The sequence below is a fragment of the Electrophorus electricus genome, chromosome 17 (assembly GCF_013358815.1).
Source record: "Electrophorus electricus isolate fEleEle1 chromosome 17, fEleEle1.pri, whole genome shotgun sequence".
Classification (NCBI taxonomy): domain Eukaryota; kingdom Metazoa; phylum Chordata; class Actinopteri; order Gymnotiformes; family Gymnotidae; genus Electrophorus; species Electrophorus electricus.
In genome coordinates this window covers 16,342,083-16,463,978 of record NC_049551.1, presented here as the reverse complement: position 1 = coordinate 16,463,978, position 121,896 = coordinate 16,342,083, and the positions used below count along the sequence as shown (strand labels likewise).

Genomic DNA, 121,896 nt, shown 5'->3' with positions numbered 1-121,896 from the left:
CTCTTGACACACACTGGCAGGCCCAGGGGGAGACAAAGGGCGGGGGGGGGAGGTTTGGGGGGGTCGAAATGGGCCAAAGAGCCTGAAGGATAGCGGCTCGGACTGAAAACGAACATGGCTGGTGCAAGAGCGAGGGGCAGCCTCTCATTGGTGGAGGCCGCACGGGGGCTCCCAGATGGCAGGCGGAGAATTGTGCCAGGACTGGTTGGGGCGGGCTCCCTCTCTCCTGCTCCTCATCAATCACCGGTGACCCTCACACTCACCCGTTCAGCCCACACTCCAAAAACACTGCAACGCAGCCCACTGGGTACTCAGGACTTACAGGAAGCACAACTGCAGCTGGTTTACACGTAGTTAAGAGAAACAAATGCACAAGCAATATGGTACAACCAGACAGAAAATAAATATATGAAAATCGCTACACAGAAGGATACTCACACATGGGCAATTTTGATCAAGAGTTTAATGAAAAGATTCTAAAATGACTTCTCATAGCTGTACATTAAGACTGTAAAGACTGTGAAAGTTGAGATGAGATCACCTCTGTACATCGTATTCTATTCACATGACAGAAATTGAGCTGCAAGCTTCGTGTAGCTCTGCCCTGAATACAAGCTCTCTGAGGAACTGAAACGTGAAACCATGGTGTTGCCAGCAAGCCATGTTCAAGGCTTTAAAAAAAAACAAAAAACCCACACCCCACCACACACACACGCACGCACACACAAAAACCCCCACAGTAATATGAACTAATAATTGCCAAGGTAACTTGCGTTCACTCTTGTGAGGTACACAAACACTTACGAGGGACAGGTTCATTAACACAATGTAGAGTGTTCTTTGGGTAATGCCGCAATCATGATCTGCTTAATGCAGCCGGCCAACACTGATGTTCTGCATGAACACGTGCACATGCATGCAAGTATTTTTGCATGCAAGTATGACTGCATGTGTGAAACATTCCCCCACCCGGATGGACACGTTCCTTCCGGTCTGCAGACTCACCAGCAGAAATACGAGAGACAGACAGGCATATGAAGACCGTGGGGAGGAAGTGAATAAATAGTGATCAACATACTGGCAGCTCAGCAGGCAGTACAAATACAGAGACACAACTAGTGCAGCCTTCAGCCAGGCCGCAGAGAGAGAGTCCACCTGCTCTGCACACACTTGCAAACACGCCTTTGGTTTAGGTTGGTTTGGTAAGGTGAGGTCTGAGCGGTGGGTTAACACTTAGCAATGCAAGTATGTTTGTGACACTACACAGGAAGCGCAGCCCTGTCGTGACGGACTACGTTATAGCAGCACATGGAAGATTCTTCTTCTCTGGTCCCTAATCTTTGAATTCACTTAAAGCTTTGAAACTAATGTTAGTTTAATCAAGTGGTAATTATAAGGAAACATTCGCTCTCCTGGTCGAGAAGGAATGCTGAAGGGGCCTCACCGAAAAGTGCATTTTATAAAGCTTGAAGACACTCCGACTCGAATCACGACGCGTCGGCATGCCCCATCCTTGACTGACTGAGGAGGTGTAGGAGGTAAGCATAGAAGAGTTCATTCTTACAAAAGCTTTGGCTTTATTGGTCATTTGGAAATAGGACCCACCTAGACACCCCGCCCCCCACCAGGTATGGACCCAGCTAGACACACCCCCCCACCAGGTAGGGGGAAAAAAAGGGATCCGTTTGGAGCCTTGAACTATGAGAGCATGACAACACCTCTGCTTTCAGTAAAAAAAAAAAATCAAACATTGAGTGCCTCTCACAGAATTCTAAAAGGTCCTGCACTGTATCGACAAACAGGAGCACACAGATAGGCGTATAAATGAAGAAAGAAAAAATGCCTTCAATATAGGAAAACATCACAAGATCTGGGGAGCAGGGATGCTTTGAGAGAGAAGGATCAGCAAGAGCAAACCCGCTCTCCAACTCTTCAAGGGACCGGTACATTCCTCACAGGTCTGAGAACAGTTTGGTTTGTGTCTTTTTTCCTCAGTGTAATCAAAGCAATAAAATTAAGACCCTGAAAACACCTTGTCTCACCCGAAGATAACCCTAACAAAAGTGGAAACAGGGTCAAAAATAAATACATTCAGCACTGATAATAGACATTTGATTTAAAAAGAAAAAGTGAACACCGTCAACAAGTGTTTGCACCAGTGTTGCTGGAGGAGAGGCTCATCATACTGAAGTTTCTTCTCTCATCCACAAGAGCCTGCTCAAAAACCAATCAATCAATCAATCACAAGAAAACGAACAGCAGATGAGAGAAAGTGAGACAGCTCCACCCCCCCCAAAACAAAAAACATGACGAGTAAAACCCCTAAATGGCTTAGTCTGAGGTAAACTGTGTATGTTGTATTTATGCTTATTTACACCTTTAAAATAATGAAGCAGCAGACTAAAAACAAACAAACAAACAAAACAAAAAACATCCCGACACTAAAAGAAATGACTTTCAAATGTATTAACACCAAACACCCCCCTTCTCCCGCAGCGTATAACGCAGGCCGACCTAAGAGTGGTTGGACATGATCATAAATCTAGCAGCTGACTGAGGGCCATGTCTCCCAAGACATTTCACAACATGCACCTACTTCCATAAGGTAAGACACGCAAATCAGAGTTCGGCTTTTTTCTGTTTTGCTTTCAGTTTTAAGACAAACACCTAAACGAAACATGCTGAAACAGGCCTCTCCTCGCCTGAGGTCAGAGACTGTAAGGGTACATGTAAACAGTGAGCTATTATACACAAGTATCTTTAGGTCAGACGAGCTGTCAATCATTCAGTGTGCTTTGGTTTAGAAAATAGTCTGAAGATTTGGGTATGAGCTTTATCTTACGTTTATACACTTTATGCTTACAACTGGGTTTTTTTTTTTGTTCTAAAACACTCTGGAAATGAAAAGTAAAATTTTCATGTACATCTTTTTTTGTGTTTTTTTTCCTCCCTCCACATACCCACTTTTTTGAAGGCGTTATTTGAAATGGGAACACTCTCTCTTAAAATCTATTTCTTAGGAAACTAAGGTTTTGCTTTTTTATCATCATTAAAATACAGAAATCGACGCAGTATTGACACAGTCTTACAAATGTAGTTGAAAGTTCCACATTTCAAAATATGCAGAACTGTCCCTGAAGTCTGAAGAATTATTGTCACAGTTTGAAACTTCTGTCCTCCCTTTACGGCTCTTTACGTTTTTTGTTTTTTTTTTAGCCCCAAATGCTTGGATCCGGACAAAAACACCTTACCAACACATCTCTCTTCTGACACTGACACGACATTGATTAAGTGCTGATATGTACACACAAGATCAATGGCGACCCCCCCACCGAAATCCAATGCAGTCCACAGAGAAGGCAAGGAGCCCAAAACAAGAGCCCCTCGAGTCGATATGAGTACATCAACCCTGGAAGCGAATCCAGATATTTTGACAGTTTCACCTTCACGAGATGTTTAATGAATTTGTTTTACACATGGACGCAAGTTTGATCTCACTATTAAAAGAAGACGTGAACCACTCTGACGGCTAGTTTCCCCAGACTGTGCCTAACCCTAGGATAAAAAGAATTTCCAATTGTGACTCACCATTGGCACTGAAATTTAGGCCTTAATTCACGTCCAAGAAAAAAGTACTATTAGCCATGATAGTACTGTCTATGATATGAGCAAAGCAGTTCAAACCCATGAGCTAAACCTTTGACAAAATGGCCTATAAACTATCCCACTGAAAATAAAGAGGTCTATAGAGATATCTGATAATGGCCAGTGATTAACTGAGCTTCAATTTCCTCCAACAATAAAAATCCAGAATTGTCTCCAGTGTATGTACTTGGATCAGGTCAGTTAATGTGCCTGGAGGGATGGACTCGGACAAAAGAATTCCAGGAAAAAGATCAGTAAACAGCACTGAGCAGTACAGAATGCCTACAGCTTCACACCGTGGTCATCAGTAACTCATACCGGACTCAGGAGAAAGAACCAGAACAGACTAAACCAGAAGGGAATGACTTAGACTTGCACTGAAGAGACAAAGAACCACATATGGAATGTGACTGAAATCAAAATTGTCTTTGAATCAACTAAACCGGAATGAATTATGCAACACAGCATCAAAAGTGTCAGCGGTGGAGAAAACAGCTTTACCCGTGTCTGCTTTGTCAATACAACACTGCCCCCCTTCAGTAAGCTAAGACTAATATCAGCACTTATGAATAACCTCCATGCGTTTTGTTGAACCATGCAAGGAAGCTGAAGACCCCTCACCAGCTGACCAAACGGCATCAGTGACTGTGTGAAGCGCTTCTCAGCTGGCCATCGATACAGGCCGAAAGCTTGAATACACACGGAAGAAGCACGCCTCACTGAAAGAGCTTCCCAGGTACGGTGGACATGTGACAGTCTACAACATTCTCTACCCATTCATACAGCTTTCCTTTTTTCCTTTTGGTCTAATCTAAAATAAATTAGTCCTTCTGAAGTCCTTCGTCTTCTGAAGTCAAACGTAATGACAAAGCAATTCAAATGCACTACTGTAGACACCCGCCCAACAATCAACAGAAGTTCACTGGTTTTTAAGTACAGTGTCCAGTATGAACCAACATTCCACAACATTGCTCTTTTTGAAAAATTAAAAGGGAGGGGGTAAAAAAAACAAAAAAAACAAAAAAACCCTTTCTCCTGTAATGTTATTGTCCATAATTCATCTAAACTTTGGTAGGGATATTCTACAGGAAAAGTTTGTTGGTAAGCCATTATTCCCCCTCAGTATTAATTTTCTCTTTGGATTTCACTGACATAAAACTTTTAATACCTTAAATACATGCGTTTAACAAGCTAGCTCCTACTTTAATATGTTTAAAACTTTGTAAAACTTTAAACCTTTGTTGAAAGATGGGCAGGTTAGAACTATTTTGAAAGCCTCAACAAACTTTATACATCTATATTTAAAAACCCCATTATTTCCATCAATGAATGTATTGTTCTTAATAATTAAGAGGTAGCAATGCGACAAGTCTATAAAAATAGACTTGCCTATTCAGTGAAGGGAAAACCTACAGACGAAACTGAAATAGTACCAACAAAATGTAGAAGTTCAACATTCACTAAAACCAACCCTACCCCAACCCATCACCCAAGACACCTCACTGTCCTGCCCCTTCCAAAGTCACCTAAAGGACTTCCAGTTTTAACATTCACAGAAACATAACAATAAGTTATCTAAAAACAAGAACCATTCATTTTGGCTTTTCTTTGAGAGTAAACCCCTATATATTATATGAGTAAACAACACAGCTTAAAAGGACATCCACGCCCAAGGGTGCGGAAGGAACGCGGCAGGGTCTGTTTGACTCCGCCCACTTTTCAGCCACAGCTGAAAAGCATAACCAGCAAATGGTCCATCATAAGTTCACCATGTACCATGAGGGCCACCACAAAAGCTTCAACATATCTGTACGTTTAATGCAGCAATTATAGCTAAAGCTGTATCAGATTGAGGAACTGTGTTCACTATAGTATGAAAGATCGGTTGGACCCTGTTCCCCATCTACATCTAGACACAGCCAGTGGGCACATGGTACAGTCTAGAAATCTTGAATGTGTTTGGTTGTATACGCAAAGCTTTCCTGAAATACCACTATAAAAGACAGCAAACAAGCCACTTGGCATGTCTTGCAACACTTTCCTTGAGACTTAACACTAATTTGTCATAACCAGTAAATTTAAATCATCCTTTAAAATCATCTTTAAAAATGCAATTTCAGGATATGACAATTAGAGGCTTAATCGTGTAGAACACATTCTGTGATGCATCTTCAGAACCCTCGTTTGAAGGACCAAAAAGAAAGTATTTTTGGGATATATAAATAGTTATTCAGACCAAATGGACCAAGACATAATGAAACCAATGCATAGACTGGTTTGTAGTGGTCTGGCAATCCCAAGCAAGAAACAGCATTAGTACCCTAATCGTACATGCAAAAAACAAAACAAAAAAAGCGAAAAAAAAACAACAAAAAAAAAACCAAAACATACCAATTTTTTGAGAAAATGACTGTTTCAACTGTTGGGACTTGTTTGAAACTGCTACTCCTGTCTCTCAAGATGGAAGTTAGGCCTCCTTTGGGTCACTCAGCCAGCAATCATCTTCACAGAAAAAGAGGTGTGCGTTGTACTGAAATCTTTTAGCTGCAGGTGTCTTGTCCCGAGTGTCTTTGGCTTTATGATGGGGACGTGTGCATCCGCAGGTGGCTGATAAGGTTGCGCTGCTGCGTGAACTTGCCCCCGCAGAGCTGACATTCGTAGGGCTTCTCGCCCGAGTGCACGCGCATGTGCTCAGTGAGGCGGTACTGGCGTGTGAAGCGCATGCCGCACTCCTCGCACGCAAAGGGCTTCAGGCCCAGGTGGCTACGCATGTGGCGCGTCATGGTGCCGCGCTGCGTGAACATCTTGCCACAGATGTTGCAGGGGAAGGGGCGCGTGAGCCAGTGTGTCTTCTCGTGCTGCCTCAGCGTGGCCGGGTCCTTGTAGCTCTTGTTGCACACGGTGCAGGAGAAGCGGCGCGACTCGACGCCGTGCGCCTGTGCCGCCTGCGACGACAGGTCCTCGGCCTCGCCCTCGTCCTCCTTGGGGTAGGTGTCGTCTTCCTCCTCTTTGATGTACAGCTCCTCCTCCGTGTGGGTCTCCACATGGGCATTCAGCTCCTCGGAGCTGGGGAAACCTTTGCCACACGGAATGCACACGTAGAGGTTGTCGCCGAGGGCAGGCTCAAAGCCCTCCTGCCGGTACATGTAGTTGGCGCTGCCGCGCCCGCCTTCAGTCTCGCTCTGACCGCTCTCCTCGCTCTGCTCCTGCCCATTCTCCAAGCCCTCCTCCTCTTCCTTACACTGGAACGTCTGTTCCGAGGTGGCGCCCCCTCCGGCCACTTTCAGCCTCTTGGCGACTCCATTGGGCAAGGCAGCCCGTGCCCCATCTTCTCCTTTGTGGCCCTCGCCCTTGGCCTGCCGCCTCGACCGGGTCCCCTGGCGGGAGCTTTTGTGTTGCTCGGAGTCTGGAGGGCGCTGGTTCTCCTCGCATTCCCCACTTTCAGCTAGTTCCATAGGCTCTCCACCAGCAAGGTTCTGTGGGTTGGTGGTTATCTCATCGAAGGAGGCACTGTTGGCAGTGGATTCTGAGGCAGACTGAGGCGATTCTTGCGGGATGCTGCTGGGACTGACTTCCTCGGTGGCTGTACTCCCTGAAGGGCTTTTCTTGGACAGATCCAGGCCTAGCTCCAGAAGACCGCCACCGCCCCCATTCTTACTGGTCGACGGACTGAGGGAGTTAGCTGAGCTCATGCAGTGGGCTTTCCTGACAAAAGCCTCGTCCTCCGACAGCTCCTCTTTGAGTAGCTCCTCATGCCTCTTTGTTTTTTCGTCATCTTTAAACCCTGAAATTTGGCTTGGGGGGAGTGGTGTGGAGGACAACCTTTGGTTCCGCGATGCTCTTCCATTGGTAGGGGTTGTGGGTTTGTTGTGGAGAGATCTACCATTGCGTTTCAGTTTCTTCCTGCAGAGAGCAGCCAGGTCGTGAAGTTGGAGGTAGCTTGCTGCTGTTAGGAGGGCATTGAAATTGTGGTCGCTGGCCTGATCTGAGGACAAAAGCTTGCCAGTGTAAATAAAGTCTAGCACCTGACGAAAAACAGACGGGTTGACCATATCTGTGTCGAGGTTAATCAAGTTGTCATGAAGGATGAGGGACTTGAAGTAAATGCTGCTGGCAGCCAGGATGTTCTTGTGCGCCCGGAAGAGGGCATTTTCCACCACAATAATCACATCACACAGGTAACCTTTGGCTCTTTGTTGGTTCAGCTGCAGCAGCAATTGTTTGGCATGATTTGGCAATTCCATTTCCAACTTCTGTTTCTGCACCTACAAACCTAAAAAAATAGAAAGAAATATCAGAAACAGAGAACTTTGGAGAAACACACACACACACACACACACACACACGTATTACATTCAACTGTATAAACATTTCAGCAAGCATAGACCATTTTGAATAAAATTGATGTAAAATTAAAAATGTTTATTAAATCTAAGTATTAGTCTACCTTTTCTGTTTTTTTTCCTTTTTACATTTAGGTAGGGAAAATATCAAACAGGGCCCTATAATGGCACCAATAAAATTCCTTGAAATCCTATGACCTTTACTAACCTTTCAAGCATAAACCTGCACTGAGAAAAGCCTTCTACCTGCAGCCCTTCACTAGGACAGTGGAGAACCCAGAGACAACTCCCTTTTACTGGCATTAAAAGTGGCATTGTGGGCTTAAAGGCTTTAACACACACCAGTCCAAACACCACAGGCTGGAACAGTAACCTGCAACATTTTTCACCTCTTCTCCTGAGCCTTAACGTTTCTACCACCAGCCATGAATGCCAGCCTCCAGGGTCGGTCTCTTTGTTGCAGGGTGGGGGTTGGGCAGAGGCCAGTGGATGGTTCTGGCTGGCTTGCACGAAGGACATGATATTTGAGCCAGAGAGATCACCGAGGGTGTGGTGGGAACAGGTAACCTACCCAAAAGCCTGTCCAGTGGGTAAGCGTGCTCTGGCTTGCTACAGAATCCTCGCAATTCTCAAGATAAAAGGTTGTGCCATTCAGCTGGAGTGTCATTATTGGTTGTTAACCCTAACCCTTTACAAAATACCCAAACACACAGCATTACCCCACCGATAGACAACAAGACTTGTCTGCAAAATACTAAAGTCAACTTCAAGGAAACTACAGGACTCCGGTTGATTGAAACTACAACTGCTTTAGGGTTCTATCTGACACTGAAGCTCTTAAATGCTAAGGGCCAGTTTCCAGCACATGGTCCAAGTCTAAACTGCAACATCGGTGTTGATACAAATCTGAAATGCTTTTTAAAGTCTAGCCTTTTTTTTTTTTTTTTTTTTATTGTAGGCTTAGGGCTAATCATGGTCTGAGAAACCTGCCGTATATGCATAGAAAATAAACCAGGCAATTTTACATCCTAATTAGGATTCCTGTGTAGGCAGCAGAAACACCCAGAGAACCTCTGAGACGTAGCAGAAGTGCTCACAGGGGACAAGCACGTCGTCTTTATCATTATGCAGCTGGCCTCGTTTGTGTGAACTACAGTGTCTTTTTAATCAGCCGTTCCACTGAATTCTGCGTGATATACGTAAACCACAGATAGCTCATTCAGGGGTCTGCTTGGTTCTTTGTGTACGCATGCCATAAAAGAAATGAAGAAGACTAAACTGTAGTAAGAGTAGCCCAACAGATACCAGGGAGCAAGTAATTTGCAGACAAATTTTGCAATTTACATTTTAAAATAAGGTTGGGCTTTATTTTTTGTGAAATGTGTGCTTCTAAAATGAATATACAGTGCAAAAAAAAAAAGACTAAACACAGGCTTCCACAAGGCACAAAACAAGACAATCAAATTGCTTTTAGAAACTCTAATATGCCAGAAATGAAACAACAATATTTCCCAAAAATTATGCCATTTGCTGTTTCCATCTAAAATGGTACAATAAGGAACAGAACACATGTAATCTCATAACTTGCCCGGGACCAATTTACTGCTCTGGGCCTATGTGTATATTGTTTAAGGATGTCCTTTTCAGATCTTTGTTTCCTGGGACCATCCCGAATTTGCTTATTGCGCCTGAAAGACTGAACCTCACAAACAACCTAAGTCGACCCTCTTCTATGTCAGAGTGGGTAAGACAAATTTTATTCATATTCGATAACCAAAGGATGTGTTGTCACGAATTTCAGTATGAAATTAGACATCAGAGCTCCAAGCCGATGGTTAGGGTGGGATAGGATTTTTACACACCATTTTATATTGGACTCCAGCATGACAAAAAAAACCACAAAAAAACAAACATTTTTTTTAAAAAAATACAGAAAATATTGGAGTTGTCCTTTAAAAAAGTAAACCCTAAAACCTTACCAAGCACACAAAAACCAGTCATTTCTAACATGCCCACACCATAAATGTCTTATGACCTACATTTAAATTTAAAATGCAATGATCAAACATTTCACTACAAAAAAGATCAAACCTGTACAATCACCAAAATCCAGAGACTCCAAACTTCTAGAATTCGAGCTTCTCTACATATCGGATTAATATTAATTTAATTAATGTAATCAGCAGAAAAGAGCTAAAACATCTTCTGTAGAGCTCTTCAATTAGTTTGCCTGTGACACCAAACCAGTCCTAACCAAGGTATTGATACCATCTCTGGAGAAAGCAGAGTTAACAGAGTTTAGGGATTGTACAGATAACCGTAAACCACATCTGTTTGGCCAAACCTCTGCATCACATCAAGCCCTGAATCCATAACCTCCTACCCCCCCCCCCCCCACCACACACACAGAGACAAAAACCCAAAGGCAAAGTTTAAGAAACTGAGAAAAGCATTTATCAGGAGTTGCTCACGTGCATGTGCGCACACACACACACACACACAAAGCTTGATAAGGTTGCTGCTGAGTCTTTTTATTGCTCCTTGGACATTCCTGCCCCTCCTCAAAAATGAGCAGCCTGCTCCAGCACAGAGATGAAACGCCTGCTCTAATCAGGGAGATTGCAGCCTGTGAGCAGAAAAAGCTGAAGAGCAGAAAAGGGGCCGGTGGAAGCACTAGTAAACAGGTCTGGCAAGGAATGCAATTAAGACTTGTGAACAACTTTATCCAGCACCATATGGCCCGAGGCCTTGATTTATTGTCTTTGTTATAAACCACTTTTGCAGCTCTTATGAAAGATGACAGTAGCTGTAGAATTGCAACCAACACATTTATTGCACACTTGTACAAGACAAAACTGACTCCCCTTTGCTTTTTATCTGAGCAAACAAGTAGAAGCAAGATACAGACCAGAGTTTAGTCCTGGACAAATGGAGAGTTTAAGCTTCCAAATAATGACCCTGCCTCGCCTCAAAGCCAGCGCCATCGAGCATGAGTGTAATAACATCCGATGAGACAATTTATATGTGAGAAACACATTGGTGATCCTGCAAGTTACTTAAATAATTTTATACTTGCCTTACAGTTATGAAAGGTGCATTGGATTAAGTGCAATTTAGAAGTAACTGGCCTCAAATAAGTTTCTTTAGCTGCAAGTTCACATGGCTCCCAAAGTGTTGGAGTTAGTCAGTTCACATATATGAATCAGGCTATAAAACAGAAAGAAACCAAGGCCAACAGGTTCTCAAATACGCCAGGCAAAAGACTGAATGACAACTATAGTGACGGTCCACGTCAGATCTCTGAAACAAGAGACAATTCGGCTTTATTAAAATAAACACTAGCTAAGTGAAGTGACGGCTTGTGTTTATGTCCTCGCAACCCAGCATGGCCTTTTAGATAAGATGAGACGAACAGATGGCTTTTATTACTTTCCCTGCTCTCGTATGTTGAATTCTGGGTCTGAAACTGTGACCTGAATGACGAACAATATTTCTAACCTCAAATACTTGACTGCAGAGGACTGCAGCATCAAATCAGTTTCATTCTGCGAAATCTATGCTATTTAAAAGTACAATCAACCACAAAGATGAATTTCACTTTGTCAGCACTATCTTGTCATGATGTGGGTAGAATTTCAGGGAAAGAAAAACCAAAAAAAAAAAAACCAACACACTTCTTTAGAGATAAAACCAACTCAATATGGGGAGGAAAAAAAACGTCCAACAGAGTTCAGAAAAACAAAAACAAACAAACAAAAAACCCAAAACAGCACGGTTTAGAATAGTGCCTCAACACAGGAAAAATTCAGCCCGTTTTCACAGATCTGCAGTAGGACATGATGAAAGTGTTGCAGTGGGCCTTGTTAAGCACAGTTCTCCTCCCTGCAAACATGCAAAGTATGTAGGCAAGCTCTGAGCCCCAGGGTCTTGCCTTAGAGCCACAGTGCACTGGGACGCATTCAGTTACGTGCGGTAAAATGAGCAAAAATGTGGATGTCAGTGATAGAAATAATGCACTAGAATATTTGTTTCTGCTGTTCGGTGCCAGTCTAATCATTCTGTCCTATTCGAGATCAATGTTACTTGATGGAAGATATGGCCCTCCAACTTAAAATCCCAAGTAGAAAAAGAAACTTTGCGACAAATTAAAACATAATATAACTAAGTAATATTTGAAGCCACATACACTACACAAATCAAAGTGTTCACAGGACACCAACAACTTCAAGTATGTTCATATGATGCTCACAGTTCAAGCTTTTGACAAGATCTTTGTTCATATCCTGCTGCTCAATCCTTCAACCAAAACTTCACAATCCCTTAAAAGGACCTGGACAAAGTGACATTAAAAGAAACCATCAGTCCTGATAAAAGCACAAAACGAATTACACACGAAGAGAACGTGTAGCATTCGTTATTCCGAATTCCATTGGCAGCATTCATCGAAAGTGCATTTCTCTTATTAGGAAGGAACCTTAAGCGACACAGTACGTGAGAGGGGTGGACACTTTCGGCTCGCTCTCATTCAGAAAAAGTGTCACACACCAAGGGCCAGGACCGTACCGACGGGCAATAGATCCGTGAGACGGACCCCTGTAACGCAGGGCCCCTCCCCCGGCCGCTCAAATGCATGAGAAGGTGTTCATTCAAGAAACCCAATCACGTACGGAAAACCTCCGTTATGGTTAGCGACACATCATTTATCGTTACTGTGTTTGTCCAAATACACCTCCTACCTCGCTTTTCTTTCGGGACATGGCCTACCAAGAGAAAGAAAAAAAGGAATGGACGGAACCTGGATCCGTTAAAACCAGTTTTATTTTCAATCACGTTGCCAAAAAACAAAAAAGGAAATAGCAGTAGCGACAGGTCTGCGAATGCATCCCGTGCAAATAGAAACTGCATGATGTGAAATGAAAGGCGTAGTTTTCCAATGCTGCAACCAATATTTTAGTTTGGATTTGCGGATCTCAATACAGACAAAACCCCAAACGCGCAGATTCAGACCGGAGGAATACCTCAAGTTTTTCAGGACGTGTCTTTCGAAAGGTGTTCCACTCGAACAAATGATGAGTCCATAGAGATATAAGGAAAAACCAAACGCCAGAGTTGGTGGCGAGTTCTCGTAGTACATGTGTAATCATTCACTTGGCGAATCCATGCAGCATAATATAAATATAAACAGAAAATGTGGAGACAACACGAGGGGAAAACGACTCGTCCGTATAAAGCGGGACAAACGCGTTTGACCCGAGCACTTACCAGCGCACTTATGAATGCACATGCTGCTCAAAGCGGCTCAATCTGAAATGCGTTTCGAATTATCCCAGAACACTGGGGGGAAGAAAACCAGTTTATTCAAGCAAAGCGACCCAGTGAGAGGCACACTGGAAAGCTCCGCGAGAGAAGCCCCCGTGGGCACGCGACCAGTGCGTTTGAGTGATCGGATTCTTTTGAAGGAAAAGGCTCGAGCCCGTCTCGCGGAAACATTTTAGCCACGCTGTAATGTAAACATTTCACGGAAAGAAAACCTCGCCGGCGATGAGGGAAAAAAAAATGTATACCTTAATAAATCGAGCGACGCTCTTCAAACAGCCATCCTGTTTTCTCTTCTCACAGCTCCCCGAGCGCCATCTTGCAAGCTCGTGACGTGAAAACTCCTCACCCCTGACCCAAATTTGAATAAAAGCCAGCAAAGAGGGGGCGAAAAGCAAAAAAAAAAACAAAAACCTCTGTCAGCCAGGAGCCACGGATTTGCTTAAATACCCGAGGCTTGGTTTCGCCTATGCTGGGTTATATGGGATCGTCATGGTTCCGGAAAGCTCACGCATGCTGGTGCACAGAACAGTCTGATATCTCGAATATAACACAATAATGGATGGATACACACGGATAAATCAATACAAACCTGTTATTATAGGACTGCTCAGTGAATTCAGCGCTTTAGGTAGTTGTCATGCATCGCTGTCAGGTATGGCCTGCATAACTGGCCATACTAGAATGCTGACTACTTTCGCAGTCTGACAAAATTACCTGCACGCAAACGTGTCAACAGTCATCTTAACTCCGATGTGTCTTCCATACATTTTACACAATTATTAGTGTCCAAACTAACCCACACCTCATAGGCTGCTGAATTGCGTCTTTATAGTGGCATCAATCAGTCTGAATCTTGCTGCATATTTAGAACTAAAATAAGGTTGTGATTAAATATATTTTATGTGTTAATAAAATACAATGTAGGCCAAAAGCATTATACCAGTCATTAGTTATAACAGTTCCGGGTGTTTAGATATATATTCATATGTTCAGATCATATTTGAATATTTTAATATGTCGTATAAGTTTGCTTTATTACTATGCTTTATTAGTGAGAACTTCCAATAGATTTGCTGCAATGAACCTATAACTAAATGACTCTTTTTTGTAGTTGTTCCTGTGGATCCGTTTGTTTTAGTTTTAGGTGGACCTTTCCCTCTTCTGTTGTCCGTGTGGGACACAGGTTAGTGTTGTTCCGGCTCTAAAACATGTTGTCCAGCTTATGAGCTAAATATAAAGCAGAACGCGGTGAGCTTGTGAGCTGGTCCACTAAGATTTATAGGGGAAATTGGGTTATTGTTCAGTGCGAATCGGTGCGTCATGTACCACCCTGCCGATCCGAAATGCCTAAATGGGACTGTAACGGTGTTACCGGAGGGCAGACTTTAAACTGCGTATTCTTGCGCCACCTATAGGGCATCATTAATACAATTATATTTCGTGAAACGTATCGCTTCTGTCGTAACCATCTGTATTTGAACGTTCTACTTAACACTTTCCTTTGACATCGAAAAACGTGTGTACTGACATGTTCATGGATACTTATTAGTAATAGCGCAACTCAGTAAATAGCCTTGTGATTGTTAGATAGTAGCACTCATACTTTCATTTTATGTCAAGCTGACAATCACGCTGAGTTAAATAAATGAATAAATAAATGAACAAATAAATGCCAACCACAGATGAAAGCCATCAATGTGGATTTTAGATGAGCGGTCTTCCTATTGGAGATCCACTTTCCTGCAGCATTTAGCTAAAAAACGAATCCGCCACACGTGATCGATTTAATTTTAGTCTTCAGAAGTGTTTGATTAGATGCACTATATTGCACAAAATATTAATTCAGGTGTTACAATCACTTCCATGCACACAGGTGTATAAAACCAAGCACCCAGGCATGCAGACTGCTTCTACAAACATTTGTGAAAGAAAGAGTCACTCTCAGGAGCTCAGTGAACTCCAGCGTGGTGCCGTGATAGGATGCCAGCTGTGCAACAAGTCCATTCGTGAAATTTCCTCGCTACTAAATATTCCACAGTCATCTGTCAGTGGTATTATAACAAAGTGGAAGCAACTCAGTCACGAAGTGTTAGGCCACGTAAAATGACAGAGCGGGGTCAGCGGATGCTGAGGTGCAGAGTTCACAGAGGTTGCCAATCGCTACAGACCTCCAAACTTCATGTGGCCTTCAGATGAGCTCAAGATCAGTGTGTAGAGAGCTTCATGGGATGGGTTTCCATGGCCGAGCAGCTGCATCCAAACCTTTCATCATCAAGCGTCGGATGCAATGGTGTAAAGCACGCCGCCACTGGACTCTAGTGCAGTGGAAACGTGTTCTCTGGAGTGACGAATCACGCTTCTCCGTCTGGCAGTCCGATGGACGTCTCTGGGTTTGGCGGTTGCCAGGAGGACGGTACGGTCTGACTGCACTGTGCCAAGTGTGAAGTTTGGTGGAGGGGGATTATGGTGTGGGGTTGTTTTTCAGGAGTTGGGTTCTGCCCCTTAGTTCCAGTGAAAAGAACTGTTAATACTTCAGCATATCAAGAGATTTAGGACAATTTCATGCTTCCAACTTTGTGGGAACAGTTTGGGGATGCCCCTTCCTGTTCCAACATGACTGCACACCAGTGCACAAAGCAAGGTCCATAAAGGCATGGATGAGCGGGTTTGGCGTGGAAGACCTTGACTGGCCTGCACAGAGTCCCGACCTGAACCCAGTAGAACACCTTTGGGATGAATTAGAGTGGAAACTGTGAGCCAGGCCTTCTCATCCAACATCAGTGTCTGACCTCACAAATGTGCTTCTGGAAGAATGGTCAAAAATTCCCATAAACACACTCCTGAACCTTGTGGAAAGCCTTCCAAGAAGAGATGAAGCTGTTATAGCTGCAAAGGGTTGGCCAACATCATATTAAACCCTATGGAGTAAGATTGGGATGTCACTCAAGTTCATATGCGTATGAAGGCAGACGAGCGAATACTCTTGGCAATATGGTGTAGATGAGATGCGTTAAATTTGGGTTGGAGGAGAAACCTGTAGGAAGGCAAATCTCCAGGAGGAGGATTAGCGATTACTGGTTTAGAGAATAAGAAATAGGTGATTATTTTTTTGTCATTAGCAAGACCACTAGAAAGTGAATAATTTCAAGTGTTACTGTTATTATTTGATGACTACCATACTCATTAATTGATAAACTGTATAACTGGTTTGGTGAAAGCCAATTTTGATAACTTCTTATTTAGAAACATACTACTAGCAGTGCTACTACTACTGCTACTACCACTACTACTACTACTACTACTACTATTATTATATTCTGCATATGGCATAGGCTCTGTGACAAATATGTGTAGTATCTGGTCCAAAAGAGAAAATGTAATGTTATGTTTTGTTGGTATGTGCATTTCTGGCCATTCTCACCAGTTTACTGGCTCATGAAATGTCTGTGTTATTGTTTTTCAGTGTTGTATAACAAAGGTTTTGTCCATCAATTCTAGTGAACTTGAAGTCATGGCTAAAATTCTGTTTTAATGTGTAATAAATCTTCTTCAGGATGATTTAAAATAGGATGGAGAAAATAACTGATATAACTACAATATTACAATATTGTGTTTCCTTCAGCTGCTCTATAAAGCCTTAACTGGCTAACTTTAATCACCTCTCTTTCCACAGACAAGTGAGTTATTGCTATAACTGTTCACCTAAGATTCTAATTTGTTGACTACAAATAAGACAGAAGAACAGGAAACTGAAACTAATTGCTTCTGTCTAAAGTAAGCAATTTCCTCTCTGTAGGACTCTATTAGATAACTGGACGAGCCCGGCAGATGTAGACGGCTCAGTCCCATAGACACTGACATTGCTATAAACTGCCACTAGCAATCATCTCCACCATTTTCATCAAAAAAGCCCATTAATAAATAAATATTTGCCACGCCCGAAGTCTTTTGGCACCAACGCCATGAGTGGTGCATATTTGAATACCTGCATTAAAAAGTAATAATCCTAATATTACAAAAATTACATCTAGTGCTTATTTCCACAACACTGTGGCACCTGCTGATATGTTGACACAGTAAAAGGGGTTGCGTAACTGTAAATCACAAGGTGTTGTTCACCTATGTATCTACATATAACATCTGAAGCTGGAATTTGCTATTTAGTGAAACAACAGACTAATTAAAATTTTGAATATTTTAAAAACAAAGTATGAAAGTAAGGGAACGTAATTGTTCTGACAGAATTTAGATATCTGTGCTCAAAATGAAGGTTAGGAATGTAATGGACAAGGGATTTTAATAGAAACATTTTATTTCAGGTCCAACACAAAGATGATAGTAGAGAAGCTACACTTGTTTTGACTTTTCCCAACATGTTCTGTCAGTAAAACACATGCCTAGCATAGACCAAGACATCTGTATAGTTGGAAAATAACCAAAATATGAACTATGTGCTATAACTTTTTCCTCATAGTTAAATAACTATTATTTTATATATGAGGAGTGCATTGCAGTACAATTGTGGTGATGCACTAAAACTGCATTTGATGTATCCGGGCTATATTAGTCGGTGTTGTATAGTTTATTGTTGTTGTTGTTTTTGTTATTTCCTGCCTCACACACCTCTGATGAGTGTGTAAGCGTGTGTAAGTGTGTGTAAGCGTGTGTAAGAGTGTGTGTAAGCGTGTGTAAGAGTGTGTGTAAGCGTGTGTAAGAGTGTGTGTAAGCGTGTGTAAGAGTGTGTAAGAGTGTGTTCAGGGGTTTTCCAGGGTCACTGATCTCATCTCCATAAAGCTTTCTCGTGCGCGCGCGCCGCTGAGCACTGTTATAAGGCCAAGTGAATTGTGGGTAATTAAGCAGCAGATCCAAGATGGCGGCAAGTAGGAGGCTTCATAAGGTAAATATCCTGATCAGTCTGAAATGTTGACGTCGGACACGAAAACTTGTGTGTTGCGCCTGACCCGTTATACATAACACACTGGGAATTGTTTTCGTCTCCTTAACCTTGTGTCTAAGAAATGAGAGAATAGAGACGCTAACCACCTAGCCTAAGTTCAGCTAGCTTAGTTGCCATGTTAGCTGGTTAGCAGCGTAGCTAACGAGACTGACGCCCTCCCGCCTGCTGGAGACTTCGGCACAGGCGCCGCAAACACCAGAAAGAGAGCCGAGGTGTCCTGTGTTTCTCATCAGTGTCTGTTCTGAATCAGCTTTTTACCCTTGCTGAACGAAACAGATCAGTCAGCTAACAGCACTTGTCACTGTTATCTAGTTAGCTAGCTAATTAGTCTGAGAGAAACTGTTGGCTTAGCACAGTGGCTAACCCAGCTAGCCTAGCTAAGCTAAATGACTGATGGCCTCAGGGTAAGTTAGCTGAAGAGCCATCTCTAGCTAACCTCACTAAATCTGTTGACACTGCCTTTTCAGAATTAGTTAATCGACTAACGTTGTTTGGCTGTCGGTTAATGCTTTATGAACGAACCGGAGAAATAATTAGCTGTCCAACCTGCAACTTTAACAACCTTTATACAATTGTTTTACATCAGTTTCTCGATAGTGTCACCAAGCAAAAAATATGTTAAACAGAAACAGGAAGTCATTTAGCTAGCATAGGTAGGTTAACGTGTTCGACTAAGTGTAGCTTTACAATTTAAGGAGATATGAAAAGTGAAGGCCAGATTTATAATCATCATCTCTTTAGACAATGTGTCGACTAATGAAAAGTATGGATTAATGTTTTGTTTCCTATTCATTTCAAGCGTCCTAGTTATTAATTACAGGAAATCCTGAGGACCATATGATAGGCGTTTTCCACACGAGACAAGGCGTATTTGCAAGCCGTTGGCCTCGTGACCTATATGCTACTTTTCGACACACTTGCGACTTTGTGAAAGAAATGGGTGTCTAATTGGTTTTCCCGCGTTAGGTTTCTTTCCATGTAGTAATGGGAAGACGGGTTAATTGAGTCATACTACGTATTTATTGGCACAATTATAGACAAGAGATCATTTTTGGTTTGATTGGGCTTTATTATAGTCAGACAGTAATCAACTAGCTACTAGTTCTCTGGTTAAGTGTAAAGTTTTGTCATAGTATTTGGAATTGTATCTCAAAAGTATACACTTTTTTTTTTTTTTCTACAGGAACTTGATGAAATTCGCAAGTCTGGAATGAAAAATTTCCGTAATATTCAAGTTGACGAGTCAAACATTTTGACTTGGCAAGGGCTCATTGTTCCTGTAAGTATTACCATCTACCTTTTCGTTATTTTCATTTAGTAGTTCTATGGAACAGTTATAAACTCCATTAATATTACATAAACTTTGTGTGGAAAGTTTCTGGGTTTACCATTTTCATTAAAAATACTTTGGGGGAAAAAACAGTTTACTTTTGTAAATGGAGGCGTTATTTTTCACATTTCTGTACTACTGGAGTCTTCATAAACCATTGTGAACATGGCTACAATCCTTGTATGGAGAACATGCTGGGGGTGGTGGAGAAACTTGCAGTCCCAACCTCAGTTACAGTAGTTTAGCTTTACAGTGGAGAACTAAAAACACCTAGATCTCGATGAGCTTGAGTAAAATTAATTTGTAATGTACCTGTGGCCCAACCTGTCTGTATTTGGAGTTCTAAACATCCCTTGTGGGTTCTTTAGTTTGCTACTGAAGAGTCTCACTGACCTAAAAGTGACTCCTGTTATTTGAGTTATGCCCATATTCCTGTCTGGTTAGTTTCAGCCAGAAGTGGTTGAATCAACACTACCTGTCCCAGGAGTTCAGTAATCGGGGCAAGTGCGTGTTTTGAAGGGTGTGGTCTTGCAGTTTTTGTTGTGTGTGTGAATACTTCTGTTTCAGTCCTAAACACTGGTCTGCCGTCTTCCCCTCTTACAAGGTCACAAAAGGTTTTGAAGTTGTACACTAATAACAGTTGTGTCTATAGTGAGACATACTCTGTATGGATTAGATTGAATCCAAGTTGTGCCATATTCTATCCAATGGGAATGTGATCGGTTGTGTTTTTTCTTGGGGGTAAATTGATGGTGGGATTCACTTTCATGGAACTTGTGTTCATGATAGTCTGGCATGCAGATGTTTGTGCTTTTGAAATGGTGGTCAGTATTTCATGGCTGCCAGACAAGGAAATTGCAGAATTGTGTGTTTGCACTTCCAGAATGGAGTTTTCTCAGACTTTTGTTTTCAGCAGAAACAAATAAAATTGTTAAAAATGGGTGCTTGCTTGTTTCTTTCAGGACAATCCACCATACGATAAAGGTGCATTCCGGATTGAGATCATATTCCCTGCCGAGTACCCCTTTAAGCCTCCCAAGATTACTTTTAAAACAAAGATCTACCACCCAAACATTGATGAGAAAGGCCAGGTCTGCCTGCCAGTAATAAGTGCTGAAAACTGGAAACCAGCAACTAAAACTGACCAAGGTAAATTCTCAGTACTCTGCCTATTCTGCCATGTAGAATATATGGTTTAAAAATGATGGAGGAGAGCGTAAACCTTGTTCTCTCCTGTAGGTGATGATAGTTTTGTGTTTTTTCATCCAGTAATGCTTTTTTTTTTTCGTTCCCAAATTAGTAATCCAGTCTCTCATCGCCCTTGTCAATGACCCTCAACCAGAGCACCCGCTGAGAGCTGACTTAGCAGAGGAATATTCCAAAGACCGTAAAAAATTCTTTAAGAATGCAGAAGAGTTTACAAAGAAACATGGAGAAAAGCGACCAGTGGACTAATAACACGAGTGCTACTCCCACCCTCCTATGCCCAACCCTCCAAATCTGTAAACCTCTACCTGCACCCTGCCTGCCTGCCCACACACTCAACACCACAGCATCCTTTGAGAGCTTGGAGCAGAGCGCCCCAGAAGCGTTTCAACCTTGACGCAGGACTTTTCTGAATCAGTCTGCTGCCCTCGGGGAGCCAACAGGATGGCTGATTTTTCTATAGAGTGTAAAGAAAATGTGATCCAAATACAAGCAAATATGGGAACTTGATTTAAAGAATGACAAATGACATGGGCGGTGGGGGGTGGGGGTAAATGCTGTTCCTTTTAATTTGTTCTTAATTTGCACAGAGATGTGTATTGGTCACACAGACAACTGTGCAATGAAACTCGACTGTTTGGAGCAGATTATTACGGTGAACTTGATTATATTATGATATGTCCTTTCACTGTCTTTCCCTTCCACACACACATCTTTGTTAAAACAAATATCCAATAACCGAATGATGGGCAGCACTTAATGCTTTGAGTTTCTAAAGGTGTGTGACAGAAGTTTCTTTTATATTTCTTTTTATTGTTTTTGCTTAGGTTGCACTGTATTCTGTGAAAGGTGTTCTGTTCATAACATGTCTCATCCAACTCATTCAATATTCAAAACTACAGCTTAGTCACTGTTACCAATATAATGTTTATGATGTTATAAAAAAGGAAAAGAAAACTCAAGCATTTGTGTCTGACTTGCTGATCCTTCTTGAATGTGGTAGTGTGACTTACTACAGAGTTTATTTTTCCTGTAACAACAAGCATTGAGAGTAATTTTTCAAAAAAAAAATTTAATCTTCATGACCACTGGACCAATTAGATTGGGGAATATTTATTAGGGAACCCGGTTAAACAATCTCTTGATGGAACATGAGACTAAAATTAGTCCACCTTGTGAATGTCCAGAAAATGAGGTATGACACTTTCTTTGCGTTTTAAAAATCTGATTTATAAAGGCCTGCGAATTAAGTTCGACCTGTAAAGTTACTATTTTTGGATATTTGACAGTAATGTCAAGCTTTGACTGAATGGCACTTCTCTAGGATATATCTTAGAACCAATTTGTATTCATGAAACAGCCAGGAACTATCAGTTTTAAAAATAAGATTGTATGTTTGATTTGCATTCATCTGTATCTAATTATTAGTTATTTAGTGTGCTCCTATTTAGAGGTAACCTTGTAAGCAGGTTACAAGACCCAGTTAAGACTTGACGTGATTGTGACGTGACCTTAACATATGCATAATGCAATAACATCTAATAGTAAAGTTGTGAAAAATATTGATACAGTAATAGAAGGGAATGTCTTGGTGTATAAAAACACGAGACTACCAACATTTATGCTAATTACTACAAGTCGATAAAGCTGTTCAGTTTACAAGTACAGGAACCAGCAATACACTGCTGGAGTGGAATGAACAGGAATAGATGAACACAAGGAGATCATTGTGACTGCAGTTTCTGAGTGTTCTGTGTGTATTCTGTCTAAAACTAAAGTCCCACAGCCCTCTCAAGTCATTTGTTAAATGTTATTTTTTCCTTCTTTCTCTCCTCCACAGTCAAGTGTCTTATGGGTTATTTCAAAAATGAGTTCTACAGTGAGAATATTTTTAAAGTTAACATGAGCCTTCTTGTAGTTACACACAGCATTAATGTTTTTAAAGTATATAAGCATCATAGCCATTAGGGGCATTTTAACTCACTATAAGAAATTACTAGGCATCGCCACTCATCACTTAGGGATCACATGTGAGAGTCAAAGTCTTTTGGAGCTTATTAAATTTTAGAGCTTCATAAGCTATAAAATGTTCCTTTACTAATACAATTTATTAAAATTTTAAAAACCCTATTAAAAAGTCATGTGATTCATCTTGATTGACAGATTTTTAAAATTCAAAATTCATTGAATTTGTCAGCAGATCCAAAAAAAAAAAAAACCCACTCAAAATGCTTGTTCTCAGTGTCCTCTGACTAGTCCTTAGTGCACCAGTCTTTGGCTGAAATAACAGCTTTAAGTTAGGGTGCATCTTCTAGCATGTGTGTGCACTGTTTGCTTTTTCCTGTTCTTTCTGGCAGATTTGCTCCCGGTTGAACAGGTTGGTTGGGTGATGGTGCTGGACTCCAGATTTCAAATGTTCAAGTCCTCAGCTGATCTGGACTGACTTGGCCAACACTGTTTCACTGTTCAACCACTCCTGTGTTATGCAGGCCTCGTGCTTCAGGTCTTTGCTTGGAAGGCGAAGTTTCTCCAGAGCTGTAGTTTTTAAAAGAGTAAAGCAGGTTTTCCGCACCACCCATGTGTGCTTCATGTTTAAGCAGCATGCTCAGTCTGCACTGAGCCAAGCTCCCCAGCATGATGCTGCAGACCCACACCTGTGTTGACGTGGGCCACTGCTAGCTAGGTTTGCGCATGGCATTTCAAATTTTGGCCAACGGCCTGCATGTTTGTTATGCGACGACAAAACCTCATGTCACACCTTAATTGGGTCATTGATCTTTCTGGCAAATGCCAAACGTGCATCTTTCTGACCAACCTCCAGTATACAGGCCAGTTGTATGTAGGGCTCTTAGTTATTCTTAGTTAATTTTTGCAAAATCTGGTTTTATTTGGGAGTAGTTTAGAGCACAATACAAATATCAGAATTTTACCCACCAATATATTATGCAAACATCATGTTGAAAAGAAAATCAACAGAAATGACAAAGAAATGACTGCAGTTCTACTTCTAAGATAACAAACTGTTTATATAAACTCTAAATCGTCATTAGTCACAGACAGAAGCACAAGGGTGCAAAAGTATAATATTAACCAATTAAACAAGAGGAGATTAGTTATGGGTGGGCGTTTTAAAGGGTTAAAATATGAGAGGAAACACTGCCATCTAGTGACAAATTGACCAGTGTTACCTCTAATTGCGAATCTTTTCCAGGTTGAGGAATTTAACATGGAGTCTTTCAAACGTCTTTCAAATACTACGTTGGTGGCTTACATTTCCAGAGAAGCAACAGACAGCGTTTAGTTATTAATGATGTCAAGGCGAAAACACTCACCTGCTCAGGGTGGTACTTACTTCATGGGAACCCCAAAGATCGCCACAGCAAGACAGACATCAATATGAATCTGCAGGATTTTAGAAAGGCTTACAAAATAATCAAACTAGAAATGACATAACAGGAAATATCTAAAGAGGTGGGAGGGAAGTAATTCAAACTTTCAAGCGCATATATCTGAATATTAACGAAAAATGCCATCTTTGTTAAGTTATTTTAAAACATTTAGCACCTTTATGCTACCACTGTAGGAAAATATAATCTGTTTAAGAGAAAGAAAACAAATAATTATTAGTTAATGGTGCCAGTAGAGGCAGATGTACACTTAAAATGACCTAAGGAGTAACCAGTACTACTGGGTTAGTAGATAGTACTACTGGGTTAGTAGTAGACAGTAGTATTAGTAGTTAGTAGTAGTAGTAGTAGTTCTGTCTACTACAAACTCAGTAGTACTATCTACTAACCCAGTAGTATTCTCTATTAACCCAGTAGTTCTAACTAGAACTACTACTACTACTACTACTACTACTACTACTACTGCTAACTACTAGTACTACTGTCTACTACTAACCCAGTAGTTAGAACTACTGGGTTAGTAGACAGTACTACTGGGTTAGTAGTGCCTTGTTAGAAGGCCAAAAAGGTGAACTTTTAATTCAGAGATAAATCAAAATTGTGTCCTCTTTTGGGCTGTAGTATATATTTAATCATTGGTGTTTTGGAGCTTTCGCAGGACAAAATATTTAAATTATTTGTGCAAACAAAATGTTTCAGTTAGTAACTTTTTTTCACAGAATATTTTCTTTTTTAAACCCAACATCAGTGTATTTTTACTTTTATATTTATAAAATTTTACACTGCACAAAATAACATAGTCATCTGTAATGCAGAAAAAGGGGAGTTCCTTATCTTTCCAAGATGCCGCTTGCGCTGCTGATGAAGGACCTCAGCTTCAACTATATATTTTTAAAACTTTTTTTTTTTTTTACCGACACAACCAACTGTTTTAGGTCACAAACTATTTTAAAGCACAAACAAAGGAGCTAATAGGGCAGAGGCTCGAGCGTATGCCGCTGTCGCTCCTCTGCGCGCGTCACGGGACGGTTGGACACGCACTCATGTTCATTTAGAGCTACCTGCATTTGCAAAGACTTCCATTGCACTACCATCCTGAAATTGCAGATCGTTTGAAATAACATGTCGAAAGGAATAATTATGGTTCTTTTTTGCTGAGACCATGCGCGATAATTGAAAGAAACAAAATTTGGGAAATGAAGAGGTTCACATAAGGTTTTTGAACAATGCAAGAAGTATGAGCACGATGGTTTAAAAATATATTTGTACTACAATCACTTTCAATTGATCTTGATTATAAATAATTTGTTTGTCATCTCGGCATCGTGTGACATACTAACACGAACATTTTATGAATATAATACGTTTCCTTTTATTGACTAAAACACATTATTTTAAATAATGTGTAAGATATAACATGTTTCAGTGAACATTTTTAAAATGTGGTGGGGCCAAAATCAGATCTAATCCTATGCGTAGATTTACACATCGCACTCTAACTGGGAAAGCAGACACGGACTGCATGGAGTTTCACAACTTAAACACCCCCTCGATGGCGGGGTCCCATTCAACAGTTTGTAGACTTTTGCATTTCCCAAGAGAAACACAATGAAGAAAAATTAAGCTTTAATAAAATATATGCAAAATATGCAAAAATAATTGTTTACCCGGATCGCTGCTGTTCCTGCAGCAGACACGCCTGCCATGTGTTATTTATTTATTTTTAAAGATCAAAAACTACAAAAGTATCCGACATCTAATTTAAACATAAGCATTTGCAGCTACAGTGCAGTGTATGAATTAAATTACGATTTGTCAACAGGAATAAATCACACACGAGTCAAACACAAAAGTATGTTTTAATCCAGCTAGTTTCACAGATACATTCAGCGCCGTTAGGATTTGTTCAAAAAGAGCTCTCCCGCGTCCCACAGTTTTAACTTAATAAGCCTTACAAAAAGAAAGTGCTGACCTGATGGTGCTTCCGAAAGGAAACAAAACAATCAGACATCTGTGCGGGTACCCCAGAATAAACAAATTACGAACAGTCACATAATGCAAATGAGTTCTAAGCACCAGAGCAAAGAACTGACCGTAGAAAAAAGAAAGAAAAACGGTTTCTGCTTTTAAACAGAATTTCGTCCTCTCGACATTATATTTCTTGCAGACCTTTGTTTCAGAAATTTAGCTGCTTTGGGATGTGCGCAGAACAACTTTCCTTTGAAATGCAACCTGAAATCAGAAATGTACATGCTAACATCCCATATATTAAAAACATTATATTCATCATTGTATGTATGTATGTATGTATGTATGTAACTAACTCTCTCTCTCTCTCTCTCTCACACACACACACACACACACACACACACACACACACACCTTACATGTGGACCTTAATTTGGATTTCCTTTTAAAAACTCACACAACAGCATCAATTTCACAGGCCCCATGGCGAGTTTGAACTTCAAATTTCTCCACGCGCTTTAGTAAGGGAAGGGGAACCCACGAAGTTTTAATGCAGCATCTTGGAATCGCACCCAGCACTGGAGACAGTTCACTCATTAGATATAAGCAAGCATTCAGAATACCTGTACTAGTACACTCACATTAAAACCAGAACAACTGTCTTAATCTATGATATTAATCACACCTTCTGCAATTGTTTTTCAGTATACGCATCCTGTCAGAACAACATACTGATTGTAACATGAACTTTTTAAAAAATGTTTTCCTTTTAAAAAAAATATTATTAAAATGTTCTTTACCATTTTAGCCAGTGCTTTATCCTAATAGTATTTTTGACACTATCTGATCCATGTTTACAAGAGGATACATTTCAGTATAGACTACAAAGCACTTCTGTGTGTTGCTCTGTACAAAAGAATCTGCTAAATACTGTAAATGTACCAAAATGATTAAACCCATTCAGAAAAATGGCAAATGTAGTTTCAGGTTTACCTTGGACAGGGATGAGGGTCATGCACAGGACCAGCAAAAGCACTTTGGGATCCATTTGCATGTGTACCAGCTCTGAGTCAGACTGGTTATAAAGGCTCACACTTACTCCACATGCAATGTTGGCTGTTTCTGACACTGCACACTATTTATATGTGCAGCAGGAGACCACACCCTTCAAATCAAATGGCCTTATACTCAGCAGGGCAACTTTGGTTTATGCAGGACACATTTGGCTTTTTACTCTTTAGGTATGTAGTGTTGCCTTGTATATTTACTAATAATTAATCTGTAGGTTGACATGTGAGCACACTCAGCATTTGGCAGATGCCCTTATGCAGAGGGATGAACATCTATGACAACAGGTGCTCTCTGGGACTTGAACCCATAACCTTGGCACTGCTAGCACATTGCGTTTCAGACTGAACCATTTTCACCTTAAAATCCCCACGCAAGCTGATGGTACTCTGCACTATAGCTGGGTAAGATGCTAGTAAGGACACCTCATGCAGCCTTTGGTGTGTTGAGTGCAGTTGGGTTTAGTGTTGACCTGCTGTGCTGGGTCTTTGTGGTTAATCCAAAAGGTCAAAAGGTCAGGTCATCTAACTGCAGTTAATCTCAAAGTGAAAGTTTCAGTTTATCCCCATCATTCAGCATTACCCTTCATTACATCCACAATTAGACTCTAGTGGATGGATAACAAAAGAGGAAAGCGTATGAAATCAGACAAGTGTTTATTAAAACGGTCCATTACAACAAAGCATTATATACAAATTAAATAACTATTTAAAATGCAAATCAAGAAACATTTAGGAAACTAAGACAAAAACACAATAAGAGCTAAAAAGGCCCAAAAGTTTTTTCCATTTGTTCAAGTGTTGTTGATATGAATCAGGTGTCCAATCTGAACGGAGCATCATTCCTTACAATGTTTGCTGTTCACGTTTGAATTGTAGCAGCAAGAACACCAGTGGTGCCGTCTTCCGTCCTGTTAGGAATCTGGGCACATGAAAGCAAAAACACAGATCACAATGTTTAGGCATGTGCGCACATGTAGGCAGAATGACGTTATGAGTGGCTATGGAACAGTCACCTTTCTTCTTCCAGGCTGCCAAGGGCTTGTGGGACGCTGCACAGGTTTGCTCCTGACTCTCAGAGAATTGCTACAAAAAGGTATGAAACAAGTTTAAACAAAGGCCACATAGTGGTTAGGAATCCCTCATCAAAAGCTTGCCATTGACTGTCCTGATGAAAAATGGATGCATGCCTGAACAGTGTGAAGAGTCTTGATATACTGCGACAGAAATGTTTGTTTTGGACTGATTGGGATTAGAAGCTGTAATGCACAAAGACAATCTTTAAAGCATTTAAAGTAGTAATTCAGCTAAAAATGGTAATGAATGAACACTGGTAACAGACAGGCAACATTTAGCATCAAGCTAACTGCCATCAATAGTTTTTTCATTCACGCTACATCATTGTGATTATGCAGACAAAAGTGTTTTCCACACCTGTTGGATCTGCTGGATCTCCCTCATGGCCAGTCGAATGGAAGGGTAAAGCCGGGGTATGGGCCTCCCCTTAAGCTCGGCCTCCTGCCCCGCCTTGCACTCCAGCTCGGCAGCCTCAATCCGTCTGCGTCTATCAAACATGCGCTTCAGCACAGGGGGTTTGTGGGCCTCCAGTGCCGGGTTCTGGCCCAAGGGCAGGAAGAGTCTTTGCAGCTCTAGTTGCACGGGGTCCAGTTCCTCCTGCACGGCCTCTCCAACATTGGCCTCATTGCTTTCCGCAACGGTGGGTGCCATCATCGCCTTAAATTCTTCGTAGTCTGGCTCGTGGTTGCATCTCTGTTTTTGTAGCACATCAGATCGACATAAGATTTGCTGTCTTACTAAAAGGTAGGAAAGGCATATTCCAGGCTACCAGCAATTTAATCTTTAATTTTTTATCAATTACACCTGCAGAAAACTGTGTTCTCTCAGTCAGTCAAACATTTTCATGCAGTTCATTACTTAGAAAGAGTAGAAAATAGCGTATGGCTATTTGCTGGTTACATACAACTGTAAAAGCTTCCACTGGGAATATTTATCCCACCTGTGAAACAACAAATTATGCTGGGTTACATTTATAGGTTTACATTTATAAGTAATTTCAACAGAAATTTTTCCCAATAATGTTTTCTGTGGTAAAAGACTGAGTTTATGTTGCATTTACCCATGAATAACTTATAAAAGAGAACAAAGCACTTTGGGGTCTTTGGGGGTCACTGAAATGAGGTGTTTGAGGCAGGCGGTGGGGAACCCACCTGTCCACATGGCATAGTAAGCAGCTCCATGAATGGCTTGATCCCCACTTGGGTGTGGTACTGGACCAGATCGGGCAGGGAGGAGTGTGCCCGGTCCTCACCTAGAATCACGTACTTCCCATTACTCTGCATCTCGATCATGTAGTGGCGATAGCGGTTTGCACCCCTGTGTTTCACAAATTGCATTAGCAGGGAAAACAAACATATCTGGTTGAAGTGCCATAAATAACTGCTGAACGTATTCCACACTGGTAAAGATAATGTGGCAATTAATTAATTACACTGGCTGCAGTTAGACACCCAACACTTTTTAGCTGAAGGGAACGGAAGAATTACCTGTATGTAAGTGTGTACCCTTCTCGACTTTGCCCAACTCTAATTAAAAAGCAGCCAACAGGCTTGTCGTCAGTCAAGAGGTCCTCTGCTTGCCTGTGGAAATGGTGGGAACAAAATCACGCCGAGAGCTATAGTCTGGAAGCCACTGTGGCACTGCCAAGAAGAGGATAACACCACCACAACACATGATGGAGAGAAGTGTGTATTTTTCTCTCCATTCCCCAAATGAACGAACCTCCGAGTGATCATTCCATGGAACCAGCAGGGGAACGTTCCATTCTGGGCCACTTTGCGGACCTGCGTCTCTTTGAACCAACGGATGGTGTTATTCCTCTTCTTGCATTTCTCCTTGGCCGACTCTTCATCGGCAGGCTGACCAAACGGCTTGATCGGGTCAGCGTTTTTGTTCAGGTCGTTGTCAAAAGGAGTGGCCTACCCGACAGAGTGATGCATAGAGCTCATGTTAGCAGTGATCTTACAAAAGCAGCTACTTTACAAAAAGAACAAGGACAGGCAGACGCTCGGGCTGTTCATCCTAGGTGGTCTGTCAGCTACCGCGCCCTGCAGTGCAACCACACCCTGCAGTCTGAAGCTAGTTTGACGAGGCCCGTTTTGAGATTTGTAACGGCTGTGGGAACAAACGAGGTCGAAACAACTCCGTCACAGAGTACGGCAGAGATTGTCCCTCACCTCCAACAGCTTACTGCGTGGTCTGGGCACTGGCACCGGGTGGGACACCTGGGCAGCTCCAGTAAGGATGGACCGAGGTCTGGGTTGGGGCTTTCTCATCCTGGGCAGAGGAACTGGCATAGAAACCGGTCCTGTTGGGATACCCATGAGAACATCATTTGAACCTCTCACATAGGGTCAGAAAATGTACTCCTACTGCAATACAGTGACTAAGCAAAGGCAGTAGCAGAGGAATGCAGCATTGTCTCACTCTTGTTCTCTTGCTCCATGAGCAGATGCCTGTTCCTCTCCTCCTCTGCCAGATGTTGCTGTCTTCTCTCCTCTTCCTCCCTCTCTTGCTGGGCCTGCTGCCTCAGCTCAGCCAGGAGGACCAGGAACTTCCTCCTACAGCTCACAGCACGGTAATCTGGGAAACGGATTGTCATGAGTGAGACACTCTAAACCAGCAATGCCGGGGTGCTGAAGGTACTGTGGCTCAAGCAGAGGTGGCATGTTAAAACATGCAAATGACAGATTTTGTCCCATTACCCCAGACAACGTTCAACCTTTAGATGCAAGTTGGGGCATCTCTTGAGAAACCGCCAGTAAATAAATCAATACGAGGTCTAATTACAAGTCTACAAGGAGGGACTGCTACTTCAGGTTCTATCATGCCCTGCCGTGACTGCACAGACCTCCGGTTCATCTGAGGTTCCTCTTTAAATCTTGAGCAAAAAGTTTATTCAAAATGAAACCTAAGAGTTGGCAAAGCCACCTGGGACTTTTGACAAACTACTGCAAGTAGTAATTTGTCCAAAACACTGAATGGCTCAAATAGTGAATTAAATGTGACTTACTCTTCTGAATGACGACAGCTGCCTTTCCTAGCCGTTCCAGCAGACGAGCCAACTCTTCCTGGTGCCAGTATTTGAAAAACAACCGGGACGATCTGGAAGAAATGAGCACACGGACTGATCCTTCTATGTGCTCCAAACATCATTGGAGTTCATAAATCACATTTACGGCATTTAGCTGACACCTATATCCAAAGCAACTTACAATTATGACTGAGTACAACTTGAGCATTCGAGGGTTAAGGGCCTTGCTCAGGGGCCCAACAGTGGCAACTTGGCAGCAACCTTCCGATTACAAGTCAAGTACCTTAACCACTGAGCTACTACTGCCACTGCAAATACATCCATCATAGAAATTTGCCCATGAGACAATTTCAAATAAACATTTTGCCAGAATTCATGGACTACAGAGATCATAAACCTACATCTGTTACAAGCACATGATTAAGATAATATCACTTAAATACTGTTAATATTGTGATTTTAATCTCCAAAAAGGTGTTGACTGGTGCTATAAGCCAACAATCCATTTGACTCATTTTGATGAACACCACATACTGGTACATGATGTTTTGGAGCGTAGCCATACTTACCCACATTTCCAGCCGCTCAGTTCAGTAGTATTGAGGATGGACATGCAACTGATAGAATGAAGGCACAACAGATATACATGAAAGATACAAAATGGATCCCACCTGTGTGTGTGTGTGTGTGAGACTCAGTCATCCACTAACCGTCACTCAGTATGTCTTTTCATGATCAACAGCAGTGTTTCAAATAAAAGTGTTAAGTCTTGTCCTCACCCATCTTTATCCAGAGGCAGATTCGGTTTCAGTAGCAGTATGCTGTACCTAAGGAAAGGTGTTTTTGATTAGTTTTGATTAGTTTTGATTAAAGGTGTTTTTGATTAGACTAATTTACCTCTGTGCAAACTCCTTAAAAGATGGCCGCCAGGAGAAGCCTTCTCTTCTAATGCGGATAGTCTCCAGTAGTCCATTGTACCTCAGCTACACACACACACACACACACACACACACACACACAAAAACCATTAACTAAACCATGATGTGTAGGAAGTGCATATCGTAACTAAGATAACCCTAAGATCTGAATCTCACAACTGAACTTTTACAGTTGCACAGTAGATGGTGCTGCAGCAAAAGGCATGTTGAGACACCTCTACAATCTTTGTTCTCAGTGTCATCTGGTCATGTGTCTTCAGAAAGGCACACAAAAAGGACTAAAGGTCATATGTAGAAAGAGGAGAGAAGCCCTGGAGAGTTCCTAGGAAACTATTACTGGAAATGAGGGACCAACAATAGAATCACTAGTGTGTGCAGCCTGTATTAAAAATACTCAAACATTTTTCCAACATTACTTGTAGTCAGTTATGCATATTAAGCTTGACCCAGGTCAAATAGAGATCGCTGGCCAGTGAGCACTACAAGTGAAGCACTCCAGGCAGGAGTGGTAGGACCCACAACTTTAAAGGGATGGTTCAACCGATCACGCCAATGTGGCTACCGATACATATTTGTTAGCATGCCCCGTTACTGCCTAGCAATCAGTTAGCAGGATATCATTTGTGTAACGGTGGCCATGTACGCTCATTAAATGCCAGAAACAGAATTTTTTTCTAGAATTTTCCTTTAAGATCAGCACATCCCCTCCGTGGGCCGCTGAACACAATCCACAGCAAACAAAACCTTCTGGAAAGCAGGACAAAGCCAGGCCAGGTCTAGACCATCAGAGAGTTTGGACAGCGTCCAAGACTCTGCCAGGAAGATGCGATGATGAGCAGAGAGCGTGTATGGCCTACCTGGTCCATAACCAGCTTACGGTCCACCAGATCAGGCAGCTTGCTGGCATTGGGTTTGATGCATCGCACAAAGTGCGGGTTGGCCACAAACATCTTCTCCATCAACACGGCCAGAGAATGCTACAAGTGACATTAAGCAGGCGAGTTATAAATTACTATGGAAAATCTCAAGGCTGGAGTTTTTGATTTGGAAAACAAATGACATTTTACCTTGAACTGTGCACCCACAGACTGCTTCCTGGTTGAGTTAAAGTTGTCATCCACAACTTGTAGCTGAAATTGGCAAAGAGTTTAGCACCTTGCCAAAACAACAACTGGTGCAGTCAAAACACATGCTGCATTTCAGGCCACTCAACACCGACCTTAAAGCCCAGCGGATTAAGACTTATCTAACATTAGATGACAAAGATATTGTCAAGGAGAACGTGACAAGACTTTAATCCTACATTTGCTCTCCGTGGCATCAGTGTTCCTGTTCTGGAAATTGTGGCTAAAAAGGGGAGGAGAAAAAAAAAAAAGTCCATAAGGATTTCCACGGACACAGGAGGATATATAAAACAGCTGTGCAAGCAAAGTGCTCTTCTAATGCTCCTCTTGTGATTTTACCTACACAGTTTAAAAATAAGCAGTGCCACTAAATGACAAGCTAATGATTCTCATTTATCTCCCAGCTAACTGTGTGACTCTGTACAGAAATGCCTGGCCTACCAGAGAAGAGCACACTGAGCAGGGGCGTAACGCTGTTAATGAAGAGATTGCGGATGCTGGCTGGAATATTGTCCCTGTTCTTCTCCAGGAAGCCGCTGGCATTATACTGCACCTAAAGAGGTTGAAGGCTCCAAATACATAAATCAGCATCTCTTGCGTGCATGCGGTTTGTAGAAGTTAACGTCTACATGCACTGTAATGTCAGGGGAAGTATGTTCATCACCCTGCAGTGTACAACTAGGAAATCTAAAACTTTTTTTTTTTTTTTTTTTTGCATTGGACACCAGATGTATACACACCTTCCCGGCGTAGTGCACAATAGCAAACAGAGGGCAGTGGCTCCGGACCACGTCATAGTGGGGATTGGCTTTGAATTTGCTGTTCAACTTGTCCACAAAATTTCCGTCTGTGGCCTGCAAGTTGAAAAAGAACGTGGGATTTAAAAGGGGAATTTCCCAAAGGAGCACGTGTCATTTTAGCACTGAAATGTGAGGCATCTGTGAGTAATTTTCATGACCACTCATAAGTTTGGTATGTTGTTAAGTAGGCAACACGATAAACGCTTAACAAGAAACTCTGTCCTGTACACACCTTGCTCTAGGTCTGACCAGCACATGGCCTTTGTTTAGAATGCAGTGCTACAATGGTATGGCTTCCTAGACGTTCTGGGTAAAACTATTTTCTGAATGGACCGTGGTTGAGAACGCGTGGCATGAACGTATGCAAACAAACCAGTCATCCACTGAAACGTGTTTACAGGGAGATGTCCCGTGACCCGTGCACTTACCTGAGGAAAGTTACTCTGCTCATCCAGCAAGGACAGTATCCCAATGGGCTTTGTTAGGAACAAGTCCTGTAGGGCCAAAATATTTGTCCATTAAATCTCGCTTGCTTGTCGACAGACTAATAATTCTGCACATTTGTGTCCAACCCCTGTTTTCTCAGGGTTTAGAGATCCTTTATCTATGAGTTTATTTATCTGCAGTTTATCCCTTCAAAATGAGCACACGATCACAGCGACTAGTTTTATATTTTACTGCAGTGGTTTCACACAGACTGCCATCTCATGAACTGGATTTTGACTTGTTGCCATTTAGTTACTAAAGAGAAGGCAACAAAACTACATGCTTTCAGCCCAAAGTCAATTTGCTCTGCTGCGGAGGAGTGGTAGCTATGCAGAACCATAATTACGGACGAGGGTTCCTGCTCGCTGGGCAGAAAAATGCAGGCTGAAGGTTGTACATCCAAACTTTAGAAAACAAACACTCTGGCCTCACACCCAGCCTGCGACCTTTGTCTGGTGATATAACTGGCTCTTGGTGAAAGGTCAGAAGCAAAAGAGAAGACATACAAGATTGATGTACCAGGACTGAGGCTGAGAATGTGCAGGTTGCCATGGCTTTCTCACCACCAGCCAAGTAGAAATGCAAAAAGAATGGTACGTAAGAAACATGACAGTAAGACGGAGATTTGGAGAGAGTAAGAGGGAGAGAATGATTGATTCTGTGCTTTACCAGAATGGGCTTGTTATCCTTGAAGGTTATGGTCTCCCACTGGATTCCCTCCTCTTTGTATTCATTCTGCTCCATCAGAAAGATGTGCTGTGGAAAGAGGGACCTCCAGAATTCGCTCAGTAGTAAATAAAGGCCAAAGCCAACATGATTAACGACCCATCAGCTGAACTATGATCATCATCAGCAGCATGAAGTCAATGTACACTGAAGTCCAGTGAACACTAGAATAGTTGGTAGTGGTTGGTGACATAAGATCTAAAGAACTCCATCTAAACTGATCCTGTTTGGACACCTGTCGATTAGAATGTCCTGGTTGACAGTGTCATGTTCAAATTCAACAGTACCAAATGAAACACACCCATAACCTGACATACAGAGTACGTCTGACAACTTTTGTTTCCGATTCTGTGCTCTGATGCCCCTAAAAATCAACATTTGTGTGTGTTGATTTTGCAGCATGTTAACCAAGAGAAATAACAGCCTTAAACAGAAGCTGCCTTCTTAAGGAATGGCTTGCTTATGAGTGCCAAGATAAAAAACAGGACATACCAGTGTTTCAGGTGTGGATGACTGCAAAAATGTCAATGACACAAAAGCAGCCTTATGAGTAAGGGACTGTACATGCACAAAAAAGCAAAAGACTTACATGATTAAAGAAGTACTGTAACTGCTCATTCGCAAGATTGATGCAGAGCTGCTCGAATCGGTTCACAGCAAAATTCTCAAACCCAAAGATGTCAAGAATACCTGCAATAGAGTAAAATGAGGCCTCCCGTGGAAATGTTGCATTATGGAAACTGTGAACACTTTACTTTACTAGTTCCTGGAGGTTTGGAACACTTCAAATGCGCAGAAAATGCATACATTACAGGAGCAATAAGTCATTTCTACCACTAAAAAGTAGCAAACAATGTTAATATGAGTGATTATTTTTTACATTTTTTTCTATAAAGGGCAACACGAGTTGTTTTGTAGTGCCCCATATTGAAGCAGCCATGCGTAAAATAGATTTCACAGTTTCAAAGTTTGGACAAACAACTTATTGTTCCTTTAAATTACTAACATGTGCACAAAATACAAGTTAAGAACTGGATCTTACAACAGGTTTTGAGGTCCATTTTTGAAATACTAGAAAAATGACTGGGCCATTGATTAAACTGCTAGCGTTAGCATGGATTTGACCCAGGATTAAAGCAATGAACAACTCATGTTTTATGTTTCACATGAACTGGGAGTCTGGTTGATTTAAATATTTACCTATTTCATTGAGTTCAACTTTAGAATCCAGAGTGTGTGTCAGCAGCTCATTAATTTTACTAACAATCCAGCCAAACACCCTGCCGTAGACCACTTTAGCGATTGAATCTCTGGCATCTGAAATGAAACGATCAGGGGAAACATTTAAAAGCTAAGCTCAGTGAAACCTGTTCTGTTAAATGCTTTACAGAACTTGAATTGGCCAACACAGCTATGAAAAAAGTAACCAAATTCTGCTTGGTGATACATGTTGTCTGGAGAATCCAAATGAGGTAAATAACTTGGAAAAAGTGCCTGACTTCATTCATGCATCAAGCATGCTTCCATGAAGGGCAGTTTTATGGAAACGCCTGTGTGAAAAGTTGGAGCTGCTGCGCCCTCCTACCTTCTGCCTGCTGCTGATTATGGAACCGGTATATGGCCTCTCCTCGAGCCACGGACATGGTGCAGGTCAGACATCTCTGCAGCTCCTCCGCCTCAACCCCAAACTGACCCTGCAGTGGAAACGACACTTTACATTACGTTTACGGCATTTATGTGACGCTTTTATCCAAAGCGACTTACAATTACGAGTGAGTACAACTTGAGCAATTGAGGGTTAAGGGCCTTGCTCAGGGGCCCCAACAGTGGCAGCTTGGCAGTGGTGGGGCTTGAACCAGCAACCTTCTGATTACAAGTCAAGTACCTTAACCACTGGAAGCATGACAGCAGTCACTGTCTTTCTAAAGAGCCATTTTAATTTGCGGGCCAACTGGACCAAAGACTCTGGTGTAGGAAACAGTGACATTTAGCATCTCTCAAGCCAAGTAGCACTGCTGCATTTTTTTCTCCATAAGCCATATTAGGACTTTTGGTTGAATTCTTATTACAGAATTCTGGAGAAGGTGAAATGGTCTTTTTCTCTGTTGATTTAAATGAAAAAACATCAAGTCAACACTTCACTCCACTATATACCATAGGCTAATCATAGCCCCACCTGATCCTAACGGAAACTAAATATAGCCACTTATGACCTTCTATTGCATCACACTTTTTATCAGATCACCCAGATATAGCCGAGGGAAAACTACCAGACTTCACTTCACAGAGATGACTTGCCAAAAAAAGCAATAATTGCCCTGTTGACGAGCAACCAGGGAGGAGAGGCAAAGGTGCAGCTAAAGGGTCTTCATTCTCATGAGGTCTTGGCCTGAGATGAGGTAATTAGGCAAATTAGTCATATGTTTTATACTGTGTGTGGGACAGATGTGTGTGTGGGGCAGATCATCTGCACAGGTTCTCGGGTGGGGAGTATGCACAGCTGGGTGTACACACTCTGCTCTGAAGACTTCAGCTGCTACAATGGGCTACAGGGACCTGCAGGGAGGTCTTGCAACAAACCAGTGTTTTAGAAAAGGGGAAGTGACTTGCATCTGACTGCAAGGATGTTGAAAGTCAACAACCTTTACGCATCATATCTTGGAATCTGAACATGGTTAGTCCGTGGCCATGACCCTGAAGATAAACATTTTCTTATTTGGAAAGAGAGCACTAAAGACATTGAACATTATACTCACCGCTGTGGCTTTCAGCCAGCCCTGACATTTCTCAGTCACTTTCAGGGCATCACTGTCCGTGGTCTCAAACGTGATGTTCCCCAGAGAGAGGACTCCTGCCAAGATTGTCATCATGTCCACCTTTTCCTGGGTTTGTCATGCAAGAATATTTGGAAAAAAAAAAAAACCCAGAGTGATGGAGTGATAGAAGACTGGGAGGTTCTTACAGACCTCAGAGAAGGTCTCACCTGTTCCTCAAAGCCAACCATATCCATTGCATTGCTCACTTCCCCAAATTTTGCACTCCAGTGCTGCACTGCATCATCCTGGATGGATCGTCCATTCAAATAACTGAGAATTAAATTGCCATAACATAGAGGAATAAGAATGGTATTTTTATGTGAAGGAACCCTACACAGTTGAACCCACAGCAAAAACCACGATGGCTAAAATACAACCACCTTTTGTGCGAAACCAAAAAAAGGAAGTCACAAAAAAAAGGGAGGGAGGGGGTGATGTTTCGAATAAGCCACAAGATATGCAAAGCATGAGCCTGGAGGTTAAAGGCCTGTCATTTTTACTCACACTGCTGACTAAAGTATGGTGTTTGACGTAAATAACAATAAAACAAAAGAAGAAATCCAGGTAAAATTGTTACAAGCCACCCGCCCATTTAGCCTACCTTCAACTTGGACTAAACTGCGTTCCAAATCGACCAAGATTACACCTTTATCTTTACATGTGGAAATAAAAGACGTCAATACTGCAGCTCGTACTCAAAGTTCCTCCAACAGGATGAGGTCATAGAATTGCTCACCGATACTGAGTAGGTTCCAAGAGGCCGTACATCTCCTTATCGTGTGGAGAAATGCCGGCTAGCATGCAATAGAAGATGTGGAAATTCCTCTCGCCCTCATCCTGGTGAACCACACGTGACTTTTCCAAGAGGTATTCATTGATTTTGGCCCCTTTCACTACAAGAGCAAATACAAAAAGATAATGACGTGGTCATAAATACACACTGCAGGAAACCACGCCTTGTGTGTGCGATCTGATGCCCGTCAGCCATGCATCACTGCATCTCCATAACTCACCAGAAGAGTTCTGAAAGCGCAGTTGAATGTACTTCCCAAATCGACTACTGTTGTCATTCATGACTGTCTGGGCATTCCCAAATGCCTCCAAAAGAGGATTCACCTATCCAAAAGCCAGAAAATCTTTAGATTTTTACCTTAAATACTTTAAATACAAATCATGTGTCTTGCTGTGGAGAAAGACTGCAGAAGACATAGCAGGAAGTCACTTGGAAAAGGAATACTCATCCTTTCAGCTTCCAAGCAAGCATATTTCCTTGTACAGCCCACAGCCTTAATGTGGCTTTCTTAGAAAGGAAAACAAGCAAATACCATAGCTGAAGAAAAAAGAAATCTTACACGATTACAGCAACCCCTCACTGCTGTACAGCAAGATAAATCTATTGCTTATAATACACAAGTAGAGTGTTAATGTCTACCTACTCAATAGATGTTAAAACTGAAAGTCTGACTTATTAGCCACTCTATAGCGTCCTGTGTATTTGTTAAAAAATAGATATGGAAAGAATCAGGCAGACAAGGAGGTTTTGTAGACAAAAAGAAAAAAGAAAACAAAACCACACAACAAAACCACACAACAAAACCACACACACACACACAGAAAGCAGCTTGGACTTCCTCAGAAAGACTTGCTACATGGGGCAAGAGTTGTTTGCTACAGCAGGCCAGCAAGAATGTTGGGTTAGCCTGAATGTTCGGTTTGTGCAGATTTGCCTCAAGCCAGCAGTTAACAAATAGGTCACAAGAGAGAAAGAGAAGAGAAAAATCAAATAAACCCTGAGGTGCTGGAAAATGGATTGTTCTGACTGGTGGAACTCCTGCACCCTTTCTGGGGACCCTCCCAAGAATCAAGTTACCCTTAGAAAAGCAGGCCAACACAAAAACTTAGGACCGCCTATCAAATGACCCACTCTACTCTATGAAAGCCATACATCACACACAAACCAAGGCTTTGCTATAAATTTACACAATTACATTCACTTCCTGTACAGCAGCTGTTATGACTGGGGCAGATGGTATTATTAGACTGCCTTTAGGGCAATGCTTGGCTAACAAGTTGACCACTCCTATTGATGTAATTTAGTAGGTAAGGTTTCACCACTTGGGTAATAATTAATAGATTTCAAAAAGCCATAGCCAATAAAAGAAGCTTGACTCATACACAAGTATGTTGCATTCAGCCTTGGCCGCACACTTTAAAGACCACAAATGAGGCTTTCCTCTGATTCTTCATTTCCTTTTTATTGCATGCCATGTAGTAAACCCAGAAGCCAATTACTTAAAACAGGTATTTAAAGTTCACTTCAACAAAACTGCCACAGGGATACTGTAAATCTGTACCATATAAAAAGGTGCGGCACCAAGAACTTCATCATCGCCATCTGCATCTTCTACAAGAGACTCGGGATGTCCCAATCCTCAGTGCACACTTCAAGTACACTAAAGTTAGTTATTAAAATCATTCCAGTGTGCATGCTTGACAACTGAATAGCTTTGTAGTGCATTGAGGAAAAAACTGCCTGCCTCCAAGCTGCTGCTTAATGTTTATTTTTTATTTATACATAATGAAGTAAACAAAAAGATGTGTTTATAAACAGCTTGTATAAATTCCACTTAGTGCACCTTTGCAGTAGTAAAACTACAGTACTCAAAATGAGTAATATAAACAACACTTTGAAGTGCTATAATAGCTTAACATTGAGTCACAACAAAGAAAAAGCATTCTGCTTAGTGCAGCACTATAGTAAAAATAGTGCACTAAAAATGAACCACAGAACTCTGTACCACTTAAGAGCTTAACCTGAACATGGAAAAAACAAAATAGGTTTGTAAAACCTGAATATCAAAAATAACCTGGTGGCCTGCTCATTATAAAGGAAGGCTGGCTCTTAAAAGGACTTATTACAGCTTCTAGAGTTTTCCTCTCATTCAATACTTTTACTCTCACTTCAAAATGATGAAGGGTTGTGCAAGGACAGCAGAGATGCTGATTGTATTAGTTGGCAGCTGGTTCCAATTCTCATCAGTGATGTTTGAGACGGCACTAAAAAGGTCCCTCACTGTCCACGTTTGTGCAGATGGCAACGAGATACTTGGTGTATAAAATTGGTAGCATTGGCCATAGCTCTGTTACGCTCACATTGCAGACCTTATACATGACTGTGTGGACTGGTGTCCTTCTCCAATTTAAAATACCTATGTGATCACTGTCGTAAAACAAAGGATCAGGCTTAGGTTAGTGATTAATAAAGCCGATACCGCATCAGTTAAATAATGCCTTGATCAGCTCAGATACTGGTCTTTTGAGATCAGACCGGGACATCCCTACTATGGAGCTTCCCTGTAGGCAATACTGTTATTCTCTCCTATCTCAACAAGAAATTGTTTCACATATTATTCAAGAAAATGAGACCCACAAAAGTGCATTTATATCATTGAGGACAATCACAGTACTTTAATCCTCAGACACTTCGGCTGACTCACTTGTGCGCATGCATCATAACTCAGTGCCTGACAAGCTCCTGTGAGGGGAGGGAAAATGAAGAGGACTAGAATGCCAGCAGCCGAGGTGTGGAGGCACCAGTTGTTTAGTTATAGGTGTGTCTATATTTGACATGATTGAGAGGCATGTTAACTGCTACAGGAGTGCAACTCTGCATCCACAGCATTTCACAATTCAATATCCTGATCTGAAGAACACATCCTCCAAGTGGAGAAACGTTTGATCTATTAATAGAAACTTGTAGACATATAGAGATTAAAGCCTATTTTCCCACAGCTGTTGATCAGCAGTCATTTCCTACCCACCAAACCACTACCATCAGTCTTGGGTGGTAAACCACCCTCAACCCAGCAATGACCAACATGTGTAAAATCTCCAGAAAGAGTCTGATACACCCATGTTAGCATCACTAGTGTGTTGAAAACGGCCCACTGCCCAAATAATATCTGATCAGCAGTAGTTAGATGGCAGTGACTAACAGATGACTAATGAATTACACATGCCATCACATGGTACTATTATTATGATACTATTTTTAAACTGTGCATTTACAAAATGGCTTTACTATTCATACTTAATAAAGCGGCCAATGAGTGTGCAGGTATATCTAATAAAATGGCTGAATTATCAGCTTCTGTGTCTTTGGAAGCTGAAAAGCAAAAACTGATTCCAGATCAGGCTTTAAGGGTCCCCAAACCGGCCAGACAGACAAAGACATCATAACATGTAATTGACAATAAATACTGATCAACCAAAAGCACCTTTAAATGTATGCCTACTTCATTAGCTGAAACAGCACGACAGCAGTTCTGATAAAATGCTCAAAATGTTAGTACCCCTTTTAAACCCAAAACATCCGGGTTAACTATAGCAACAATTCAGTTCTACTTTTGGTGTCTTTCTGATTACGACAGTGGCACCCGGATTCCTTCACGTGTAATGTTCCATCAACTGTCAATACACTGCACAAGAAGCCCACTCAACTGGCACAAATTCTCAGCAACAGGAAGCCTGCAAACACAAAGTCATTTCTCAGCTGGCTTCACTAATGCGTGCAAATCATGAGGCTGCATTCAAATGAGCACCTCCTGACGACGCCCCTTCTGCTGCCTCCACCCTGCACTGTTGGGCCCGGAGGTGGAGCTCAGCTCCTACCTGCAGGATCTGCTGCTCCAGCTGGGAGTTGGCGCGACACAGCTCCACGAGCTGCCGCAGCAGGAGCTTGGTGCTCTCCGTCTTCCCCGCCCCACTCTCGCCACTGTGGGAGACAAACAACAACAACAACAACAATAACGAACATGAAGGCTAAGACTACGTATGGGTACACATAACCCAAAGAGCAGCATTTGACTTGGAAGTGGATATAGATATCCAGAAAGCATGAAGATACTGAACAGGGATGCACAGGGCTGTTATTGTTTGTGATCAATCAAAATATTTTTTTTTTGTTTGCACTGTAGACATCCTGATAAGGGGTGTGCATGCTTTCATAAGTCACAGGAAGATGACAAAACACCACAGGACAGTATTCAGCTGTCATCTCAAGGGTTCTCCAATGTGTTGGTAATATTTTGCAAAGCCCATCACAATGGTGGGTCATATGGGACTCAAAACCATGAGACCAGCCGACAGGCTGGGGACACTGTACACAATATTGGTGCAATAGGGTGACTTTTGATAAGCAAATGTTCTGAGGTTCACAGAACTCCTGGAAAACGTCCAGGATCACCTGACATGTAGAGTTTATCGCTCTGGCATACAAGCCAATTGCGAAGATTTGCATGAGCAATGGAACTTGCAAATTCACATTATGGAGAACAATTTATTTACTCGCACAGCAAACATGAGCGAATTTCAGAGGGAGGTAGAGATTGCAAATTGGAGGTACAAATCACCACCAGCACCACAGAGCTTTTTAAAACCACAGAAACTCCTTATTTTAAGCTAAACCAAAATAAACTGATACAGATAAAAATAACAATGCGTAACTAGTAATGTAAGGTTTCATCTCTCCACGGTGTAATTATCAGGAAGATTATTAATAGGTATACACCCCAACAGATGGTGGCTGCGTCTTGCCTTTTATCTCCAAAAAATAGACTTGTTTACATCTGCCCACACGCTCGCATACATGTGTGCTGAAGGATGCATTTTCTTTTGCAGTCAGTGTGTGGCAGGCATATTCTCGTTGGGTTGCCCAGGTGATTATCGGGCTTCCTACACCACTGCCCACACGCCAACCCCTCCTCCCCCATCCACACCTCACTCATCCCCAGTTGCATGGCAACTAGAGGAGATGGAACCATCATACCAGGATGGGGGGTCGTGGGCTTGATACTGAATCAAAAGCAGGACACAAAAAAACTTACAGTACTGAGCACACATAGTGACCGAGGAGGTACTCGGTTCTTAAAGGCAAAGCTGACTTTAGTGAATAACATTTACATTTTCAACAGTTGGGAGACTCCCTTATCCGGAGTAATCTACATACAATTATCAACAATTATTTAAAAGACTTAAAAGATTGCAAAGTAAAATTCCTGTATGGCATTATTTCCGATTTCTCTCCCCTCATCTCCTAGAAATGCCCTCGTTATAGTTCTTATAGTTGACATTTGCCAGCAGTGTTGAGAGCCATTTGCTGTCTACAAAAATATAGATTCATAGGCAGTTACAAGTCTTCTGAATCTAGAATTTGTTGGGTGTCTATTAGAAGACAAAGTGGCTCTCTGAAAAATCCATTAGAGGATCTCCTATGTCTAAGGTTTGCAAAAGGATAGCATTTTAGCCTCCGACTGGGTTAGTGCATGGAGAAGAGTAAAACCCTGCTTAATCAACAACGGACATGGCATCAGGGCCGAAGCCTAAAATAGCATCTCGACTGGTCTTCCACAGTGCCATAGCCAAAATACAGATCGGATTTGTACGTTTTTGCTTGTCATAATTCCTCATCAGCCATTACTTGCCCAGGAAACAGAGGAATGCTAAAACATTTTCTACATGTCTGATGACGGGCAAACCAAACTGGGTCATTCAAAGGACATCGTACAATATGTCTATTCTACAACCTGCTGATTACAAAGCGTGTTATAAATTGTACAGAAGACAGAATAAAAGGGACTCACCTGATGACGATACATTGGTTTTTAGGTCCTGTGCCGAGGCGACCTAACATAGACTGATACGCTCGGTCTGCTACGGCAAATATATGTGGAGGTAGAGAACTTTTTTCATGATATTTATACTTCTCCGACACCTGAAGAGACATGAGGGTAGCACGTAGTCCTTAAAATAAAACTGCAAGGTCTAAAGAATGTTGACATCAATTTGTTTGTACATGTTATTGCGGCTGATTTGTTTTATACCTTCTACACAAGAGGAAGTACTTAAACGATGCAGTCAAGATATCGTTCATTAAAAAAAAAAAACGGACCCGACCTTACCTCCTTTTCATAGAGGGAAAGATATTTAAATGGATTCACTGCCACTAATATGTCCCCAATATATGTCTGTTAAACAGAAAAATAAAATGTCAATTTTCAGTGTTTGTCCGTATTTTGTTAACCGTGTTGGTTCAGCTGTGCACTAAAGGAAAAATGAACGTTTTGAAAGGGACAGCTTGAAAAAGAACAGTCAATAAATTTAGCCAAATTTTGTGGTCACGTAAACAAAACCGAAGGATATATTTTAGAGCTGTAGTTGACTCTTCGCAAACGTGCTGAAAACGATCAGTTGTGAATATACTTACGTAGATCTGGTTCTGGTTAAAACGGAGAGTCAGTGACTCGAGCAAACTTTTCTCATCCAGATCAGACAGACTGGCCAAATCTTCTTGATGCTCCTCCATGTTCTAGCCCAATTTAATTCTGCGAAAGGTAACAAATTTTGCTTGCTTGTTTTATTTCCTCTCATTAGGCTAACACGTCACAGTTTTCCGCATCTACTTCTCCTTAATCGTACTTCTTTACGGAATGGTCGCTTCTCTCCTTTGCCTTGCTACTGTCCACACCGCCCACATGGTTACGATCCCTCTCTGCACCGGGTGTGAGCTCAGTAGCGACACTCACACCTCCTACTTTCCTCACTTTTAACTCTTGCCTATCCACAGCTATCTTCTACTCGTTACTCCCAAGTGTACTTGCAGTAGACCTAAAAGACGCGTATGTCTAATCTGATCGAAATCACTCCGAAGCATAATAATGAAAGGAATGCGTCTTAGGTCGCAACTCTGGCATTAGATTTACCTTCTACAAACTCACCCCTCATACGAGTTCTTCTGATCTACTGCACTGTACGTTGCAGTGGATTCCCTGTTCCCGACCCACCTCATTCAGGTAAATAACAAGCCTTGCTTAATTTAAAAGCAGGCGTGTTAGAGTAGGTTAACACTAAAACGTTCAGTGGGAGGTACTCTGGGACCAGGATTGATACACTGCCTTGCATCCTGTATGTCGCCTCTCACGTTTCAAATTGGAAAATCCTGTTGGTTCTTGAGGCAAACCCATTGTATATACAGTAAATAACTGGTATTTAGCCATCAGAGCTATAAAAAGAACTTCATTTATTTTCTTTGAGAGCTTTGAAAGGCCTTAATATGACTACAAAGATGAATAAAATAGTTTTTAGTGTAAATGAGTGCTATAGACGTATAGAATATTTTGGCATGTAAAATATTAATTTAAAAAGCAGTTTACTTGATAAAGTGTTTATTTTTGTAAAACAAACAAATTGAACCCTATTATAGGTGATAAACAAAACAGAATGAAAGCTGTTACATCATATAAAAACCCAAAAATCAATATATCAGCTACATAATAATATTTACAAGGATGGCCACTGTTATTTTTCGTTTTTGTCAATTATTTTTGCTAAAATGATTTAATGTTTAAAGGCCTTCTAGCTTCCTGTTCTGAAAAAAAGCCATGTATTATCACATGGCAGCTATCCTTATTGTTTAAAAAAGTTTTCAAGATATTTTCAAAACCTCCTTCATCACCTTATTTTTCATGCTTTTCGGAAACCAATATCAATACAGCACATTCAAAAATAAAATAATAGACTTTGAACAATTATTGTGTTTTAGCTATAAAAGAGGTGCACCAGTATGACGTTCTAGTAGCAGTTTTACACCAATAAACACTAACCAAACATCAGCACAAGTCACATGCTTATCAGATAATCAAACCACATGATATCTTAAGAGACAGATTCTTCTAGATCAGTGAAAAAACTGTCCAGACTGCTGTTATGCAGAAATAATAACAAAACAAAACAACTTGTATCACACAGAAGACTAGGGCATACGATTGAGGACAAAGATTGGCCCTTGTTTTCCTTTAGGTCATCTCAACTTCACTTGCTGACACTTTCTTCATGCCTGCTCGTTTTGTCTTCCTACTAATAGAAGAAAAAAACACACACTAGTTTTGCAGTTTAGCATTACATTACAACAACTCGTGTTCTGCGCATGACTTTCTTTATTACCAGTGCTGTAGAAATGATTGTTTGGGATGAGTCTCACCTCTGGACCAGCATAGCAACAGCAGAGATCACTGCCACTGCAAATATAATGCCCCCAAGTACTCCAACGATCAACCCTGGCACAACAAACGCATACTCCATTAATATTGTTTGGCAAGAGGTTGCAGAAAAAATCCAGGATGCTAAAGACAACGTTAGCTGCGTATGAGGTGGAGTGATGTCATGTGGTAAGTGAACAGGCTGAACCGATTTGTACACTTACCCACGTCGACTGTTTGCTGATCAGGGTTAGGAGAGTCTGCATCCAGCATTCTTCCAGACCTTGCTGTTAAAATAAGACGGTGAGTGAAATTGTTGCAATGATGTTGTGCTGACCTCTGCTGGACAACAAATGAGTAAACTTCAGTACAAACTGCACTAAACTACCTATTTAAACTATTTAAAACGTCACATATCCAAAATATGGTCCTTAAATTCTGGATATTTTTCTTTAGCGTAACTGATATATGGCGTGTGCTGCAGGTAGTCGACCATACTTATAAAGTGGCAGGACATGTTTACAGCTGAAAAAACCTTTTACATTATTATTAATACCAGTAAACAAAAAGCAAATGTGTAGACAGTAAAGATATACAGGACCTTCCCAAAGCAGAAGTAGCTGTATAATTACATAGCTATGTTTAATGTTTAACTTAAATTAGACTCGGGTGAGCTGTTGCTATCTAAAATGGCTTGTAGGAGAAATAGGTGCTTTTATATGAGAAATGTAAAATAGCAAGAGTAGATATAACTAAAAAAAGAGAAGTAAAACGAAGAGAAGAGAAGAGAAGTAAAACGAAGAGAAGAGAAGAGAAGAGAAGAGAAGAGAAGAGAAGAGAAGAGAAGAGAGGAGAGGAGAGAACTGACCTCGACACCTAGTTTGACAATCTTCTCTGGATTCAAAACGGTTCCCGTTCCCTTGGCAACCTCTGTAAAGGAACATCCGGCAGTTTTTCTCCGTGGTGTCATAGTAGTACATGACAATCGAGGCAAAACAGGTGCCTGGGTCCATTTTTAACGTGCACACTACATCTGAAAAAAGAATCCAGCACACTTTTTTTTCTGAGTCTGATGAAGGATACATGCAAAGCAACAAAATCCTCAGTGGAAATGGCAATTTCTTAAACATTTTAACAGACAGGGATATACCTCCTTCTGGGTAGAACTCTTGATACTTCGGTGAACATGACACCATGCAATCATGGTCCGAATCGAACCTATTGGCATTCCCACCCTCTCCAGTGTAGAAGAAAGGACTGCAAAATCCTAACTGTGGGTTGTAGTAAAATTTCACGATCTTCTCATGTCCAGTACCGTCATTCACAGTTTCATTGCATTTTGGATCTGCAGAAAAATGCAGGGACGTGATCTAAAACATTACCCCCGTAATATATGACATAGAGGGTAAATCTATATATGATCCTTGTGTCTATTCCTTCTGACAGGGTCTAGCTTAATGCTATCCTTAGGCTCTGGCCTAAATAATAAAAAACAACTTGTATAGACTTATATTGCAGTAGTAAAATTTGTAGTGTAGTACACAAGGATTCTGGAAAATAGGAAACTTCGAACAAAGGTCTTTTCTCAGCTGTGCAAGTAAATTACGTCCCTTGAATCTTCTTCATATATATAATATCTTGATCAATGTGTTGAGACTGAAAATGCATTTTCCCTTCAGTATAACAATGGCATGCAATATAGACAAATATCATTTGAGGTGGAACTGATTCAGGTAAAGTATATAATTCAAGTAAAGGGCTCTAGTAGTTCCACCCTTTTCCCACTGGCCACATTTTCAGAATACTACGTAACAAATACAATTTGTGAATATCATTTGTGGTTTTTATGTGTGCAACTACAATGAAATAATAATAAAAGCTCTCACCTAATGCCAATGCAATAGTGCATATAATTCCCAAGCAGAGCAGTTGGAAAGATAGTTTAGGAGTCATTTTTGATCCGACCATTTTTCTGTGTTCTAGTTGTGCACTAATGGTTAGTCCTGAATACTTCCGACCTCTTTTGAAACAAAGCTCTTTAGACTCTTTTATCAGCTCTGCGGGTTTTATGGCCTGGGTGTGTGTTGCTTGCTCAGAGTTTCAGTCATAAAATGAGAAAATTAACATGCTGTGGGTGACATAGCAACATGCTTCAGTTCTGGCAGGTTACTCACAAAAAACGTAAATAGTTTTTCAACTATTTAAAAGGTTAAGATTTGACTCATTGTTTTGGACTGAATTAATGCTCTATTGCAATGTAAACATGTATTTTAAATTTCAAAAGGTAGCTTTTAGTTTTCAAATAGTTGTCAGAAATCAAACGGGCAAAATGTGTCCTGATGAATATGATCTGGCTAACACTCAGTTCTAAGCTGATACTGGACTAATAAAAATCAGTCACACCCATAACGTCCCCAACAGAACCTATAGTGAGAGTATGACGCACTACAACACACCCAGTGGTCCCTCGCCTAAACGAGCTAGGCCAATTAGCTCTCCACGTGAGTGGGCAGACCTTAGTAAAGTGCCTTACTGGTGCTCGTTATGCTTGGTTAGATACACAGGGACTTTTGCATTAGACTTGTTCCTGACCAAATTTACATTTGAGAGCATTGATGGTGGGCTATAGCGGAAAATAATAAAATTATATTTTAGTTAAATTAGATGATTTAATATATATAAGGATTTAGATCTCCTTCGCAACCATAGCATTCACATAAACAGCAGCAATATGTTTATGTTGGGACCAGTACAACCTCAGTTTGCTAAACGAATGGCACTGAGTGCTATATTTTGCTGCTTTAGCCCCCCCTATTGGAAGGGACAGGCATGGAAAGATCTCGATGGTGTGAGACTGATCCTCTGTACAGGCACTGCGTACTACATATGCTGTTAGACACCTTCAGAAACACTGCTGAGACTGGGTAGATGAACGTCGAAAGATGGAGGGGGGCACGTTCATGCATTTCCCTAGAAACCTGTTAAGACTGGCTGAGGTATTCAAGCACAAAAGGTGCTCTATGGCAAAAAACGCCAGCAGACACTAAAGACCCTCGAGACCTTGGTTTGCTGTTTTTTTTTTTTGTTTGTTTGTTTGTTTTTTTAAACAGCGTTCTTGTACTTACTGAATGGCTTAAGTACATGTTTTGCAAACCACTGCCAAAACATAGGTGGGCTGGGAGCATAATACAGTGGAAAAAAGCTCTCGGGAATACATCACAATGTTTTAATGAAACACTGGGGAATCTGAAGCACCACGACGGCACCACCTATATAAACAATAGCTGCAATTTCCCAAGTAACAGAGAAACAACAGTACTCTGAAAAGTCAGCAACATGTATCAATCTTTTATCCTAAGAAAATGAACAAAATAAATACACAAAAGCAGCAATACATATTAGACAATGAACAAAAACATCAGGAACGTTTTAAACTTTTCCAGCCTCTTCACAAAGGGGTGTCTCAATGCTTACGGTTACAGTAACATGTCTACAGCCCTCCTCCCAAAGAGAGAAGTACAAAATTCACAGTTTCGCGAGCCCTTTGCCGCACAGTACAGGAGAAATGCTCTTCACAGCGGTCAACATTTAAAGTTCTGGAAGATCTCAGCAACCTCCAGCCAGCTCCTGAAGCAGGTCAGTCCTTGGTCTCGGATTTGCTTTCTGCCTTTGTCTGTGATCACCTGTCCGTTCTCTTTAACTATCACCAGTTTGGGAACAGCAGTGATATTGTACCTCTTTTTTAGCTCACTGAAAGGAAAAACAAACACACATATGCAGGTCAAGATTACTACAGGCTTTGACACATACTTCCTGCCATAAGGAGAAGGCATGTATACATTTCCAAACTTTTATTTAAAAAAAACTACAGACTTAGGAAAACTTGTTGATATCAAAAGACTATTCAGTTTAACAAATTGTGACATTGCTAAGTGAAAACAAGATGTACTGTCAAAACCACACTTTGTTAAACTACAGGATAGGCAGAGAGACAGTAGCCCATTTTTAAACCGTCTTCTGAGATCTGCTCGTTAAACCTCTTACAAAACGCCTTAGCCTACTTTATATTTGAGAATATCAAGGCTGATTGTATAACCTGTGAAAACTCGCCATTGCATGTCAATACGTAGCACAAAAGCAATCTGTATTAAATCCTGAAACACTAATAAAAAAAAAGAACGGTCACTTACTGTTTGTACTGGTCAGTCCAAGGCAGGGCGAGCCAGTCTCCATGCATGTCATGATAGTACTCAACCATATCCTCTGCTGACTTGTCGGAGGATATAAAAACTATTTCGAATTGCGCCGGAGGGTCACTCTCATCCACCAATTCCGTGTAAAAATCACAAAGTAGCGGTGTGAAGTCCCGACAGGGTGGACACCACCCGGCAGAAAAATACAGTCCCACAACTTTATTACGAAGAGCTTCTTCTGGTTCGACGTGGTCACCTTCCTTGTTCAAGAGTATTCGTCCTGAAAACACCTCCACCATAATTAATGCAGCGTAAGGATAAGCAAAAGACCTCCCAACTCAGGGTCCTTGGAGAGACCACTTGAAAATCAACGCGTAAAGAACGCAGCCGTGGCACCAAGCCTCCAGCTGACCGAGCTCTCGAAACATCAATGTCCAGCAACGAGTACAACAGCTAGTAACATCCAGGAAGCTTCTCATAAGTGACTGGTTTTATCATCAATCCCCTAAGCAACCACTAAGCTACTTAAACTTTCATTGCAGGGACATATAAACTTGCTAAGATCCGCCTTCACCGTAAATAAATGACGTTTGGCACTACCAATCAGCGTGCTTACTGAGCGCTGAAACCTAGTCTCCTGATTGGGTAAACCCCTAAGACGTTTAGCTGGCGCACCAAATGCGCCAAATTCAAACGCAATCATTACAATAAAACAGCGATGTCGGTCTGCAATGATTTTCTACATCATACACACACACACACACACACACACACACACACACTCTGTTTGTAGAACGAAAAGTCATTCATTCGCTTATTTACAGGAAAGCAATCACTGAAAAGTTAATTTCGCATTTCATTTATTCATTAATTATGCTGATTGCATTCAACCTCCCACTTTGTTCCACAGATGTGTACAGGCTTAATCTGTAACATATGGAGTAGATAGATAGATAGATAGATGCATATACATGTAACAAAAGTTTTATTTTGATCCCATATAGTGAGATAAGAGAAAATGAAACAAATTACCTTGCATTTTTTTTTATACCTTTACACACGCCCACTTTTCTTAGTTCTGTTCTCTGCTTCCATTTTGACTTTCAAGTCTTCACGTGTATGCTGAACCTATTCAGCAGAGCACTTTATATTTGAATTGGGTTGGAGTGGACTTGCATGGCTGGATGCAAGTCTATACACTGCACTACACATTAACTAAATGAGAGTTCATGTTACTTTTATTTACTTTAGTAACACTCCAGTCTTAGCTTTTGATACGGATGCTCCTGTTTTCAAATGTGTATATATAAACATGAAGGACCACGTCAATGTACAGTGGAGGAAGACCATGATTTCAAAAAGATACAGACACCTTATTTCACATGAAGTTTTATTTTTTTAATCTTATAAGGATAGACTTACATAATAATTATAAAAATTACTTACAGAATTAAGTAACAGGTTTTAAAATGTGTTTATACTTCTAAATGCAAATAAAATGAACTATCTACAATGTTTAGAAAAAAAAAAAAGCGGTCCAACAGAAGCCGTTTACCTACACGTAAAGAACATGTAACTTGAACTATACATGTATCTGCAACAATCATCAAATTGCACTGAATTTTTTCTTTTTTTTTTTTAACAAAGTAATTAAAGAGCAACAGCATCTCAAAGGGACCATATTTGTCATTTTCCATTCTCTTCACATAGTCTAAAGTGTGCAATGAACAGGAAAAAACCCTTTTCTCTCCAATTCCATATGTACAAGGTTGAATCAGATATGTATAATTAGTATGAAGTTTCTCTCTCTCTCTCACACACACACACACACACTTCGATGCCAGACTTACATTAACAATTCTGTCCCAAGCATGTAAGGCCTTTTCCTTCTGTCAATTATTACTGTCTTAATTATGGGACTCCAAACACACACACACACACACACACACACACACACACACACACACACACACACACACACACACACACACACACACACACACACACACACACACACACACACACACACACACACAGTCCTGTTGAGCAACAGGGGGCACAAGGCAAAAAAACAAAACAAAAAAGATATGATATGATCCCTCAAATGCTGTCTAACACTGGTACCTTGCCGTTTAGTTGGCACTCCACATAAAAGACCAGTGCATTTGATCCGGTAGAGCATAGTAGAAAATAAAATACTTTTACTTTAGAAATGGGAAAAAAGTAAAAATAAAACAAAACCAAGAAATTCACAATTAGCAACACAATAAACTTTCTTTTAGGGAACGAATAAATGAAATAAAGACAGGTACACATGCATCACACTAACATACAGTTACATCTCTACTCATATCATGCAAAAAGAATGGCCTAGCGTTCATATTTTTGTTTAAATTTCCCACGTCGACCTGACATCAAACACGATACAATACTACAGTAGGTAAATGTAAATAAAAGGCCAATCCATCGAACATGTCTTTTCTGGGTGTCTGTTTGCATAATGACACGTCCATATGCCACTTATAGTATTATAAAGACAGAATCCACCCCCCCCCCCAAAAAAACCCCCCACAAACAAAAAAACAAACGAAAAAAAAACCATTATATGCATACATAGCTGCAACAGTTACAGAGAGGCATTACCATTTTCTTACAGAGCTCAATCTCCCTTTAAGTAATCCAACACAACAGTCCAAAGATATAACCATGGACAATTTCCTCCACAGTGAGAATCACAACGGTTTAACGGACATGGTTCTTTTTTGGTAAGTTAAGCAGGTTGTCTGCCTTAAGGTGTCAGGGTCAATAGCGGGAGAACTGAAGACATCTCCAGGAAACACGGAAATACGCGCGCGCGCGCGCGCGCACACACACACACACACACACACACGCGCGCGCACACGGCATCAGCTCAACTGTCTATAGGCTGAAATGAGGCCAAGTGCCTACATGCAACTGAACGCTGCTAAAATCATAAGCTTTAAAAAAAAAAAACCTGCAGTGGGCTGAACACTCATGAAGGAGGAACATGAGATAATGAAACACACACACACACACACACACACGCACGCGCACACACGGCTATGAGTGTGTGCTACTTTAAACATTGTAACATTCCTGAGAGGGGGCCCTCAGGTCACCTTGATTATAGATCAGAAACATACAAAATAATCAATCAATCAAAATACTGGAACCAGACAATCATTTACAGTGAGACACACACATTTAAACACAGACTGGGGGGGGGGGGGGGGTGAATGAGGGATCTACCCCTCATAAAATGAGATCAGAATGGGCTGTAAATGCATTACAATGCAGTTCCTGCACACCACTGAATTATTGCTGCATTGACTTTGTGTTTTGTAGTATATTTATAGAGCATGTTGAAATACTCTATAATAACTCTAAAATAATGTTCTAGTCTTGTTCTCTTGAAAATAAAGAATACACTAAAAATGTATTATAACCTCAGAAACCATTTTACCTGTCATAGTGAAAAGAAATACATTTTAAAATTAAGTTTCAGAAGATCACCAATGTATCATTACACCAATGAAAATAAATGTAAATTGGAAATACACTTAAAATACAATAATTATGAAGCCACAGCTGTACAACAGCAGAATTTCCCCAAGACCTGTGTAAAAGTTGTCAGTCTAACAAAAGATCTGTGTAATGGAGTCAGTCAAACAAAGACCTGTGTAAAACAAAGACCTGTGTAATGGAGTCAGTCAAACAAAAGACCTGTGTAATGGAGTCAGTCAAACAAAGCTCAACCATGTTTAGTTCTAAATAGCTTCCAAATAAGTGACCAAATTTGATTAATTACATATCCTCCAGAAGCAGATAATCAAGTGCTCCAATGTCATAGTAGGTCAAATAAGAGTTCAAGATAGTCATTTAATAACCATCATTAGCGTTTAATCATGTGGCAAGAAAAAGGAATCTAATTCACAAACAAACAAACCAAAGAATCAAAACAGAATAACAAAAAGAATGCAAGAAACCGCCATGCATTACAAATATGCATCATCTAAAACAGATGAAGACTAAAATTTAGTAAGTGTGAAATGATTTTAAGAGAGTGCCCAAATCATCCCATTGATGAACGCTGCTTGGGTTCACTGTGCAAAGCGAATAGAAAGAGATGTTGGGTGACACAGCAAGACTAATCCGAGCTCTGGAACCATTCTTCGGGCTAAGTGCCATTCTGTCAGTCTAATCTGCCCCAATTCAAAACAAAGGACATGTTAACTCTTTTAGACAGAGAACTGATTCTGATTCCCACCCCAACCTTTGCTAGAGAACATGATATATGCTCATTTTCTTCACTGGTAATCAACAGGAATGAACAATACTAAAAGACAACCATTAAGCTACTTTTGTTTAGGGAATATCATGTTGAACACAGTTATCCCTTCAACTGGAAAAATAATAAAAAGAGACTTAACTAGTGGCAATCCAAGGCTCCAGTGAAATATCCATCGCTACGTCTCCGTATGGTGGTATAAGAAACGTTCTGCGAGAACTTTTGGCAGAGTTTGTGGATCACATCCGAAGTCGTTCTCTTGACTTCCTTTCTTTCTCTCTCTCTCTATCACTCTCTTTCTCTCCCTCCACCCGCCCCCCTCCACTGACTTCCATGTGCCCACCTACGACGTTTTCACCAGGTCGTACACGTAAATGTGAAAGTCGTCGTCGAATTTGATGAAGTAGACGGAGGGCTTGGCTTCCACCTGGTGGATGACCATGCCAGTCCGTTTGGAGCCGTCCTCTTTGGCGTACTCCACCTGCTTGCCGACGAGACTGTCCACCACCTCTCCGGGCTCCCGCTCAGCTGGGGGAGAGTCATCTGGAACGCCACATGAGAAAGGACGTTACAACCCTAACAGGTGAGCGAGAGACTTCCGCAGAGCCACTGCAGCTGGGCGCCTGAGCAAGCCTCTTAGCCCAGAGAGAATCCCAGATTTCAGGTGGTACCCTATCTGATCTCCAGGTGGCACTGCAGAGGTGCAGCCCTTAGCAACTACATACAATATGCAGCCAGAAGGTAGAAAAAGAGACTGCATCAAAGCACCAGCTTTAATCGGAGAAAGCAAATAAAAAGACAGCTTACTTGAGTCCGGCATGATCCTCAGGTCTCCGTCCTTGTAGTCGTCGAGGAGCTGGTACATGTAGAGTACGGGGTCCTTTTCGTAAGTGATGTAGAACCACGTGTTCATGATGGGCGCTCGTGCCAGGACCATGCCCCTCCATTCGTCCTTTGAGCCTTCTTCGGTCTCAAACATGTGCTCGACCGCCTTGCCTATCATGGTGTCGGCTAGGTGGGCATCGCTGATGCGTGTTGAAGCTGATGGGCAGAGGGATCGGGAAGCATTACATGAGAACGGGGCTCAAGGTCAGAGACCTGGCGCCGCAGATTCATTACCACAAAATCTAAAAGACATTCACGAAGATTCACCACAGCAGGGACAATGACAAAAAACAAGCAAACAAAAAAATTGGCATTCACAGGCAAATGAACAAAAAACAAAAAAAAAAAAAAAACCCCCAACAAGGCCTACCTACACGGTCCGGGAGGACTTCCAGCCCCTGCACCCGCTCGTCCTTGTGCAGCTCTAGCCCATAAACGCAGTCAAAGCCGTCATACTTTATCAGGTAGAGCGACGGGTTAACGGGCACCTGGTCCAGCACTGTACCCTTCCACTGGGATGCTGCCCCGCTACCCTCCTTCCAGATATGCTGGATGCGGCAGCCCACTATGTTCCGCCGGGGCTGGGACACCTTGGTGGGCCCCACGCTGCTCTTGTGTTTCCTGCGAAAACATAGAAACTGCCTGGTGTGCGCTTGGTCTATGCTGCAAATCTGGTGAAAAGCCACCCTGATACGGGGAAATTTGTTTGGCTGCAAAAATAGCTGACTGGATTCCTTAAACTTGTCAATGACAACGTAAGGCATAAGTTACTTTAATAGTGTATCAAAATGTTTGCACTCTCATACACACACCCCTATAAAGATCACTCGTCAAAACCCATACTGCAGTAGTAAAATAAATATTTAATAAAATTGCTCAAAGTTGCAGTATGTTTATTGTTTAGTATTAGAAACTTACTTGTGTGAATTCTTTTTCTTCATCATATTTGCAGAGACACCAGCATGTCCTTAAATAACAGAATCACAGAAAAATACAAATTTCACAGAAAAAAGTTCCCCAATGAGCAGAATGACAAACCAAACCAGAAACACTTTTACCCGCATCAGCTCTGGCTCTCTGGCCCGCGTTCTTCCCGAATGGGGTCTTCATTCATCTGGATGTAGGGGAGCAGCCCCGCTGCCGGACTAGGGTGAAAATATCAATTGTAACCCCTCTGATGAACAAAAGAGTAAAATGAGGAGGGTAGGTTCAAACTAAAGGGGGCCAGATTACAGTGTGGGAAAGTGCTGTCATATATTCCAAGGGTTTAACCCTAGCAGAGTGGAATGTGCGATTCTTGGTTTGGAGAGGACGACTGGATCATCAGAAGCCCATCCAGGGCTTGGCCAGCAGATGGCTATCCAGGCTCTTACTTTTGGGGAAGGGCTTCAAAAACCTGTGAGGAAAACAAAACACACACACAAAAAGGAACATTTATTTTATCCTCAACACTGAAATAAAACTTATTTCAAAAGGAAATGAACTTGATAACTAAATGTACTTAGCAAGACCCACCAAATCAAACTAGTCCCCTTCTGAATCAGTTCAATTCATCTAAATCTTTCACCCATAATGCTCAAAGGAACATGTTCTGTACATTTCACAGTATGTTTGTGTTTGCACTTCTAAAGTTAGATGTGCTGCTGAAATCACATTCCAAATATGTCCACTGTACACAGAATAAGCAAAGTAGTTATGCTAAGATTGTTTAATAACAGAATCAAATGTAATCTAATATCTTGCCTGGGACTATTTTACAACCGTGTGCTAACTTGAATGTTGTGCACAGGGACGTGTTGCTAAGCTTTAAACCATTACTTCAAGTAGACTGCATATAGAACTTGAACATTGATCAACACATGCAGTGTACCTTGAAAGCTGATTTTCACGGACAGGGTGTAAATCATACTTCCTCAGACCCAGGCATAAGGCCACAAGTAACTTAATTTGTTAAAGCTTGCAAGATAGCCATCAAACTAACACGTAAATGATAGTTTCATGTTTAAACCTTTGGATGTTAAAATATTCTTTAACAATTCACATAATAATCTGACAGAATTAACTGTGAAAATCAATGGTACTATTTCACTTCCAAAACACACAGGCAACCACTAGCAGTTTTAAACTTAGTGAAACATATGCTGCTTATGTGTGCATCTTACCATGAACTGACATATGTGATGAAAATGGGATTAAGAAATCCCTTACAGTGCTGTTTTTTAGTCTTACTGATTAGAAAGCCTTCTCTCTCTCTCTCTCTACATGGTGGCCACAAACATTCAGAGTTACTCAGTAATTGGATCAGACAAGCATCGACATGACACATACATTATTTAGTCAGCTAAATTGGGGGCATTACGTAACACATCAGGATCATTCTACATGATTCTACAGGATCATTCTAGTTCATTGCTAGTGCAGTGTTACCTTGTTACAAAATCACACAACATAGACAAAAACATAAAATGGTGGCCATGTAGTTTGTTTTTCCAGGTCATCAATTCTGAATGTCATATCAAGTACAGCTGGTTAAGATTTTGCGTTACAAGTTACCGTGAGCAACCAACAGTGCTCAAACCATTAAACCTTAAGAATTATAGAATGACCAGTCTGAGACAGAGGACTTCTGTTCTGATGGGGAGAGATAACATTAGTACAGAGTACATCCCATCAGCAAAATGTCCTGTCAGAGAAATAAAACTGCATTAGGGTCTGGAAAGAATATTTTCACTAAGCCAATTTGCTCAAGATAAAAGAACACATTTCACAGACAAGACTGAAAATGCACACAATATGCAGGATTATGACCCGAGCCTCAGTGTCAGCTGTCTTTAGCTCTCTGAAAAGCATGTCAAAATGTCACTGGCACTACTGACCACAGTTGTGCAGTAGTTTCCAAAGAACCATGACTGGCAATGCAAAGTATCAGTAATCAGGCAAAATATCCATCAGAAATGCTTTACCACAGGATTCCCAAACTCCGATCTGCAGATAAACTAAAAACAGCCGCATACATCTCGTACATTTGTTTCTACTCATTTCCTTTCCCGAACAAAACCAAGTCTGCATGTAATTATGCTGCTAATGGCTATGGCTAATTGATCAGTAACAACACACTCACATTAATGCATTACGTAATGTTCATAGAGCAAGAATGCGAATAGTCAGGGTCTTAATGCTGGAATAAGATCAGTAAATCAAACTTTAAAACTTTCAGATGAAGGCTTTGTTTATACAATCTGATGGCAGCAGATTCAGGCTTAGACATCTATGGAAATGGGATACAAGCTGTTCACCATCACCCACCATCAGTTATCTACAAGAACATTTGTACACTTTCAATGGCTTCAGTCGTTATTTCCTTCAATGGACTCCATGACATAATCGCTAACGACTGGCCTGTGGTTTAACAGTTCATAAAAGCCAATCCACTTGAAGAGATATATATATATATATATATATATATATATATATATATATATATATATATATATATATATATATACCCAATCTTTTGATTATATATTAAATTACTACGTTGCATTACGTTAAATCACAGTAAAGAAATCCAATAAATAAAAAAATAAAAAAATTAAAAAATCATGGTTTCTGAGAAGGCCACATGTTTCCTGTACATGCTAGACGTGGACAGGGCCTGCGTAAACCTGCGCTGCTGCCGTAATTGATCAATTAATCCTGTAGAGGTGCCCTACAAAACGCTCAGCGGACCGTCGTGAGACACTAATTAACTGGCGCGGCTCCCCCGCCCCCTTGGAGCGAAACATGGTTTCCTACGAATGATTCATCCCGTCGTATGCAATGGTTTCAGGGTGCAATCTGACCCAGTGTTTCAGGCCGGTGTTTCTGACTGTAGCCATCCAAGAACGAAGAGGCGCTCACCTTAAATTTCAATTTGGCGAAAGCGTTCAACAATGCAGTAAGATCAGTTGGCCGGATTGCGTTTCAGTGTTGCCCGCAAAAGGCAAACGTGGCTAATAGAGAGCATTAAAGTTGACAAGTTACTTTACCGTCTCATAAAACGTCTGCGGCCCAACATTTGCCTCAGTTTAATTTACACAAGAGGTAAACTGGCAACTTGTTACAGAGAAAGTTTTTATAAATGTAGTGTCCTAGAAGACGACCGACGGAGGAAAAATTCAATTTGGATTACTAGCTAGCTAGCGTTAGCTAACCTTAGCTAATTCACATGAACGAAATACATTTAAATAATTCCGCTATGAAAGTTCGTTGTGGTAGAACCAGTGTGTGCAGAGGAGTTGTCTTCTTTGACAAAGACGCATACAATAAATGTCATAATTATTACAAGTGTTTAAAATCACCTGTCTGGCTTTCTAAGCTAACGTGGGCTAGCAACCGTTTAATACCAAACATTCGTCAAACGAGCGGCTAGCTAAGCTAACTATGCAGCAACGACTACCTTACCTAACCTTGTCGTCTGCGGAGGCTGTAGTCATTGTAGGGGGACCCCCAAAATACTGTTACCCACATTTGAAACAGCTAAATGGCGTCGATAAACTGCATAAGCCAACATGTCTAGCTAATAATAATAATAATAATAATAAAAAAAAAAAATCACAGACGCTAGCCAGCTATCCTACCTAACCAGCCGTGTCAGCCATGTTGCCTCACTATTATTTACAATCCCCGCAGCAGAGGAGAGCAGAGAAGCGGTCGCAGCCGAACAAAGGAGGGACTGTACCCTGCCTGACAAGAAACACATTTCAAATGAAAACACGAACGTCTGGATCAAGCCTTCAGACCACCACTGCACGCCTGAAAACCCCTTCTCTCGCCAGCAGCCTGCTCCGCGCTTCTCACGCAAGCACCAAAACACCTGCACGTTGGACGTTTTTGTCAGCTTACCCCTTTTTTTTATTGCAAATTTTTACAGAAAGCTACGGGGAAAATTCCTCTCCTGCTCTCCCCCGTCTCCTCAATCAGCCACCGTTTGATGAGCATAGGCGGCCCCAACTGCGGCCGAGCCTTCCCCTCCCCTTCTCTCGGCTAAATAGTGCTACGCTGTCGGAGAGGTCTGGCGCAATAAACCAAGCCTTCCTGCGAAATAGTGAGACGCTGTACATTTTCCATCTTTTCCCCCCTCTGCTCTAAACTTGAGGGCACAATCGCATGTGCTTGCGCAGACACTGCGACAGGGGAGCAGGGAAGGGGGTGCCACCCCCCCCAACCCTTATTGTCTGATTTCAGTCATATTCTGTGGCAGCTCATAATTCTGTTTACATAAATAAATAAGTAAACAAATAGATATATCGCTGAGTAGCTTATCATGTATATTTACTGTAGTTTACGAAATAGAGATAATCCCTTTGTTAAAACTTGGAGAATGTGTGTGTGTTTATTCAGTCTCAACCAGCTAACAGGATAATATATATAGATAGAATGCTGTTGTCACTGTGAAGAATTCTCTGACAGTCCATTTTGTAGCAAATTTGTAGTCAGTAGAAAATGTTTCTAAAGATAAAGTGACACATTTTAAATGAATGATCATACTAGTAACAGAACGTTGCACCCAGATTGGACAAGACAAAAAATTAGAAAACATCCACTAACTAACAAAAACAACAGCATAACATGTTCATTGACGGTAATACATCATCTTTAATTTCATAGAACCAGGTTTATCATTCCATTTATTAATACTTAAACACACAAAAAAATATGCCTGAAGAAATTGCCTGAAGGTTATTTGTGACTGTGGAACATGAACTGTTTTTTTTTTTCCCCCCACAAATGTATTTATTAGCAGGATCAGTTTTTATTATGTGTTTATAAAAAGATTTGATCAAAGAAAAAATATATGGAAGACTAAATGTACAATAATGTAGCTTTGGGAGATTGACTGATTAGCAATGTCCTCTTCCATGTGGTTTTTATTAAAAATTTTTACATTTATTTTTTTGGGGTGTGGGGATCCTGAGGTTTAAAGGTAGTTTCCACATCAGTACAGCCAGAAGTACACACACACTGTCAGACTACTTTTGTTTGGTTACATAAGGCAAATTTACTGTTCAACAAAACTAATAGTAATTATGCAAATATAAGATCCGTGTGTGCATGCATGTCTACTGTGATTAAAATGCAGAATGAGAACTAAACACACAAAAATGACAGTAAAGAAGTGCAACGGAAAACAAAACTCGGCCCCTCTCCTTCGGTTGCCATGGAGACAGTGTCTTCACATGCCTTTGAACTGCTGCATAATGGACAGGAGGTGCTCACTGCGTTTTTGGATGTTACATTGCTCTTCTTTCAGCTTCTCCTGCTCATGAAGCACTTCCTCCTATAAGGAACATTGACCCCTGACCACAGTCACTGGTTTATGGTATTCTTTATTAGAATGAATATTAGCTAAAACTATTTTTGAACTGGTACATTGCACCATTTATCATCATTCTTATTCTTTTGTTGACAAATGATTGATAATTAGTTAAGTATGAGGTTCAGCAAAGTATGGTGTAGGATATTCACTGGGGCAGAGATGTGTCTGCCTAGTGAGACGTTGGAACATATAAATAGTAACCCTCCTGTGAAACATGGCCTGAGTGTATACTGAGGAACTGTTTGTGGTCACACACCCTGAGTTTACACAGCTCCTTCCTCTCCTTGTCGTTTTCCTCTGCTCGAGCTTGAAGCCAGGCCTCATTCTGAGCTTTGTGCCTCTCCAGCATTTCCTGAAGTTCCTGTTCAACAAGAACCACAAGCCCAACTTCCTTCATCCACTGTATTAAGACAACATAAACAAAATATAAAATATACGAAATATAAAATGTATGTTTTGAGAGAAAAATGCTAATCAAGTAAAAATTATTTGTTCAGGATAATTAGAAGTAAAGTTGTTTCAGGTACGTAGTTACACAGATGAACACAAATTAATACAGCACACCTGTGTCTGCCTCTGGTGAGATTCATCGTAAGCCTGTCTTTCACACTGCAGTGCTTTTCCTGCTTGTGAAAGCTCTAACCTTTCCCTATTTCCAGAGAAGAAAACAAACAAAACCAAACAAAAAAAAAGTTTATTAGCAAAAAAAAAAATATCTGCAAGTTGCTAGATATTACTTCACTTGTAGTTTGGCACACGGATGAACCTTTTAGGAAAATCTCACATTTCACTAAGTTTGTCTCCTCACCAAATACTTACTAATCTATTAACTGTCTCATTTATTTTTCTTGAGTTTGTCATCCACCCAGTGTATTTGTATCTGATTCAGTACCTGTCTAGTTTTCGGAATTCCTCATCTAAAATTGTAAAAGCTTTCTGGATCATGTTCACGGCCTCATCACGAACCATGGTGAAATCCCGAAAAGCTGTGATCTAGACAATGCAAAGCACTGGTTTTAAAATATGTTCAATTGGTCTTCCTGATGGAGACAAAATCAAAATATTGCTGATACTGCTCAGGATGCAATTAAGATTATACTGTAAAGAGCGCAGACCAAGGAAAAGCACTTTCAGACTCCCATATACACACACTGATCAGTCATGACATTAAAACTACTTGCTTTTGTGCTTGTGTAGATTGTGTAGGTCCCCACCCAAAGCAGCTCTGACCCATCAAAGCAGCATGGACTCCGCAAGACCTCTGAAGGTGTCAACTGGTATCTGGTACCAAGGTGTTAGCAGCAGATCCTTTAAGTCCTGTAAGTTCCTCGATGGAGGCCTCCATGGATCAGAATTGTTTTTCCAGCACATCCCATAGATGCTCAATCGGATTGTGATTTGGATATTTTGGAGGCCAAGTCAACACCTTGAACTCTTTGACATGTTCCTCAAACTATTCCTGAACAGTTTTTGCAGTGTGACAAGGCATATTATTCTGCTGAAAGAGGCCACTGCCCTTAGTGAATTCCATTGCCATGAAGGAATGTACTTGGTCTGCAACAATGTTTAAGTAGGTTGTATGTATCAAAGCAACATTCACATGAATGTCAAGATCCATGGTTTCCCAGCAGAACAGCCCCAGCAGAACAATGCCAACTGCCTCTGCTGCCTTGCCTTCTTCCCATAGTACATCCTGGTACCATCTCTTCCCCAGGTAAGTGACACATGCACACAGGCACTCAAATGTTATAAAAGAAAGCATATTTCATCAGACCAGGCCACCTTTTCCCATTGTTTCATGGTCCATCTTTGATTCTCATGTGCTCATTGTAGGCACTTTTGACAGTGGACATGGGTCAGCATGGGAACTATGCCCGGTGCAACAAGCTGTGATGCATTGTGTGTTATGACACCTTTCTATCATAGCCAGCATTAACCTTTTCAGCAATTTGAGCCTTGGGCATCCCACACCCTGTCGCAGGTTCACTAGTTGTCCTTCCTTGGACCACTTTTGGTAGTTACTAACCACTGCACATCAGGAACACCCCAAAAGACCTGCTGTTTTGGAGGTGCTCCGTTGTCTACCCATCACAATTTGGCCCTTGTCAAAGTCTCTCAGATCCTTTCACTTGCACATTTTTTTTATGCGTCCAACACATCAACTATTAGAACTGATTGTTCTTGATTGCTGCCCCCTGACAAATACAACTGTAATGAGATAATTAATGTTATTCACTTCATTTATGGTTTTAATGTTGTGGCTGATCGGGGTGTAATAAGAAACCATTATCTAGTTCCTTATTACAAGCAATCACAGCTGTAGTCACCTGTGTTGACTCTGATTTCTCTGTCCTCATGGTTAATGGAGGCTCACTCAGTTCATACTTCACGTTGGGAACTTTTGTTGGCACAAAGCTAAAAAAATGCACACGTGTATTCAATTTATATAACAGAAGAGAGCTTCCACATGAAACTAAGAATGAAACTAGATCTTCATGATCATATTTGCATAAAAAAGAAGGATTATGGTTTCACTTCCAGATAATGACATCATGCTACTTCTAATGACTATCATGATGCCATTAAAGGTTTGTAATGAATCTAAAGCAGATAAAGCAATTTATATGGTTTGAACTGTATGGTTTGATTTTGAAAAGTCGCCTACCCATTACTGACTCCCTGAAGTCCAAATTCAGACAGAATCTCCTTCATGACTATATAATAAATGTGAATAAAGAAATCAACAATGATGCCAGATATTTCCTGTTTGGCCAGTAGCATAGTGATTGCCTCTTACCTGGCTGTCTCTCTGATGGATTGATTAATTTCATTATCTTCAAATCGTTGAATTCCTGTTCTTCATTTTTTCCTCCAAACACATACATCTATAAAAGAAAAATAAGACAGCTGTATTCAACAATATCCACTGACTGCCAAGCCTGTGGGTATTATTTTAAGCCCTGTACAATGCAATCTAATTAGCTATCTTTCTTTTTCAATGAGGTGTACTCGATAAGTTAAATCAGGTTTTGTTGTGCCAGATTGGAATGAACACCTATGAACTCTGACATCGTGGGTGGTCTAAGTGCCTCTGACTTAAGTTTAATACATGCTTTGCAACACACTCAAAAATGCATGTGAAAAAACTTACATGACTGTGAAGAATGAAGGCTGTGTGACCATGGCGCCTTGATGGGGGAATTCCCACATACAAGGGTACCTTCCATTTCATCTTTGCTGGGGGGAGCATGAGACAGGGCGGACCAATGAAGTCACTTTGGCAACTGCTCAGTTAGCATTGAACACAACAGTTAAGTGCACATCTCCAGAGCCTTACCAATGCTTAGCTTGTGAATTTCATTGCTTGAAAAGACAGTTCCATCAGTGCTGGTGACTGCCCCTCCAAACAAGTAAATATCCTATGTTAAACAAACAGCATATGTATGTTGCATCACTAACTTCCATCATTAAAGGCAAATGAGGACAACGGTCACGACCCTGATGTGAGCCGAGTTTTTTTGCGGTTTACAGGGGAATGGACCATATTCCAGACCTTGTCATGGTGAGCCGTAAATGACTGACCAGCACAGGAGAGGGGGGACTCGCCCTTAACATCACATTTCTGCCAATTGAGGGTCTCTATGGAAGAGCATAGTGCGTCAAGTCAAGTACCACAGATTCAGGAAGCATCTGGTCTGGAACTGAGCAAATTCCCAGTGTTTATTGATATGGACATGATCAGTGAGCCATTTCATACATCAATCTCTTCCCTTACACTTTAATGTAGAATAAGTCTGTGATGTTAGAAGAATGGCACCTCTGGCAAATCATTCACTTCTTGTATTTTACCTGTATTTAGAATGTGAATGTCTTGTTGGTAGGACCCATCGCCTCCACATCCACCAAACAAGAAGATCTGCTCATTGACGACAGCACATGTGTGGTTATATCTACGAAAGAGATGTTCATAGTGACATGGGAAGGAAACACTGTGGAGTGCAGTGGGACAGCATGGTGGTGTCTGGAATGATGACCCTAATTCTGAGCCAAAGTCAAGAAATAGAGGCAGAATGGAAAATGGATGGTCCCCGATTACATTTTCACATGAGGTCACTAAGTAAATGATCCTCACTGCCAGGACGCCATGACAACGGCTTGCACACACTGTACCAATGAACTGATTACCCAATGTGTCCAGTGTGGGACATTGCACTGCAAAGTAGCTAATAAATCTGATTTGAATTATAATGTACCTAAACAAACTCAACATATGCAGATTACCTTTAACAGAGGATATACAGTCTGGCTCAAAACTTGGAGTCTATGAACCGTAGCTGCTGTCTTTGGGATTTTACCTTGCAGATGGTAGGGCTCCAGTTGCTTTGATAGGTGTCCAAATCATTGACACTAAATAAAAAGATTTTGCAAAACTTTGGACATATTGAGAACATCACTAACTCTAACTTCCCAAAGGATCATCTTCTTTGTAATGCAATTATACTGAAGTATACTGCATTAATCCTATATACTGTACTAAGGCTTGAGCTAACCTGCATTCATGTCAACCTGTGTAGGCTACCCCTTTATCTCTATCTGATGAGGAGCTTATGCATTCCAAACACACAACTGTCTATTTTACTGACCTGTGTTGAACATCATGAGATTGTCTGTAGGTCTTCCATCCAGAATTCCTCCATACACATATATATTATCCCCCAAGGCTGCTGAGCTGTGTCTCAGAGACTTCAAAGCTACACCACCAGTCTTCAGCTGCTCCCATCTCAGTGTCACTGAGTATGAGAAGGCCCAGTGTTATATTAAAACATGTAAACAGTAATATTATGCTGTAAATGTAAATTATGCCTACAATCCAGATTGTGCTATGAATAAAGTACTGTTTTTTTCTAAACAAAACAACATTCTCATCAATGACAACAACAAACAAACAAACACAAAGTGCAGAGTGAAGGAAAAAAAAAAACCTTTGCATTTATGGTGTCTCTTTGAGAAAAGAGGCTAAATCCTGAATCTTGAATATAACCAAACTGGGAGGCACTAACAAAGGGATTCAGTTAAAAGGCACTTATAGCACCTACCTAAAATCTTTACCTCAGCAGTTTCACACCAATTTACACCACTGGTCTTATATGACTATCATATAATTTTAACAATTGACTTACTGCTACTGGACAACTCAATGTCTTGGATGAATGAAACCTTCATAGACACACCCTAATAAAGATATATTAGCGACAACACATTGGTTAACCAGTAGTTTTATGTATGACCTCCACAGAATAAAGGTCTTTTATCAGACGGTCTACCTTAATGCCTGGCATGCAGCTTTGTTACAGTACCCTTTTTCTGATAGTATTGTCAAGACACAAAGCTGCTCACCAATGTCAAAACAATAAACCCCTGGGAGACATTCTTCTGCTTGAGGATGGCTGGAACCTCCAAATAAGTACAGTTTTCCTTTGACAACACTGTGAAGAAGAAACAACAAACCTGAGCTTTAACATTGTCACAGGTAAGGCATGTACACTCATAATGTTTTTATGTTTACCAAAGTGTGTGCCCCTCTCTTTCTGTGGGTACAACTCCATTCTGAGGCATCATCTCCCAAGTTATTCGAGTGGGAGTAACTTTAAAAAAAAAAAAAAGAAAGAAAAAAAATCACTGTTAATAACTAATTATTTTGATTTATTTTTCTTCATGTTTATATAAAGTCTAAATGGGGAGTGATTTTCAGTTCAAAATGCATTAGGTCCAGGTCTCTGCCTGTCACATGTCCCACTAATCTGGTGGACATTCGTACACACCCAGACTACTAAATTGTGCTTTTATTAGGTGCACCATTTATTCTGTTGTCTTTATCTTAAAAGAAAGCTATATATTGAATAACAAGTAATTGAAACATGAAAATGCAGTTGCTAGGGTCAGTCACATTTGTTTATTCACAAATGTTTACCTGTAATCATGTAAAAATCATTCAGATATACAGATCTGGCTTCCTGAAGAGAATACAAATAAATATAATTCACCAATTATAGTTATGGTTATGCATATGTTGAAACGTGTTCAAGTAATAACATGTATTAGTGATGTTCTGTGTTACATGCCTCAGAGTATATGGTTGACACTCCTCCATACAAGAAAGCAATGTTTCCTGCCAATGCAATGGCGTGCCCATGCCTGGATGTAAACATGGGAATGTTTAATGTGCAGGTGTGTTTAGTGTTATTGAAACAACAAAGTGTTACTAAAACAGTTTGAAGGTGCTCAATGTTTGTGTCCAAACTTTACTTCTTTATTTTTGTTCAGAAACTGTGAGGTTAACATGACTAACTGACAAAAGCTCATACCCACAAAGTAACACAGAACATACTGCATGTCATCTTACATTTGTCTCACCTTATGTCAAGTTGCTCAATAGTCAAAAATACATTTATAGCTTATGTGGTTTCTTGCACTGTATGACAGAGGTTAATGTTATTTGTATACATGAACAAAGTACAAACAAAATTCTAGCTTCAACATGGCTATCTTTAGCTATGTGATGTCTGTTAGACAATAGCATGTCAAACACTGACAGACAACACAAGCACGTTTGACCTGTTTGAGAAATGTGTGATGATGAAATGCACTTTGCAAAATGCTACTTAGTGGGCCTAAGCACCTTTTACAGAAATGCAGCCTCGTAGCTACAGAGGAAAACTAAAGAAGCAAAAACTGAATACCAAACATAGCATAGCTGCTTGGGGTAGGGGGAAATTAGATTTTTAAATTAAAAACAAAACTTTCCTTTAAAGATATTATCTCACCTTGGACTGGGTGGCACTCCTTCAATCTCCTTTTCAACCCAATGTCCACTTGCTAGTGCCATTTTGAGTTCTAAGAGAATTCCCTTAAACCTATATCCTTTTTTGCTCAATGTACTGTTTTAAAAATGTAGTCTGAATAGTAAAAAACAAAAAGGATGCATCATGTCATAGACATCCCAGTGGCTCATAGGAACATATTCATTTACAGATCTCTTGTGTGCCTGTAAAATGAGAATACCTGTTGCTTAGTGATAGTGGTAAACAAGCTGTTCCGGTCACCTCACAAGCAGGTGGAAAAAGTTAATTTGCACAACCATTTGAAATTGCTCTAGTAATTATTGCCCTATAATCTTCCAGTGTTGCAAAAGCAAATTCCCATTGATGCATGATGATATAGCAATAATCCTGATAACAGATGCTAGTTGCAAATATGTGCCAGTATGTCAGCATCATCTGTGAACTTCCACTGTATAAAAAATTATAAAAAGGGGGAAAATATTTTAAAATGTAATCTTATTTTTTGGGTCTGTTTATATTAAATATTTACACCTACCCACAGATTTAATTAAACTCCCATCAGAAGGATTTCAGGCATTAATCTGGAATAACCCTGGGAACATACTCTAAAATGGGGGGAAAAAAATCAGAACAAGAATAGATTAGCTCACGCAACTCTTCACAAAACTCCCACGCTATCTCTGGCCTGCTGCTCAATAGTTGACCGTTTATTGCAGTCGCACGGGTGCGCTGTTACCACCGAAAAGATCTTGACTCAGTCTACCGGGTGATAATCCGGAATTTAAAACTGTACCTTCATTGCTACCTCAACCTTCTCGACTTACAGCCTCTATTTAAGTGATTTACCGAAGCGGTAACAAATCTGTATTTTTAATTAGCCTGTCTGGGCTGAACAAAGAGTCATCCTGGAAGGAGCGGCAGTACCGAAGATATGCACACAACATGGTTTTTATGTGGCTCATATAAGATGTGAAGAGATGGCCCAGGTGGGGAAAGAACCTCAACAGACCAACCGTGTCGTGCTGGTTAAGAGAATAATGATGAACGATGACAACCCGGTAAGCAAATTTAACAGGTTCTTAATCTTACAAGGATGTGTTGCCGATGTTACTGATAGATTAAATAGCCAGGTTAGTTAATAACGTAGGGCTGAGGTAGCTGGCTAGCCTGTTAGCTAACGCCACATCGTCGGCTCGTGCAGCAGTGCGGCTGCTCGTTCATCCGTTATTACCGTTGCTGAGCTCGTGGAAATACTAGCTAGCTAGCTTAGCTAACGCGTAGACATGTTAAGTATTGGGAGATTTTGGACATATTTAAATAATATCTAGCTATGTTATTTATTCTTGTTATAAGCACTGACGAATAAACATGTGATTACTTGAACGTTTACAATTCATAAGTTAATGGATGTCGTTAGATCGCTAGCTAGCTGGTTGGATAACTAGCCCCCTCCGGTCACCATTTTGAAACTTTGCTCAGAATGGCAAGCTTAGGTGGTTATCTGTATGTCAGAAAACTGACACTTGTAAGATTTATTTACAGATGATGTCCGGTTATGTTCAATAAAATGTTATTTATTTAAGGCATTCAAAATAAGATGGCGAAAATATAACGGATGTTTTAATTATGCGCTGTCCTTTCAGCAGTAGCATGGTAGGGGTTCACAGTATTACATAACACACTGTTAGCAATGAGCTCATTGCTGTGTGAGCGCTATTTTTGTTTTCAGGGAAACAACTGCCTCATGAAATCAAGAATTCAATTTAAAAATTAAATATACATACAATAACCAGTTAGCTACGTTTCATCCCATCGTGACATAGTTATCTAGACAAGTTGGCTGTGATGCTGTTGACATTGCATTCTTGCTGAGCAGGCGTTATGTTTTAAGTCATAACATTTCAAACTGCGGGCATATAAATATTTTTCACTTGCATGCAAAGTTCTTTACCGTTAACGTATCTAATCCTTGACCATTTTCTAAAAATGAGTCTTTTTTGAGGATTGAACGTTTCAGCGCTTTCGATCAGTTAGGCTAGGGACAAGACTGCAGCAGTACCTTTGGTTGTCAGTTGTTAATCACAACAGCTGTTCTCCAAAGACAAGTCATCATTTCACTATCAAAACAGATGGCATATGAGTATTTAGTCCTACAGAGTAATGCAAATTGTCATTGAATTGTTGATAATTGGTGTTCATGTCTCAGATGCAGCAGGGAATTGGGAAGCCCAGTGTCTATCATGCAGTTGTTGTCATCTTCCTTGAGTTCTTTGCTTGGGGACTGCTTACAACTCCAATGCTTACTGTAAGTCTCACCCTCCTCTTCCCTTCTCTCTCACATTACTTACATACATTGTAGTTTACACTTTGCCAACACACATACGTGTTTTTTTTTTCTTTAGGTTTTACATGAAACATTCCCACAGCACACGTTCCTGATGAACGGCCTCATTCAGGGAGTGAAGGTGAATTTTAAGTGTGTGACTTAATTTATGTGTGTGTCTCTCAGTCCCAATTTATTCAAACTTGGCTGAAGGTGTGTGATTTGTCACCAGGGCCTGCTGTCTTTCATGAGTGCTCCATTAATTGGTGCTTTATCAGATGTCTGGGGCAGGAGATCCTTCCTGTTGGTCACAGTGTTCTTCACCTGTGCTCCCATCCCTCTGATGAGGCTCAGCCCTTGGTACATTTCTCTCTTTCTCTCTCTCACTCACTTTATTACTTCTTTCTTACTACCTGTCTGTATCCTTCTTTACACTTAAATGTTGTGCATGGGCTTTTTTTAAGGAGGCTCTATATTTTTCTGTCTAATAATGTGGTTGGTCATGATTAATTTTATGTTGATAGGTGGTACTTTGCCATGATTTCTGTGTCTGGGGCTTTCTCCGTCACCTTCTCTGTCATCTTCGCATATGTGGCAGATGTTACTGAGGAACGTGAGAGGAGTACGGCGTATGGACTTGTAAGGACTGCCTCAGTACTCTTTTAGATTGTAGACTGTTTCAGTACAAGGGTAATTACAAGGGTAATCCCCAGTTCTTTTATAAGGTATTTATGTTTATGTATCATGTTCATTTAGAAAGATCTGACCTGTCTAGCTGGACCTGAACAAGCACAGTTTTCAACAGGGTGTTTTTTTCTGTTTTCAGTAGCTTTGGTTTCTTTAAATGGATATTTGATAAGCCTATATTCTCTTGGCTTCTCTTTGTCTAGGTCTCTGCTACATTTGCAGCAAGCTTAGTAACTAGCCCTGCTATCGGGGCGTACCTGTCGGCAAACTATGGGGATAATCTGGTGGTCCTGGTGGCAACGCTCGTAGCCCTGGCTGATATATGCTTCATACTGCTCGCCGTCCCTGAGTCCCTGCCGGACAAGATGAGACTGAACACATGGGGAGCCCCTATCTCCTGGGAGCAGGCGGACCCATTTGCTGTAAGGGCAAGAACGGCAGGAACACTAAGAACCACATTCTAGTACAGATACCATGCCAAGTTTGTCGCACCTGAGATAGCAGTGTGCAGTGTATTGATCTGTAACTTTGTCGCAGTCTTTGAGGAAAGTGGGGAAGGACACTACCGTGCTGCTCATCTGTATAACAGTATTTCTGTCCTACTTGCCTGAGGCAGGCCAATACTCCAGCTTCTTCCTCTATTTACGACAGGTAAGTCTCAGACCTCACCAATTCATTAGCAGGTTACAAGTCTGTGCTTATTATTTACCTTCTCACCATCTCTCTCTCTCTCTCTCTCTCTCTCTCTCTCTCTCTCTCTCTCTCTCTCTCATATTCATATATATATATATATATATATATATATATATATATATATATATATATATATATATATATATATATATATATATATATATATATACACATAATATATATTATGTGTGTATATATATATATATATATATATATATATATATATACACATAATATATATTATGTGTGTATATATATATATATATATATATATATATATATACACATAATATATATTATGTGTGTGTGTGTGTATGTGTGTGTATGTATATATATATATATATATATGTATATATATATATATATGTATATATATATATATATATATATATATATATATATATATATATATATATATATATATATATATATATATATATATATATATATAAAATATAGCAGATAAAACAATTATGGTACCTTGTTTTTTGGTGTCTCTCACCCAGGCAGAACTCGTAAACAATTCCGCGTTTCAGGTTGTAGGGAAGCAACATCTAATATTTAGATTTCTCTGAATAACAATTCGATCTTGCACAGTTTACCTATTTTCATGGATTATGAGCTGTGTCATTAAAATCTTAGGTTCCATTGGCCTCGATTTAGCTCAGTATTAGGCCATTATTTGTGAAAACTACCTCATTTGGTGCTGATCCAACGGCTCCTGTGTGCAGAGACACAGCTCTTCCTCTCTTTCTCTCTCCACCTCACAGGTCATTAATTTCTCACCAACTACAATTGCTGTGTTCATCGGTGTGGTGGGAATCCTTTCCATCTTGGCTCAGGTATTTAATTGAAAGATTTCTCTGCAGCATCGTATGGCGTGCATGGGAATGATTTTGTTGCCTCATTGTCTGAGAAAGCCGCCCTCTAATAAGTTGGGATGGTATCAGAGTTGTAGCTCATTAAAGGGATTGCCGAAAGCTTAACTGGTAAAAACTTTTTATAACTGGTAAACCTTTGACTCTGCCAGCAGACAAAGCCATTTTTTCAGCTCCAGAGTGTCTGAGCAAAGTTATGACAGATGGGCAGATATCCGTTTAAATAATGCTACTCAGTAAACCTTTTCGGACAGGGATGGTTAGGAGGAAACAAACTTGTAAGGAATTTGCTGATCAATGAATACATCTATAGTTCCTTGACTGGTCTCAGTTGTCAAACAGCACAGTGGAACACATTTGCATTCAAGGGCATTGTCTACATAGCTTGATATTTTTCAAGTAGCATGTGGTTTTGTGCAGCATAAGATGGAGACTGGAACAAATGGCAATTTTCTTTGATTTCTGTGTTATGCAAATGTTATTCAACATTTGTTAGTTTAACACAGCATTAACACAGCAATAGAAGGTTCTTTTCCACCTTATTGTGCTGTTGGAGTCCTAGCAACTACAAATAAATTATTTATAATGTACATTAAAATGGTAAACATCTGCATGTTTGGTTATGTATTGATACAGTGTTTTGTGCTTGACCTCCTGACAGACTCTCTTCCTAACTCTGCTAATGAGGACCATCGGGAACAAGAACACGATCCTTTTGGGACTGGGGTTCCAGATCCTCCAGCTGGCGTGGTACGGTCTTGGGAGTGAGCCTTGGTATGTCACGCTTGCTCTACAGGCCATCACCCTCTACGGCACATCACCAGTACAGTCACTTCTCCCCCCCCCAAACGGATAAACGCCGCTGTGCGTTTATCTGCTGGTTTTGATCGTTCTAATCTCTGTCTGCTGCTTCAGGATGATGTGGGCAGCCGGGGCCGTGGCTGCCATGTCCAGCATCACTTTCCCAGCAGTCAGCGCGCTCGTGTCCCGCAGTGCCGACCCCGATCAGCAAGGTGAGGCCACGGTGCTAGCTACGCGATTCGGGCCGACTCTGGAGAGTGAGCCGTCGCGTGCTGACTAACGCGGGCATGTCGTTATCTAAGGGCTGGTGCAGGGAATGATCACGGGGATCCGAGGCCTCTGTAACGGACTGGGTCCGGCGCTCTACGGCTTCATCTTCTTCCTCTTCGACGTCGAGCTGAGTGGGATCGCACCGATTCAGGCCGACTACGCCATCCCTCTTCAGATGCCCAGTGAGGTTAGTGGCTTGCCTGAGCTCTTTATAGAGGATGCTTGAGCCAGTGTTTAAAAGCTAAAAGTAAAACCTTGAATAATTGTAACAGGCTTCCATTTATTATTAGCAGAGTTAGCCCTGTTAGCTTTCTTCCAGGGTCTTGAAATATCAATGGAGCAATATCTTGGACATGTTATCTGATTTGCATTTGTGAAAACATGTCCATGTTTTCCAATTGGTCCTATGATGGTTGTTTTGATGGGAAATTCCATTTATTCTTTTCTGCTATCAGAGTGTTGAGAAGTCTGCATTTCATGCTGAAGTTGTCCAGTCAGTAGCGCAGGCCTACAAAAGTGTTTAGCTGGAGAGTAGTTTTTAAGGCAGGCTTAGAATTCAGATTAGCTAACTAATATCTGATGCTATATGCTATAATAGGCACTATGAGTTGGCCTATATCCCAGTCCTCCAGGCCCACCAGACAGTGCCACATTTTTGCTCTAACCTCATGCGTTGGGAACTTGGATGGAGCAAAACCGTGGAACTGCCAGGTGAGCCCTGAGGACCGCGTTTCGAAACTCTGCAGCAAATAACTGCAGGGTAGGTGTGCCCAATGCTCAGAGAACTTGCTGTTACTTACTTTTAAAACCCCTCCCCTGTCTGTCTCATTTGCTGGGCAGCGTTTCGTAGTGCCGGGCCCTCCGTTCTTGCTGGGCGCATGCACAGTGCTGGCAGCATTCATCGTGGCACTCTTCATCCCCTCGCACCAGTCAGTGCCCGCAGGCACATGCCAGGAGCGCAAGCTGAGCGGTGGCCTGGCTGGCGCCCACGTCAACACCCCGCTGCCGGGCAGCGATGAGGACTTCGAGCCCTTGCTGGAGGACAGCACTGTGTGACCCCTCAGAGGCTCGGCGAGTGAAAGACAACGAACCGGGCGACTAATACACACCCCCACACCCCTCTGTCTCCACCATCAGTACCCCTGAACAAAACTCCAGCCTTCCTGTGGATTTATTTATTTTTACAAATATTTTCACATTCTTTTGATTTGATTTTATTGTCAATATTATGTTTCTTGCTTCAAACCTGAGTGTTTTCAACCAAAGTTTTCCCTGGGACATCTGTTTTGCCACAGCATACCTAATTGCTTTTGATCAAGGGCTTGATGACAAGTGGAATCAGGTGTGCTGTAGCTGGAGGATAAACGTGAAGGTGGGCTTGTGGAAAACCCTGATTGGCTGGAGAAGGCCTCAAGTGGGCTTGTGGAAAACCCTGATTGGCTGGAAAAGGCCTCAGGTGGGCTTGTGGAAAACCCTGATTGGCTGGAGAAGGCCTCAGGTGGGCTTGTAGAAAATCCTGATTGGCTGGAGAAGGCCTTAAGTTTTTTGAGCGTCTGCAACGTTAAACCAGGTTCAATGGGCAATGTGCAGTAAGGTGGATTTAAGTTCAGACTTTGTAGCTCCTATGGTCACTGTTGGTGGAAATGCTCAGAACACTTTCTTCTTTTTAACCTAATAGAACTCCGGTGTTTATATGTGCATTTGTTGTATTTTGGATTAAGAGCCATGAGATTACCAAGATCAGTGAGAGACTAACGCTATAATGAGATGTCCATCTTATTTACCGGAGTGTTTCTGTTAACAAGCCTTAAAGTTACATATCCAGTAAAAGAAATGACTGTAGGGCTTTCTTTATTGCTCGTCGATGCTTTCTGGAGTGCTTTCAGTGCTGAGGCTTTTGCACCACGTCGTAGCCACGGCCTTGGCGTTAAGGTGCGATGTGATGTTACAATGCTGTTTTTACCGGTCAGACGATTGGTGCTAATAGAATTACTGAGCCTAACATGGTTACTGTGAGTGGCACACCAGTTAGGGTTGGCACAAGCTAAAGGTTCCTCAAAAATGTCAGCTGTAGGGATGCGGACTAAGCACTAAGAGTTGGAAACAAGTTTCTATGCAGTAGTCCTGGTAATTTTATGGCATTTTTGATTCAGCTTGCAAGTCGCTGTTTATTTAAGCAGTTTATAACAAAACAGCTTAACGCTGTATTCTTACCTGACTCCGGGCAGCTGTCCAGTTCAAAAGTTTTGTGTTGTTGCTTAGACTAAGATATTTTTTAATGCATTGTTTTTATACTTTTGAAGGGATTTGATTAGTGGTCCGTGCATGTTCATTAAAAGGCTTTACTTATCTATCCCTAGAAATATTCCATTAATGTTAATCACCAGCTACCTCCTTTTCTGAGGTTGTGACTCATGTTTGAATCTGACATTTCCTGATATAGCCATACTGTTCTCCTTGCCCAAGATAAATCCCTGAAACTGACGTATTGATTTTTTTTTTGAGAGAAACGATATTACGACCTTATTCTCTAAGGACACTTGCAGGTGCATTCCCTTTGTATACAGGCAGAATGTCTAGTGGTCTTTATGGTCAGTTATGGCTCTTGCAGCCATGTTTTGGTTTTTGATTTTGGGGTTCCTTTGCATTATTTCTGTATGAATGAAGGAATGTAATATGCTTTCTTATACTTGCCATTCCTATCTAGAGAGCTCTGTGTGTGTTGACTTATGCTGATTACCATGAAGGTGTTTGGTGTGTTTTGAGCACCCACACCCACTATGAGACAGCACTGTAAATGAAAGCCCCTTCCACTTTTGTTTGTCTGAACATTGTATGTCTGCTGCCATCATTCCAGCCTTCTAACTTGCGCGTGTCAAATCAGCTGTCGTCGTTTTACAACTGGCGGTGCTGCTTTGCAGTTTTACAAACCTGTTCTCCCTTCATCTGCTTTGGGAGACATTCACAATACATGTGTCCAAGCGTGATTCGTACCACCACCACACAGGACAGAATGGTAGGACTCTCTGTGCCCGAACTTCCTCAAGTGTATTCTGAAGAGACTGCAAACATTGCCCGCTGTGGATGACAGTTGGGACTATGGGCATGTATATATGATCTGTAGTGCACAGCCTGTAACAGTTATTATGAACATGTAATATAAAATGATGGTAATATTAAGTATTTTAAGATTGTATAGTATTGTACATGTACTGAGTAGTATTAATGGAATATATTAAATGTTGCTAGAAGCTGCTATATTTTTGGAACAGAGTATGAAACGTTGGCCACTTCTATTTGGAAATTTCCAAGTCTCTAGTGAGGGATTTTTTTTTTGTGCGTGTGTTTGGCAAAGATGGCTCATCTCACCAGCTCTGGTCTAATACAGCTTGACTATTTGTGTTAAGATCTCTGCACTTCTCATCTTTTCGAGAGGATACACAAATGTGCCTAAAGTGAAAACCATGTTCATTTTTAAATACCTAAAAAGGAGTGTAAATACTGCATACATAGAACAGCTTTTACTGCTGACAAAATGTGATATGTACAGCAACTTCTATATTTATTGTTATGTCTTGGTGGAATATGTTAAGTAGTTATCGTTGAATAAAGAAGAGGCTAAGGAAAGTGCATTATGTAATACTGTGATTTGTAGTGTTTACCACTAGGGGGTACTGTGATGCTACAGTTTTTTAATCTGGGTTGAATTTCACGGGTCTTCACGCTTCCATTGAAATGTTCCTTGAAAGATTTCTCGCATGTCGGTCATTTTCACACCTCAGTTATACTGATACTGACATTTCCTTTTAACATCTGCATTTCTACACTTCCTTAAAATAGTGTTTTTTTTTTCTTTTTCTTTAAATCAATAAAAGTAAATCAATAAAAGTGGTTTGTAAATACACAATTTACTTGAGGTCTTTGACTTCAGTCAAAGCATTCTTTCACATTATTTAAGGTGCCAGTGTCCGTGCGAAATTTTCAGATAGCACTGAAGCGAGAGGTTTGGCAACTTTTGTTTGTTTTCAAAGTAATTTCTAGCAAAGTATCTGCTAAATACAGAATGAGCTTCTATCGGGAATAATGCGATGTGAAATCCGCGTGGCAGCTCTTGGTGTTCTAGCACTAACCCGACATTACCTCTAGAGGGCACTGCAGCCGCGGGTCAACGGGCCCACCAATACCGACGGATCCGACGAAGACGCATCTTGGTCATTTAGTGCTCGAGAAATTCGACTTCCCGAAGCAGAAACTAAAATCCCACCGCTTGGAATAGGCATGCAATAGCAGTGGAGGAAAAAAACAGACCACCCAGTCCCGCTTTAAACTTATAAACTTAAACGCATTTAAACCCACACCTTGTGTGTGTGTCTCTCTCTCTCTCTCTCTCTCTCTCTCTCTCTCTCTCTCTCTCTCTCTCTCTCTCTCTCTCTCTCTCTCTCTCTCTTTATATATATATATATATATGAGCATGCCTAGTTTGTGTTGCATTCCCACGCGTGCTGCTGGTCCTGTCAGGACATGCTCGTGCAGAATTTTAATACTCTGAACATTACGCAAGAAATGATCCGCGAAAATTCTAGTGACGTGCACGTGTTTAATATTGCCATGAAGACAATTTCTCAATGTTAATACCAATATTTAATTTCTAATAACATTAACCATAATTATAGAACACAGTCTAGATTAAGTTATACAGTGTTCGGGTATTTGTATAAAAACGTAGATTATGTCCTTTCTGCAAACCGGTATCCAGTTTTACAACTACTGGGAAAATGACAACTTATTTGATAACTGAGCAAATGGCTATCTAATTATATCAGTACTGAATCCAAATATTGGCCGATTCAGAGAAAAAGGTTGTGAGCAATTATCTGCTACTAAGCCTGCCACAGTTATACTGATATTTTCAAATATTCCTACATCTGACATGATACAATGATCTCCAATTCGGCAGTCATATTTGTGGTATCTTGGCTCTGTGAATTTATATCACTGTTCAGCAACTGCACGCCTGATATGGTATGCAGGCTCCATATTTGCATGGCTCCCATTGTGATTCAGAAGCTATTGCCCACTGTATTGCCAATTTATCTGTGAGCATTCTTATCCTCAATAGATCTGACTTGTTTCTGACACTGCACAACTTTTCACAAGGCAAGAACTCAGCTCTCCATCAAAGATGTGTACATTTCCACCTCGGCTCATAAATATTAATGGGTGTAGTTGCGCACGGGCATCTTTGGCGAGCGGAAAATGGATTAAAGCATGCCACATGGATAGATTTTTATGCATCAAAGTGTCTGCCCTGCATCGCCACTGCAGAGGTCAGATCAATTTGTTACCGTGACACCTGGTGAGAGGGGGCCTCGGTGCTTTCTGGTGGTCGTGTACGGTACGCTGGACCAGCGTGGTCTTCTTTGATGATGCAATTAACACAGCTTCACCCGTAACCTTGGGTGGGTTCCTGTGGACTAGCCCTCGCGAGGCTGCTCAAAACAGGGCGGTTTCACATGTGGCAGTCAAGTCTGTCATCTGACCAGGCATGACACTGTACCTGTTAGCTCAGTGCGGAGGTCCGTGAAGGATTAGCGAAGGCCGTAACTTGCATGCTAGACTGTTGGCAACCTGGACGTTGGAAGGCAGGGATACTCCGGAAGGGGCTTTGCTCATGGCGGGCACAAACCTGAGAGCTGGAAAGATCTTGAGAGCCATTTCCTCTTCTGATTTCCAAGCCTGCTGGGTTGCCTCATCTGCAAGAGTCTGCCGTGTGTGGGGACTCGAAAGGAATATTCCACCTAAAATTGTGAAATTTGGTAATAGGTCTAGATATTAGAAGCTAATGCTAAGTTTCCCCCTTTATCTGTCATCTACTGGCATGTTAGGTTCGGGGTAAATTTATTCTTGGAGGGAAACAGAAAGGCTGGCCTGTGCTCAGGACTATAAGAGAGTTTAACTCTGACCTCACAGCAGACGCCCGTCTGTGAATCACCCAGTGAACACATCAGCTCAGCAGCGCTGACGATTGCGACAAGGGCACACTCATTCCTGGTGTCCTGTTATTCCTGTAGGGTAATAAGGCTTCGAGAAGTCCTCGCTGCTGGGTGGATGTTCAGGTTTACAGGGGTGTTTAGCTAGAGGTTTAGGGCAATGTCAAATGCTCTACTCTTATGGATCTCTATGCAAGTTGCTTGTGCACCCTGTACAAATACTACATTTCCATTGAGGCATCTGTTAACTTATGCATACAAGTGCATTAACTGAGGTGAAATTAGTGAGGTAGATCAAAACACCTTCAGCCCTAATGACTCTTTATAGATTTTTTTTCTTTCTTTCTCCCTTGTAATATGGCTCTGCATAGCTCTTGGATAATCTGATTTAGCAGGTCAAAGTTTTGACTCTTGGGCACTACCAAACAGTGAAATCTTTGGTTAATAATAAAGACACGCTTCTCCCCTTCCCTTCTTTGCTATATTATATTGGCTTTTTGGGTTCAACAATATCACAAGGGCCCTTGAAAAAAAATTCCAATAAAAGATTTACAAAATAAAAGTCAAGCCTTTTTTCCTGGCTTGTGGTAAAAGTAATAACGGTCCACTTCTGAGAACAACCAAAGTCTCAGAAACCCTGAAACCAGGGAAATATGAACACAAACCATCCAGGGCAAAATAAGGGAACAATCAAATGATATTGCCATGAAAATGCCAATCGTTTCTTCTTCATAATTTCAGACCTTTAGTTGTTTTCCTCGTCCAACGTCTCCCCTATGGTCTTTTGAATTTTGGCAACATATTGGCAGCTAACAGACATAAATAAGGCAGTGTCTCACACATAGATTAGATATCATTTTTATATTTCTGCTTCACTAATACTACAGCAGCAATAGCTAGGGATTTTCAACTGGCCCGATTCCATTAAGCACTTCCAACCGCCTAAGCCTTTTATTCTAACTCATGCCAGTTCCCTGACCAGTTACTTTTAGAGGCGCTGCAAGATCTGTTCACGATCTTTGCACATGCTTATGCTTTGATTCCCCCCTGATTACATTTGTCACCAAAAACCAATTTCAGAGATGTGCGTTGGGTTATTGTAGAAAGTGCTCCAACAATCCATGTAGACAAAGTGAGTGTATCCCCCTCCCATCCTATATCAGAATTTGGACTTGGTGCTCCCTACACGTCATTCCTTTTAAGGTAGAACTGCTGTCCTCATATAATACCATTATTTTCCCCCCACTTCTTTTAAAAATGTTGATGGGTTTTCAGGTGCTACTAGTTACGTAGACCAAGGAGAAATTAAAACTGCATACAGCCTCATAGTCTTCAGAGGTTGACAGCCACTGGGATAAGGAAGTTTTATGATGAATACACTTGAGTGATGTGTAAAACACTTCTGACCATCTGGACCTCTCTTCAGCCACTGGAGTAACACGCAGTATGTGCAATGCTGAGTAAGATAAATAATTGTTCATTAAGCAGTCTGTGAGAGGACAATTATTTGCTTAGGTTTGCACTCTTCCCCGAAGGAGCCTGATCTGCTCTCCCCGCCTTAAGCCATCCGCACGATGACCTATGCTTCCCTCCTGAAAAGAGGCAATGGCTCTCTGTGAAATACTCCACTACATAGTGAATACTGCATACTACACTCAGTATATGCTGTATACTGGACCCCTTAGTAGTACGCAGGCTAGTATCCAGTCTGCGACAAATGCAAAACATACGAGGTCGCGTCACCGTATGAAGGTTCCGCCTCCATTGGAAATATTTTTCCAACACCGTTGCATGATTGCATTCCGTACACCACGAGGACAGCACTGGAATATGTGGACCAAGTAGTAGGTAATTTGGCCATCTTTCGCATACTGGAAAATTTATTTTGGTCGTATACTGTATACGGCGTACTGTATACGGGCCCAGTCAGTAACCTAGTACACACTGTTCGTGTATTACGAACACAGATGATGTGTCTGGGGAGCAGAAGCGCGTTTTGCGCTCCGCGCCAGCCTGTCCATAGCGTGTCCCAGTTTCTCCGCTGTCTTTCGGTCGCGTCTGTGCAGCGTGCGAGAAGTCTCTCTCTCCAGACTTGAAACTTTGCAGGCACCGTTTATTTTCCTTTTCGCATGTGTGAATTAGCGAGCGCTCATCCCTTTGGCTCCTCGACAGCGCCCTTCGCGCGAGGTTTTACACGAGGAAGCGTTTTGGGGCAACTGCTGTCGGGGCGCATCACAGTAATGCGAGTCTTACCCTCACTGGGACCTACACGCATGGGGCTCTTCCACATGACGCAAAATGCACTTCCTTCTGTTGATTTAACGAGAGTCCAGGTAACTGAGTACCTTACTAACCAACAACACACACACACACACGGTGATCGGGGCTGCTGTCACTCAAAACGCAGAGACAGCTGAATAGGACAACAAACGTACGTTCATCACGACGACTGCACGAGGTTAAAGGAAAATTCTGGCGAAAAGCCCTTACACTGCAATGAATTAAAGTTAGCTGAGCGTGCAGTTACCATAATGACATTTGCATAATGCTAATTTCCTAGTTCTCATTCATTGTTGGCCATGTCAGGATTTTGGTCAGTCTGTTGCATTAAGGGAAACTGAATGGCTCTTACAGTTCCCAGTACAATTTCCTTAATAGGCAATTTAAACAGTCTGATGCAAGTTATTGACACGGTAGCCTTCCAGAGGAAGGAAACTACAGCTTGCACTATATTTTACTGTAGTCCTGCCTTCAGTGCAAAGTGTTTTGCAGAATGCACATTTACAAGTTATAATGTTTTAAAACGCGTTATATTTATTTAATTAAAACCATGTGCAGCAAAGCTAGACCAACGCCCTCCTACGACAGTGAAACTGATACCTTGGACAAAAGTTTGAACTTAAAATGCCACAACCAATGCTTTACATTTGGGACCATGTATGCCTTAATGCTATTATGCATGGATTTCTGCACGAGTTCCTTAACGCCGGAACACTAACAGGATGTGCTGAATTCCATCTCAGATAACAACCACCATTACCACATACTGTCTCAGAAACACGTCTGTGAAAGTGCTGGCGACACGAGTAGTGATTACATTCATACTCACGGCGATTTCAAACAACAACAACCGCCACGACTGAACTATATCCTAGAGGTGAAGTGGATGAGAGCACGTTTGCAGATTTAACGCACTTTACTCTGGCCTGACTCGTTTTTATCATAGTGACCAAATTGATCCTCGACGTGCCAGGCTCGCGTTCACGTTTCACAGCAACATTGCGGACTTTGCAGCCTCACAGACGAATCGGATTTCTGCTCCATATCCGTCTAAACGGCAGTCAGACCTAATAAGGTTTGTTTCCTCCATCTTCGATTCGGATCAAAGTCGTGTTCTTACACTCTAACGATTATCGCAAGTTTCTTCCCCGTCGCACATCATCACCAGCGGTTTAGCATGATGAAAGCACACGTCATTAGAGGAATGTAAAACATCCCATTGCGCTCGTCTCACTACAGTGTTTAGTGCCTGTGTTGCATGTGGCACAGCTGGGCTTTCGTCTAAAATCTTCAATTTCATTGGTACTGCTCACCTCTGCGCTCAGAATACTGCTAATTACCAGGTGCAACATGTTTGCCCATTGCAGGAATCAGTTTTGGTAATTGGCTCGGTTCCAAAACATTTAGACAACCCTTCTAAAGGGGGCACAATAGATGTTAATGGAACAAGTTTCCACAAACTTGATTAAAACATGTTTATTTAGAATACCACGTTTTGGTGTTGTGTGTGTTAAAGTACTGCAGCTGTGAAATAATTGCTCAAAGAAACTGCATGGATAATTGCTAAATGAAAATATTTTTACATTGTATTTTGTAAAGCCTGAATAACATTTTCCTGCAGTGTGTTATATATTAAATATATAATGTTTTACAATATAGACCAATGATGCAGTTTTACTTTTATGACTGTTTTTGTAACACTTAACTCAGAAGTCCTGCGAGTTGTCTTGCATTAGGTGTCTGAGCTTCCCCTTACCTCCTGTCTTATGAACTGGCTTTGGACATGGTTATGGTACACACATCTGTACTTATCAGTCTAGGTGACTACAGCATATATATATATATATATCTGTATATATACACACATACACTAACACACTGAGAGCTGTTACTTCTGTAGCAAATTGTGATTTAAAGATGAAGATGTCTGCAAAATGAAAATTGTGTACTATTTACAATATTTAAAAATATTTAACGGCAAGTGTATGCTTTAATTTCAAAGTAATTATGGACTAGTAAAACTGACATGCATTTAAGAGGAAAATAAGTAGCTTAACAACAGAATCACAGCACAGGTGCTTTAAAAAGAAAGTCTAAATACATATTGTGGATGTCCTAAGCAAATGTGTTCACCTTTAAAATAACCCTTGTCTTCTAGGTATTCCACAGTCATCTGAACTCAAGATCAGTTATTAACTTTTAATATAAAGGTTTTTAGTCCTAAAAAGTTTTCTTTCGTTTGGTTTTGGTGGAAATGTTCTCCAGATAACAGTAACTTGCAGATGTATGTAAAATGTATATCTTCTGTTATTTCAACCATGTGCAGGCAAAGACTGATTATGCTTTTAGTCAAACTTTCAATGTCTCATTTGGCTCATTATGTGAATTTTTAAAACTCTTATGATGGCCCTTATTTTCCTCTTTGAAACACTTATCATCAATTTGATGTTCCACTGTCAGATTACCCATTAAATGTAATTACCTAAGCAATCAATTTAGAGAGAGCAGAGCGATGTGCTAATGTTAAATATCGTGGAAACTATTTATTTTGGTGGCTGCTAAAACAAATGAGTAAGAAATATGCAGCACCTACAGATTAATCTGGCAAATTTCATTTAAACTTCACTGCTTAAAAAGTAATAATGGATTGTCTTATACTCTTTTATGTCCTTTATGTATTATTAATAATAAACATAATGGATTGTCTTATACTTGGGGTCAGGTCGATATAGTTTGTAACTGAAAACCTTTTGTGAGGTGTTCCCTTGTACACATATTCTTTGTAAATTGTACTTACATATAAAAGGATAGTGGTGGAAAAAAGAAACAACCTATAAATGATCTACTGGTACTCGCCTTCACCTCTTGCTAATAAAGTAGAACACAGTGGAATTAGAGGACTTGCTTTATTACTTTTAAGGGCAGATTTACGAAAGCTGACACGTGACATTGGAACAAGTGCGAACACATTTACAGCCAGCCCTGAACACAGTATTTTGACAATGTGACTGAAATACATAGACTTGAATAATGCCTGGGTTCTTATAAATCCATTACCTTTATATATTCAACTTTTAGCTAGACATCATGAAATTATGATGTTTAATGTAGCTTTGCATGAGTATTTATCGTGTGCAGACCCATTCTACCTGGTACTTTTTTTTTGAGAAGATAACCACAAGGGAATGCCTTCATGCTAAATGGATTTGCAAAAGGTCACTGAATTTGGCATACCTCACCTGCAAATTTGTGATTTATGACCCAGCACTATGTAAGTGGTCTTATCAGTTCCCTGCCACAATACATGTTTTTATGAATAGCATAGCAAGGTATGTTCTCACAATGTGATTGTTGGAATATTATATTCCTCTGTGAATGGCATCTTTTATAATGCAAAAAACCATAACTATATATTTATAGTATATACAACTGATAAAGGACCTCTGTTAAAAATGTCTATACAATGTTTCCAAAGAAACAAGATGTTTTGCACACAGGACTTTCATCAGCTGGGCAAGCAAAGTGCTTCAACACACTGCAGTTACTCTCTGGAATCTTCTTTATGTAGTAAAAATATAAATGAATGAGTTGAGATGAGAGTGCCTCAAATATATGGGAGCAGAGGAGGTGCCATGGAAGCCCATTCTATGGACTGAATCACTGACAAATGGCAGAGGTGGCTGACGTGAGGCAGTCTTACCTACAGCTGGAAAAGGAAGCACGGCACAGAGTCATTAATCATGGCAGCATGAGAATGAGCGCTGAGCACTAGGCCGATCTAAACCAGGGTGTCCGACTGGTCAAGACCCGAGATACAGACTGTGCAAAGGAGGTCCTGAGACACTCCAGCACCTAGAATGCAAAATGCTGGTGGAATAATCACACACTGAGACACACAACCAAGTGGCTGTGATTATATACAGGGCCTATACAGGGCATACACGGGGCATATATGGGGCAGATACAGGGCATACACGGGGCATATACGGGGCATACACGGGGCATATATGGGGCATATACAGGGCATACACGGGGCATATACGGGGCAGATACAGGGCATACACGGGGCATATATGGGGCAGATACGGGGCATACACGGGGCATATATGGGGCAGATACAGGGCATACACGGGGCATATATGGGGCAGATACAGGGCATACACGGGGCATATATGGGGCCTATACAGGGCATACACGGGGCATATACGGGACAAACACATTGAAGTCCAAAGGGGAGGATCCACAGTGAGTGGTGAACAACAATCTTATGAACCTGTAGGACTTCCAGATCCAGATAGATCTGAAAGTAATGGTGAACAATTGTAATAGCAGATATGATGTAGAAGACAGCAGTAGTAATAGATGTGACTGTCCCAAGTGATGGAAGCCAAGGGTGCCTCCCCCCCCAGGCATGGGTGGCTGGGGGTGGAGTGGATGGAGTGTTGGGGAGCATGACTGACTGTTTCCCACAGGTTGAGAATTTATTTGTGGTGGTAACTGTAGCTAACTGATATTACTAATCTATAGCAGATATAACTATAGCTTATTGGTGAATTGGTGTGTATGCATTAATTAATGAGAAGTTTTAAAAACGTGTATCTCTGTAGTGGAGTACTGTGGATGCCATACACCCATGACAAGTTATGCAGAGAAGCCTCCAGAGAGCAGTATTTGTAAACCTTAACTTATGGTTTTACTCTTAAAAAGAAGTTATTACACAATTTTTTGGTAATTTCTATTTTCACTAATTAAACAGCTGCAAATGTGCTACTCTGTGTACTTTTACTACAATTTTTTATTTTTTTTTTCCAGAGAAACAACAGGTCGGCCAGAATAGAGGTCCTCAAGCAGCTGTGCAAGCAAAGTGCATAACCATCAGAGTGAGTTGGTGGAAGGAACTAGTTAGCTAACGCTAGGTAGGTAGCTAACGCTCAGAGGATTCAAAACGGTTGCTAAGTTATCCACATTTCTGCTCAGCAGGCAGTTATGTTTGATTTATTTTTGATTTGATTTTCAAAAAACAAAAGTAGTAATGTCTTCAAGGGTAAGATGGTGATGGTTACAGTAAAACTCTGTAGCACATTATTTACCATGGTCTTGCAGTTAGGCAAACTGTAGCTTGTTTCTAATGCATATGCTATCAGAAAGAATTAATTCATTTCATTTCAGGCATTTAGCTGATTCTTTTATCCAAAGCAACTTACAATTATGACTGAGCACAATTTGAGAAATTGAGGGTTAAGTGTTTTGCTCAGGAGCCCAACAGTAGCAGCTTGGTTGTGTGGCTTCAACTGGCAACCTTCTGATTACTAGTCAAATACTTTAACCACCAAGACACTGACATTTGTGTGCTTGAGCCCTCGTAGCTAGCTAAATGTTCTCAATTGGTATAATGCTTATCTAGCAGTATTCACTACAGGTTTTGTTATCAAACAAATATATGCACTGAAATACATATGCCCTAGTTCTTTTATCAAATAGATATTGCTGTATATTACTTTTAATGTCTAAAAGATTTATTTCAGTATGTTTTTTCGCCAGCAGTATTTTGACATTTCACAACATGCACGGCAGCCTCATCTGCAGGGAGGGGCTGTGGAGGCGGGGCTATGGATGTGGGGGAGGGGAGGGGCGTTTGCTCAGTCTTTCTGACTGCAGCTTTAAACAGTATGCAATTTATTATACACTGTTAACCTGCGTACCCTGAAGTTCTTCTATGCTGTAGAGCCTTTTTAGTGTGCCACCCCAAGATTTCCACTGACCACATCATCTAGACCCCCCCCCCCCCCCCAACTAAAGATTTTCTGTATGTGCCACTGATAGAAACATCCAAAGCAATGAATATGAAAGTTGGAGTAATACCAAGGTTTGTATGAGGAAATAGGGAAAACTCCCAGGCCTCTGGTGGAATGCCTGAGTGTCAGTAAAAATAAGATGACCACCAACTTGGGGAGTTATCTATATTACATATGGCTATATTATTCTATATATCTGTTTAAAATAAACATTCACATATTAAAGGTTACTATAAATGAGAAATATCTCGTGTTTTCTTTTACCACTTTAATCAGAATTTGTAGGCCTACACATGCTTACTTCACCATCTGTCAGAGTGGAGCACATCAATGATGACCCCGTGTAAAAAATACAGGCCTGAACTGAAAGTAATTAATGGCAATTACACGCCTATGCAGTCGCTGTTCCTGTACTTTATGTTAATCATAATTACTCTTCCTGATGAAGCGCGAGATACAGCCGTAAAAGTCCTTGGAGAGTGCACAAAACAACACGGCCCAAGCTGGCTTTCATTTCTCTTTATGCACAGATTTCTGAATATGACTAATTTGAAAGTAATGCTGAGAATGGCACCTACATGTTAATTTCACAATATAGCTGTATGGTTAATTGCCTTCTTGTAATTGGTATTCCAGCTCTGTTTGCAATGCTAATGACTGCATATTTTCAAGGATAATTTACAATTAGATCAGTTTCTAAGAGACAAATGATAATAACCAATTGATAGCAGTTGCTAGAGTATAACGTTATTAAACTGAGCAGTCTGTCTCAACGATGCTACTGAGCTTCGATCAGAGTGGCTGCAAGATCCCCCCCCCCCACCCACCTCCGCCCAGTCTGCACAGACTGTGTGGTGTCGTTAGCATCAGATGTGCTCCGCCGTGAAGAGAATAACAATATAGCATGAACTCTCAGGTCAATACTTCTCTGTGGCGTTTCTGACATCAGCGGCATAGCACACAGTGCTTCATGTCATGTGGAGAGGCTATAGAGACTGCCCACACGGGGAGACCACTTTAGTAGCAGAGAACATACGGAACAAGAGCCTTCATGCTTAGGGCTGTTTTTTCGTTTTATAATTTCTGAGAAGTTCCATTATTGCTGCTAATGTGGATGCCGGTGTCAAATGAGTGTTTACGTTGTCCCTAGTTCAGCTGTGGCTTGCTGAGTTTAAGTAGCCCAACAGATGTTTTTTAAGGCTTTGCACTAGCCTAAAGTAAACTTAAAGTAACTGGAAAAAAGTCACTGTATATAAAAAACCATTAATAAATATGTAAACTGTGGTCCTTAGTTATGTTTAATGAACCAGTAGCATATTAATAATACATAAAGGACTTTGGCTTGTCTTGTGTGAAAATTGTATCAAATAACATATCAAGTAGCAACAAGAGTCAGAATAGGGTCAAATGCTATATAGATCCATTTTCTTTTCCATGAAGGACTATTTCTCTAGTGTGTGTTTATAACAATGCACAGATGATTCAGGTGACTGTTAATTATAAACAGCAATCTGCAAACTGCTATATTATAATGCACTGTAAGTTATATGAGGAGCTAAAATAGTCAATGAATCAGGCTTCTGTACTTTGCGCATAGTCTACACTCACACACCACAGTGATCTCTCAAGTTGCCTGGTATTACCTGAGCGAGTGGATGACTTTTTCATTAGCTCCGAGTGATTTTAGTAGTAATGTACAGTGAAATGCACTATGCAGCCTTGACCACGGAATGAGAAATACTCCACCGGGCCATCAGCACTCCTGCACAGTCCATTCAGGCTTGTGATGAAGCTGATGCTCCTCGTGAATGGCCGCAGTTTTCTTGATATGACCCTTAGGATTCGACTGGAGGAAGATATGCACATTAGAAGAGCTTCACTTCATCTTAAAGCCCAAGCAGTGAAAGTGTCCCTGAACGTGGAATCAGCAGACATGTAGCCACAGCTCTCATCGTGATGGATGTGTGTACTGTACGTTAACCCAGCAGTAGTGTAAAACCCAGAGGGACGGCGCTGGGGATGCATTGATTTGTTTGTGCTGCAGATTGAGTGTGCCGAGTGCCATTAAATCAGTCATGCAGATAACCAAGCTTGTCTGCGTGCAGCTCCGTCTCCATACACACACACACACACACACACACACACACACACACACACACACACACACTCACACACTCTCACTCCCACACCCACGTGCATGTGACCTAATGTGTCAGTGGCTCCACCGGACGTGCCACCGTCTACACTCAACTGTGCGCCCATATCTCTCCATCCAAGGATCCCGCGGGATCCATCATGGCGTCCCGACACCCAGCAGGCTGTGCTCATCTCCACCCTGCAGACGCCGTTATCTTTCGCCCGCTCTCGGAATCGGACCTCCATCTTTATTGCCAATGGGCAGAACTTAACAGTGAGGCATAGAGAAGACGTGTAAAAGCTCAGTTCTCACATGGCAGTCCATTATACAAATGCAGATGGATTGAGGGATAGAACACAGTTTCAGCAATCTCTTCCACATCGCCTGCCTGTGGACCTGCATCTGGGCATGCTGTGTGCACACACCCCATTTCATTTGTACAATTTATTGCTTTTTGTGCACTGGTATGGGGTCTGCTGAAGAGATAAACAAGAGGGTTTTAAGAAGTTTTTCCTCATTTGCAGAATACCAGGAATGCAAACACATGCACTTCCTTGTTCACGATAACACCTGTGACCCTGACAATCCATTTGCACTCTCGTGACCTGTGACCTGTGGCTGTAACACCATTTTCTCTTTATATAACCATGTAAATCCTAATATAGGAGCTTTGTTTTAAGAGATTGTTTTAAATCCCCAAATAGAAGCGTCTCACATATTAGAAGTAGACTCCAAGGTCCTGTTCTCATCTGGTGCAGCTGCAAACCTCGGAATGTTAAACAGTGGCTGGCCAAGCTCTTCCTGTTGAAATATCACAACATACGAAACAAGCGCTCTCATTTGTTTCGTGCCACTCATATTGTCTGCAGTAATTTGCAATGCGGCTCATTCAGAAACCTGCTTATTCAAAACAAAAGTCAATTTGCATCACATTGCATTATACTACTTTCCCATGTATTGACTTTTGTTGCAGTGCTACTTGCATTGAGAAGAAATCCCACAATGCATCTCCAGTTCCAACTTGCATTATGCATGGGCACACCTGTCAGCTTCACCCAATCACTACACTGTAATTGACTGTGAGTGCAGGAAGTGTCTATATACACTGGAGGCACCTGTGCTGACTCAAACCTAAAAGCATAGTTGATAAATCAATCAAAGTATGTCTCAGCTGACTGGTCATACTCAGTGTAAATGGAAAATCGTGCAAATTAGACTGTCATCAGTCATCCTCACGCGTCTCTAATTTGTTTGGAGATTTTTGAAATGTGTGAATATTTGGATTAGGTCTAATTGTACAAATTAATCGAGGCCTAGTAGCAGCATGTCATATGGCATGTCTTAAATCATGACCAAGAAGAGTAGGACTAAACCGAGCAACATATGGGCGTGCAGCCTGTTTAAAATCTATATCCGAGGCAAATGTTTCACATAAAATGCAGCGACTGAGGAAGACTATGCATAGTGACATCAGTCACTAGCAAATCAAATCAAATTTATTTATATAGTGCTTTTTACAACAGATGTTGTCACAAAGCAGCTTTACAAGTGTCCAAATCCAAGCCCCCAGTGAGCAAGCCAAGGGCGACAGTGGCAAGGAAAAACCCCCCAGAACATGAGGAAGAAACCTGGAGAGGAACCAAGACTCAATTTGGGGGACCTGTACTCCTCTGGCTGACATAAAACAGTTCTGAAAACCAGGCTTTAGTGATTAAAGGAAAGAACCATACAGACAAGTAGAAATCCTACACCAGTTCTAAGTGTTTATCATAGCCAAAGTGTGCCTTGTCTTAATGAGGCACAAGCTGCGAATGAGGGAAAACGGCAACAGCATTTTAATTGCATCACTATTGATCCTCGTTCATACCACCAGGTACTGCCTGATCTGAACACAACGGCGTTATTTGGAACCAAAGCGCTCCCTTATGCTGAGCTATAGAAGAGGGAGCGTTTGGCATCTACCCAAAGCCCCTGCTGTGAGGCTGTCAAACTATGACAGACAAGAAAACGTTACCTTTTCTGTACTCTGGCAGGTCAGAGCAACCAGCACGGCCCCGGAGATCCCACACCTCGCCAGCTGCCTCACCTCTCCAAGCAAGGATTTCATATTCATACTAATACTCAACCAATTTGCAGAGCTAATGAAATACAAAATTATGAGAAAATTATAAATTTCTGATGCCATGATAGAAACTTGATGTAAGTATTAAATTGAATCATCAAAATAACTCATATTAAGAAGCACAGGAAATATGGGATATTGGGAAGTCCAAAAAAGTTTAGCTTGTGAATTTTCATGGGCCTTCATTAGAGCATTAAATTAAGTTTTTATTGTTTTTCACACAGTAAAATGCTGGCACAATAATACACACTTGTAGAAGAGGAAGGAAAGAAGTCACACAAAGATGTGACACTTTCTCCAAAATAAGTCTTCACACCCTTCCTAATGTTTGTAGCTCACCCTTAACTTTGCTAACATTTTTCCACAGGAGGCACAGTCAGTTTAAGAATCTATCCATATTGTAAATGTACAGGTTTGTGACTTCTTCCAGCACCTAGGAATCTGGCATGTTGCTGTGACAGTTCTCAGCATTATGAGAGAGAATTCTCGTATTAATTTTAGGGATTTCAGTTTTGTCTTCTAGACGACAGTGTCTTGGTGAAACTGGAACATCATAACCAAGCCAGTTCCCAAGAAGCTTTAGCACTACTTTTCTGAAAGCTTTTTGCATCCCGGTAATACAAGAAAATATCAAAAATACCAGTGTCTTGTTTACATTTCCAACACATATTATCATTCAGTACTCTTATTTTATAAAATGTAATGTCGACATAGCACTTTATATTGCTCCTTGCTTGTCTTATGTGTGTCCCATTATTAAATAAACCTCTACCTCAATTGTCTTCATCAATAGCACAGTCGAGATCCCTTTGTCATATTAACCTTTCACAGCCCCTTTTCAATGACTCTGGAATACTGTCCACTGAACATAGATGCCTTCTGGAAGTGGGCTGGGTCACTCACAGTACTCTATTCTATAGCATTTGATTCTTGTTTGAAACAAGTTATTGCTTTTAGGCAATTTATGATTCCAAAAATGACCCCTGCCCTCCAAATGAAATTTGACAACAAACCCTCCACATTAAGTATGTGATTAAAGTTACATATTCCCTGTCTGAACCATCTTGCTAAGAACACTTTCATCCCTACGTTTAACAAATGGGATTATTCCATTGATGGTGATGTGAAGTTTTGTACTTTTTAAAATCCCTTTAGAGTGTAACAGGATCAGGTTAATCATGTCCCAAATTTTGCCTTTTACCAAGGACTCCGAGAGCGCTTCTGTTGGTTGGAAGGGGAAAGTAAGTTTTTGCTCTATTGTGATTCAGTCTAAGAAGGAATTGGTGTCAAGGAAGCTTAGCTGCTTCAAACCACATGTATTTACTTGCATTAACTCTGGGCCTTTTGCCATTCCATAAAAAAACCTTTAATCATTGTCATATAATGTATATATTGTGATATATTTACAGGTACCATTCTGGAGATATAGTTAAATTGCTGTGCCACTGTCATTTTTATTATGTTCACTTTTCCCTACAATGACAAGTTTAATTTTCTCCAGCTGTCCAATTTGGTCTTTTTTGTAATAAAGTTAAAACCTCATTGTCATAATGCTTCCAAAATCTGAACTTGGTTGTATGTTTAGGTACGTAATTCCCTTGGGGATCCATTCAGAATGAAAAGCAGTTGCTGCAATAAGAAAGCATGATTTATATATGGGCTTGGCTTCTGGTTTGTGCAAATTGATTTTATATCCAGATAGTTTAACATATGCATCTATTGTATGCGGAAATGTCTGCAATGAATCAGCAGGGTCTCTAGCTGTCAGTGATATCTGCATACAAGACGAGTTCATATCCCCTCCCAACTGTAGGTGCACTTTCGATTTCTGGGTTCTGTGATAATAACTGTAAGTGGCTCCAAGGCGTGGACGGAAGTGCGCTCAAAGAGCATCCTTGCCGTGTAGATCTCGATGCATTAAAAACATAGTGAGATCATTTGTTGTCACAGCTGCTTTAGGACCTGCATAGAAAATCTGAACACACTTAATAAATTTCCCAAAATAACATATTTTTCAGGACCACGAACAAGAACCCCAATTCTACCCCGTCAATGCCTTTTCGGCACCTTTTAGTTCATCAAGATAAGATGCATAAACCTTCTCATATTGTCCTTTGAAGACCCATTTTTAATGAATCCCTGCAATGTCATTTCTGTAATGTTAGTTCACAAAGCCCTTAGTTAGCACCAGCATGCAGTGTTTAGACATTGTACACAGTTTGACTGACACCTGAGGGAGAACTGGGATCCCAGCAGGAGAGCTTTAGGGCTGCTGCCATTGCTCCAGACCTGTCTATCACATTCTCATGTGTCTGCCTGCCACTCCTCTTATAGGCCAGTCATACTGTCACGTGAGGGTACACATCTAGAAGCAAAGTTGGCATTTTCTCACCATAAAATGTCATGGATTGGCATTAAAAAGCATTTCTTGGTTAAGACTCTAGGTCACTGCTAATGGAAACTAGTTTGTAACGGGGAGGACAGAATGAAGAATATGCAACAGTATTTATTTTCTGAAGATTTAATAATCACACACACACACACACACACACACACACACACACACACACACACACACACACACACACACACACACACACACACACAATGCATTCAAAACATTTCAGAAGTTCCTCAATCTGTACTGAGCGTCAGACGCAGTAGAGAGAAGGAAGGACTTATGTATTTTATTTATTCTAAGCAGGGGGTGTTCAAAATATTTAGATTATTAATTGATTGTCAAGTTTGTGATGAGGCAGCACAAATCAGCTGCAGACAAATCAGAATCCATGCTTCTGGATTCTTACACACTGAGGCCAGTGTACTCACCATCTGTTTAGGTCCCGTGGGCATTAACATTTACCCACCCTTATAAAATAAGTCAATACAATTTAGTCTGCTTGTGTTGTTCAGAGAGAAATTTTTCAAAAGCTGAATGGAAAGCTGACATGTTTGGACACCTGCTGCTTTTGCTAGTGCATGCCATACAAACTGACTGAAATGCTTTATTCTCTACCTGCTTGGCTTGGATTACCTTCTGAAAGACATATGTTCATGAATTCCTGTTATATCAAATCCAACCTAGTGTTGGTGTGGGATGAATCACTTAGTACCTCCCCCAACATCATCTGGTACACTGGCAAATTTTGTCCTTTGAGATTTTAGTGCAGCCTGACTATGCAAAACAAAGACACAGCGCCAAGTGATATCACAACAGGACAATCTTTTCCAAACGCAGCCAATGAAATATAAAATAAACATTTTCTGTTTTTCTTTAAGCTGCATGATATCATATTTTACCAGAATGCAGTTAAATGAAAAATTAGAGAAAATCCTGCAGGCCACATGGAAGACAAATGCTTTTCTAGCTGACTGTGAGACATGAAGGATGCTGAGGTAACTATTGATTTCTTGTTGTTTGTCACGCTGCACTGGCCTACTGTGTTTGTTTTTTGTGTTTCATTTTTTTTTTTTCTGAGACAGCCTTTGTGGCACTACATGTGGTAGTTATGCAGGATGAGGGGTCTGAGCTAGACCAAATTCGTAATGGCTGCAGAAGCGAAGCCACAGTGGGTTTGTGTTTAATCGGATCAGGTTCTGTCCTCATGGTTTTAGGGAAGCCATAAGGAGCCTTCCTCTGATTTATAGTAAATGGGTTTCCTGTGATCTAATTGGCTGTGGGCTGAAGGAAGTAGTCATATACTGTATTTAAATAATCTGTATACAATAGAAATCAATTACCTTCACTACACACTACAGTCCTGTGAATCAACAAGTGATCAGTGATCAGTAAGTAAATCAGTACTTTATGCGGGTTTTAAATGCAATATGCAGAGACAAGAATCTTAGGCATGAATTGTGTCTGTCCTGTCTATAACTGTCATCGCTTGCACTATTCCAAACATATTCTTGAACATTTTATGAGTTACATATTTATACTGTACTTTGAGAAATTAATGGGTAATCTTATTTACTGTTTTGTTTGTGCAGTGTGAAAATATTAATATTGATGAAATATTAATAATGATGTTCACCTGTTTTCACAAGACTTCCCCTACTGCCACATTTGTATCTGAGGCATCAAGCACTTAACAGAAAATACAGTTGTGTTAAATGTGAACAGAAATGCCACGGTTGACAGTATAGTTCGGAGGAGCCCAGTGGCTTTGCAGCACCTGGGCATCTTATATGGTCTGTGCCGCCTGTCTCCTCCAGTGTTCCAGGAGGCTTTCTCCAATTTTCCCCATAGTGAGGGATCCTGTCTCCTCATGAAGCCTGTAATGAGTGGGAATCAGCGAATTGCTGGAGCCTGAAGAGCCAGACCTGGATGCAGTTGACTGGCCACTGTCCAGTGCTGCTAGGCCTCTCACTGCTGCAGGAAATCCAATTACGGAGCTGAAAGTCATCTCCTGTCCGCACCAGTTCTCAAAAAACCCTCCCCATCTCTGCAGGCCTTGCAAAAGTATCTGGCACCCATAAAGGCAGACGCTGGGTGCGTTATGAATCTGATTACAGAAATGGCTAATTGGTCCTCAAAACACAGACTTCCCACGTAGCTTCCATCTGCAGAGACCTGGATTTGCATAGTTGCAATTTTGTTTCTTTGAGTCGCTTGGCGAGCCTGTCAGTTCAAGTATGTGGAATGAGTTCATAACCAAGTCAAAATTAATTAGTTCATAGCTTGAATTAATTAGTTTACAGTAAGAAATTCGAAGGCCACAATTCTGTCATAAAGATAAATGAAATGTATTTGAGAAGTGCATTTTAGAGTTAGCTTTAAAAAATAAAAAAATGGCATAACTGAATGAGCCCGGTGAAGACACAGAGTTCAGAATCTGGTGGAAGAAAATTAAGCTGGCAGCTTGCATCATTCTTTACAGGCTTGTGCATATTACCAGTCCCTGGTGAATTTAAGATTTTGTCTGTTCTTGCTAATGATGCACATTTAATTAAATAAGGACAATGAAATACACACGTCATTAATATTTTTCTCACTAATGAGAATTAATCAGTTGCATCACTGTGTACTTTGTCCTTTATTTGGAAAAGCACTAATTAGTTTGAGTAGACTTAGATAGACTATTGGCTGTTTATCCATGAGGAAAATAAAGAGCTGAGATGGAGGGCACTTTCGTAAATGTTTTTGAAAAGCCAAAGTGACCCCCACAGCTTCATTTCTGACTTGATGGACAGACGGAGCCAACTCGCTTGTTAAAAATGGCGGATACAGTTGGCCAGTTCACCCTGTTAGTTAAGATAAGGTAGGGTTGGGCGGATTCTCATGGGGAGGGGGTTGCTTGAGGTGATTTAGAGAACCTCAAAATGAGAAATGATATCTTCTGGAATGCTCTCTGGAGTGATAAGATGGCCATCGTTAGAGCATTTACAGGCTTTTTTTTCTGGCATCCCTGATAGACAGGTATGTCACTTCACCTGAAGGGATTATTGCTCCCTTTTTGGAACATTCTATTTCCTCAGCATAATCCTGAGGATGATATGAAATGGCTTTTCCCCCATCACTTAGTAGACATAGGCATCCTATAGCACCATGTCCATGAGGTTGTAATGTTCGTAAGATTACAGATAGGGTTTGGTGATTCTATTGTAAATCACCAGGGAAATGAGAAACTCAGGCAGACAGTCATCTGCAGACAAAGCGGATGGAAGCAGGAGCCGGCGGGGAACCCAAACAAGCATTTAAGATTCCGTCACTACAAAGCCCTGCAAACCCCAATGACAGAGGTGAAATTGCATTGCTGAGATCTGCGACTGTGCTACAGGCTATTCTGTTGGGGGGAGGTGGGATCACAAAAGATCAGTGGTGCTAGTGCCAGAGCTCCGTCCTGTGTCCAAACGCTCACTAAAACCAAACTGTCCCATGGTAGCGCCAGGAAAAGAACGTATTATTTTTTTAACAGACTCTTCATAACCCCTGGGTCGTCTGTCTGCACCAGCCAGCTGTCACTCTGGGGCAAATAGTGGCTGTCAGGGCATGAGTGGTGCCTAGCGAACCCTGACTGTCTGGTCACTGAAGGTACCAGGAAACAAGACCTTGCTCTGCCTTACATGAGTCCAGATGGTGTACAGTGGATGGTGCATGCAGGTAGATCACCACAGGCCTTGAAAGGACGACCAATTCAGCAGGCCAGGCATGGGTTTGAAGTACTTGAGACGCAGTGTCAATGATTAAAAAAGACCGTTCTAAGCAGACCAGTGTAGACCAATGGAAATATGAAGACCGGAGACTACCGGTGCAAACACTCATACCTGATTGGTGCATAATAAGATCAAGGATTCTTCTCATTTTGACTATATACGTGTGAATGGGTTACTATCTGAAACACTGAAATGACTTCAGCACGCAAACTTCCAGATGGTATCGTGATGAAGCATGATATTACACATTGTCGTTAAAGATATTGCATTTATATTACACAGTGTTGTTAAAGATATTTTTTGAAAGATGATGGTTGACTATAATTGAAAACACAGCAATGCTTCTTCAAGCCCACCCCTCTCATGACTCATAGGATGCAGCTTCCTAGCTCTGTGTCGCTGTGAGAACGCTGGTGAAGGATCATCTGCAGATATTTTTCAGAGTGCTGCACCAGAGATACCTGGTGGCAGCAAACCAAAAATATCAGGACTTGGTAAACGTGTTTAACAAATTTCCACAACAAGTATATCAGCAAATCAGCAAAGAGGAAGCCAGAAGGTCTTTCCAGATGAATGCTGTCAAAACAGAGGCTACAGACTGCGTGCAGTGACAAGCATCTCCGTTTAAAGTTCATTATGTAGATTTCTACATGTTAAAGCATCTCTATTCCCAAATTTAATTGCATATTCTGCAGTCTAATCTTTGGCAAATCCATTATACGTATGCAAAGAGTAATGATATTATTGCAATTTGCGCAGTGATAAATCTTGCAGTTCTTTGCAGGGTTGTTACATTTCCTGCCTTTCATTAAGCATAACGCATAAGGATTAGCGGTACTTCTTTAATCTTTAACAGGATTAAAATTCGACAGACAGATTCACTTTGTAATCAACATTCCTTGGTGGTGTACAGAACACATGGAGACATGTAGTAGTCCCCTACAGACTAACAGCGCTTACCTGTAATGGTGATGTGGACCAGAAACAAAAACAGTAACTGGAGCTGTGGAGTTTACCTGGAACATGCAGAGGTGCAGAGTACTACAGAGTGCTACTACACAAGCACCATTTTTGGAGCAATCATACTTCACATGGTTATTTATGCATTTGGAGGCTTTGAACTTTTACTTCTCTCCGTTAAAAGAGATGTCTCATTGTTTTGACTCCACTACTAGAAACTTTTATGAGTTCATAAAGTGTATATATAAGTGTATGTATAATTTTACATAGTGTATAGATTAACCTCTGTATCACAAGCAAAAGTACTCTAAATCTTGAAACATTACATCAATCCTTTGTTATTCATGTGTTTTAATGCATATTGAAATTTTTGAGCAGGCTTTTTGGAACATTAGTCAAATGCATTTGTGAATGCTTAGCTTTCAAGTAATATTGCATTACGTGTGTTATTATGCAGGTGTACCTGTGTACTTCTCTAAGCCATTAACATTTACTGGGTGGCATCTTGATTAGAAATCCTCCTCAGAGTAACAACAGAGCAGTTTGTCAAAAGATAGAATATGTTTCTAATACAGCTCTCCAGTGGTGTATTTATATACAGGACATGCTAAAGCCTGCTGTAAGTGTGAAGGTGTAACAGTGAGCGGAAAGGAGGTGAACGCATGTGCGGAGAAGAGCGAGATTTATTAAGGGCAAATCCAGAGTCATAGTCCAAGGTCCAGGGTAGTCCAGGATCATAGAGCCAACACGGAGAGTCATAGAATACATGATAAACAAACCAAGGGCTGGGATACACGAAAGCTAGTAATCAAAGAACACAAATACATGAAGGCAAACAGGGAGCAGACTATAACAAAAGACGCTAGGAAGAACTCAGACTAAGAAAGAAAGAAACAATCAAACACAAACAAACAAACAAACAAACAAACACACACACACACAGGTTTTAAATATCTGGACTTAAACAAGGTAGAAACGAGGGACAGGTGTGGAAAATCAAATGAGGGGTGGAGAAAACCAAACTACGGCATTAGAACTAAAATACACAAGACAGGAAAAACATGGATCATGGAAGCTGGGAGGGACTAACCGAGGCAAAAGGTCATTGAAATATTGACCACACTGTTTACTTTATTAAACTTTTTTACTTTATTAAACACTCAAACAGCTATTGAGTGTTATGAAATGTTGATTAAAGCAGACAATTTAGCAGTTCATAAAATTATGTGTGAATTTACAAATGGCTCAATGCATCAATATAATTCAATGCAACATATTTTTCCTGTAATTATATATTGTGTTAGTTTATGCGGTGAGGATAGTCCAGATTCATTTAGATCGCTGGTCTGATACACAACTTCAACTGAGGCTTTTGATTCATTGCCATGCATTAGTGATATTCCAATGCCTTGCAAAAATATGTAACCCCTTAAATGTAATCTGATTTGTCTGGATTACAATGATACTGATATTTTGTGCAGGTCTGTGTTTTATTTTAGATGACTGACCCTTAAAATTAATCGACTTAAAGAGTTATTAGTTTATACAAAATAATATTCTGTGACAGAAGCAACTAAACTGAGAAATGCTGTTTGGCCATGTGTTCAACCCCTGTGCTGTGGAAGCTCAGATGAAAGTCAGTTTACACAGATGAAAGATGTTCCCCTGTTGAGGACATAATTGGCTTACAGTTGGCCCCAACTTGTGGATCATTAAAAAATTAATCTTTTCTCGATTAAAGAACCCCTTGACACAAATACCATTCAAACTGTGAACCTGACGGAACACTGTGAAAATGAAGATCAATGACCATTCTGAGAAAATTAGAGATAAAGTTACAGACATGCACAAGATAGGAAAAGGCTACAAAATTACATCCAAGTCTTTGGGTATCTCAGGGAGCACTGTTCAATCAATAGTGTGGAAATGGAAGCTGCATCTTACCACCCAGGCAATGCCTAGACAAGGTCATCCTTCAAAACTTATCAGAGCAAGAAAGGGCCTTGTGATGGAAGCCACAGAGAGGCCAGCACTCACTTTAAAGGAGATACAGAGTTCAGTGAGACTGGAGGGAAAGAGCACTAGTCAGTAATATTAAGAGCTCTGTATTCAACTGGCCTATATAGAAAGGTGAAAGGAAGAAGGAGTCATTACAGGAGAAAGAACACATCAAAGAACATCTGGAGTTTGCCAGGAAATATCCCAGCTAAAGTGTCCCAGCTAAAGTGTCCCAGCTAAAGTGTCCCGGCTAAAGTGTGTGGTAATTTTTTTGGGGGTTAGATGACAGAAGAATTGAGGTTTTTGGCCAAAATTCAAAGTGGAATGTGCAATGATATTCACAGACCTAACCCAATCCAATTGTGAATTAAGGGGTGACTGGGTATCTTGTTAAAACTGAAGCACAGCTGGAGGGTGTGGGAGAACAGGGAGATTGTCACAGGCGATGAACTTGTGGAAAATGGGTGAAGCAGGCAGGAGATTCAAACCAAGGATTTAATTAAACAAAGGAAAAACTCGTAACAAATGCTCAAATGGAAAACGAAACAAACCCAATGTAACATCAGTAACACAACAGTCGCAGAAGAAAAGGGTTTTATGAGGAAGAAACAAAGGAATAGTGACACGCAGGTCACACGTCAAATAAAAAGGGAATGTGTGTCACCTGTGCAGGGGCATGCCACAAAAACCAACACTCAAGCACGTGGACCTAAAAAGCCATGCGGTGGCTGCCACCGCTAGGTGGAGGCTGTTGGTGAGGTAAAACTGTCACAGAGATACTGCCTAGCTTGGGAGAAACTTTCACCAAGGCAGCGATCCCAAGCACAAGGTTTCAAGCAACACAGGAATGGCTGAACAACAACAACAAATGTGAATAGTATACATTAGCCAAGCCAAAGCCCACATCTCAATCCAATTTAGTATCTATGGCATTCTTTTACAACTATGGTCCACAAGCATCATCCAACCACAGTGGAGCACAGCCTGGAGCAAATGTGCTAAGATGTCACTTCCAAACAGTGAGAAAAGCTGGAAGAAACCTTAACAGACATAAAGATATTGCAGCCAAAGGTGGCTGTACCAAATAGGAGCTGAATACTTATGCAAGAAGTATTTTTCAGTTTTTAATATATTTTTTTTTTAAGTGCTGATGATGGATAATGAATTTTGACTTCTTTAGAAGCGTCTTAGCTTTTTAGCAATAATACTGTCTGGAATGTCACATAAAAGAGAAGTATCTGACGATAAGAGGGATGAATGTTGTTGCAAGGCACTGTACATTAAAATTGTATACACTGTGGCATGGAAGTGGAAGAATGCCTTTTTCAGTGGCTCTAGCTCTAAAACATCTTAGAATGTTTTGTAGCACACTTCAGCAGAGATTTTGAGCAGATGTTTTGTTGCACACTTCAGCAAAAGGCTTCTGAGGTCATAATACATTCTTTATGATGCATGAAAATTTGAATATATTTCTGGAAGTTGTTTCTAGTTGAGCTTGCCCTTGAGGTGCTCTGGCATGTTTGGTGGTTAGTTCATTGAAAACCATCCTACAAATATTTGAAACAAGAGAACTGCATTTGAGTAGGTATTCTAAAGATCTGAATGTTGGGTATACCAGTGGGAACAGTTTGTTCATATGCCATGGCAGGGTCTGAATATTTCTTTACTCATTCAGGGTCCAATGCTCGAACCATTCTCACCATTTGAAGGGTTTCTTATTTGTTGCAGACTGATTATGTATCCTTTTATCTATACACAACAATGTTAACACCTATAAATAATTGCTGCATACACTGTTATGACTATTGCATGAGAGAGACAGAGTGAGAGAGAGAGAGAGAGAGAGAGAGAGAGAGAAAGAGAGAGAGAGATAGATAAGAAAAAATGTGTTAAAGGATCTTTTTGCCAGAATTCCATTTTTAAAGTAAGCTTGGTCTAGCCTCTGGTCTGCAGCATGGTTCTATCTTAAATCTTTGACACATTTTCAGTATAGGACACACATAATCATATCCAGTGTTTAGGGGTTTTTGAGACTGTGTGGACTTAGTAAGCCTTGAAAATGACACCTGGGCATGTGTTGGTGCTTTTTACAATGACCATCCTTTTTATTTGTGTCCTTAAAAAGTTCCAGTGCTGTAGTACATTTCAGTCCTCCCTTTTAGTGTTGAAATCTACTTCCAATATTGCAGTCTCTGCTTTAGCACAGTGAAAAACCTCTTACTTCCACCACTGATCAGACGATAAGTTAAATTGACTTTTGTTGCCCAATTCAAAACTTACATGCTAAGTAATTTGAATTCAAACTTTCCTGCCAGGTTTTGCTGCGCACTTAAAGCTTTTTGGAAGTGCCCCTTCGAAAGAAACTTCGTGCCAACAGTAAGAGTAATTACAATATTAGCATTCATTACATACTCTCATTGTGGGCCTTTAATGAGAATTCAATGAGGAACACAGTGGCCTCAGCCGGTCAAGCCTGTATAATCACAGGCTGATCATGACGCTGCTGTTTACATAGTGCCACTAGAAAATCAGCCACTGGCCATCGGGGGCGTATCATACAATCTGGGCTGCCACCTCAATGTCAGAGAAACAAATGGCTTGCTCCTGGCTAAAGGAGATTAAGTAGATATTATATGCATTATGGATAAAATAGAACTTTATCTTGGCTGTGCTGCATACATGAGCCAGTTCAGGCTCGCTCTCCTGGGAGCTTTGGGCATGTTCCTGCTGAATCAAAACTAACTTCCAAACGGAGAGGTCACAGAAAATATGTGCTCACTGTAAATAAGTTCATAATGCAGTACAGAAACAGAAACACAACCTATGCAAAGACGGTGCTGCATACATAACGCTTAAAGTGTCCAGATCCTAAGAGACTAAAAGAGTCTTTGCTGTTGGCATTTAAAATGCCAACAACCACTGCACCTCATTGGCTGTAAAGCTAAATCTCAGGGCTCACAAACGATCAGGCAGGCGCAGACAGCTGCTGCACTCTTCATAATTCCTTCATTCATCAGCCTTACCTGAAGCCCAATGCTGACTGCCATTTTCAACACACAGGTCTGTCTAGAGTCACTGGAAGTGGGCTGTCAGGTTCTGAGCTCATGTTTTGGTATTATCATCTTCCAGGGCCTATTAAAAAAGCGGTTGGCTTTAAAGCAGGGACAATCACACTGTGCTAAAATGAGCGTAGCCCTCGGCCTTAGTGGATGCTGATGCGTTATGCTTTGTCACCCAGTTTTTTCTCCCAATTTAGGTTGAGAGAGTAATTTACGGGACCACACCCTCTGCCATGGCTACAAATATAGAGGTACAAGAACACTGAACACCTGGATAAAAATACAGCCATGCAAATCGGTTTTGGTAAATGTCTCGGAAGATGTGAAAAGTCAAGTGAGCACAGGGGAGGAAGAAGATTTCCGGCAGGGAAGAGCACAGAATGACATAATGCAAGTCAGGTAATTCTGCAGGATAAGAGGAGGCAATTAAAGGATCAGACAGCATTTCCTGAAAGGGGGCAAGGGGAAGGAAGAGTGAACTTCACCTCCCTGTTTGGCTAAATTTCTAGCTGAGGATTAGTGTGAGGTTTGATAAATGGATCAGAGTTTGCACATTATCTGGGGCAGAGGCTAAGATGGAAACATGGGGAGTCTTGGTTTCTACTGGCAATCTCATTTGCCCCTTGGAGATACATGCTGTTTTAGAGAGACTTGGGGAATCAGAGATGTCCATAAACACAGAGGATATTTATCTGTTTGTTTGGGAACTTTTTAAACTATGTTGAGCCCTATGTTTATGTGGGTTTTTGGCAAGTGCACATGATCTTCTACTATCGTGTGGGGTTAAAATTAGATTCATTTACAAAACATAACTATAAGAAACAATTCAAATAAGCAGATGACGTGAGAGGGTTTAGTCAGGGTTGAGAGCTTTTGAGGAATGCATCAAAATGCCGGGGTGTGAGACATTCTTCATCCTTTGTTCAACTGTGTCCAACAGCATTCTGGAGAAAAGGCCATTTCTTCTTCTGTGAAATGCAGAATCCGTCACTGTCTCGTGTAGTCCAGTGCCCTGCAAAATTCTAATCCATCAAGAGTTCCTGTCTTGCAGTGTAGAGCTGTGACCTTGGGCTGTAAACAGCACCACTGATGTATTATGAGCAGACACTGAATAATTATCTGGAAACAGTGTGGCCCCCTAAACACACAGGACAGGAGATATGAATATGGAAATCAGACCGGGACTCTGATGTTGTAAGGGATAGGCATTTTCTAATACCTGGGGCCAGCTTGATAATACCTCATGGTCTGAACCCTTTTTTGCCTGAACACCGTAGGGGTAGATTTTTTCTGCCATCTGAATAAATCGTATTAGGTGATCGGTGAGTGGGGGGGACAGGAAGAACGAAATGCCCTGGTTTAGATAAATGAACTGCCATCCACAAAATAAACAACATTAAAGTCAAATTATATAACGCAATAGGCATGAAATAACATTGGTCATATTTTTCAATATTATCTATATATCCCTTGCATAATTAAATTGTTGACTTAGGTGCTATAGCTGTTCAATAAGCCTATATTATTTATGCTAGCAATCCCAACCCTAATAACCCATTCAAGTAGTCTCCCATTTGGCCAAATACTTGCCTGCTATATGGCTTAATATTTCATGAAAACTAAACAGAAGAACCCAGGCTTTAGTTGCAGTTGGTGCATTAGCTGATGTTTTGACACTCTTAGACACTGAGAGTACACTGAATTACAACAGACCAGACTGAACTAGACTGGACCACACTGAATTAGACCAGACCACACTGAATTAGAGCAGTGCTCTTGCCAAATACTAGTTTTTGAGGACAGCATGTGTCAGGGTTCCTTATAAAAAGTGGCCAAACGGTTTAGTCCACTTTTTTAAGATAATCAGAACTCAAGACACTTGCAAAATCAGCATTCAGCACTCGACACACTAGGAACTAAGTACCATTTCTTTGAATATCAGTTCAGAAACAGTCTTAACCACCAAAAGTGAAAGTTTGTGCCAAAACAGAGAACACAAAACACTCACCTTCATCACAAATCCATCTATTCATTATTCTGACACAATTCCATGCACATTTCCATGCTAAAAAGCAAAATGCAGATGACAGGTGTTAGAAATAATGCAAGCTGCAAAAAGGCAAATATTCTAGTAATTCAGACATTGAAACATGTTTTACTGTCTTAACCTTTCTCTTCCACATCCCAAATCCGAATCGCAATTTCCTCTCCCATAATGGATTTGATAGAAAGAGGAAATTGAACAATATTCCACATTATAGACATGGTGATTGCTATTTTTATCTCCCAAGCCAATTCCATTCCAATCTAAAGGTATCATTAAGTACAGCCAGAAAAAAAGCAAAGAATAAAAAATCAGTGTACAGGATATGGAAATAAGCTGTAACTATGCAATTAAGCAGCTCTCTGGAAAAGGATCATTTGGAACAAGGAAGGGAACAATGCATGCACCCTTGTCTAAAACTTATCAGGCACCATGTTCCAAACCAGCAGCACATGGGGAAAGGCGAAGATCAAGCACGTGTGCAATGCAGGCACCATTTTATTTGTTGTTTCTTGCTTGTGATGTATGCAGACGTTCATGACTTTGCAGGTTTGCAAATTTTAAGACATGGCAAGTTTAAAACATGCTCTGTATTGGTCTCTACTATGTTGCTATGAAAATATGATGGTTAAAAAGTAAACTATAGTTTACATTTTGAAGATTGCAGTGGTTTATGGAATTGTGTCTATTACTTTAAATGCGAAATATATCTGCTTCGTTCTTGCATGCCAAAGTCATAGACAGCAACATTCCTCTGATTGCAGTACTTTGCTGGCAGATCTTTAAGATGAAAACTGTGACAATGTGAAGTCCTTTTATTTGTTCCTATATAGTGGTAAGCCTTACAGCACAGGGCTCCCACCTGAAGCCTTTTATACTGGGGTATATGAAAACTGAAGATTGTTCTAGCATGATTGAATTTGGTTGCTAAGTGTGGAGTGAAAAATACTTATCGCCACATTGGAGGTAAAGGTGGTGACCATCAATAAAACATGAAATGGAGGAGTTTCAAATCTTAAGGATCAGTCTTATTTATGTAGTTCATTTGCCGTTTTCTAAGATTCTATCTGTGTCATCCAGAAAGCTGTGATATATGGCCTAAGAGTTATCAGATCTCTAGGGGCTAGGCCCACTGCAGCAGTGAAAGATGCACAGAGTGTAGCTTACTTAATGCTTCATATCTTCTTGTTCTCTACAAAAGGAATGGCCAAGATACATGACAGTTTCATATTAGTGCTCTGCAGCACCTGGAAAAAGAGGTTTAAGATGATATTAAAATGTTTCCAAGAAATCAATTTATTATCATATGTACTTTGTTGAACATGGCATGGAAAGGGGATTTTATTGATTCAGAAGCTGGCCGTTGGAGTGCTTAATCACAAGCACAGGGGCACAATGCTTAGAACATCAGGCTATACCCTGACAGCACACAGGATTACCAGAGATGAATGACAGGCCATGAATGAATGACTGAATCAACACAGAATTCACCTGGGTCTAATGTGCAAGGTAATTAAGTCCCCAGTGCTATTTGGCTGACCCCATATTCTGACCCTTCCTCTGTAGAGTAAAATTAGATGCAGGCGAAAGAGATGCATTACAATGTATAAATGAAGACTTCACCGGCGGTAAATTTCACATGCATTGTAATTTATTCGTATAGGAGAGAATCGTCCCCATAAAACACTGAATCGGTCTATGCTTCAGTTTGATCGAGTGTGTTCCCGCACATTTCATTTCCGTGCTTGCTCATCAAACAAAAAGAAATGAGAACAAAGAGAACTAAATAAAGATAAATGTCTTCTCGTTTTGTCAGAGCAACGCGGCCCCCGGAATATATTAGAGTGAAGTTGAATAGTAGAATGTTTTTCAGTGTTCCGTTTGAGACTGCACTTTTGAACGCCACCCAATGACCCGAGAACAGCTTCAGCACACGCCGTCAACAGCTATAGCTTGTCGTCTGGCGTTGGCTGACAGGCAGACGAACAAAAGGACCAAAAGAACGCTGTCGTGCACTGTGGGTCTCTTTTGCATCAATAAATGTCATATTATTATTCTCAGTACATAGCACGTGATGATTATGATGGATACAAACTGACAGCGCTGGTCTGTAGTGTCATTTGTAATTGGCCGGTGCGTGGAGATGTTTTCCGTGTACTGTTATCTCCCACGGGATTGTTAATCAGATACCAAACTAAAGGTAATTATACAGCCCACCTACACTAGAAAGAAGAGCCTATTTGAGGTATTAGAGTTAGCAATCCCTCAGACATGGTCCTATATTTTTAGTTCGTTTGACACCAGCCATTTGAGTTTAATTTAAGCCTACATTTTAGCCAACATTAAAAGTAAATAACGGCCATAATATACATATAATACAATAAATGTAATATAAAGATAAAATTATCAAGATGAAGACAAGCTCAGCCGGAAACCGATTAGACAACTTCTGCTTTTCATCCCTGTAAAGAAAATAACTTTTATAGGTTGTGGTCCTATTGTCCTCAGTTCAGTATGTACAACTTATCTACAAGTCCACGATTTATCTGGGCCCATCATGTGGTAGTTTAGTGTCTGTATGTTTATTAGTAAAGAAAGTAGGCTCATGTAGCATAACAGAAAGATGAATGTATTGCAAGATCGTGCCGCAGACGCTTTTAAATTAATGGCACTACTGTCAGCGTTCATGCAGAATAACACGGCTGCAAAAGACTAAATGGGCCCGCGCTGTCTCTGGCCTGAAGCCATAGCATACAGGTTGCTGCGGAGAGTATCGTAAATTTTCTGCTTGCCATAGCAGAAACTGCACACCGATTAAAATAGTCAAGGCACGGTTTGTTCTCGATAGAAGGGCGCTTCTGGGCGCTCGACACGCGTTTAATCAGTTCGGTTCTTAGACACTTCGGGGTTTTCTCTTCTGTGCTGGTGACTGAGCTTAATCATTAAACCAGTTCCATTTTAATACATCTGACGCAAACTGACCCCCCCCCCCCCCCCCCCCCCCCCCCCCCCCCCACCGCAGGCTATGTAAATGTAGCTAATGACCGATATGAACTTCCGGTCCTCTCTATAAATGTAACTTACTACTGTAGTTTTCACATGGCACTATTTCAGGCTATTTAGGCTACATACCTTCGCTTTGATTAGTTATTTATATATTTGTTTAGGCTACTTTAATGTTCTGCAGGCCAGTGTACATATCACTGACTCGCAGGTAAAGGTGTACGTGAAACGGTATTTAACATGTATGACATCCCCGCACCTGAGAACAGTCTGCTAATGAGAAGGCACAGATGAAAGTTTGGCACAATCGCACTGCACAGAAAAAAGTGTCTAAAAAAAGGGCATCCACTGAGCAAATGTATTAAATTAAGGCCAGTGCTCAGCTGGATGCCTTTCTCCCACACTGAGATCAACAGGAGCAGCAGAAATCTCGGCAGATGTTTCTGGGTCTCACTGACTCGAATGCTCCATATCGGGGTCGAAGTTGTGCAGTCTTAAATAACTTATGGATTCGGCTCCGGGTGAAGAGGCGAGTCGCATATGCTTTACTTTATGCAAACTTTCACAATACAAAGAACACCCAGACCTCCCAAATGGAATAAATGCATATTTAGTGAAATGACTTTGTTATGCAGTTTATCTTAAATGCAAAATATGCATACGATAATGCATGCATACTGTCACTAAGAGCATATTTTATGAGACACTTGATAAATATGGCTAAAGTGGAATGCTTATATAACCAAATGACTAAATTCAGTGCATTTCAGGAAAAAAGGCACATCGATTAGCATGCATGGCACACTTTTATTCACTTGGCATGGAGAGACTCATTAATCCATAAGTAGGGGGTTGATGAGGGGATCAAGTGATAGAGCACCCTGCCCCCATCAAATTCCTCAACGCTCAGTGAGGATCGGCCATATGGGAAAAGCAAGAGCATTTACATCGGTTTGCCATTCGCAGTCCATTTCCTAAGGTGGCAAGTACCTCAGGGAAGAGATCAGCAGGTCTTACCAGGCTCGATCGCTCCGCCGGCTCGACTTAACGCGTGCATCAGCGCTCCCGACGGCCCATCGATTAGCTCTGTCACCTCGCGGTTTTACGGGCGACCCCTGCGTCAGACCGACGGCGCATACATACAAAGCACTCTGTCAGACGCGAGGCGGGCTCGAGGTGGCCCGCTCCCACAGCATCTACCGGCTGCTGCACTTCTGACAGAACGCTAATTGACCACGCGGAGCTACCGAAGGCTTTTCAGCTTCAATCACAGTAGCGACAGTTAGACATTTGTTTCCTCCATTCAATTGGAATGTACATCCTACAGTATAATTGGGGCTATTGGAGCTATATGAGCATAAATTCCTCAAACGCATAATTGGGTGAAAAAACCGAATGTGCATTTATGTGGATTAATGAATACACCTGCCTGCACACCTGGTGACTAAAACGTGAAGGTGTTGGCAAGGTTTTATGGCTGCGCTTTATGGTCTCCTGCAGTAGGAATGACCTCTTGCTATTGTGGTCCTGGGTCTTTGTTTTGTATCACGAGGTATAGTGTTTTCATTCCTTGCTGTTCGGCATAGTTTAGCTGTCTATAAAGGCTGAATGAATGAAAGATTTTACCATACCTGACAGGTCTTTGGGGGTTTTATAGAATAATAAACATCAAGCCTAATCCATAATAGTTTTGCAGTTACAACACATCACCAGTGGTAGTGCCTCTTTGGACTCTTTTTGTTAAATGAAATTGTGTGTCTATGTAACTTTTGGTTTGAATGTGTGTGTTTTAAATTCAGGTACATCCTCCAGGAATGACATTTTGTGTCGGTGAAATAATAATAATAATAAAAAAAAATCAATTTGTAGATTCACATTACAGTCTTTCATACCTGCTGATGACAAAATCTTGAATTTTGTAATCTCACTAGCCTATACTTTTCACATTTACATGTTTCTAATCATTTTTGTTGCTGCTTACTGTAGCCAACAGGCTGGGCTCTGTGCCTGAGTATTGGAAAACCTCATACAGACTTTACACAACAAGGTTCACTGCGATGACAAATTATTCAATTATCAAATAATAGACCCTGGATGATCTTTGTGGTGACACACAAAATCATTCTTGCACTGGAAGATGATTACCTGATATGAGCCCAAATGAAATTATCAGATTTCTTCATCACATTTAACACATTGGGACATTCAGTTTGGTGGACTGATCATCACAGGTCTTCATAAGACTGGACCTTGCCAACCTCAAGGTTGTTTTTTTTTACTCTCATTTTCTTTTACGCTTCACAAACACACAAGACCTCGAGCGACCGAGTATTGATTAACTATTTACAGCAACCTTAATATAATTCTATAGTGTATGCCCATAGGCATTCAACCCTGAAACTTTATTAGTACTGTGGGGTTGTTAAGCTTCCCTAATGGAGTGTAGGTGTCACTACCGGATGGCTGTTCAGTTATTCTTTTTATATCACATTTTCTTAGCAGGTTTCTGATATGCTTTTGAAACAAAAAACATCTAGAGTGATGTCAGTCATTGACTGTAATGTAATGATGTCAGTCATTTTACTACAACAGGCTAATGTTTTCTGAGCATTAGAAACCTTCTCCTCTGGACCTTTTATCATGCTGTCTACTCTGACACTTTTAAATGACCCCTTAATGGCCAATTCCAGAGCTGTCCTTAGAGATGTTTTGCTGTCCGTCTAAGCATCAACTTCATTAAACCTTTTCCAGTACTAACGGCTCCTTTTTTGCACTCAGTATCCTTGGCTTGGGCCGGATTGCTTGGTTACAGGTTGTGGATGGAGGATATTTGCAGCCGTCTGAACAAGGACACGCGGGGTAGTCATGAGGGAGGTTAAGCAGTGGTCATACAAACGGCAAGCAAATGACCAATATGGGCTAAAATAAACTGCTGAGAGTTCCACTTTTTTGAGCTTTCTCTCTGCATTATTACATAACACACATATGTAACCTATTCTGCTCCTGAAGACATTTTCAAAGCTTTGAGGTCTTGAGGGGCTCTTGGCTCTTGTTTTTTTTTGTGGCTGTTCTAAAGGGATTCTAATGTTCTGCTTGGTTCTGGTGCAGGTTCCCATGCTAGCAATGCGACATTACTCTGCACTCAGTTGGTCTCGACCTGTCATGAATAAGTTATGTATCTCCTGGCACAGTGGAAAATGAAACACTGAGAAACCCCTTGGAAGACAGTACTGATGCTGTGGGGACAGAAGGAGACCATATGAAAAGACAGAGTTTTTAAGAATTTGCATTCATCCTGATCAGAACTATTATAGTTTCCTTGATGCATTGCCAAAATGAGTATGTTGGCATGATATAATTTTATTAAGATTTTAAAAATATTAATGGTAGCTTAACCAAAAAGATGTGTCTAAAGATGTCTAAAAAAATTCTCGAGTAGGTGACACTAGAACATTTTTTTATAAGGCAGGGAAAAATTGCTTCTTGTATATTTCCAAATTGGTTAAGTTAGCAAAGGGCACTTGCATGTCTTATGGGTGTTTGGGGAATGAAACATTATGTTTTTCTGCTTTTTAACAAAAAAACAAACAAACAAAAAAAGGAAAACCAATCAAACTTACAAAACGATTTCACAAATCAGCCTAGCATCAACATAAAACGTGCCACTTGAAACAAACATTGACCATCCTTTTAAGAAATAGTATAAACTGAGTTCACAAACAAATGCACATAGAGCACATTGCATTTTAATATCTGTGTAAATTGTTTTGAGTGAGTGAAACAAGTTTAGATAATTCCATCAAGAAAAACAGTAAAGTTCAAACCCTCTGACATAGGCCAGAGCCAAATATAATATTTTAATCTTGAAAAATATTGTCTATAGTGAAACAAACAGCTACTACTTTACCACTGTGTAACCCACTTAGAGAACACTCTGGTGGAATGGAAAGCTTGTTTCATCATCCACCTTCATCAGAGCCAATTATTTTTTAATGTGTCGTGGCAAAGAAAATTTGAGTAAAACCTTGAACCACATTAAATGTCTTTAAAATCTGTGACAGACTGGCTAATGGCAAACTGTTAATCAGTTGTTGACCACTGTCTACTCAGAGGAAATAAATCTTCAAAGTCACATTACTAATGTCTTATTTCCTGGCAAATCAAGGTCATAATAATGTGTGTGTGTGTCTAATTGCGGATAGACTTGATTATGTTAAAGATATGCAGTAAGCAAACAGGCTGATCTGCTTTGCATCCTAAGATGCTCCATTTAGCATTCATGTTCTTGGTTCTGTAAAGGCACCACATGAACAAACTATTTCTGATCATTGAAACAGAACAGATTAATTCATCATGTGTTGATGGGAGAGTTAATACATAGAGTGATGGTAGTTTTAGGATATAGAGTGATAGGAGTGTTTTTAAAATTCTGGATATTTAAATCGAGAAGTCTGCAGACTTTCACAATCATTTGTCCTAAAAAATTAGCTCGGACTTGAATGTGGAAACTTAGAATCCATTCCTGATTGAAAAGCATCCATGCAGTATGCTTGATCAGTTTACCGATCTGGAGTTGTCTGTGCTGGTGTTGTAACGCTAGCCCACCTTGATATCAGCACAGCTCACCCTTGCTGCAGAGGGTTGGTGAGCATGCCAGTGCAGTCAGTTACAGCCTTTTACACATGACAAACGAGCTGTGTGTGCCTTGGCTTATTTTTATGACCAACTTTAGCCACAGCGAAACAGCATGCAAAGATACAGTTGTAACCATAGAAACTGTAATTGCCAATGGGTGGGCTCCTTTGAGCTGATCCAGTATGTGAGGAGGGAAGTGAGATCTCCAGCTCATTGGTGGATTTGGTTTGGTGTATTTACATATGCAGTGTTCCAGGCATCTGACGTGCAAATTATTATTAATCCCACTCTGCAAAACTGGGTATTTGAAGGAAAGCAACGTCTTCTCCTTTTGCAAAATTTAACAGGTGCAAAGTGATAATTGATTGTTCGCTGTAACTTTGTGAGCTATCTTCTATTTAAAAGATATTCTGACATGTAATTATCAGTTCTGATCTATGAAGCGCAGGAAATATGAGATCACGCTTATGATCGATATTTCAAATGTAGTCAGATATCTTTGTTAAAATGTGATTCATGAAAGAAAGACCAATAATTGCACTGAATCGTTTGCCTAGCCAGTGACTGAACCTTGAGATTACTCCTGCCAGTCAAAGAAAGCTGCCCAGTCATGTGGAACTGAAACTCGCCTCACATCATACACACTCCAGCTTCAGATCACTAATAACAGCTCCTCCGGATTCCCTTTAGGTTGTGGGCCACCAAGTTAGGCTTGGTTGATGGAGCCGACCACTCGGCCATCTGTCCTGGGACACTGCCAGCTGGCTGGACAAACAAGCCAACACAGGCCAGATGTATGCCTCTTTCAGGCTGGTGGAAGCTCAGCTCACAGCCAAAAATGACAATCTTCAAGAATAAATGCAAAACAGGTAGGCAAAGATGTGAGAAATTGAAACTTTTTAAACTACACCAACAATTACACACGGGTAGAATAAACCAATAAGGGAAAATTCATAATCCCTATTCATGTAGGAACCTTCATTGCAAAAGCACATTTTAAAGCAAGAAAACCATCACATTAACAGATTTGGTCAATTCACAAACCTGGGCCTTCAGCACACCAGTATGAATCTGTCCATTAGGTTATATATAAAAGCAGAAAGAACTTTCATAAATAATGGAGGTGAATACTGTAGTGAAGTCCAAGTTGCTAGAAGCAGAAATAAAATATCACAGTATTTTCTACTTCTATGAAAAAACATAATAATCATAATAATAACAACAATAACATTCTTCAGTTGATGTGACCATTTACCTGCAATTAAGTAATTTTCATTTAACTCCCCCCTTTTAAAATGTATAAATTTATTTTCCATTTTCCACACAACAGTACTGATTATACACAACTCACTGTAAAGGAACAGCCCCAACACTATACAAAGTCACCTACATCTTACACCTCACTTGCCACTGTAGTTGCCAATATCCTTTTAGGTTGCTATATCAGTACCAGTTCATGAAAAAAGTTTCCAGCACCAAGTGAACATTTGGAACATTTAAAAAAAAAAATCCAAATGCTCCTTTCCACCCAGTTTATTCATAGTAATGTAATAGTGCTCCCACATGTGCACCACCCAGGGTGTCATCTCCACCGTGCACCAAACACTGCATTGCATCTGCAGATTTTGACATTCACGGCCACACCGCACTGTCGCATGCCTCAGTTACCCACATAGATGCTCAATCAGATGGTGCATAGCTTAGTGACTGGGGAGTGAGGGAGCTCCTTTCCCGCTGGCAACGCAGCTACTTATGTTTTCGAGGAGCCCTGGCCAAACACAGCTGGGATTCAAACGTGAATCCAAGTCCCAGCACTCACTTCTTGCACTTGGTTTAACTGGGCACACCACTGAGAAATGCAGTATTATTAAAATTGGCGAGCTTAATTCAAGGAGATTAAGCCTCCTTATGGAATTAAATTGTGCTGTCAGTTCTCCACTGATGTGTAGAGCTTCAGTGCCTAATCTGTGTCTGGCGCGTTTGCCCATAGAGAAACTTTGAGTGAGAAAATTTGGGTGTCCATCATTAAAAAAGAAGCAATGCTGGTACCATTTTCCAATCCACACAATACTGAAGGCCATGAGGTACTGTATAACAGCGCACCTTTACCATTTGATCATTAGAAGCATGGTACTTCCATTTTTAATGGTGAAGATTCATGGGCAGAATTTTTATTGTAGTTATAGACTTAACACTGATCTAAATAGAACTGCCCTTGATTTTCCAAATCTTGCTGAGATCTGCAAAACAAGCGACTACTTTTCCAGTCCAAAACACTTGATGCCAAAAATTCACCTTAATACCTAGTTAATGTGACTATAACAATACAGTCATTACAAACAACCACACACCACCACACATTTAAATATCCTGAATGATACCAATTACACAGGTTTTTTTATAAGGTATTGGAAATTAAATTGTGGTTTGTTCAGTCTTATACAACTGATTATCTTTAGAATTTAAAATAACAATATTTGGCAATTTGACACTTGGTTAGACTGTCAGTACCATTTACTGCATGAACAATCTGGCCTCCCAAAACATAAAAAAACTAAACAAGAACAAACAAATATGCAAGGCTATTTGGGAAAATTATACTGCAATCTTAGAATGTATAATACTTCAAACTATGCCATAATCATGGTGATGATTTATGCCACAGGGGGCGTGTTTCATGTGCTTCACATTTGCTCTTTTTGTACTGAAAAAGAGTCGCTAGGTTCTCACATCCAAATTTGAAAATGAATCCAGGAACTCATCCAGAAATTGAAGCTAAGCCAACAAAGTTTATATGCTGTCAGCCATATTTCTCATGGGTTTATAGCCAAAACCTGCTGAAACCACCATTAAAAAATGGCTTGACTTGACGGCTTAATATTCCTGATAGGACAACAGAAGATTCAAACATATAAACCATTAGAGAACCCTATAAGTCCGCTTTTCAGCCTTTGAATGGTGGCAGTAATTATTTGTTATTTTCTGAGATTTAGTGAAACAAAACTTTGAAGGGAGGTAGTGCAATTTTCAATAATATCTCGTCGGCCTTTTATGCATCATAGCAGCATCTCTTCTGTCGGCTTTTTAGCTTCTGCCTCTTAAAGCATAGTCCTCGATTCTTCTGAGTTACACCAGCTGGTTAAGTGGTGTACTTTCTCTGGATGAACATAAAAACATAGAAGGCATCTATCTGTGTGCAGTGAAGGTAACCGTCAGTGAGAATGTTTTATTGGTTTCCCTCTCTCCCTCTCCTTTTTGTGTTTTGAACTCTTATGAAAGCCTCGTCACAGCTTGCTTCTGGAAGTGGTTTGCCGTGGTACTTGACAGCAGTAAGAAGCAATTTATTTTTAATCCAGGAAGTGCACAGGAAGCAAGAAGGAGCACTTAGAATGCTTGCTGAGATCCCTCCCGCCACCCCTGTCTTTGGTCTAATAGAGATTAAGAGTGGGCCAAAGAAGCTTGCTGTCTGTATACAGCAAAACCCCCTAGGGAGTCAATTTATGAACAAGCACGCGAGGAGACATCTACACAAGAATCAAGGGACATTATTTTGGTTTTGATGTTTAGGAGAATTTGTCCATTACAAAATGGACACACCTCAACTTTCTGGAGAGACAAACACCTGCTGAAAGTACCACTGCACAGTTCAGCGGGGTTTGGTTGTTCCAACACTTTTTTTTTTTAAGCATAGTGTGCACATGACGCATGTTCATTATTTCACATACATTTCATTTACCACTTCAAATATTTATTTTAATCAAGTTATATGACATCTGAATCTTCTAGATGTAAATCCATTAAATGTAATGCTGAATAATAAAGGCAAAATGTGAAGGTAACCATTAAAAAGATATTATTTCAACATGTACAGTTCAAAAGAATATTTATAGTTGACAAAGATTATTTTACACACCTTGGAACCAATGCTATCTGGGCCAAATGTCTGGACTTTTAAGCCTATGTACAAAAAAAAAAAGAAGAAACATCTCAGTGTTCCTCTTCATGTCTTGATCAGCAACCTCTGACAGTTTCAGAGGATTTATTTTTCTGTGGAGCACACCATGAGTGTTAATGTCTCTAGGCTTGGCAAGGCATTTCTGTCCCTTGCCTGACTGGATTAGTCCAAAGGTTGGATGGGTGAGGGGGGCTCCATCATATGAAGTACTCTTTTTGGTTGTCATTGATTACACCCTGCGAGTTGGGGTCATTGCTGAAGAGGGTTTCAGGACTGTCCTCTGACTTGACTCCCTTGGGCTCCTGGGTCGGGCACGTCTCTTTCCGCCTGTACAAGAATCTTGCCATTATGGCCAGGGCAGCCAGGATCACAAATATCACCACGGCGATCACGCCTGTGAATGTAGAACATGGCATTCAACATTAATAGATAGTTTATGCTATAAACAAGATTCCAGAGGACAACACTGTGTCAGCTCTGTGCAATATGTATACAAGTGAAGGAGCCATAACTGTTTCCAAACCTTTTATTAAAAACCATAAAATGTTCTGTAGCAATATAAACCTTCAATTCAACTGGCAATCCTTTGTTTTGCAATGGCTGCTCTGTGACATTGTTGTGAAGGTACCATGACAGCGTCATTACTTTTGCATTCTAATCTACACATGCAATGTAAAGAGAGAACGGCAATTCAGTGCAATTCACCTGATTTGTTTAATCTAATTTTGAAGGCAGTGAAAATAACAGACCACCCCAGTTTTCCCTGACAATGGAGCAACCCAGCTGAATGAAGCGGTAAAGGAACACTCACAACTCACATTCTGACACAGATAACACTGAATGATTGCTGGTCTAGTTAGCATAAGCTCATTTGACCTACCTATCAGCAAAATTAGCACTTACGAATAAAGTAGGCATTCAAGGCTCCATATAAAATTTAATTTAATTTAAATTGATTTAATTTATATAGAGTGTTTTATATTACAACAGACACGGTCACAAAGCAGCTTTACATCCTGATCCGGACTCCTAAAGAGCAAGGTTAAGGAGACAAAGGAAAACTACCAGAGATAGCAACAGCAAGGAGCCTAACAAAGATACTGAAAAGGGCTGAAAAGGCTTGTGTTCCTATGGGCAACACCAGATGGTGGAATCTGACTGGAAAAATTATGCAGTCAAATTAGACAGTGCACTGCGATCAGTCAGGGGATAGCGGGCAATAATGTAAGCCTGACACGGAAATGGTGAACTACTGCCCACGCTGAACGTATACAGCTGTTAGACAGGACGTTCCATATGTGAACAGGAGTGTGAGTGTAAGATTTAAGACCTCATAAATAGCGGGACAGTTCACAGAGTTGGAATGCCATTCCTTGTTTATCATGAGGCATCCAGAGGAATGTAATCTTTAGGTGAGGTTATTCTCTGAAAGGCTCAGGCAAATTGTTCCAAAATGATGAATGGGGTCCAAAGGCTAGAGGCTCCATATCCAGACTCACACATCAGAATTCAAAACCGATATAAAATTTTATTTAACTGTGTGAACTGACTTTAAATTAATTCAAATATATCAGGTAAACTGCTTTTTCAGGTAAACTGTACTGCGTAGTGCAACCATCAGTAAGGCATTACTAAACTCAAAAACAATTTAGATGATCCAGTAACCTAACCAGCGCTAGACTACTTAGAGATCTTAGAGAAATGTCTAGAAACTTTCATGAATTCAGATTTGTGTTTTTCAGTTTTTCATTGTCTTGAGGATAAAAAAATGAACAAGATTACCCAGTGAAATCAAGCAGAACAATTCAGATTACTTTCAAAACAGCTCACTCCATTTTATACAACCACATCAAGCTGCAACCCTGTCATGCATATAGATTTTATTTAGCTTCGCAAATTAGCCTAATTACTGCAGATCTACTTTACCTGCTGTCACAGGAAGACATTTGCAAAATGGACTATTCTTTGAATTCAGGTAAGCATGGTACATTTAATTTTGGTGGGTAAAAGAAATGTCTAATTGAACCACCAAAAGACATCTCTACCAAATTTAATGGCACATTACTGTGGCTCTGAACAGGATAAAGCATTTGAAGATAGTATTAAATGCCCCTTAATCAGGAAATAACGTCTTTAAACGTTTAATTAGTTTTGGTGTTCTTTATGTATTTTTATCTACAGATAACTTTGCACAACATTTTGTATTCAGCTAATGAGCCATTACCTGATGCCATAACATTTATTA

The 121,896-nt window shown here is 40.8% G+C and overlaps 10 protein-coding genes across 18 annotated transcripts in view; 2 read left to right on the top strand and 8 right to left on the bottom strand.

Moving 5' to 3' along the window:
• Nucleotides 1-445: 445 nt before the first annotated feature.
• hic2 (hypermethylated in cancer 2) lies at nt 446-13,627 on the bottom strand. Its single transcript, XM_027003519.2, has 2 exons — nt 13,553-13,627; nt 446-7,918 (listed from the first exon to the last, which is right to left on the bottom strand). Exon 2 carries the CDS (start codon nt 7,887-7,889, stop codon nt 6,222-6,224), a length of 1,668 nt encoding a protein of 555 aa, XP_026859320.2. The 5' UTR covers nt 7,890-7,918; nt 13,553-13,627; the 3' UTR covers nt 446-6,221.
• Nucleotides 13,628-18,143: 4,516 nt separating this feature from the next.
• On the top strand, nt 18,144-21,762 carry ube2l3a (ubiquitin-conjugating enzyme E2L 3a). Its single transcript, XM_027003433.2, has 4 exons — nt 18,144-18,204; nt 19,448-19,543; nt 20,557-20,743; nt 20,895-21,762. The coding sequence occupies exons 1-4, from the start codon at nt 18,178-18,180 to the stop codon at nt 21,047-21,049; spliced, it is 465 nt and encodes a 154-aa protein (XP_026859234.1). The 5' UTR covers nt 18,144-18,177; the 3' UTR covers nt 21,050-21,762.
• A 4,313-nt stretch (nt 21,763-26,075) lies between these two features.
• ccl27b (chemokine (C-C motif) ligand 27b) lies at nt 26,076-27,268 on the bottom strand. Its single transcript, XM_035535858.1, has 3 exons — nt 27,169-27,268; nt 26,633-26,753; nt 26,076-26,439 (listed from the first exon to the last, which is right to left on the bottom strand). Exons 1-3 carry the CDS (start codon nt 27,227-27,229, stop codon nt 26,334-26,336), a joined length of 288 nt encoding a protein of 95 aa, XP_035391751.1. The 5' UTR covers nt 27,230-27,268; the 3' UTR covers nt 26,076-26,333.
• Nucleotides 27,269-27,882: 614 nt separating this feature from the next.
• On the bottom strand, nt 27,883-45,760 carry LOC113573286 (unconventional myosin-VIIa). Of its 5 annotated transcripts, none has more exons than XM_027003434.2 (30): nt 45,508-45,760; nt 45,203-45,268; nt 44,885-45,015; nt 42,915-43,017; nt 39,257-39,359; nt 38,980-39,136; nt 38,411-38,513; nt 38,184-38,309; nt 37,013-37,121; nt 36,628-36,744; nt 36,017-36,120; nt 35,371-35,457; nt 34,644-34,709; nt 34,156-34,269; nt 33,857-33,968; nt 33,595-33,638; nt 33,359-33,421; nt 33,149-33,268; nt 32,251-32,336; nt 32,133-32,180; nt 31,923-31,970; nt 31,333-31,424; nt 30,747-30,902; nt 30,497-30,627; nt 30,042-30,238; nt 29,807-29,899; nt 29,471-29,636; nt 28,677-29,012; nt 28,259-28,328; nt 27,883-28,164 (listed from the first exon to the last, which is right to left on the bottom strand). In XM_027003434.2, the coding sequence occupies exons 1-30, from the start codon at nt 45,604-45,606 to the stop codon at nt 28,157-28,159; spliced, it is 3,255 nt and encodes a 1,084-aa protein (XP_026859235.2). In that variant the 5' UTR covers nt 45,607-45,760; the 3' UTR covers nt 27,883-28,156. The 5 variants fall into 5 exon arrangements, with proteins under 5 accessions (XP_026859235.2, XP_026859237.2, XP_026859236.2 ...); XM_027003436.2 differs by having other exon boundaries at nt 32,133-32,174; XM_027003435.2 differs by having other exon boundaries at nt 36,017-36,117.
• Nucleotides 45,761-46,498: 738 nt separating this feature from the next.
• On the bottom strand, nt 46,499-49,261 carry wu:fb59d01 (BPTI/Kunitz domain-containing protein). Of its 2 annotated transcripts, none has more exons than XM_027003523.2 (6): nt 49,165-49,261; nt 48,429-48,623; nt 48,147-48,311; nt 47,503-47,565; nt 47,281-47,356; nt 46,499-47,156 (listed from the first exon to the last, which is right to left on the bottom strand). In XM_027003523.2, exons 1-6 carry the CDS (start codon nt 49,244-49,246, stop codon nt 47,096-47,098), a joined length of 642 nt encoding a protein of 213 aa, XP_026859324.2. In that variant the 5' UTR covers nt 49,247-49,261; the 3' UTR covers nt 46,499-47,095. The 2 variants fall into 2 exon arrangements, with proteins under 2 accessions (XP_026859324.2, XP_026859325.2); XM_027003524.2 differs by having other exon boundaries at nt 46,499-47,153.
• Nucleotides 49,262-50,523: 1,262 nt separating this feature from the next.
• Nucleotides 50,524-52,022, bottom strand: nxnl2 (nucleoredoxin like 2). Its single transcript, XM_027003515.2, has 2 exons — nt 51,469-52,022; nt 50,524-51,028 (listed from the first exon to the last, which is right to left on the bottom strand). Exons 1-2 carry the CDS (start codon nt 51,768-51,770, stop codon nt 50,860-50,862), a joined length of 471 nt encoding a protein of 156 aa, XP_026859316.2. The 5' UTR covers nt 51,771-52,022; the 3' UTR covers nt 50,524-50,859.
• A 1,633-nt stretch (nt 52,023-53,655) lies between these two features.
• Nucleotides 53,656-61,890, bottom strand: LOC113573313 (spindlin-Z). 3 transcript variants are annotated; one of them, XM_027003497.2, is made up of 7 exons: nt 61,550-61,890; nt 57,899-58,061; nt 57,724-57,810; nt 57,584-57,632; nt 57,036-57,286; nt 56,588-56,821; nt 53,656-56,323 (listed from the first exon to the last, which is right to left on the bottom strand). In XM_027003497.2, exons 3-7 carry the CDS (start codon nt 57,773-57,775, stop codon nt 56,124-56,126), a joined length of 786 nt encoding a protein of 261 aa, XP_026859298.1. In that variant the 5' UTR covers nt 57,776-57,810; nt 57,899-58,061; nt 61,550-61,890; the 3' UTR covers nt 53,656-56,123. The 3 variants fall into 3 exon arrangements, with proteins under 3 accessions (XP_026859298.1, XP_026859296.1, XP_026859297.1); XM_027003495.2 differs by having other exon boundaries at nt 57,724-58,061; nt 61,550-61,888; XM_027003496.2 differs by lacking the exon at nt 61,550-61,890 and adding an exon at nt 61,109-61,291 and having other exon boundaries at nt 57,724-58,061.
• A 989-nt stretch (nt 61,891-62,879) lies between these two features.
• zmp:0000001301 (tip elongation aberrant protein 1) lies at nt 62,880-69,909 on the bottom strand. Its single transcript, XM_027003428.2, has 18 exons — nt 69,848-69,909; nt 69,146-69,218; nt 68,995-69,037; nt 68,590-68,668; nt 68,421-68,509; nt 67,667-67,813; nt 67,379-67,430; nt 66,873-66,973; nt 66,577-66,662; nt 66,361-66,442; nt 66,175-66,260; nt 65,821-65,908; nt 65,689-65,737; nt 65,351-65,438; nt 63,916-64,016; nt 63,588-63,672; nt 63,280-63,384; nt 62,880-62,984 (listed from the first exon to the last, which is right to left on the bottom strand). The coding sequence occupies exons 1-18, from the start codon at nt 69,907-69,909 to the stop codon at nt 62,880-62,882; spliced, it is 1,521 nt and encodes a 506-aa protein (XP_026859229.2).
• A 686-nt stretch (nt 69,910-70,595) lies between these two features.
• On the top strand, nt 70,596-79,149 carry mfsd14ba (major facilitator superfamily domain containing 14Ba). 2 transcript variants are annotated; one of them, XM_027003504.2, is made up of 12 exons: nt 70,596-70,923; nt 72,078-72,170; nt 72,268-72,330; nt 72,421-72,548; nt 72,713-72,827; nt 73,079-73,297; nt 73,413-73,526; nt 74,339-74,410; nt 75,108-75,220; nt 75,362-75,459; nt 75,550-75,704; nt 76,358-79,149. In XM_027003504.2, exons 1-12 carry the CDS (start codon nt 70,843-70,845, stop codon nt 76,571-76,573), a joined length of 1,467 nt encoding a protein of 488 aa, XP_026859305.1. In that variant the 5' UTR covers nt 70,596-70,842; the 3' UTR covers nt 76,574-79,149. The 2 variants fall into 2 exon arrangements, with proteins under 2 accessions (XP_026859305.1, XP_026859304.1); XM_027003503.2 differs by having other exon boundaries at nt 72,072-72,170.
• A 37,436-nt stretch (nt 79,150-116,585) lies between these two features.
• The window catches only part of cntnap3 (contactin associated protein family member 3), a 75,764-nt gene continuing 70,453 nt past the window's right edge, over nt 116,586-121,896 (bottom strand). The window contains exon 24 of the mRNA XM_027003516.2: nt 116,586-120,045. Within this exon, the coding sequence (XP_026859317.2) occupies nt 119,849-120,045 (197 nt within the window). The 3' untranslated portion in view covers nt 116,586-119,848. The remainder of the gene's footprint in view (nt 120,046-121,896) is intronic.

Coding starts and splice junctions, on each gene's coding strand:
- hic2 (XM_027003519.2), bottom strand. CDS start 7,889: ATGGAATTGCCAAATCATGCCAAACAATTGCTGCTGCAGCTGAACCAA.
- LOC113573286 (XM_027003434.2), bottom strand. CDS start 45,606: ATGGAGGAGCATCAAGAAGATTTGGCCAGTCTGTCTGATCTGGATGAG. Junction 45,016..45,202: donor TTTCCCTCTATGAAAAGGAG/GTAAGGTCGGGT, acceptor ATGTCTCTTCAG/GTGTCGGAGAAGTATAAATA. Junction 33,969..34,155: donor TTGTGCACTACGCCGGGAAG/GTGTGTATACAT, acceptor CAACCTCTTTAG/GTGCAGTATAATGCCAGCGG.
- ccl27b (XM_035535858.1), bottom strand. CDS start 27,229: ATGCAAATGGATCCCAAAGTGCTTTTGCTGGTCCTGTGCATGACCCTC. Junction 26,754..27,168: donor GACCCTCATCCCTGTCCAAG/GTAAACCTGAAA, acceptor AACTGTCTCCAG/TGCTGGGTGCGATTCCAAGA. Junction 26,440..26,632: donor TGTGAAATTGATGCTGTTGT/GTGAGTTTTTAA, acceptor TTCTGATTTCAG/GTTGCATTTCAAAGGAAAGT.
- ube2l3a (XM_027003433.2), top strand. CDS start 18,178: ATGGCGGCAAGTAGGAGGCTTCATAAG. Junction 19,544..20,556: donor GGCAAGGGCTCATTGTTCCT/GTAAGTATTACC, acceptor TGTTTCTTTCAG/GACAATCCACCATACGATAA. Junction 20,744..20,894: donor AGCAACTAAAACTGACCAAG/GTAAATTCTCAG, acceptor TTCCCAAATTAG/TAATCCAGTCTCTCATCGCC.
- wu:fb59d01 (XM_027003523.2), bottom strand. CDS start 49,246: ATGGTCGGATCAAAAATGACTCCTAAACTATCTTTCCAACTGCTCTGC. Junction 48,312..48,428: donor AGAGTTCTACCCAGAAGGAG/GTATATCCCTGT, acceptor TTCTTTTTTCAG/ATGTAGTGTGCACGTTAAAA. Junction 47,566..48,146: donor TTGTCAAACTAGGTGTCGAG/GTCAGTTCTCTC, acceptor TTATTTTAACAG/CAAGGTCTGGAAGAATGCTG.
- mfsd14ba (XM_027003503.2), top strand. CDS start 70,843: ATGGCCCAGGTGGGGAAAGAACCTCAACAGACCAACCGTGTCGTGCTG. Junction 72,171..72,267: donor TTACAACTCCAATGCTTACT/GTAAGTCTCACC, acceptor TTTTTTCTTTAG/GTTTTACATGAAACATTCCC. Junction 72,331..72,420: donor GCCTCATTCAGGGAGTGAAG/GTGAATTTTAAG, acceptor ATTTGTCACCAG/GGCCTGCTGTCTTTCATGAG.
- zmp:0000001301 (XM_027003428.2), bottom strand. CDS start 69,909: ATGGCACTAGCAAGTGGACATTGGGTTGAAAAGGAGATTGAAGGAGTG. Junction 63,673..63,915: donor GAATTCCGAAAACTAGACAG/GTACTGAATCAG, acceptor CTCTGGAAATAG/GGAAAGGTTAGAGCTTTCAC. Junction 62,985..63,279: donor AGGAGCTGTGTAAACTCAGG/GTGTGTGACCAC, acceptor TGTTCCTTATAG/GAGGAAGTGCTTCATGAGCA.
- nxnl2 (XM_027003515.2), bottom strand. CDS start 51,770: ATGGTGGAGGTGTTTTCAGGACGAATACTCTTGAACAAGGAAGGTGAC. Junction 51,029..51,468: donor TGGACTGACCAGTACAAACA/GTAAGTGACCGT, acceptor TTTTCCTTTCAG/TGAGCTAAAAAAGAGGTACA.
- LOC113573313 (XM_027003497.2), bottom strand. CDS start 57,775: ATGAAGACCCCATTCGGGAAGAACGCGGGCCAGAGAGCCAGAGCTGAT. Junction 57,633..57,723: donor GAGAGCCAGAGCTGATGCGG/GTAAAAGTGTTT, acceptor CTGTTATTTAAG/GACATGCTGGTGTCTCTGCA. Junction 56,822..57,035: donor AGTCCTCCCGGACCGTGTAG/GTAGGCCTTGTT, acceptor TCTGCCCATCAG/CTTCAACACGCATCAGCGAT.